The sequence below is a fragment of the Lygodium microphyllum genome, chromosome 3, assembly GCF_053477565.2.
Source record: "Lygodium microphyllum isolate KBCC chromosome 3, Lygodium_microphyllum_v1.1.10, whole genome shotgun sequence".
NCBI lineage: Eukaryota > Viridiplantae > Streptophyta > Polypodiopsida > Schizaeales > Lygodiaceae > Lygodium > Lygodium microphyllum.
The window spans coordinates 30,305,525-30,449,703 of record NC_141137.1 but is presented as its reverse complement, the minus strand read 5'-3'; the positions used below and the strand labels follow the sequence as shown (position 1 = coordinate 30,449,703).

The following is a 144,179-nucleotide window of genomic DNA, read 5'->3' as shown; positions in this document are numbered from 1 at the left end:
AATCTCAACTGCACTTCACATGTGCACCACATACTTAAACATTTGATTGAAACTTAATCTGAATGTTCAGTAAAGCAAATGAAATTTCATGTCCTTGTGACAGCCTTTCCCCCTTGAATCCTTGCAATTGTCTCCGATTGCACTATTAGATGCATCAAAAGCAAAGTACTATACTAGAAATTTCTCAAGGTATCATACTAAAGACAACATTGGCCACTACTGTCAAACCATGCTACTATCAAACACATACTTAAATTATCAGCGAGATTAACATAGCATAAGACACACCAAGAATCTCAAGAGCATTGCCAAAATATCATGGGATGTATCCATGACTCATGAGCTCAACTGATCTAGCAAAACCAAGCCATAGTATAGCATAATCCATGGTTGAAACATCAATGCAATCATAACACATGCTGCTATCCATACAATCAACTGAATACCACTAAAAACTAATGACCATTTACCGCAAATCAATATACGATAAATAGTCTATAATGATCCAAAATCAATGATCTAATGCTAATCATAATTTATGCTACACCGAGCATAAAGTGATGTAAATGTATAGTTCCATAGCTGTAGATAATAAACCATACCATATGTACACCAAACATAGTGACTAATCTCCTAGCAAACACACTATTAGCTACAATACCCTGAATGTATGATGAATACATCCAAGATCCACTACATCTAGAGCTATCCATCATTGAGAAATAGAGGTGCTAGCTCCCTCATGAGTATCTAAGTAATACTATAGACACCTGCTCTACTGAACTTGACTAAGCCTGACCAAAATTCGGATCTAACTAGAAAGCATCAAGGTAAAGCTACAACAATTGAGGATGGTTTGCCAAGTCATCCTTCTCCATCCATTTGGGATCCATTGGTGAATAGTTCTGAAACTTCACCAAATACCATCTAGAAACCTTACCCCGGATCTTTAACTTGTTATGTGCCAATATCTGCTCAGGTACCAATATCTCATCCATCTCCTCAACCTCAGGCTGAATTTCAGCATATACATCCCCTCGCACATCACCATGAAAAGGTATCAATAAACTCACATGAAAGACATTGTGTATCCACTGGTATCGAGGCAATTTCAGCCTATAACATACACCATTGATCCTCTTCAACACTTGGAATAGGGCCCATAGTATCTCATACATAGCTTTGGGTATAATCTCTCTTTACCCTTCATCTCTTTCAGCCTTGCCTTTTCAAAATGCAACAATACATAATCGCCCTTTGCAAATTGCCAAGCATGTCTATGATGATCAACTGCCCTCTTTTGCTTATCCTACGATCTTTGAAATGCATAATTAACCTTGTCATAAGCTGCATCCGTGCTCTCCACATAGTGATCAGCCTCAAAGATCTTATTCTTTGTGTGCAAAATAGGGGGTATTTTCTTACCACCCTCTACCACCTCAAAAGGAGCCTTACCAATAAAACTATACACCATATTATCGTATGCAAACTCAACCAATGGAAAATATTGTTCCCACTATGCATTGTGATGTGATATATAGCACTCTAAAAGATCCAAAATTGTGGAGTTAGCCTCCTTGGATTGACCATCAATATGTGGATGAAAATGCATGTGTTTTTTCCTGGTCCAAAAACGAGATCGAACTTGTCACGCCTCTACTGCTCTCGCACCCACCCAGCGCTACCATCGCGCCCACCTAGAGCCTCCCCCACCTCCCACAGCATTTGCCTCCCCCTCCTCCCGCCGCCCAGCCTTCCCTCCCCTCCGTCCAGTCGCACTATACTGCCCTACAACAGATGCGTTGTGCCCACCCTTCTCCCGCCAGCTCCCCCCTCCTCCACCAGCACTTCTTCTGTCGCCCCCCGTAGTGCTGTGCCTCCCCTCCACCCTGACTCGCTGCACTACCCCCCCTCCCCCATCAAATCCTCCTCCTCACGTTCCCCCCCCCCCCCTCGCCCTCTTGGCCACCGGGACTTCCTACGTGGCCCAAAGCTTGTAAAATTGGCACCCCCCCCTCCCCCGCGCGGTGCACCCACCTCCATAGCTGTGTCGCCCCCGTTCGTGCAAGGTCATGCAATGGAAAACTTTGGTCAGACGCCGGCACATTCTGCGAGTGCCCCCCAGTCAAACACCTTGCACGTTGTCCTCTCTCAGGAAGAGCTCTTAGCCATCCATGCCACAGAGCTGGACCTTAAAGAAATAGCGATTTTCGGTCAGGTAATAGGGCACTATTCATCTAGGGCGAGCTTTGGGATTGGCTTCACTCCACGCTGCATAATTGGCACAGCGCAGATTGTGGAGACAGTCCTCATGGGCCAAGGGATCTTCATGGTTCGACTCACCTCTACGGACGCAGCTCATGAGTTAGTGGAGAGCTTGCCCTATGCCTCCACGAAGGGGGTCATTTACATGGTTCCCTAGTATAGCGGCTTCACAGTGGACACATTTGCGCTCCACAACAGATTTCTCAGACACCCAGTCACCTTACTTTTCCCCGGATTGGTGGTAGAGTACCGCCAATTAGTAGAGGACTTTGGATGGGTCTTCGGCACAGTTCTTCCTGCCTCCTTCACGGATGCAGTGACAACTGCAGGAGTCCCAAAGGTACGAGTGGTCGTGAAAGACACAGAGTATACCAAAGTTCCTGGAGATTGAGGCACGAGGTTACTCCTTTAGGCAACAGGTCATTGTGACTCAGCAACTAGGGCAGTGTCTACGCTGCCACGACTTTGGGCATCAAGCAGTAGATTGTACGTATTTCGGAGCCAAGGCGGCTCCGCCGACAGGCCCACAGGTGGACGCTAACGGCTTCACATGGATCTAGAGACGACAGAGAGGGAGACAGTAGAGGAGATCAGCAGCCAACTCCTCAGATGTAGCCTCAACAACAGGGAGCAGGAGGGTGAGCAACGTCCCCTTAGCAAAGCACTCCGCAGCCCCCCTACCCGCCCTACTCGGCAGGATTGCAGTCTCCCAAATCCACCACCGGCACCATATACTACCTTACCTGAGATTCCACAGCCCCCACACCCACCCCCCCTCCCCACATCCACCACGCGCACCACACCTGGCAGGACCGCAGTCCCCCACATCCACTACCCGCCCACCACAAACTACCTCACCTGAGATCCCACAACCCCCACACCCAAACCCCCCCCCCCCCCCCAACCTCCCATACCCCCCAGATTTAACATCTATTTTACTAAATATTGCAGCCCCTTGTAGTTTGTTCATAAGATCGCCTACTCTAGGAATGCCCTTCCCCCCACATCCGCAACGTACCTCCGACGATCCCACCATCCCTCGATCCTCTTCCCCCCCACCACCTCCCCTGCCGAGCACCCCCCCTAATCTGTACCTGGTTCAAGTGATCCCCCCCAGGCCCACCCTCCCCTCTCACAGGAGGTGATGAGTCACACACGCCTATGTCCTCCTCACACTAGCAGTTTTCCCCCTCCCACACAGCCACCAGCTCATCTGCCTCTGCCGCCCGTCACACTTTCTCGAGACAGGCACAGTTGTTGTCCCCACAGGAGTTCTTCCGCAGTGGCCCATGGTCCTACCTGAGAGTTCCGGACCGTGGAGAGTTCCCACTGCCTCTAGAGGTGGAGATCTTCATGGTTCGTAAGTCAAGGAGGGGCAAGGTCCATCTACTAGCACGACCGAATGGACCAAACTACGCTTTTTTCCTTCAGTCCTCTCACTCAGGGGATTAGATGACGACACAGATAGAGAAGGAGTTGAAGAGTCAGGTGGCAAACCACATCTCGCAGTGGATGGGATAAGGATATTAACTCGTGGACATTAACTGGTTCGTGCATGATGGACATTAACTGGTGGGTTGGTGCCGAGGTCCCACACTTGAGCATTATCTTTCGAGCCCCTCCACAATGGAGAGCTCCGAGGAATGTGATCGAGTGGCCCCTGGCACAAGCGGCCCGTTTCTACTAGTGTACAGAGTCGCGACTCTCAACATGGCTGATAGATGCATTGAAAGTACCACCTGTAGCATCTATCACCTCTATGGTCTGGCCGAGGGCCCTGGCCGAGGGCCACTATGGGGGACCGGAGTTCGCCGTCCAGACCTGCAGCGGCAAAGCATACTTGCATGCCCCATAGTTTTTACTCCTCATCAGCAGCCTCCATACCGAACAGATGCCTGTTCAGTCAGTCACAGGTTTCCTCATGAGCTTACACCTTGCATTCTAGAATGTGAATAGTCTCCACTACAGTGGAGCACGTGGTTCCAGGAAGTTGATTGTTCGGCAGGAGCTGCAGCCTACCCTTACCGGATGGATCGACATCTTACTTCTACAAGATCACAAGCTCACTCCCACCCAGGCCTAGCGGGTAGGGAAGGTACTCCAAGGCAGCTTGCACACTTACTGGGAGCACACCGTAGGTGCCCACGGCAAGAGTGTAGACGTATGCACCTCTATTGGCCCGAGTCTCACTGCCTATGTATGAGACCACAGGATGATAGTGGCAAGAAGGGTTCTATGGATCATACTGGATATTGGGAACTCGTGCCTTGGAGTCCTCAATGTCTATGCCCCTACGAAGGTTATGGCACGTAGCAAGTTCTAGGTGGAGATCGTGGATAGACTCCCAAAGGTGGACTCCTGGATCATTGGAGGAGACTTCAACAACCTAGAGGCTTGGGGCGACTAGCAGGGCAGAGGCAGAAACTACCAAGGCATGGTTGGGGAGGAGCAAGAAGCATGGAAGGTCTTTCTACTGGTAGTAGGAGCACGCAATGCCTGGAGAGACCCTGCCTTCCACAGGAGGGAGAGGTCGTTGGACCTCTCATAGGGACACAGGCAGCTAGGTGGAGTCCTATTGGAGCAATTGGACAGGTTTTATGTGGGAGAGTGGGGAGGCTCTCGTGGAGGCCAGATTGGGCAGTTGGCGGGCACCACGTTGTCCAAACATTGCCCAGTTCTCTTGATACTTGAACCCCGAGCATCTGTCCTAGAAACACGATTGTGTTGGATCCCTGACTCAATAGGAGGGAGGAGCTGACGATACAAATAGAGCAGATTTGGACCAGGGAGTGGGGCTGCAGAGGTCCTAGCGGCCGAGTCGAGCAGTATCTGCCAAGAGGCAACCATACAGGCCAGACAGTAGAGCTGGGAGGAGGAGAGAGCACTCCGGCGGGACCTTGCAGCCACGTAGAGATTATTATAGGAGGCACCAGGGGATCCCACCCTCCACACACAGGAGGTGCGTGCGCGAGTAGGCATTGCTGGCGTAGAGGACATGCGCTTGGAGTTCTCTTTCCGCACCTCAGCAGCTTTCTGGGCGTGGAAAGGGGGACACGATGTGCAGGGAGTTTTCCCAGGTGCACTAGCCTTGCACCTTAGGAGAGCAGATACACAGCCTTCGAGATCACTATGGAAGGACTCGTTCTAGCCCAGACGAGGTGATGGAGATTGCCACCAACTACTACACAAGCCTTTTCTAGCAGGAGACAGCCTCAGCTAGAGGACACCGATGTAGATAGTAGGTCTGGGATCACATCCCGTCCCTCGTCACAAAGATGGGATGCTCCCTCCTAGCCCCCTTCACAGAGAAGGAACTAGAGGAGACTTTCCATACACAGGACGGGCAGAAATTCCCAAGAGAGGATGGCCTCTCTAAGGCCTTCCTCACTACCTATTGGGAGGTGGTGAAGGACCCCCTACTGATGGCCTTCTAGGAGATTTTCACTTCATGACACATGCGAGGGAGTCTTTCAGCAGGCCTTATCAGTCTTCTCCCCAAAGGGGCAGACCAGTTGGAGCTTTCCCAATGGAGACCGATCACCTTATTGTCAGTGGCCTATAAGGCACTGGCAAAGATGATTGGTAGGCGACTAAGCCCCATGCTTCCAGATATCATCCATGACACATAAACAATCTTTGTCCAGGATAGGAGCATCCTAGACAATCTATTCACCTTCTTTGAGGGGACAGAGTGGACTTAGCACAGTGGGAAGAGACTAACCGTACTACTCTTGGATTTTGAGAAAGCTTATGATAGGGTGGACTGGGATTTCCTAGAGGGCACCGTGGTGAGGTTGGGTTTCCCCCAAGCTTGGATTCGCGGCATCTCTACACTTTACAGATCGGCCACTAGCAAGGTTCTCATAGGTGGTAGACAAGGGGAGGAGTTTGGGCTAGAGAGATTGGTCTGGCAGGGTTGTCCCCCTGGCCTCATACCTGTTCCTACTCTTTGCAGAGACGATGTCTCACTTCCTTAGGTCACGTGTGAGCGGATTACGCAGTCTCCGGCTTTCCGTGGGAGAGGAGACCGATTTGTTAGACTCAGAGTATATAGATGATACAACACTCTACACAGAGGACGATGAGTTGATGCTGGAGAGACTAAGGCTGGCTCTTGAGGTGTTCTAATCTACAGCGGAAGTGAAAATCAACTGGCGAAAGTCGATTGGTTTCCTCACAGACCCAGACTCTAGCACGGAGTGTGGCGTCCACTTGGGATTTAGATGGGTGAGTAGAGGGCAGACCGTCCGTTACCTAGGGTTCCAAGTGAAACTCGACATCACTCCCGCCCAGCAGTTTCTTCCAGTCCTTAATTCTATTCGGAGGAAGCTAACCTTCTAGAGCCCAGCTCCCCTCTCACTAGCAGGCCGAGCCCTTGTGGTTAACCAAGTCCTCCTAGCGACGGCATGGTACATCCCCTCGTGTTGGTGCTTCTCCTCATCCTACGTAGTGCAGCTTCGCCGCCTAGTGCGGAACTTCCTTTGGTCCGGGTCAAACGGCTCCACCGATTCCAGGGCCAAGGTGGCGTAGGCAACCATTGTATGGCATCAGTCAGAGGGAGACCTTGGGATCATAGACCCAGATTATCAAAGTATGGCCCTTTTGGGCAAGCTAGTTGTTCGCGGCCTCACACCAGGAGGGTAGACCTGGAAGGTTCTATTGCAGGAGGGTCTTCAGGATTGTAGACTGAGGCTTGGCAGTGAGTGGAGGCTATCCCTAAGATGGATCTTTATGTCAGCCCAGATCACCCCCCCCCCCCCAAATCACCTACCCTACGCAACTTGTTCCGTGTGTGGTGGGCCTCCGTAAGGCCCTAATCCAGATCCCCCTAGGTTGCAAGGAGAAGATAGACCATCAACCGGTGATCTCGAACCCCCAGGTCAAAGATCGAGAAGGGGCATTGATTGGCAAGCATCCCCCACATCCAGAGGGCTTGTTGGGAGGCCGTCCTAGCTCGTACCGTCAGGACATGGCGGGAGGTGTACAGGATGGTGGATGAGGAGGTGTTGCAACAAGTATCAAGCTGCCAGAGAAGTGGAGCTGAGGAGAAGGAAGATAGACACAGCAATACCTAAGGAGCGGCTTGCTCCCCCGATACGAGAACCAATAGAGCCCGGGGAGGTATGGGCCGCTAGGTTTTCACCAGCAGGCATCTCCCTACAAGTAGCAGGTAGAGTGGGTGGCGCTCCACCTGGGACCCTCTTCACTGTACAGGAGGGGGGGCATCTGGCTCTCTTGACAGAGGGCAGCAGGATGAGGGGATAGCTGTCCTTTCATGGAGGAGGATCCAGGTGATTGTCCTTCAAGGGAAGACATAGTGGCTGGACCCTTTTGTCTTCTGGCAGGAGCTCAAGGAGTGGCGCCTCTAGATTTGGGAAGACAGGCCACTTGATGAGCTGGAGTGGGATCCGGGAGAGTGGCTATGGCCAGCCAATGTGGTAGAAGCCACCGAGGTTCCTGGAGTACACTACCAAGATTGGCAGACACATACTAATGCAAGAGAATATGGATTGGGCACCGTCACGTAGTAGGCATTGGGCGGAGCACAGCATCACAAAGCCTTTCCAATGGACCTTCTGGCACCACCTATGGGATAGTTGGAGGCCGAGGAGGGTATCGTATTTCTTATGGCTAGTGGCACATGGAGGCTTGGCGATGGGAAGTTGGCTTGCCCAGATGTAGGAGGGAGGTTGTAAGCACTACACACAGCAGCCTCTCGAAACCCCAAAGCACTGCCTTTGGTCGTGTGAGGCGGTGCAGCTCATGTGGAGAGGAGCATGCCACATCCTTCGTCGTATAGCACCCAGTCTTGGATGTATCTCATGGGGAGCTTTCTACTGGCAAGCAGTCAACTAGGGCCGTCACCTTCTGTATGAGGCCGGGATACAAGACACGATATTCATTATCGAGTCAGGGTTGTACGCAGTGGTCGGTTTGGAGGCTCTAGCAATCCGCCGGGTACTAGAGCCCACAACAGACCGCTCGGAGGTATAGAAGATCATAGGGAGTCTTACTGGTTGGCATATCTCGAAGACACAGTGTCAAGAGACTTTCGGCGGAGAGAGACTTTTTGTACAAGTGACCTTAGCAGAGCTCTGGACCTCCATCATCCACTCCCTCCGCGGCCGATGGGATTAGGTGCAAGGGGAGTCTAGGACTTGTTAGGAGCTCCAATGTCATTTCATGCGCACTTAGGGCGGCCAGGACCTGTTTTTCATGATGCAGGCAGGCAACCCCAGATAGCGATACATCCCTCCTCCATGGCTTCTTGCCCTCATCCCCCCCAGACCGCCTTGAGAGGCTTGTATACATTATGTATTTGTGACTTTCATCAACTCCAGCTAGTCTATTGAGCATGAGCACTCCGTTGTAATGAGTTCTTTTGAGTAATATAATCAGCCACATTTTACTTGCAATAAAAAATATGTGGATGAAAGGATGAAGAGAATTTCAACATAGTACCCATGTTCTCAAACAGCCCCTTCCAAAACAAACTAGTCATCCAAGTGATCGACTCTTCCATGCCGGGGTACTTAAACACATGTTGCATAAAAATATATACTATATGATCAGCCTTTAGCTTCTTCCTCACTGGAATAAAGTGGGCCTACTTAACCTGCAAATTGCATTCCGTATCTTATCATTCCCTGCAGATGTATAAGGAAGCTCAAATATAAAATCCATAGCAATGCTCTACCAAGGCCTAACTAGAATAGGCATGGACTGCAATAAAACCAACATCTTTTGTCTATCACACTTCACTCTTTGGTACACAATGCATATCCTGACAAATTGCTCAACATCATGCCTTGAAGTTGGCCAATAAAAGAAGTACTCCACTGCCTAACTATGGTATCAATACCTCTATGGCTTGCATAAGGAGGAGCACAACTCTTAATCATCACCTTGGTCCGCTCAACTATTTTGTGACACATAGTGATCCATGCATCATTGGAAAACCCTCTCCAAGCATAAAGTGTTGATGTCTCCAGCTGTTGCAAAGCTAATCATATATATTTCCAAAGTCGAAACCAGCAACATATTGATCTCTCATGGTATCCAACTTAGTGTGGTAAACAATACTGATAGCCGCTAACTAATGCTTACATGATAGTACATCAACCAACACTTCATTCTTTTCCCATCAATGTGTATAACCTAAAAATAAAACATAGAGAGAAAGTCTCCCCATCTCATATGCTTCGCTCATAACTTGGTCTATGTCAAAAAGTATCTCAATGTGTGATGATCTGTCTACAGTGTGAAATCAGACCCTAACAAATAGCATTTCCACATAGATAGTGCATGAATTACAGCCAAGAGCTCTTTCTCATAGACCTGCAAATTCCTTGCTACGCCATGGAGAACACAACTTTATCTGCAACTACAAAGCCATCCTGCATTAAAACAGCCCCAATGCTGTTTTCACATGGATCACACTACACAACAAGTGACTTCCTAAGATCAAGCAACACAAGCATAGGATCCAAAGTCATTTTGTTTTTCAATGTATCAAATGTTGAAATTTTCACTATTGTCCATCTAAAATTCACATATGACTTTTGCAATGCATGCACTGAAGAAACAATTTCAGCAAAGCAACAAGATCAAAAATGCAAGAAAATGCAAAATATATATTGGTTTGGTGTTAGGATATGGTTAGTCAAAGACTTAGATGCCCAACTCAACTGTTACCGAGTTGCACAAAGCTTGGGGCAAAGTGAGAAGTCTGTGGAGACTCGGACACAAAGATCAATTTTGTTTGGAAAGCATTTTTGTTGAAATGAAAAAGTAATGTTGCCACTATTGCAATGTCCACCATAGCCATTGCATGATTTGTTGCATGGTATGCACCCTTAGAGTAGGATATTTAAAAATAACATACGAGCATACAATAGTGCCCTTGCATTTGTATCATTCAAAGCTAATGTTGACAAGTTGCCTATTTGTTGTGAATGGTGATACCTTTAGAGTGCATGGCTCTGCTTATCAAGAAACTCATATAAGCCAAAAGACATTTGGAAAGTTGTCTTAGATATATCTTCAGCCCTAATCCAAGTCTGATGGTATCCACTTTTCAAATCTATATAGCTGAAAATGGCTGCCCCCTGCAATCCAAGATGTCATCTACCATAGGAATCATAAATTTGTTCTTTATCGTGATTTTATTCAGCGCACGACAATCAATGATCTATCATTTTTGTACACTAAAAGCACTAGCAAACAAAACGGAGATGAGCTGGGCTGAATCAGCCCCTTCTCTAGCAGCTCATTCACCTCACTCATAATCTCCTACTGGGCTGCACTAACTCTGTAAGGTAGCTTGTTAGCATGGCCACTCTCAAGGATCAAGTCTATACCATGAGCCTCGGGCCTTTCAGGCAGTAATTGCCCAAAAAGTGACTAAGAAAAGCAATCAGCATACATTTTCAGAAATAACATGTGATCTTTATCCAAGTGAGTCACATTCCCAACATTTTCATTATCACTTTTATTTTTAGTGAAACCCAAGTAAGTTAAAAGATGATTTTTCATTACTTTGGAAATGGCAAAAGCAGATATAAGAGGGACTAATCCCTTTCAATTTTATATCCAATGTACAAACTTTTCCTCTATGATAAAGGGTCACAATTTTATCATGAGTATCAACAACTGCATGTAGACGATGGCATCAAGGCATCCCAAGCAAGACATCACATCCTTCCAAAGGTACAATAAAGAAATCTTCGCTGTCCGCATAACTCTAAATGTGCAAAACGAAGCTTTACAATGATAGGAGTGACCAGCTATGTGTGCCCCTTGCATGCCATACCAATCTCACCCATAGGCCCCATCTCATCCTCTCTAATGCCTAAATGGGCAGCCATGTCAATAGAGAGAGTCTTATCATGCTCCTAGATCAAGGAAAATAAGTGCATGCTAATCTCTTTTTGTCCCATGCTCTGCAAAGCTCGGTGCTATCATCATTGGGCTGATCTATCACTACATCAAACACTAAACCAATCGAAGTTTTGCCCTTCTTTCCCTTGCTATCCTCCTTATCAGCTTGTTGTTTATTAGGACAGCTCCCTGCCATACACCCCTCCTAGTCACAAATAAAGCATTTACTTGCAGCCATGAGTTCCTTATAACGTGCATTATTTTTCCTAGAATTTCTTTGCTGTCTACTCCTTTTTCTGGTGCTATTTTCAGATCTGCCCTGGTTTTCAGTTTTATTTTCAGATCTGCCCTTTTTTAAGTCTTTACCTCTTTGATTTTTGACTCAGCATCACTGTCTTGGAATCCCACATCCTTTCCACATCAATGTATCAGTTGTAGTAGCAATTTCTATAAGTTGTGACATGCTAGAAACATTACATTCAATGCGAAAATCCCAAATCCCCTTTGGCAAACTTGATCCACCTTCACCATGTGAACGACCAAACTGAGATGCATCGTCACCACTTGATCCCCTATCACATGTAAAGACATACTTGCTGTAATCAGCAATTGAGCACAACTTCAGCAATAATGCAAAGGTTGTGACTTGCAATTAGGTGCCTCGGGCCCGCCAATTCAAAGGATTTAATGGTATCCCGGCAATGGAACCATGAAACTAGCCTACCTTCTGTGGAGGAGTGGTAATAGCTTGATTGTAACTTGATTACAACAAGCAATAATTAATGAATTGCTGAAACACAAACATTTACCAATCAATCTTAGACATTGAACACCCTGTTGACCCAAAAGTTGTGCCCCTTTCGGTATTTCTTTATCTTTAATTGCAGTTGAAATCGAATACAATGGGACTCCTTCAATCCCCTTCGCAATCCAAAAGCCCATTGCTGTCAATAATGACTAGCAAGTCTTCAAATTGATTTGTCCCTTAATTTGCTTGGGCAATTGGCCTTCATTGGCTCCTTGGGAAATGAAATTTTCCTCAAATTTGAATGTTGGCTGGCCCCTCACTTGAATCTTGCTGAGAATTCATCCTTAGCCCAGAATATTCAAGTCTTGAGTCTTCAATCTCTCGGCTCACTTCCGGAGGTTGCTATCAAACCCTAATTTCCACTACACTATTAATTAGGCCTTCCAACAAAGAAAGATACAATTTCTCAGTCTCCACAAATTAGAATGCTAAGATCTTCAAAGCAAGGCTAGGAAATGGCTAGAGAATGAGAGGGAATGTTGAATAGAGAGAATATTCAAACTTCCATTGCAAGAAAATGGAAGAAATTAGTTATTGCCTTGTCTAGCCAGTCATGAAAGCTATCTCCATTGACGGAACACACCAAATATGATGTTTGTTTAACTGAAACAACCCTCAAATTCCTGTCACCTATTGTTGTAGTCTCTTCAAGGCATGTTAGCAACTCTCAGAGCATCTCTTGCTAGTTGAAAATGGTATGTTAACCATTGCAGCAGCTATGTCAATCTTCTCTCTACCTCTCTCAACTTGCACAAGGTTGAAATGCCCCCCTCTCTCTCTCTCTCTCTCTCTCGTAATGGATGTTATATTTATAAAGTACTAAACGACAAAAGAGTTACAAAAGTCATGGCAAAGACGCAGAGGAAATTTTGCCATATGCTAGGGAAGTAAGTCCTCCCGAGGGAGTAAGTCAGAGTGCCGAATGAGATCTATCTGCCAATGCAAGAGACCTTTAAGCCTAGCAATATGTCCCTGAACATTAGAGGCTGAATCAAAAAGAAAAGCATTCCGAATGGTCCAATTGTGCCAACAGCCCCAGTATCTAAGAAAGTGAAACAATATCTTCATTTGCGACTTTTCCGGTGTGGGGTATTTGGGCCGCACAAAAACCCAATCAAAAGGGCTTAGCGAGAAACCAACCACTACTCACCAAACCACTGACAAGAGTGACCAGATTTTCTTAGCGAGAGGGCAAGAAATAAATCGATGACGGGCCGATTCCACACTAGTGGTGCAAAAGAAACAATTGCCATTGGAGATTCAACGCTTGGAAAGGGCTGAAGCAAGAGGAAGACCACCAATCATCACCCTCCAAAGAAAGACCTTGCATTTAAAAGGTGTCTTGTTCAACCAGCCCTCCATCACAGTTACCTTCCACCATGACTGAGATTTACGCAATCCCCATACAGTATTAGCTTTAGTAATCAGCCATTGATGATCTTTAATCAGAAGATGATACACCTGGTTAGCTAAGGCCTTTTCCAAATTCAGCCGGCCTGCAAGGTCCCAGTCCTGCCAGGGACGATCCGAAGCAAGGCCAGGAAAGGTTTGTCTGCTCTGGAGCACCATCAAAAGCTGTCCCCATAAATCACGGTATCCACGAGAGATCTTGAAAAGCCTCCTAGCTGTACGAAACGATATCAACACATTGCGACTGGCAAGGGTGGCATCTACAACTGAAGTCAAGCCCAAATGTGCCATGCGGTTAAATTTTGGTCTGAGCTCACGTTTGCCTTCCCAGGAAAGTAATCACGAGGCTGCCAACAATTCCAGTTAAAAAGAGTTAGTAGCTAAGCGGTCCTCCGCTGGATGCCACTAAGCCTTCTGGAGAACCAATTTCCAGGAACATACCAAATGAGCAAGGATGATGAAGGACTAGAAAACCGAGCGTCTGCATTAAGAACATGCCACCAGGAACTCCGAATTTGGGTATTACCATGCACAAGCCCATGATCCTCAAGAAAATAACGGGCTATAAAGACCCACGGGTGATGATCCAAGTACATGGCATGAAAAAGAGACCAACGGAGTGCCAGGATATGAGTTTCAGCATTCAAAATAGCCCCACCACCCATGTGTTTGGGGTACGTGCATGCGACCAAGAAATCCATGAAATGCCTGCATGCAAGGAGTCCTTCTTCCATAACATGAAACGAATGTACTAAGTAAGAGCATTCAATGTAGCAGTAGTCCAAGGCAGCAATGGCAAGAAATATGTGAGCATTGGCAACATAATTGTCTGAGCCACTTTGAGGCGAATATGGAAGGGCCAAGCCTATGACTTCCAATAAAGAAACTTAGCTGCCAGTTTCTGTGAAATCCACTCTAGTAGTTGCTTTGGCCGAACATCAATACCCAAAGGGTACCCAAGTTACCTGACAATGGAACCACGGGGAACAACCATTCCCTGCCAGTCCAATGACTGCAAAACTGACTCGGTGCAACTGAGAATGGCTAATTTCAAAGCATTGATACGAAGACCAGAAGCATGACCAAAGAGAATCCAAGCATCTAATGCTTTGCGAAGATTATCCTTGTCCGCACACAAAATCATAAAGTTGTCATCAGCCAAGGATTGACTAATGAAGTGCTGTCCAAAAGGAAGAGACGATCCAGTCAACTGAGTAGAAGCTGCCATATGAGATAACATCGAAAGAACTGGATGAGTCACAAGGGCAAAAAAGAGAGGACTCAAAGGGCAACCCTGTCTCACAGAGCGTGCAAGGATAAATGGCTCGGTAATACCACCATTCAGCATAACTCGCGAAGAAGCCCCAGCACTAATGGTGTAGATCAAACAAGACATCCGAGTACCAAAGCCCATAGTAGACATAAGTTCTGCAATGAAAGACCAATCTAAATAATCAAAAGCCTTTTCCAGGTCCAATTGAATCAATACCACCTCCTAATTAGAGTGCCTTGCATAGTCAATAGCCATTTGCACATTTAAGACATATGCAGAATGTTTCGGCCCTTAATGAAACCGTATTGAAGAGGATGCACAATGGCAGGAAGATGCTTATGAAGCCGATTCGCCATCACTTTGGAAAGGATTTTATACATAGAACCCATCAAAGAAATTGGTCGCCAATGTTTCAACATAGACGGCGAAGGAACTTTTGGAAGCAGTTTGATAAGTCCTCTCTCTCTCTCTCTCTCTCTCTCTCTCTCTCTCTCTCTCTCTCTCTCTCTCTCTCTCTCTCTCTCTCTCTCTCTCTCTCTCTCTCTCTCTTCCCCCTAGCCTCAAAAGTGCCTTTTCCACTTGTATAGGAAAGTTTTACCAAGTGGAAACCTTCCAAACTCAATTTCCAACATTATCTCCATTATTAAATTAATTTTCATCTTTAAATTTTTGAAAATTAATTTTATACTTACTATAGTATCAAGAAAATTTATTTACCATCCAACAATTAAATTGGCTAGGCCAATCCATCTCCCAAGTATTTCTAAGTCTTATTTAGCCCCTGAATTTGTTGGGTATTTGACTCACGCCTCACTTACGCCTACGCTCATATGGGAGTGTCGGTGATCAGTAGGACACTGGGGCACTTTTTACTCTCGGTAGGAGAGGTTTTTTCCCCCATACTAATAGTCTTATTGTCGTATGTGCTTATGTGCTTATGTGCTTATGTTACACACTTATGGGCACTTAGTGTGTGTCGGGTGTGAACATCCTCTACAACCCTAAGGTTTAAGGGTTGTACTTTGTACTTTCTTGTTACACTCTTTCAATCGATTGGATTGGGTGTCGTGCTTCACTCTGTCTCTCTCACTCTCACACTGTCTACTGTACTCTCAGCTGCATTTCGATCCTATCACCATCTTTACATTTGGTATCAGAGCAGTCTGCAGTCTGCAGACTGTAGCCTCCACTGTCTGCAGCACTCGTCAGTTCTGCAGCTCTCGCCAGTAGCTAAAGGCACCATCAGTACCTGTGTACGCCACCTATCCCAGCAGCGCCTCATCCTCGTCAAGAACAAACTGCAGCTCGTCCGCCTACTCCTGTTCGTCAGGTCCACCCGTCCTGCTCAACAGCACCACCGGCTTGTTCGTCAGCTCAAGGGCCACAGCGACTGGGTCACCTCCATCGCTTGCCCCATCAACGACTCTGACATAATCGTGTCCGCCTCACGCAACAAGTCTTTGGTGGTCTGGTCCCTCACGCCTGGGCGCATCATCGACGTTGCAGCGCCACGTCATCTGCGTGCGAGTTGACTGTCCGCCTTGTCCACGTAAAACGCCCACCCGACTGCCCTGTCAGATTGCGACCTGACATTTGACCGTCTGCCCAGTCCACGTCAGCTATGCTACCCGCCCAACTGCTCCGTCTGCCAGCGACTAGACTATCGTCTGCCTTGACCACATCAGGTATTTTTTTTAAACAAAAAAAAAAATCCCTTTATTCCAGAATAAATTTCTGGCAGAGGAGGTTCATACGCAGCAGGCACCACAAACAGGATACAAGTGTGGGACAAATTTGATGCAAATTTCTGGGCACATTCATCAAAAATTTTGGGGCTTTTATGTATTTTGAGGACAGTTGCATATGATCTACAGTTACAGTCACAAAGAGACTGTTTTGAACACATTTGAGGCAAAATTTTGGGGATTTTGATATTACAGTGTTGCTAAGCACTGTTTGCACCTTGGGAAGTGTGCATTAAAAAACAGTTTTTGACAGAGTACGCCCTTGCACATTAATTGCAGAAGTGTGCTTGCTGCAATTTCTGGAAATTTGCAAATTTCCAGTCCTTACTGCTTTGACATTGCTCATTTGTCTTTGGAAATTTATCATCATGGCAAATCAGGGAGGTGATGTATTTACGTATGTATCCAAGGAAGACAGATTGGACGAAAACAATTATTCGCTATGGTCATTCATGATGAAGAATGTATTAGTGGCCAAGAATTTATGGGATCATGTCAGTGGAGAGGAAACTCGACCGAGAGTTGTAGCTCCCGTTACTCCTCCTCCTCAAGGAGCACGTGGACAACGGGGACCTCAGCCCGCTCCACCTCAGCCACTTCCTCCAAGAACTGCAGCTCAAAAAGCTTGGGATATACGTGATGCACAAGCCTTGTCGCTGATTGCTTTGGCAGTTCAGCGCTCCATCATCCCTCACATTCGTCAGCATCTTCTTCACGAGATGCATGGCTGACTTTGGAGCACATGTTTGCAGGAAAGAATGAGACTCGGATCTCTTTCTTGAAGAAAGAGTTAGAGACTTTGAAGATGAATGAGGGTGATTCTATGCAGGATCACTTGAATAAGATTCAGGACTTGAGGGAGCAGCTCATGAATGTAGATGAGTATTTTTCGGATGCACAGCTGATATCCACCACCTTGAATTCCTTACCTCCTTCGTACTTATCTTTTCATACTGCATTGAACCTCACCATGAGGATTGCCGAGCACCCACTCACTTTTATTCAGCTGATTAGTTTGCTTCTAGAGGAGGAGCAAACAAGGAAAAATAGTGGTGTGGATGCTATAGTCTTTGAGCAGGCTTTTGTGGCAAGACAGAAAGGCAAAAACAGCAAGGTGAAAAATGCTCCACAGAGTTCTGGTACTTCGGACACATCACATAATCAGACACAAGGGGGGACGCAAGCTAAAAAGAGAAAATATCATTATTGTAAGAAGCCAGGCTACTATATCACTGAGTACAGGAAGCGCATTGCCAAAGAGAAGAAAAAGGAGTCAAGAATGTCTGTTTCTACTACTCCTTCCACTGCTAGTGAGTCCGCGTCCTTTGTTGTGGACAGGGACTATTGTTTTTACACTTGCAATTATGACATCTCTTGGGCCGATAGAGCACTTAGCTCTACAGAGGATGCTGACACTTGGTTCTTTGACAGTGGTGCTTCTAGACATATTACATCTCGCAGAGATCTGTTTGCTTCAGTTAGTGCACCTCCCGTTGGGAAATCTGTACAGTGTGCCAATAATGCATCATACCCTGTTCGTGGTATTGGGGAGATTCAGCTCACTGCCATTGATGGCTCTATTCTCTGCCTTCAAGATGCTTTGTTTGTGCCTGGGATCAAGAAGAATTTGCTATCTATTTCTTCTTTGGCACGTTGTGGTTTGCAGGTCACATTTGATGATGATTGTTGCATGGTTAGAGATAAGAACGCATGACTTTGGTCTTGACAGGAACTTTGTGTCATGGTTTATATGAGTTGGATGCTCTTTCAGTAGATCAGCTGGCATACTTGACATCCACTCTTACTCCTGCTATGATACAGGCGGAGTTATGGCATGCTCGTTAAGGGCATGTAAACTTTGGCAGCTTGATGCTTTTGCAGCGTACTCAGATGCTGGATGGCTTACCTCTCTTGGAGAGACCTCCTGAGCACTTATGCGAGGTATGCATTTTGGGAAAAATGCATCGTTTCTCATTTCCCCGTGATGTTACTTTCAGAGCAACAACCAGATTGCAGTTGGTGCATTCAGATGTTTGTGGGCCTATGCAAACAATGTCATTGGGCGGTTGTTATTATTTTGTGACATTCATTGATGACTTTACACGTTTTTGCTGGGTCTACTGTTTGAAAAAGAAGTCAGAAGTGTATGATGCATTTTTGGCTTTCAATGCACTTGTTGAAAATCAATCTGAATGCAAAATTAAGACTCTCCGTTCGGACCGAGGGGGGGAATAAATGTCCTCTATGCTGAATTCTTTTTTGAAGCAGAAAGGCATAGTCCATCAGTACACTACTGCCTATACTCCACAACAGAATGGGGTAGCAAAAAGGAAGAATCGGTCACTCATGGAGATGGCCAGATGTATGCTGAAGGCAAAGAGCTTGCCTCATAGTTTTTGAATGGAAGCAGTCATGTGTGCTTGCCATATTTTGAACAGATGCCCTACCAAAGCCTTGAAGACCATCACACCTTTTGAGGCTTGGAACAGTCATAAACCTTCTGTTGGCCACTTCCGTACCTTTGGGTGTCTTGCCTATGCCCATATTCCACAAGTACTTAGAAAAAAGTTGGACAACAAGGCTGGTAAGTGCATTTTTATGGGATATAGCAATGAGAGCAAAGGCTACAGACTCTATGATCCCATTACAAAGAAGGTTCTTGTCAGCAAGGATGTTGTTTTTGATGAAAAATCAGAATTATCCTTGGCTGGTTTGGACACATATCAGGCTGCCCGTGATGTTTTTTAAGGGCTGCTGCCCATTACTTTTGGTGATTCAGCTGGAGCTTTAGAAAATGAACCTAATGTTCAGCCAACTACTCCTATGGAAAGTGCAGAAATTCAGCCATTGGCTGATCGGAATATTCAGCATAATGCTGAAACTGAAATTCAGCAAGAGCTTGCACACAGTTAGGAAGCTAGACAGTTACCTAGATGGTATTTGCAGACTATGCAAGATAGTCCTTTGGATGCACCCATGGCTGGTCGTACTAGAAGGCAAACTCGTTTGCATGATTCAGCACATACCATGGAGTTTGTTATGGCAGCAAGTACTTTTGATAATGAAGAGCCTGAATGTTTTGAGGATGCACAACACAGTGTGCATTGGATGGCAGCAATGCAAGCTGAATTAGATTCTATTACTAAGAATCAAACTTGGAATTTGGTGTCTTTGCCATTTGGGAAGAAAGCCATTGGAACGAAATGGGTCTACAAACTGAAAAGGAAAGCAGATGGATCCATTGATAAATACAAGGCACGGCTTGTAGCTAAAGGCTACGCATAGAAAAAGGGCATTGACTATGAGGAGACATTTGCTCCTACTTCCCGTATGACGACCATCAGGTCTATGATTGCTTTGGCTGCACATTATGGTTGGACAATGCATCAGCTAGATATCAAAACTGCATTTTTACATGGGGAACTTCAGGAGGAAGTTTATGTACAACAGCCCATTGGTTTTGCAGTTGAAGGCTCAGAACATTTGGTATGCAAGCTCAAAAAGGCACTATATGGTTTGAAACAAGCTCCTAGAGCTTGGTATGCAAAAATAGATGCTTTCTTGCTTGGTCAGGGGTTTCTAAACAGCTCATCTGAGTCTACCCTTTACATATGTAAAGAAGGGGGATCTATGCTGATTATATGTCTTTATGTTGATGACCTTTTGCTCACTGGAACACATGCTGATCAGATTTCAGCATTCAAACAAAATTTGCAGCAAACTTGTGACATGTCTGACTTGGGAGTTTTGCATTACTACTTGGGCATCCAGTTCATACATGATGCTCGAGGTATTGGGCTATCACAGTCAAGGTATATTGGGCAGCTTCTTGAGAAGTTTGGCTTACAGGATTGCAAGCCAGTTTGTACCCCCATGGAACCTGGACTGAACTATCATTACATGATGACAGTGATTTGTTTGATATACATACATATGCTCCTGCAGTTGGATGTCTTATCTACCTATGCAATACTAGGCCGGACATACAGTTTGCAGTTTCAGCTTTGAGCAGGTATATGCATCAGCCACGTATGTCACATTGGCAAGCTGTCAAGCGTGTTTTTCGTTACTTGCAGGGTACTCGATCTCTTGGGTTGCTTTATGCCAAGGGAGGAACACTGCAGTTACATGCTTACAGTGATTCTGATTGGGCTGGTGATTATGATACATGCCACTCCACTAGTGGCAATTGTTTCTTTCTTGGCTCTTCTTGTATTTCTTGGCTTAGCAAGAAACAATCCACTGTTGCCACATTGTCATGTGAAGCTGAATACAAGGCAGCTTTCACTACCACAGTTGAATGCGTATGGCTTAGATGCTTGCTAGCTGATCTGGATGTATCTGTTACGGAGCCTACTCCTTTGTTCACTGACAGTCAGAGTGCCATTGCAGTGGCACGGAACCCAGTGTTTCATGCCCACACGAAACACATTGAGATCCATTATCACTTTGTCAGAGAGAGGCTACATGCAGGTGATATCAGCCTTGTCTATTGTCCTACCACCAGTAATGTGGCAGACATCTTCACCAAAGCTCTTCCTCGTGACAAATTTGAAGCATTTCGTGATGCTTTAAATTTGATATCCTTTGGTGGTGGATGATCCTTGTACTCTTGATCACTCTTCACTCCAAGGGGGTTTGTTGGGTATTTGACTCACGCCTCACTTACGCCTACGCTCATAGGGGAGTGTCGGTGATCAGTAGGACACTGGGGCACTTTTTACTCTCGGTAGGAGAGGTTTTTTCCCCCAGACTTATAGTCTTATTGTCGTATGTGCTTATGTGCTTATGTTACACACTTATGGGCACTTAGTGTGTGTCGGGTGTGAACACCCCCTACAACCATAAGGTTTAAGGGTTGTACTTTGTACTTTCTTGTTACAGTCTTTCAGTCGATTGGATTGGGTGTCGTGCTTCACTCTATCTCTCTCACTCTCACACTGTCTACTGTACTCTCAGCTGCATTTCGATCCTATCACCATCTTTACAGAATTGGCATTAAGTACCACTAAATGCAAAATCCCTAATGTCACCAACTAACACTTATGGCTAATAAAATGGCTTAGGCCAATTTCTGACACAAGATACCACCTAGTATCGATACAGTATTACTTAAAACAACTTTTTTCTTTGACATCCAATGATTTCCATGGGTCCTTGACTCGTAAATATGAAATAATTTCCATTGCACTTCACATGTGCAACACATACTTAAACATTTTTTGAAAAATCAATCCAAATGCTAAGCAAAGCAAACAAATTTCATATCCTCATGATAGAGATGGTTGCTTGGATCGCAAATAGAGGTCTAACATATGGATATAAGGATGTATAAGGGTATTACAACTATCTTGTTTTGGAGCAACTGGTAAGCAAGATTATTATGCTAGATTTTTTACAATGTGTGGAATCCAAGACATCATCATAGATTGTTAACAAACAAGGAGAGAGACGGAAAGCAATCAAGAGCATACACACATAATGGAGACTTGAGCACATAGAGAAGTAGGATTGAAATCTTCTTCTTCTTCTTTTTATTTCTTCCAAGCAAAAGAACTTAGTCTACAATATGATAAAAGATCAATATGAAAGTACTCGAACATATGTATGTGAGTCACATACATATGAAAGTACTAGAACATATGTATGTGAGTCACTAAGTGTGAACCTACTAAAGATAGATGAGATGGCACAATGAATGTATCAAAACCAAGATTGGAGTATGTGGGTGTAGTCCAACTATAGGATCCCTCGCATATTCCCCATGTCAATCACCTAACGTGCCAGTGAGTAAAGTCTTGCCACATCAACAAGGTGTATAGTGAATGCCAACTCATGTGGAGCTTGATATCTCAACACTTCCCTCAAGCAATTGAGAAGCAACGAAGCTTCTTAGCTTCCAAGACCTTGGTGAAAATATCTATAGTCTAATCCTTTGTACTAACATAAACCAAGTCAATATCACCTACTAGAACTCGCCCTAGAATGAAATGGTAATGTACCTCTATGTTTGGTCCATACATGATACAATGGGTTATTGGCCACCTAAATGCTACGAAGTTTATCATAGTAGATGATAACCTTCTTGCCCACCTACAACCCCAAATCACCAAGTAGCTTGCATAACCAAGCTACCTCACTAGCTCCAACTAGAGCACTCCTATACTTTGCCTCAGTACTAGATAGTGCAACTATAGGCTACTTCTTCCTACTCTAAGTTACAACACTCCTCCCAAAACTACCAGGCCAATCTGCATCTATGCAACCATGCAAGTCCAATGGTACACACATAGCATAGAATAAGGCATAGCCAAGCATAAACTTGGCATAATACAGCGTGCGCACATAGCATAGAATAAGGCATAGTCAAAGCATAAACTTGACATAATATTGCACTACATTGCATTCAAATGTGGCTTTTATGGAAGCTGCATGAATTGACTCTCCAAACCAATTGTGTAGTTTAGATCTAACCTAGTGATTGTCAAATCAATAAGGCTATCCACAGTTTTTCTTTACATAGTGACATCCTCAATTACATCACTCTCATATGCACTAAGCTTAGCATTGGCATCCAAAGGTATTGAGATTGGCTTACATTTAGTCATACCATACTTTTCAACATATTCAAAGCATATTGTCTCTGTGGCAACCATATACCCTCTAAAGTCTTGATCATCTCTATACCAAGAGAATAGTGCAACTCTCCCAAATCCTTCATTTCAAACTTATCCTTGAGAAGATATCTCACATGATCAATCTCTATCTCATTGTCACCTACTACAATAATCAAGTCATCTACATATATAGTAATGACCACAATACTCACTTCACTCTCAAATACACAAAGTGAGTAATTAACTTGTGCTCTATAGAAACCAGTGCTAACAAGATATTCTACTATCCTATCATGCCATGCCCTGGGTGCTTGCTTTAGCCCATACAAGGCCTTATGAAGCTTACATACATAATCAAGATAATTGTCATCCATATAACTAGATGGTTGCTCAACTCTAGTTGACCTACATGGACTTGGATCACTACCATGTGTCTTAGCATCCTCTTGTGCCTTCCTCACACTAGGTGTCTTAATAAATGGAATCTCAAACTCTTCATCCAAGTTTTGCTCAGAACCATTTGAATCCACATAAACATGAGAGTAACCTAACGATATATTAGTCCTAATAGGGGAGTCCCCAATCTTCTCCTTTCCTTTTCTTAATACCTACAATATACTTGGTGGAGTGATGTGTGATGGTAATCTACCACTCCTGAGGTCTATCAGTAAACACGTGACTATGAGACTCATATGGCCTATTCAATGTCTGTGACTATTGACCTACTTTCTACACAGCTACACACTCATGCACACCAGCCCCAACTGTATCCTACACATTGCTATACCAGCCACTCATTTCATCAAAGATAACATCTCTCCTAACTCTAAACTCACATATAACAGGGTTAAAACATATGTATCTCCTCTCCTCAAGAGAGTATCCCTCAAACACACATTTTTCTACTTTGGGATCCAATTTACTACGCAACTCATCAGAAATATATACATAAGAAAGGTATCCAAATACTTATAGATTTATAGATTTGGCTTTTACGTCTATACTTCTCCTCAATTGTCATACCATGTACAATAGTTGTAGGTATCCTGTTCAAAATGTATGCAATAATAGCAACTGCTTTACCCAATAGTAATAAGGCAAGTCTCTTTCAAATATTAATGCTCAAGCCACCTCTGCGATATGTCTATTTTTCAGCTCAATAACACCATTTGGTTACGGAGTGTACTTACATGTAAACTGCCTCTGTATACTCTTTTTCTACAAAAAATTAGAAAACTCATTGGAGTACTCTCTCCCTCCATCCAACCTTAGATATATAATATGTAACCATGACTCCTCCTCAACCAAACCTTAAAGCTTTCAAAGTGAGTAAAACCTCACTTTTCTCACACGTAAAATAAACCCATACTTTTTGAGTATGATCATCAATGAAAGAGACATAATACTTGCAACCACTCATAGTTGCAATCTTTGTAAAACCCCACACATCAAAATATGTCAACTCAAGTGACTTCTTGTATGCATGCATTTTATGTGGAAATGCATGTCTTGACTGCTTTTCAAATTGACATGTTACACATACCTTATGTGTCCCATCAACTCTAAACTTTGGTAAGCCATTCACAATCTATTTTGACTATATATTAGAGTCACTATGCCCACGGAGTCTCTACATGTCATCCCTTGGATTGTCAAGATCTCCTCCATCCATCAAGTTTTCCTTGTCGAGCCAATCTCATATACAAGACTCCCTAGCCAGTGTTTCGCTTGCAAGATGGTCGAATATCTTGCAATAGAATGCCCTAGGACACAATGGTGGCATGCCTCCTTTAGGAATGAGAGGGAGACCGTAAACCCTGGATTTGAAAAAGTGATGTAGAGTTCTAGAGACAATTCAATGCTAGGCAAAGAAGGAGACAACACCAGTGAGAGCGCAAATATGATGGACAGACACAAGGAAAAAGAGACCTCACAGTAGCAAGTAAAGGCAAAGGGTGCTTGCAACAAGGTCGGACATCTAGCAATAGAATGCCCTAGGACACAATAGTGCTGTGCCTCCTTTAGGAATGAGGGAGGCCGTATATCGTGGATTCAAAAAAGTGATGTAGAGTTCTAGAGATGATGTATAGTCCCATATTGTGGATTCAAAAAAGTGATATAGAGTCCCAGAGATGATGCAATGCTAGACAAAGAAGGAGATAACACCAATGAGAGTGCAAATATAATGGATAGACATAGGGGCAAAGAGGCCTCAAATTAGCAAGCACATGCGGAGAGTGATGGAGAGCACTTAGAGACCTCAAATCAAGACCATGTGTGGCATCACCTCAACCTCCTACAACTTGTGTAGATACTTCTCTGACCACCCAAGGGCCAAAGATTTCACAACCCCAATTAGTAGTAGCCCCTGAAATAGAGGTGATATAGCCCAATGAATGAGAATCATCCCAAACATCAGTAGCCCCCTAGAAGATGTTGTAGGATGCTACCACATTGGTATCAAAGTGCCCTTAGTGTATTCACACTAAGTCACTTCATGACCACTGTGACCAATACTACTAGCGCCCATTCAGATGTCCAAGGATGTAACAATGTGGGTCTTTTTCAGTGTTGTAAGAGAAGGGGGGGCATGGGCAGTTTTCAGGGTTGGTTGGGTGGTGGTGATGGTGGTGGTGTGGTAGGCATATATATTGGTAAGGTGAGAAGGGTTTTACTGAGTAAAGCAAGGGGCCAAGCCGCATCTACTGTAGTAGCTAGATTAACTACTTTTGCTCAAGCTGCAAAATTGGTTGGCTGCAAAAAGATATGTTCTAGTGGATATAGCTAAGGCTTCCGGCATTACAATAAAGATGGCTTCTAGCAAACAAAAAAGGGTCTTGTTCCCATAGCATTCTTGGACTCAACTATAGAGCTACACCCACAATGTTGCTAAAACTGTCCTTTGGCGGGTTACAATCATACCTCACACAACTCTCTCAAACCATTCACAAATTCAGCTAGTTCTTTGAGAAGGTTAGAGGACCCCTCTCCAATTTTAAGATTCCAAAAAGCACTTCTTCTATGATGACGATCCTAGACAGTCAATTGCACAAATTTGGGAATCTAGGCATTTTCTTTTCTCTCTTTTCTACAATCCTTATCACTTTCACACAACACACAACACACAAGTGCCTCTATGGCAATCCTAGATACTAATAGAGTTGTGTGGACCACTGCCTTAAACAATCTTCTTGTTGTGACGACAACTTTTTGAGTCCATCATAAATCAGTGAAGTTGGCAGCCAAGCAATAGCTGCTAGAGTATGTGCTTCTACCAAGGTTGCAGTAACCACTTTTGCTAAAGTTGCAAAAAAGTATCTTCCATAGGGTGAAGTTGAGGCCTCCAATAGTAAGGATAAAGGTGGCCTCCACTAAAGGCAATAAGCACAGTGTCGCTAGAGCTTGTGCTCTGGCTGTCACTAGAGTTACATCCATAGCATTGCAAGAGCTAAGCTGTCACAAGCTTCAATCATACCTGCCATGAATCTCTCGAATCATTCACCCGTCAGCAAGTTCTTTTTGCGAGTCAAAGGATCCCACTTGAGTTTCAGGATTCCAAAGCATGTGTTTTATAGTGACGATTGTAGAGAGTTGGTTGCATGGATTTGGAAATCTAGGTCTTTCTTAGTTGGACAAATAGCTAAAGACTTGGATGAGATTCTACAAGATATTAGCTCCTTCTTGAGGGAGGACATGCGGAGGAGACAAGGCCTTCTAAAGAAGAAGAGGAGTGCTAGAGCATCAATAGTTGCACCCCAACGGGAGGAGGAAAGACATCCAAGTTGCAAATGGGTAGCTCTAAGAGAATGCAGATTACTAGATTGGAAAACAATGCCATGAAGGAAGCAAGATCAAAGTACAAGTTTCATGGGTAGCTCTAAGAGGATGCAGATTACTAGATTGGAAAACAATGCCATGAAGGAAGCAAGATCAAAGTACAAGTTTCATGGGAGATCTTCCTTCTGGAATTGGTCTAAAGATAGGCTAATACAAATTTATCTCACATAACAAGGCCAAAACACGCTAGATAGGGTGTAAAAAGGCTCAAGAGGATCGGCAGATCCATTGCATATGACCCTCTAGAGGTGGGGAAGGTGGCTACATGGTATTACATAGTTTTGCTATAGGATCCACAACTAGACCTCCAGGCCATGAGAGGGACTTTAGAGTGTCTAGTAAAGCACCAAGAGGGTGGTTACTAATAGGATGAGGAGGCATATGATGGCCCTTCTGCAAAGGAGCTAGAGAAGGCACTTTTGGCATCAACCTTATGCAAGTGTCTAGGAGAACATGGACTAGGTAAGTACTTGTTTCAACTATTGGATCTTAGGAGTTTAGGTACTTATTTTTTAGCTATTGGGATCTTAGGAGTACACACCTCATCACAACTTTCCAAGAGGTTATGGCCTCAAGAGGTATGCCACAGAGTCTTTTGAAGGAATTGATTCACCTCATTTCCAAGAGAAGTGGGGATAGATTAGACATCACATGGTTGAGGCAAGTCACTCTTCTTGGAATGTCCAACAAGATCCCTGCAAAGGGAATCAGTCTTACAATAGCTCCATTGATGCCATACTGAAACAGCCTTTGTTCGAGTTCAGAGTCTACCTCTTGCTCATTCCAAGTAGGATCTTATTGTGCTCCTTGTTGACTTTGAGAAGATATATGACCATGCGGTTTAGCACTTTATGGAGGGTAGGATGATGGGATTCCTAGGGCAATGGATCAAGGGAACTAGACCTCCAGGCCATGAGAGGAACTTTAGAGTGTCTAGTAGAGCACCAAGTGGGTGGTTACTAATAGGATGAGGAGGCATGTGATGGCCCTTCTGCAAAGGAGCTAGAGAAGGCACTTCTGGCATCAACCTTATGCAAGTGTCTAGGAGAACATGGACTAGGTAAGTACTTGTTTCAACAATTGGATCTTAGGAGTTTAGGTACTTATTTTTTAGCTATTGGGATCTTAGGAGTGCACACCTCATCACAACTTTCCAAGAGGTTATGGCCTCAAGAGGTATGCCACAGAGTCTTTTGAAGGAATTGATTCACCTCATTTCCAAGAGAAGTGGGGATAGATTAGACATCACACGGTTGAGGCAAGTCACTCTTCTTGGAATGTCCAACAAGATCCTTGCAAAGGGAATCAGTCTTACAATAGCTCCATTGATGCCATACTGAAGCAGCCTTTGTTCGAGTTCGGAGTCTACCTCTTGCTCATTCCAAGTAGGATCTTATTGTGCTCCTTGTTGACTTTGAGAAGATATATGACCATGCGGTTTGGGAGTTTATGGAGGGTAGGATGATGGGATTCCTAGGGGAATGGATCAAGGGATTTGCAGCTATTTATTCCTCAATGCACAACCATATTCTGACTACCGAGGCCAGAGGAGATAGATTCAGCATCTTGAGATCAATAAGGAGATCTGTCCACTAGTCCCCCTTCTTCTTTCTATTTATAGCAAAGGCTATGAGCTCTTTCCTTCTTGTTTCTATTTATAGCAAAGGCCACGAGCTCTTTCTTGATAGATAGATAAATTGGTATCATAGGCATCAAGCTACACATCCTTGAGCTTGGTATCAACATCATTGCCTTGCATTTTGTATGAAAACCATAGAAACAAGGGATGGGGGATGGGAATGGGGTCAAGGACAAGGTTGGGGATGGGGGTCGGCCAAACATCATTTTTCATTGAATTTTATTAGCATATCGCATAACAAACATGAGATGAGCAAATGACAAATACAAACCGTATGGATAAACTTTAACAGTCAATGTATTACAAAAGAGCATGTGTCCAAACTCCACTATGACCTATCATTATTCATGTGACATGAAAGCTTAAGGGTTCAAACTTCAAAGGTAGGAACTAAAAACAAATATTCAAGGAGAAAAAGAGTGAACATTGAGTAGTAAGAGATGAAAGACTAAAGTAGCTTCATCATTCATGACATCATGTAAGCCCTAGGGCGTAGGCAACAGCTTCATTCACGTAATCTTATGGCATTGACACGAAAACAAATTTGAGCAGTTTCCGTGGAAGTACTTAATATTAACAAATTATCAGAATTACAAGTCTTGTTCAAAAGGGACAATATTCGCAATCCGTAAGGATGCACTTTAATTCCACCTAGTTTCCGCCCTGCACTAGTAACAAGGGCCCCTCGAACCCTTGAAAATCTATTCCGAGTCACGCTGATCGCTTGAGTAGGGCCCGGAGGCAGGAAATTTACAGCCAGAGCCCCCCCTGGCATCCAAGCGTCCTCCTACGTTCAAACCAATCCACAGAGAGACCTCTCTTGGCGGGTTCCGTCCATGTTCCCGTCACGGCTATTTAAAACCCCTTTGTCTAGGGTTGGCAGCCAATTGGGGGTGGTTTGGCGCGCCCTCCAAAAGTTCCACCTGATTCACTATACTTGTTTATGAGTTTGGGGTTACACTTTTGAAAATAAACAGGCTCTAAGACAATGTTTCGTATTGGGAAAGAGATTATTCATATCCTCAAAGAAAATGGGAGAAACTTCAATTCTACCTACAATGGATCTATTTCTCATGCCTCAAGCGAAGATTTTAGTACTATAATGTGATATATGGTAGAGAACATATTCACTGGTGACACCTTCATCAAAATCTTGTGCCTTTACATTTAGAGCTGCACTATCAACATGTTATTTTATTTGCTCTTTTGTGTACATGTTTATAACATTTGCAAGGGAAAGTATTAAAATGTGCTCTTCAGACGTTTTTAACAGCTAGGACTTGGGGCTTGTCATTTCTTTAGATCTTAATTCTCAAAGCATTCTCCTATCAAGCCCTCATATTGGGGAATGAGCAGATGCAACATTGTTTAGCCTGCTTGACCACCTTTGATTATGTTGTGAAATTGCCTATTGAGATATCTTGATACACTGCCATTTGACTTCATCATGCTAAACTGTCTTGCTTTCTTGAAAAATATTGTAGGCATGTAATGTCGTTGCATGTCCATCTTATTATATCTACGAGGGACCTTGGATGGAATGCAGTAAAACCTGTGGTTTGGGTATTCAAAGAAGGTATGAACAAGTTGACATAAATGTATATGAGCACTTGCTGTATTGCAGTTGTGTTATTAATTTATAATACAATAGTCCTCTAACAATTATAACATCTTGACAGTTTTTCTTTAAAATAGTAAAATAAGCATCACAATAAAGTTTCCAAGCTGTGTGAAAAAGATTTAAGAAACACATAAGACTATCAAAGGACATGCTGGTTGGTAATTGCTAACCCCCTTTAGTAGAACTAGAGAAACAAGAGCTCTTTGTAGCCTGCAGCCTCCTCACACACTGCTCTACCTCAAAGCATAGCCCTTCTAACCCTCACCTTTCATGCTCAGCCCCGTGCCTGCCTTTGCCACATGTCAATATGGTACTTCTTCCTCGTGCTCTTCCATTTTCAGCACCTCCCATTAGGCTGCACAAAAGCCCAATCCGTGACCATGGGGATAAAGGCTGAAATTTCAGGCAAAGGAGAATGATGCGCAAAGCTATTCCTCCAAATTTGACCAAAACAACCCATAATGCGGAGGAACCTAAAAGTATTGATCACCCAAAACAATCTGATTGGCCAAAAATTAAATTGGCTATGCCAATTTATCAACCAAATGATCTTGAGCAGTCACTAACCCGAAACAGACATTACTTAATTAATTAATGCTAAGTCTCTAGGGTCATCACTTGACACTTGGCACTAATTAAACGGTCTACGCCAAATTCTGACACCATGTAGCACCTGTCCAATATAACTTGTTACAACTTTTGCCGTTGGCACTAATTGATATCGTGGGATCCTAGGTTCCACATTGTGATATAACTGACCTACACTTCACATGTGCAAGTCACATTTGCACATTTGATTAACTTTTAATCAAATGCTAAGCAAAGCATCAAAATTTCACATCCTCATCACACCAATCCCAGTGTCCTAGAGCTCAGATAGATATGTCGACAACACATGCACAGGAGGATACAGTAAATCATTGATTGAGCCAAAGACAAACCACCTAGGTTCTTCTCTACATGGGAGGGATCGAGGCTACAGTTCAACAAGACCTATGAGGGATTTCCAAGGATGGTGCACCCTCATGGCCCTCGGATGTCCAATTTATCACTTGTGATACACCAACTAGTCCTTTTATTCTCAGCATTTAGACTTACATCTCTCTTACATTATTTATCTTCAAATACTTGTATCACTTTACGAACAGTTGTAACTTATGGTCTCATAGGTCATTTTGGCCTCTTTCCAATGTTAATAAATCATTTCATTTCATCTCTCTTTTTCTTTCATAATAGATAATTGTATTAATTACAAGAAAAGATTACAAGATTACAAGGTGCAAGGTGGCTCTAGACCATCATGCATAAACAAGATACAACAAATTCAGCAAATACAAAAGGACAAGAATGCAAGAGGCACACTGGAGCTAGACTAGATAATTTACAAGGGAATAATAAGTCAGCATAACTCTGTCTAATAATCTACTCATCACAACACAAAGCACATTAGTATCCTTCCATCTGTCTACTAGGTATAATGCGACTAGTATCACAAGCACACATTCATGTGATAAGTCACGGATCATGTAGCAAATAGACAAAATCCACACTAAATACAATAAAAATCATCTTGTTTCCATAGTAAATTCCAATAAAATACCACGATAAATGTAATTCTACTAACGTTATTCATAGGTTTGACAAGATTTTGTTGTGTGGGTCTGGTCCCTTGCTTCCAATGTCTCTAATACACCATCTTCAAAGAAGTCTCCTAGTACCACAAATGGATTTAGTGTTTGATGTTTGGCCTACTAGGAAGAAGGCACGTCTACAGGGTGGGAAGTAGAACCTAGATACTAGCAATTCCATGCCATGATGACTCTATCAACAATAGAATCAACACTCAATGGCATCACCAAAGGAGATGATCTCGCGTCAAAGTCGAAAGGAGCACGACCTCATAGAATCCACCCAAACCAGTGAGAATCTCCTCCACACAATCAGTCTAAAGAAGAGATGAGTCAACACTCTATTGCATCGCCAAAGGAGAAGATCTCGTGTCGAAGTAGAAAGGATCACGACCTCACAGAATCCACCCAAACCAGTGAGACTCTCCTCCACACAATCAGTCTGAAGAAGAGATGCCAACAACTACTAAGGGACCCTAGCTAGCATAGGAAGTGATCCCACTGGTGAAGAAGAGAATAACACCTTGCTCGTGCAAAGCAAAAAAGGAGTGAAGAACCTCCAAAGTATTCACCTTTCTATCTAAAGCCTCCTCCTTTGTGTAGGCAGGAATAGCTCAATGATTATGCTCAACATACTCCTCCAAGAGAAAATTCGCAAACTTGAGCAACTGTTACCAATTCAATTCTTGCAAGATCTGCAAAGTAGAAGCCACCAAAGCATGCGAGCGAGGCAGAGCATCGCCCGAGTCATGGGCCTCAGGAGCAGCAATAGATTCATCATCGAGATGCTTGCTACATTTAACAAATGACTAAACATCAGAGGGGGAGAAAAACCATCTCTTTGGTCCAAGGCACCATGTCTTCTTCAATTAAATCTTCTTCGATGTCCATGTCCGGATCCAAGGCTGCAACAACCTGATCCATATCATCCATAGTCGCACCCACCATCAAGGAACAGGGCAGTCAACTGTTCATTGTCTCTTTCTCTATGACATGGTGCCTACAAGCACAGTAGGCATGCAGACCTGTAGTACTATGCCGGAAAGGTCACGTACTGAGCAACGGCCTACAAGACAAACAGGGATATTCCATGCATGGTGTAGGTTCCTCAAATATGCAGGCACCCAAGCTACAGGATGGCGTTCACCATAGGGAGGGTGGTGCTGGAGCATCAGGGCACATGGCTGGTGTAAGAGCAGTCCCACTCTGCATGGCAACGGGACATGAGGGCAGGCTGTAGGTCCACATTGCAAGAAGGGGTATGCAGATGCACAAACTGCAAGGTATCACCTGCACAAAGATGGTGCACATGCTATCGAGCCCTAGATCCTCACACACACACACACACACACACACACACACACACACACACACACACATACATTGTATCTAGCTTAGACATCATTTTGTACTCATCAACTATGTATTGTTTATTGTTTATTTTCCATTTAGTTAGTCATAGAATTAGATGGCAATTGTTTTGGGACTTAGGAAATTCCCTGACTTTTTAGATGTAACATTTTGGTCTGATAGACTGATTTGGCCTTTTGTAGATGTTAATATAGCTCTCTCTCTCCTTTTTTTTGTAATGGGTATTTGTATTAATTTACAAAAAAAGCGCATAGTAACCAAATTAAAAAGTACAAGGTGGCTCTATGCCATTAAGTAGAAACGAGATACAATGGGATCAGCAAAACAAAAGACGAGTGCAAAAGACAATTCCGGACTAGACAAACACAAATGATCAAGAGGTTTGACAAGACTTTGTCGTGTGGGCTTGGGCCTTCACTACCAATGTCTCTAGTACACCATCTTCAAAGAAGTCTCCCAGCATTGCAAAGAGATTGGTGGGTCTCTGATAGTCACAGCCCTAGAGGAAGAAGGCACATCTGCAGAGTGGAAAGTAGAACCTGGATACCTGCAATCCCATGGGTTGATGACTCTACCAGCAGCATCAAAGGCCAAGTAAGACGGAGGGTCAAAGGCGTGCAGCGATGAGCAGGTTGGTGGCTGTTATTACCATTGCATCGTGGGGGGCAGTAGATCCTTTGCAATGGTAGGAACTGGAGCAGAAGGCACATCTAAGGATTTGTCACAACAACGCAAATAAGTGCAGAGAAAATCTTGCAAAGGAGGGGGGCAACGAGTACTATAGGTACTGAAGTCTCCTTTCCTTTTCCGGGCTTCCATCCATCTTTGTGTTTCCAAGTCTGAAGAAGGAGCAATTTGCTTTCCTTTGGACAGAGAAGGCCGAACAATCTGTTGCTCATGAGAAGAGGGCAGCAGGTGTTGATTGCTGTCCATGGGCTGATCTACCAAGGTGCTCTTGCGATCAGGACATTCAGCCATGAAGTGACCTAGTTGACCACAAGAGAAAGAGTGGCCACCAAAAGTACCCCATTTGAGCCGAAACCAAAGTGGCTGTATACTTGTACAATTGATGTGCAACCAACTAGGTGGCTTCTTGGCAGTATCCCACAACATACATAGTCTCTTTCGGTTGGCTGCCTTCAAACTTGGGGGTACCAACACATGGGCTTTGGTAGCATTGCATCATTGAGAAGGGCTCAATAGACAGCCAGAGGCGATTCTCCACTTCCACCCACATTGGACACTGGTGCTTCAACAAACTTGAAATTCTAGCAAGGGGTGCCATGTGACAACATGCACCAACTATTTATCAAAGAAGAGAGGCTGCTTTTGGAGGAGGAAATCTGGGGCCGAAGCGGAGAGAAGCACAATCTCATAAAATCCATGTGGGCAGCAAAGATCTCCTCTAGCACGGGAATCCAACTTGTGAAGAAGAGAATCACCCCGCACTCATAAAAAGCTGAAAAGAAACGAAGCACCTGTTGGGTGGGCACTTGTGTATCCAAAACCTCCTCCTCCACATAGGCAGGGTTAGCTCGATGGTTATGCTCCACATATCCTTCCAAGAGGGTATTCGCAAACTAGAGCAACCATTCCCAGTTCAGTTCTTGCAAGTCTTGGGAAACATAGGCCACTTGAGCACACAAGCGAGGCATCAGGATGCGGCTGAGCCATCTCCTAGGTGCAAGGCACCATGTCTTCTTCCACAGCTTCTTCTTCCACGTCCATGCCTAGACCCGAGCCCTCACCAGGCTGGTCCATGTCATCCATCTTCACGCCTGCCATTGACAATAGGGATTGTCAAAAGACCATTCTTCCCCTTTACTTTCTTGCACTGTCCGGCCCCTATACACAGCAAGTAGAGGGGACGATGCAGGCACAATAGCAGGCTGCACGCTAGCCAAAAGGAAAATCTCTTGGAGGTCACATTGAAGGGACCACGGTTCTCTTGGAGAGAGACATCAGAGGCTCATTTGGCAAAAGCATATGCAGTCTTAAATGCATTGGAGAGGCAATGTGCTCACATACAATTTCATGAACGGTGCACCAATTTGTGGCCTTTTGACACCCTGGTTACACCCACACTCCTATATGGGGCAGCTATTTGGGGTCCGAGTCTCTTCCACACGAGGAGACAGCCTTTGGGAGACCAAGATGGACCAAAGAAGGAATACTATGATGGGTGGGAGCATATGGAAAGACCACTAGTCATGATGATCTCACATATGATACAAGTGAAGAGCACGACCCCACATGAGATTATGAGTTGAGAGCATCGCCCATGGTTGTTGAGGCCTTGGTCTAGGTAGTGACTTTCATACATAGACTACAGGAGCTCCCCCAAGATAGATACCCACGGCTAGCCCTAGCCTCTTTTAAATAGCTAGCAGCAGATGGTGGCAGACATTGTTGGTATGCTCAAATGAGTACATGAATGAGTTTACATGGGTTGTAGATTGACAAACAGCCCCCCTTTGACTATAGCGGATTGTCTTACACTTTAAACCTAAGTCACCTAAGTCGATCAAAGTTCAACCATGTGATCAGAGCAGACATATTGAGGTTAGATACAAAGAAGACTTGGATTAGATCCCCCTCCCCCCATGGTAAGAGGATGGCACACTACCAGACCCACTTCCTTCAAGTATCAAAGGATGGTTTCATCACCTGACCCAATTACATGGATATACAGCTACCTCATGGATTGCACACAGTTATTGGTCAAATCCGCACCTCATCCCACCCATTGAGATAGGTAGATGGGAGGGCATATAGACAAAGGAACGCATATGTCCACTATGCGACAAAGAGCTAGAAACAGAGGAACACTACATATACTGATGCACGGTATATTATGATATATGAGGCAAATACCACTCTTTCGAGAGGATTTTGGACCCTTGAGACGAATCACGTAGTTTGAGGATCAGAGATGCTTGGGTTTCCTCCTCTTTGAGCTCCAGAGGTGCAGAGCAGCTATTCTACGGAGTAGAAGGCCCCCACAACTTGGCTCACATAGATAGAGAGTGATCACTAACTTTTGGCACATACCACTACTACTGCCACATAGCCTACAAGAGTACATCATCATTAGACCTTATCTTCTGTAGGTGTCCCTTTGGATAGAGCAGTGGCCCTCAGGCGGTCTAGGCACCCACGTCCACCCGGACGAAGGTCTCAATATCCACACCACAGACAAATTAGAGCCATCATTGAGCGCCATAGGAGTCAGATGCCAAGACGCCTCAACCATGCAGAGATACATCTCCTTAGAGGACAAACATCTCATTGATGGAGAGTTTTCTTTTTCTACTTTTACTTTTAGATCATCCACGTGTTTTCTTTTCATAGGATACTATTTGACTTTTCAGTCTTATAGGCATGTTTTTCTCATCAAGTCGGCTTAGAACTCTCTCTTTGAAAGACTAAAAATATATAGGCATGCATATATTTTTCAGAGAGAAAGAGTTCTAAGCCGACATTTTTCAGAGAGAGAGAGAGTTCTAGGCATGTTTTTCTCATCAGGTCGGCTTAGAACTCTCTCTCTGAAAGACTGAAAATATATAGGCATGTATATATTTTTCAAAGAGAGAGTTCTAAGCCGACATTCTGTTACATCGGACCATCAGGTCATCCAAGAAAGTGACAAAGACTATCGGGACTTTAACACAAAGAGAAAATTACATTGCTGGTGTAGAGCGAACAATAGCCAGCCAGGGGGCAGCAATGTCAGGAAGAACGAGGTCAGCTGCTATCATAGAAGAAATCTGCCATAGCACTAAACCTCGAATACGGGCCACATGATCATGGATGCCCGAGACCAAATCAAAAATAAAGGCATTCCGAGTACGCCAAATATGCCACAAGGCAGTCCATCTCAGGAACTCGAACTGGCAAGAATGATCAGAATGCAAAGAAAGCATTGAGGGCAGCTTTCCCATAATCCATGAACAGGCTGTTATTTGTAGCTGAGTCGCCGAGAGCCACACGCAAGAAATAAAACACCAGATCTGTCGCACAATTGGACAAGAGGCAAAAAGATGAAGCAATGTTTCATCACATGTAATGCAGAATACACAACGACCAACAGAGATCTTTCAAGCACGCAGCACCTCTCCAGTTGGAAGACCACCAATCAGCAGTCTCCACAAGAAGACTTTCCCCTGATAGGGAACCTTGGACTTCCAAAGCTGAGGGAATCTTTCCTACCACTTTTTTTTGCCATCCCTAATATGCCATAATTTATTCACCTTTGTAGTGACCCATTTCTTGGCCTCCACCATTTGATGGTATATCTGGTTAGCAGACCTCTTTTCAAAATCATCTGGTATCACAAACCTCTAGTCACACCATGGATACAATGGTTGTAGCACTGGTAAAGGAGAGAACCTCTGAAGTTTGACCTGTATGGATGACCAGATGTCACAATATCCTTGGGGTACCCAAAAATATCGATGAATACGCAAAAAAGAGTAAAGCCGGGACTGCCCAGGAGTAACACCGTCAAAAACTATCTGCAACCCCAAACGAGCCATCCGATTAAACTTGAGTCTATGCAAATCTTTATCCGACCAATCTAACAATCTAGAGGAGGCCAAGACTTCTCCTTGCAGCGAATTCGCGTCCTTACGAATCTCAAGAGAGCGCCAAACTGAAAAACATAGGATCTCCTGCCAAGATGCAATCAAATGAGAAAGGAGAAAAGAGCGGGTGATCTTAATAGGCCTTGAGGAATTAAGCACATGCCACCAAGAGGCATGAATGGCCGTGTTACCATGGGAGATGCCTATCTTTTCAATGAAAAATTTTGCAATATCTGACCAAAGATGACTCTGTACACATAGCACCTGCAAAAGGGCCAACCTCAAGGCTTTCATATGCAAATTAACATCCAGCAAAGCTACTCACCCCATTCATTTAGGCGTAGTCACATGCTGCCACGAAATCCAGACCTAGCCCCAGACGGTTCCCCTTCTTTTTCCACAACATGAACCTGATAGGCTGAACCAGTTCCAAAAGGGACTTCTTAGTCCAGGGAAGCAGTGGCAAAAAGAATGATATCATACTGATCAAAATACTTTGAGCAACTTTCAATCTGACATGTAAAGGCTAGCCTTGAGATTTCCAATACATGAAAGAATCATCTGCCAAAGATTGACCCACAAGTTGAGTACCACTGGGAAGAGACAAGCCAACTATCTCGCCTTGATCAGCCAACTTATCCAGCAAGGAGACCATTGGGTGAGTGACCAAAGCAAACAGCAAAGGGCTGAGAGGGCAGCCTTGCCTAGGAGACCGAGATAAGGCAATTTCTTCCGTGATCCCTCCATTCAGAGCAATACGAGCCACAGCTCCCTAACCAATAGTGTCAATAAGAGAAACCATGCGAGGTCCAAATACCATTGTAGACAATAATTCCCGTAAAAAAGACCAACTAACATGATCAAATGCCTTCTCAATATCGAGCTGAAGCATAATTACTTGCTGTCCTGAAGCTTTAGCATAGTCAATTCCCAGTTGAACATTCAAGATGTTATGCTCTCTCTCTCTCTCTCTCTCTCTCTCTCTCTCTCTCTCTCTCTCTCGTAAAAGGTAATTGTATTAATTACGAAAAAAGGTACAAGTTTACATGATTACAAGATACACGATGGCTGTCAACCATCGTGTGTAAAATCTCAGTACAAAACCACAAAAGAGTTACTCAAGTCATGGCAAAGACGCAGAGGAAATTGCCATATGCCAAGGAAGTAAGTCCTCTCGAGGAAGTAAGTCAGAGTGCCAAATGAGATCTATCTGCCAATGCAAAAGACCTTTAAGCCTCGCAATGTATCCCAGAACATTAGAGGCCGAATCAAAAAGAAAGGCATTCCGAGTGGTCCAATTGTGCCAGCATCCCCAGTATATAAGAAAGTGGAACAAGAACTTCATATGCAACTGTGCCGGTGTGGGGTATTTTGGCCGTACAAAAACCCAATCGAAAGGGCTTAGTGAGAAACCAACCACAGCTCCCCAAACCGCTGACAAAAGCGACCAGATAAACTTAGCGAGAGGGCAAGAAATAAATCGATGACGGGCCGATTCCACAGTAGGGGTGCAGAAGAAACAATTGCCGTTAGAGATTCGACGCTTGGAAAGGGCCGAGGCAAGAGGAAGACCACCAATCATCACCCTCCAAAGAAAGACCTTGCATTTGAAAGGTGTCTTGTTCAACCAGCCCTCCATCACAGTTGTCTTTCACCATGACTGAGATTTCCGCAATCCCCATACAGTATTAGCTTTAGTAACCAGCCATTGATGATCTTTAATCAGAAGATGATACACCTGGTTAGCTAAATTCTTTTCCAAATTCAACCAACTTGCAAGGTCCCAGTCCTGCCAAGGACGATCCAAAGCAAGGGCAGGAAAGGGTTGCCTGCTCTGGATCACCAACAAAAGCTGTTCCCATAAAGCACGGTATCCACGAGGGATTCTGAAACGCCTCCTAGGTGTACGAAACGATATCAAGACATTACGACTGGCAAGGGTGGCATCTGCAACTGAAGTCCAGCCCAAACGGGCCATGCCGTTAAATTTTGATCTGATCTCATGTTTGCCTTCCCAGGAAAGTAATCTCGAGGCTGCCAACAATTCCAGTTGAAAAGAGTTAGTATGTAAGCGGACCTCCGCTGGATGCCAACGCGCCTTCTGGAGAACCAATTTCCACGAGCCGACCAAATGAACCAGCAGGGATGAGGAAGGACTAGAAAACCAAGAGTCTGCATTAAGAACATGCCACCAGGAGCTCCGAATTTGTGTATTACCATGCTGAAGCCCGCAGTCCTCAAGAAAATAATGGGCTATAACAGCCCACAGGTGATGATCCACGCACATGGCACGAAAAAGAGACCAATGAAGTGCCAACATATGAGTTTCGACATCCAAAATAGCCCCACCACCCATGCGTTTGGGAATACATGTATGCGACCAAGAAATCCATGAAATGCCTGCCTGCAATGAATCCTTCTTCCATAACATGAAACGAATGGGCCGAGTAAGAGCATTCAAAGTAGTATTAGTCCAAGGCAGCAATGGCAAGAAATATGTGAGCATTGGTAGCATAATTGTCTAAGCCACTTTTCCCAAACCTATTGAAACATAGTCGTTAATGGTTTCACCAGTTGGGTAGCAGAACTCTCAAAGAATTCATTGGTGAGACCATCCCAACCGAGACTTTTATCCTTAGGCAGGCGTAACAAAACATCCATAACCTCCTCCCCACAAATATCTGCCTCCAAAGTAGTTTTCATATCAAGTGGAACCTGATGGCGGACCAGATCATAGAAGACTGAGCATGCATGCGTAACCTGGCCAGAAGGTGAATTCGAAGAACCAAGAAGATCTAGAAAATAATTCCTCCACATATTGACAATAGTCTGAGGATCCGTGACCATTCAACCTTCAGAATCCTAGAGTCGAGTCATATTTTCTCGAGCAGGAGATGCATGCAGAGCGCGGAAGAATTTATGAGACTGGCAAGCACTATCTTGCAAATTCTCAATCAAATGTTGCAATTTGGCCTGCTGATAGGATTTCAACTGAAACTCTTTAATAAGATCAGCCAAACGCATTGCCAGTGACAGCAGAAATACATCATCTGGAGTGTCCACCAGCAGAGAACGAACCAAAGCCAGTAAGTCCTCCGCTGCTTTTCGACGCCGCCGACAAAGAGAGGCATGATGGATCCCATACTGCCCAGCAACCCGCTGCACATTAGAGAGCAATCGTTCAAAAGAAGTAGTGCCCTCAGAGGCGAAGTCCAATAAGAATCTATCAACCAATTGCGGCATATAGCCCTGAAAGATTGAATGCTTCAAACAAGACGAGTTGAAACGCAAAGGGAGTCTATCCAGCAATTGCATAAAAGGTCCAATGGGTTGTACAAGTATCTCAAGTTGGAGAGGGAAATGGTCCGACAAGGCATATTGCTGCAACACCTGCATTTCCAGTATCTCACGCAGGAAATCATCATCCTGCATGATGTACATGCGGTCCAAACGCGACCATGTAGTTGAATACTGCGCCGAATGGAAAGTAAACCCTGTAGAAGAAGGGTGTAGCCACGATCAGAGATCTTGCTTAAGTACAGCAAGAGCAAACGCATTCCACAGCCGACTTTCCAGAGCGTCCATCACCGAATGCCCTAATGTGGACTGTGAAGAATCAACACACATATTAAAATCCCCCATCAAAAAACCCTGTCTGCCAAGTGACAAGGAGGTCTGCAAAGTATTCCAAAGATCCCGGCGGGATAAAGGGTCATTCGGAGAATAGAGGCCCAGTAACCATAAGATCTCTCCTTCAAATAAAATTTCGATTACCACAAAGCGGCCATGTACATCATTTTTAATAAGCACAGGCTGATATTTCTCGTGTACAATCATAAGCACACCAGAATAATGCATGGCATGTGTTCCTGCATAAAACAAGCGAAACCCATGGCAATCTACAACTTTTCCTGCTTCCCCGTGACTCTTGTGCTCAACAGCACACAAGACATCCCACTGATTCTCATGCAGTACCGTTCACATGGCATGTTGCTTATGGCGAGAACAAATGCCTCGCACATTCCACGTGGCTATCTTCATATGTCTTCAAAAAAGAAAATCAGGAACGAGGTACCGCTTGCCTCGATTTAACCTTTTCTGCTAGAATGTCAAGGGCACCCTCATCCAAAAAATCAGCTAACACGGCAAAAGAGTTCTGACGGCCAGCTTTAGAGGTAGACGGAATATCCATGGTTTTGGGGATGGAACGGGGATAACGACGATCCCATGGTGTAATCACATTACCTCTACTATCAAAAGCCAACTTAGCGGGTGGGCCCTTTGGACCGTCTGTATATACTTTCCTCGTAGACTGATTACGGGGAGCAGAAGAAACCATAGCACGCGCAGTGTGCTTTGCAGACAACATTTCTTTCCTGCGCATATACGTGTGCATGGAATCTTGTGAAGTATTAGGCCCAGTATCCGCCAGGCCAGCATTAAACTTTTTATCTTTTTTTAGACGTGCCATTGCCACGGGAATCCAAACCCAAAACATGTTGCTTGCATTTATCCAAAACTTTAGGTGGTTGGGTTGCATCCTGTGACGGAGCATCAAGCACCATGTCTTCCATAGGAAGCACAACATGCTCATCATCTGAAGACGGTTGCTTCTCTGGGCATTCAGCCACCATAAAATGCCCCAATTTTCCACACGAAAAGCAATGTCCTGCAAAGTTTTCCCATTTCAAACGAAAGTGCAAAGGATGCATGCCAGAGCAATTAAGACGTAGCCACGCAGGCCTTTTCCGAGCAGTGTCCCATAACATACACAAACGGTTACGATTCATGGCCCTTAGGCTCGGGGGGACCAGAACAGTGCCCACAACGGCCATGGCATCCTTTAGCAGTGGCCAATAGACAGCCGGGCAATTTTTCACTTCAACCCACACCGGGCATTCACATTGAAGCAGGCGCTGAAAGTCTACCATAGGGCGCCATGGCACAACATGGACCAAACGGCGATCAAAGAACAATGGCAGTTTAGACAGGAGATCAGCACGATGCTTCTCAGATTTCAACAGCAGCACATAGAAGCCTCGGGGCCCCACAAAAATCTCCTCAACACACTCCCCTTGTAGCAGATTGTGCAGCCACTGGTGAATATGGGAAAGCATCGAGATCTAACCAATAAAGAAGAGTATAACCGCACGGTCATAAAACACCGAAAATGAGCGCAAGACATTTTTCGAGTCCACCGTGGCTTCCAGAACATCTTCAGTGCCAGAGTCAGAAAAAGCTTCATGATTATGTTGGACATAATCGCCAAGCAGAGTGTTGGCAAACTCCAGCAAATGCTCCCAGTCAATATCCTGAGAATCCACAGAATCAGAGGCAACCTGAGCATAAGAACGTTCTTGATGACCCATTGTCTCTTCTGAAGTAAGCTTGGAGTGTTTGCCCGCAGGTTGAAAGTCAGGACCAAGAGGCATCTCCTCTGTGCAAGGAACCATATCCTCTCGTTCCTCTGTATCAGAATCCGGACCAAGGGCTGCCACCGTTTGGTCGATAAAAGCCAGATCCAGACCAGCCATGCTTCTCTCTTCTCTCTCTCTCTGTCTCGCTCTCTCACTCTCTCACTTTCTCGCACTCTCTCTCGCGTTCGCTGTACAGGGGCAGATCAGCTCTGTGAGCTGTGCCTCTCTCTCTCTCTCTCTCTCTCTCTCTCTCTCTCTCTCTCTCTCTCTCTCTGTGGGTGTGTGTGAGCGCGCGCGGAGCAAACAGCCTGCCCTTCACGCTACAAGAACAGGCGACAGCAGACTGAGATGCCTGCTGGTGGCACACAGGTCCCAGCCCCACAGGAGCACAGGGGGCACAGGGCAGGCAGGAAGCACTAGGCACAAACGATTAGGGTTGGGTGCTCTCTCTGTGTCGCTAATGGTCCGTCTGAGTCGGGGTGACCCCTGCTTGCAGTAGGGGCGGAAAAGAGGGTGCACAGGGTAGCGGATCAGGCACAGGTGATGCATCGACACAGCTGCCTCAACCTTGCACGCTGACGCAGAGCAGGAGACTACCTCTCTCTCTCTCTCTCTCTCTCTCTCTCTCTCTCTCTCTCTCTCTCTCTCTCTCTCTCTCTCTCTCTCTCTCTCTCTCTCTCTCTCTCTCTCTCACGCTAATTCTCTCTCTTTTTTTTTAAAGGTAATAAATTACGAAAAAAGGTACAAGTTTGCATGATTACAAGATACACGATGGCTCTACCCCATCATGTGTACACACTGACTCTCTACAAGAACCAAACAACCAAAGAGTTACAAAGTCATGGCAAAGACACAGAGGAAATTGCCATACGCCAGGGCTAATTCTCTCTCTCTCTCTCTCTCTCTCATCCGACTCCCATCGCATTCGACCGTCCATCATCGTCATCATCTCTCTCTCTCTCCCACATCCAACTCCCATCCATCCGACTTCCATCGTCATCATCTCTCTCTCTCCCACGTCCGACTTCCATCGTGTCCAAGTCATCCCCCCTTGGTCCAAGTCAACCCCACCTGGTCCGAGTCACCCGCCTTGGTCCAAGCCAATCCCCCCCCCCCCCCCCCCGGCCACCATCCCCCGCCATCGCCAAAACACACCCCCCCCCCCAAAACATAGGCCCCACAAATTACACCTAAGGTGCAAACTGAGGTGTAGAACTTGCCCGCAGAGATGTCAACAGAGATGTCAAGGTCTGCCAAGAAAGACCAATGAGTGTCCCCACGTACGCGAGGGGAAAAGAGTGAAAAATACTCAGCCCTTTGGAGCAATGACGAGGTGCGGCCTATGAGACAATTGAGATTTGCAGTGTGGAATTGTAATAGAGCCATGAGAACAGATGTTGGGCTCTTCCAGGAAACCTTCATGGGCAGGGACATAGTCATGTACACAGAGACACACCAGAGCCCAGGCATGCACCTACCAACAGTGAGAGGCTACAAATGGGAGTCAGCATGCCGCCCCCAGGCCAGATCCTGAGGGGGGACTAGAGGGTCAAGGGGAGTAGCAGTACTCTATAGGGAGGAGCTACAGCACATCGTACAAGTCATGAAGAGAGATGATGAAGCCCATTTCATGTGGATCAGGATACATACAAACCGCCCACGGGATATATATGTCACAATACGCTACTTCGCACGGCAAATTCCCCGTATGCGACACCGGGAGGGTTGTCCCCGTACCTACCCCTATATGAGGATATCATGCACTACTCGAGCATAGGAGACATCCTGCTGACGGGGGACTTCAACGCTCGCACAGCACAGAGCCAAGTCCCCTTCTTTGAGAGCGAAGACCACATGTACCGAGAGTTGGCACCAGAGGAGTTGGAGATCAATCGGACATCACAGGACACAATTGAGTGCACAGAGTGTGGAGACTATTTACTAGCACTAGGAGGGACACACGGACTAGCCATCCTTAACGGCCTGGCCACATGGCCTGGGTCTGATGCACTCACATGCTTTCCACATAAATATGTATCTAGAGGCTCGGGAGGAGGCACCACAGTGGACTAACTGTTAGGGCCGCCCGCCCTAATCTCGGGCATACAGGCTTTTAGCATCTCACCATGCCTACTGGCGGTAGCTACAGACCATGCATACCTCCAATTTAGCATCACATGTAATTACGAGGGGACCTCCCCAATGAGCAGCCCTCAAAGATTCCCCAGATACCACTTCACCAGGACGACGGCGAGTGCCTACTCAAATCATCTGTACTAGAGCCTACAGGAGATGGACCCACATACACCCCTGGAGGAGTTCACAACACAACTGGCCATGACCTTTCACACATCAGTTGCCGCGTACTTCCCCCACACACGCCCCCCACTCCACCCCTCCTAGCAAGAATGCCCTGCAGAATAGCTGGTACGACGAGGAATGCAAGGAAACCTGCCTCTGCCTCCAACAAGGGGAAGCAAAAGGGACATACACCCACCGCCAAGCTCGCACAATTTTCCGTCACATAGTGCGAAGGAAGCAGGCATACCTATCCAAGCTAGAGCACGAGTTTTATCAGGTATTCCTAGGGCAGGATAGCAAGGAGGCATGGAAGGCATTCCAAGCACCCCGAGTAGAGACACCCATTACCTCCCTACAGACGTGGCATAGCTATGCCACCTCACTGTACCACATGCCAGGACAACCCCCCTCCCTCAGCTACTAGAGGACAAGCCAACTGACTCCACCTCTTTAGGACGATGGAAACTGTCTGCAATGCCATTGACAGACTCCAGAATGGTCAGGCCCAGGACCACATAGGACTAGTGGCAGAATACCTCTCATTCACTAGAGATACAATCTCCCCCTTCTTAGCCCACCTATTCAACAGGGCATTACATGAAGGCTTCCCAGCCAGTTGGGGTCAGCTAATACAATAGTACCAATCCTAAAGGCCGGAGACCCCATGGTTTCACAAATTACCGGACAGTCATGGTCGGGTGCTAGCTAAGCTCTACGGATCCATCCTAGAGCATGAGCTAAGGAAATGGGCGGAGACACACCAACACCGGGCATAGGGGCAAGCCGGCTTTAGGAGAGGCTACTCTACACTTGACCACATCCTCACACTCCAAGCCATCATTGAAGAGAATAAGGCACAGGGAAAGCGGGTGTACTGCTGCTTTGTGGACTTCCACAAGGCCTTTGATACAGTTCCCCGAGCCAAACTCATGCAAAGACTACAGGTGCTCGAAGTCCCGGTGGCAGAGATGAGATGGGGAATCCTGGCTCTATACGAGTCTAATTGGACAGGTCCGAGCACCAAGAGGGCTGTCAAAGGAGATTATTAGCACTATTGGGGTAAAGCAAGGAGATTATGTGGACAGACTTGGAGGGGAGGGGTCCTGCCTGGAGGGGACACTAATACCCATGCTACTATATGCAGATGATATAGTTCTCTTCTCTAGCACGCCGAAGGGACTGCAGCGCCACCTAAATGCATTATGGACCTTCTACCAGGACAGGGACCTCACAGTGAACCTGGGGAAAACCAAGATCATGATATTCAACACATCCAACCAATGGATCCGCCGGTCAATGCCTCACTTCAAATATGGAGAGGATATAGTCGAGGTGGACCAAAAATATGTTACCTAGGGATCACATTCTCAGGGCCGAGATTCACCTTGAGGAAGGCCGCGGCAGACTGTTGACTGACACGCGGCTACGCTGCCCTAGGATCCATGGAAAGCCAATGTGCACGTCTACAATTTCAGGAACCTCGGACGAAGATATGGCTCTTTGATACCTTGGTCACACCAACACTTCTGTATGGGGTCCTGATATGGGGGCCTAGCCTCTACCATACATGGCAAACCACACAAGATCAGCCATTGCCCGAAGGGGAGGAGAGATATGAAGGATGGGAGCAGATGGAACGCCCCCTGGTGATGATGATCTCCCGGCTGATCAAGAGTAAACCATTAGTACCACACAAGATCCCGAGTGCAGAATTGGGAGCACCATCTATAGTGGCAGAGGGCCTACCCCAAACGGTGACCTTCCTGCACAGGCTTTGGAGCTTACCGCGACACAAATACTCCCGCCTTGCACTAGAATCATCCAAACAACTCGCATCGCAAGGGGAAACTGAATGTTGGTATGCCCGTACTCAGGCCTGGCTGCAACTGCATGGGCTACACATGGACCACCTCTCGCCCTTACAATATAGTCTGGACTGCCCCCACTTGAAGATTAGCCGCAAGGAGCTGAACCGCGTCATCAGGGCGGATATTATTCAGCTACATACAACCAGGGCATGGGTGTTACCGGCCGAGGATATGGGGAAGAAGATGGCCTTCCGCCTAGAGCACCCATTGGGCAACTCTGAACGTCATCACACCAGCTACGGATCGAGACAGACAGATACGGAGCGGACTCTCTCCCCCTTGAGGACAAGATCTACCAATTCTATCAACTGGAGCCAGAGATAGAAGAACATTACATATGTAGATGCCCAATGTACTACGAGATCAGAGGCCGCTTCCACTGTCTCTTCAAGGAGGGATTCGGGCCACTCTCCCAAACACTAGACTTCCCCGACCAAAAATGCCTCGGGCTCTTCCTCCTGGAGCTACGCCAACATAGAGACCACCTTCTATGGGTCCAGGACCAAATAGCCGAGAACACATAGCAACGCACCCTCCACAAGTTCTAGAGACCCTCGGCCACCCCCTCTACAACGAGGACTGCAACCAACCGACCAGTGGCCCCACCCCGAGGAGCCACCTTGGATAGAGCTACAGAGAGGCAGAGCTCGCCGCCCATACCCAGCAAGCCCACGCCCCCGTAGGAGACCTCACCTACAAATACAGCGGATACTACAACGCCACCGGGGAGCCATACCCTGCCCCTTCAGCCTCTCCATGCTAGACAGCTCATGCAGGACATCTAAGATGACCATGCTCCATGAGCAGTTCCACACTGCACTTGCAGTGCATCTAGATTGTATTGAGTCTGTATACCATTTTGTACCTACTCACCTACTTCACCATAACACTTAGATAGTAGCTTTACTGGGACTTGGAAAACTTCCCAGACATTTTGTATGTAACCTTTTGGTCTCATAGGCCAACTTGGCCTCTTATAGACGTTAATATAACTTTCTTTCTTTCTTTTCTCTCTCTCTATGATGTCAGTGGACTTGGTTCTTCCCGATATTGCTGCTCCCTGGCTGGCAATTGTTCGCTCTACTCCAGGTGTTCCTTCTGTGTGATCTATTAGTACTGCTCGTGTAATAGGTTGTTCTGGTTGTTCTGAGAGCCTGCAAGCCTCATGTAAATATTAGTTACATAGAGTGAGAGAGACAGAATATGCTGACCTGATAGTCTGATGTAATAGAAAGTAAGAGATACAGAGAGAATGTTGACCTGATGGTCTGATGTAAATATTCACTATCTAATTCAATTCTCTCTCTCTCTCTCTCTCTCTCTCTCTCTCTCTCTCTCTCTCTCTCTACGTATAACTGGTTTGCTCCCCGCGTCCTGTTGATAAAATCGTTTCCAGACTCATAGCATGTATAATTGACCTGCTGAATAACTCCGCATGCCCACAACAGTGGGTCAGTGGTGATCCTTCTCTGTCTAATCGTGGCGATATCAGTACTGGTAAGTAGGAACGGACAGAGGGCTGCAACCAGATCGACGACCATCTCTCACCTGCTCGTGTGCTGAACAGCAGAAGCAGTGTGCACACAGTGCAGGAGGAACGGACAGAGGGCTGCAACCAGATCCATGACCGTCTCTCACTCGCTCATGTGCTGAACAGCAGAAGAAGCATGCACACAGTGCAGGAGGAAACATTAAGACAGCAGGCGCACAGGTTCTGCAGGGACGGGCTCTCTCTCTCTCTCTCTCTCTCTCTCTCTCTCTCTCTCTCTCTCTCTTTTTTTCGTAAAAGGTAATTGTATTAATTACGAAAAAAAGTACAAGATAACTTGATTACAAGATACATGACGCCAATCCAGGCCATCATGTGAAGAGGGGCTAAGTGCTACAAGTTACAAAGTTATGGCAAGGGGGCAGATGAAATTGCCATAAGCCAGGGACGGAAGTCCTCCCTAGAGAGCAAATCAGAATGCCGGAGAAGATCCAACTGCCAATACAAAAGGCCCTTAAGCCTCGCAATATGTCGCTGAACATTATAGGCGGAGTCAAAAAGAAAAGCATTCCTAATGGTCCAGTTATGCCAACAGCCCCAATATCGAAGAAAATGATACATGAGTTTCATATGTGGCTGTGCAGGAGTGGGGTATTTGGGCTGCCCGAAAACCCAATCAAAGGGGCGCAGGGTGAATCCAACCGCTCCTTGCCAAATAGCCGACAAAAAGAACCAGACTTTTTTTGCGACAGGGCAAGAAATAAATCTGTGGCGGGCTGATTCCACCGCAGTGGTGCAAAAGAAACAGTTGCCATTGGAGATTCGTCGCTTGGAAAGAGCCGACGCAAGCGGAAGACCACCAATCATCACTCTCCAAAGAAATACTTTACATTTGAAGGGGGTCTTGTTCAACCAGCCCTCCATCACAGTTGCCCTCCACCAGGACCGGGATTTTCGTAAGCCCCATAAAGCATTGGCTTTGGTAACTAACCATTGTTGATCTTTGATCAGAATATGATAAACTTGATTAGCAGAAGCTTTGCTTAAAGGCAACCGGCCTTGTAGGTCCCAATCCTGCCAGGGATGATCTGAAGCAAGGGCAGGAAAGGGTTGTCTGCTCTGGAGCATCCGCAAAAGCTGTTCCCATAAAGGCCTATATCCCCGCGAAATCCTGTAAAGCCTCCTGGCTGTACGAAAATATATAAGCACATTGCGACTAGCAAGGGTGGCATCCGCGACCGAAGACAAGCCCAAACGAGCCATCCAGTTGAATTGTGGTCTAAGCTCATTTTTGCCTTCCCATGCAAGTAAACGCGAGACTGCCAATAATTCCAATTGAAAAGAATTCGTAGTCAAGCGATCCTCCGCTGGATGCCACTGAGCCTTTAGAAGGACCCGTTTCCAGGAACATACCAAATGATTGAGCAGCGACGAAGAAGAACTGGAGAACCTCGAATCAGCATTAAGAACATGCCACCAAGAAGTCCGGATTTGGGTATTGCCATGTAGAAGCCCATGGCTCTCAAGGAAATAACGGGCTATATCGACCCATGGATGATGATCCGAGCACATGGCGCGGAAGAGAGACCAACGGAGTGCCTGCATGTGAGTTTGGGCATCTAAAATAGCTCCGCCACCCATGCGTTTAGGGGTGCAGGCATGCGACCAAGAAATCCAGGAAATACCTGCATGCAATGAGTCCTTCTTCCATAGCATGAAGCGAATAGACTGAGTAAGAGCATTGAGAGTCGTAGTAGTCCAGGGCAACAATGGCAAAAAATATGTCAGCATTGGCAACATAATTGTCTAGGCCACTTTGAGACGAACATGGAAGGGCCAGGCTTGAGATTTCCAATACATAAACTTGGCCACCATTTTCTGAGAAATCCACTGCAGAAGCTGCTTTGGTGGAACGTCGACACCCAAAGGGTACCCAAGGTGCCTGACAATGGAGCCACGAGGAACAACCAGACCCTGCCAGTCCAAGGACTGCAAATCCGACTCCGTGCAGCTGAGAATGGCTGATTTGAGCGCATTGATGCGAAGGCCGGAGGCTTGACCAAAGATGCCCCAAACATCCAATGCGCGCTTGAGGTTGTCCTTGTCCGCCCGCAAAATCATAAAAGTATCATCCGCCAGGGATTGGCTAATGAAGTGCTGTCCTGAAGGAAGCGACAGACCGGCCAACTGAGAAGGCTCCCATATGGGATAAAATGGAAAGAACTAGATGTGTCGCGAGGGCAAAGAATAGCGGGCTCAAAGGGCATCCTTGTCTGACAGAGCGGGCAAGTACAAATGGCTCAGTAACACCTCCGTTCAGCATGACTCGCGAAGACGCCGCAGCGCTAATGGTGTAGATTAGACGAGACATCCGGGGACCAAAGCCCATAGCCGACATAAGTTCAGCGACGAAAGACCAATCCAGATAGTCAAAAGCCTTTTCCAGGTCCAATTGAATCAGTACTACCTCCTGGTTAGAATGCCTTGCATAATCAATAGCTAGTTGAGCATTCAATACATTGTGCAGAATATTTCGGCCCTTAATGAAACCATACTGTAGAGGATGCACAATGGCCGGGAGATGCTTATGAAGCCGATTTGCCATTATTTTGGAAAAGATTTTGTACATTGAACCCATCAAGGAAATGGGGCGCCACTGTGTCAACCTAGATGGCGAAGGAACTTTTGGAAGCAGTTTAATAAGGCCTTCTTTCCATGAGGAAGGCATGATCCCGGTTTGCCACACCTGCTGAAACAAGGCCTGCAATGGTTTCGCCAGTTGGGTAGCAAAAGCTTCAAAGAACTCATTGGTGAGACCATCCCAACCCGGGCTTTTATCCTTGGGCAAATGTAACAAGACGTCCATAACCTCTGCCTCACAAATATCGGACTCCATAATAGCTTGCATGTCCTGCGGTAGCTGATTGCGGACCAGGTCATAAAAATCCGAACGGGCCTGAGTGATTTGATCTGAAGGTGGAGAAGTGGTGCCGAGAAGGTCACGGAAATAATTCCTGCACATCTGCACAATAGTCTGCGGATCCATGATAAGGTGACCTTCTGCATCCTCGAGTCTGGTCATATTCTCCCTAGCAGGAGAGGCGTGAAGAGCTCGAAAGAACTTATGGGTTTGACATGCATTATCTTGCAACGTCTCTGTCAGATGTTGCAGTTTGGCCTGCTGATATGATTTCAATTGGAATTCTTTAATAAGATCCGCCACTCGCATGGCCAGTGCGAGCAGGAATGCATCATCCGGAGTGTCCACCAGCAGAGAACGAACCAAAGCCAGCATGTCCTCGGCTGCCTTGCGACGCTGCCGACAAAGAGAGGCATGGTGGATCCCATACTGCCGAGCAACCCGCTGCACATTAGAGAGCAATCGTTCGAATGACGCAGTGCCTTGAGAAGAGAAGTCGAAGAGAAATCTGTCAATCAATTGCTGCATATAGCCCTGAAAGATGGCATGCTTCAGGTAAGACGAATTGAAACGCAAAGGGAGTCTCTCCAGAAATTGCTTGAACGGGGCAATGGGTTGTGCAAGCAGCTCAAGCTGTAGAGGGAAATGGTCCGACAGGGCATATTGCTGCAATACTTTTATTTCGAGCAACTCAGGAAGAAAATCATCATTCTGCATGATATATATACGATCCAATCTCGACCATGTTGTTACATACTGGGCAGAATGGAAAGTAAACCCTGTAGAGGACGGGTGTAGCCAGGACCAGAGATCTTGCTTGAGGACGTCAAGAGCCAACGCCTGCCACATACTACTTTCCGGCGTATCCATCACCGAATGCTCCGATGTGGACTGGGAGGAATCCACACACATATTGAAATCCCCCATGAAGAAGCCCCGTCTGCCAAGTGACAAGGAGGCCTGCAAAGTTTTCCAAAGCGCCCGACGAGATAAGGAATCATTCGGAGCATAGAGGCCAAGTAGCCATAAGATTTCCCCTTCGAATATAATTTCAATCACCAAAAAACGGCCATGAACATCATTTTTAATCAGAACAGGCTGATATTTGTCAAGGACAATCATGAGCACACCCGAATAATGCATGGCCTGTGACCCAGCATAAAACAATCTAAAGCCATGGCAATCTACCACTTTTCCGGCTTCATCATGACTCTTGTGCTCAACAGCGCACAGGACATCCCACTGATTTTCATGCAACACAGTCCACATAGCATGTTGCTTGTGTCGAGAACAAATTCCACGCACATTCCACGTGGCGATTTTCATGTATACTCAAAACAAAATCAGGTACGAGGCACTGCTTGCCTCGATTTGACTTTGTCAGCAAGAATGTCCAGGACTCCCTCGTCCAAGAAATCTGCCAACACTGCAAAAGAGTTCTGCGGACCAGATTTGGAAGCAGACGGCATATCTGCTGGCTTTGGGATGGAACGGGGATAACGACGGTCCCACGGGGTAATGACATTACCTCTGGTATCAAATGCCAGCTTAGCAGAGGGACCCTTTGAACGATCCGAAGACATTTTCCTGGCGGGCTGATGACGGGGGGCAGAGGAAACCATAGCAGGAGCCGAGCACTCAGAAGACTGCATTTCCTTCCTTCGCATGTATGTACGCATGGAATCTTGTGATGTAGTAGGCACATTGTTCTCCATGGCCGCAACAACCCTGTTGCCTTTTTTTGCACGTACTTCCACCCAATTAGTGGCGCTAGAATCCAGACCCGCAACCTGTTGTTTGCCTTTGGCCAAAGCTTGGGGCTGATGGGTAGCATCCAGCGATGGGGCATCACACACCATCTCCTCCATGGGCGGCACAGCATGGCCATCATGGGAAGTGTGTTGCTGTTCCGGGCACTCGGCCATAAAGTGCCCCAACTGTCCACAGGAGAAGCAATGCCCTGCAAAATTGCCCCATTTCAAACGAAAGTGTAATGGGTGCATGCCAGGGCAATTGAGGCGTAACCAGGCAGGCCTTTTTCTTGCAGTGTCCCATAGCATACACAAGCGGTTGCGATTCACAGCCCGGAGACTGGGAGGGACCAGAACAGTGCCCACAACGGCCATAGCATCCTTCAATAGCGGCCAATAAACAGCCGGACAATTTTCCACCTCGACCCAGACCGGGCATTCACGTTGCAGCAGACGCTGAAAATCTGCCATTGGACGCCATGGAACCACATGAACCAACCGGCGTTCAAAAAACAAAGGCAGTTTAGACAGGAGAGCAGCACGGTGCGTCTCTGATTTCAACAGGACCTCAAAAAAACCTCGGGAGCCAACAAAAATCTCTTCAACACAGTCTCCTTGTAGCAGATGTTGCAACCACTGGCGAATACGGGAAAGCAACGGGATTCGACCAGTGAAGAAAAGTATCACAGCGCGATCATAAAATACCGAAAAGGAGCATAGGACAGTTTTTGGGTCCACGGTGGCGTCCAGCACATCGTCAGGTGCAGAGTCAGAAAAGGCTTCCTGATTATGTTGAACATAATCGCCAAGCAAAGTGTTTGCAAATTCCAGCAAGTGTTCCCAGTCCACTTCCTGAGAGTCCACCGAATCCGAAGCAACCTGGGCATAGGACCGATCCTGAGAAACGCCTATCTCTTCCGAAGCATGCTTGGTACGTTTACCCGCAGGCTGGATGTCGGGACCAGGGGGCATCTCTTCGTTGCACGGAACCATATCCTCAGGTTCCTCCGCATCAGAATCCGGGCCCAGTGCTGCCACTGTTTGATCTATGAAGTCCAGATCCAAACCAGCCATCGTATATGATGATTTGATCTCGAAGGAGGACTGACCCTCTGTTTTGCCGGCTCTCTCGCTTTCCCTTTTTTCTGTACAGAGGCGCTGTCCAGGGGTGTACTCAGCAAGGAGAGCTAATGAAAACTGAGGTTTACCTGTCTCCGTGCAGGGGCAGACAGGCGAAACACAAGCCGGGCGGTCTCCACAGCAGGACGGGACAGGCTGGGATGCCGGGCAGGGGTCCGTCAGCAGTGTCCGGGAACAGGGCGTCAAGAGGATGCTACCATGAATAGGGCGTCAGTGACAGGGCATCTGGGCGTGGACAGGGCGGCCGGAACAGAAGACGCTGGCGGCTCCAGGAGCAGGGCGACTGCTCCCGATGGCTCCAGGAGCAGGACGGCCGGAAGACGACACCAGGGATGCCGCCGGCAACGCAGGGCGCAGACGCGACTGGCCGAAGTAGGCAGAGATGCAGCCCGCGATGGTGGCGACGACACGCGAACGCCTGGCGAACAGGAACGACGACGAGCCTGAGGCGAACGCGGGGTGCCGACAGGTAGGGTTTCAGGCGGCGGCGGCGCAGGTAAACGCGACCACAGGACACGCCAGACCTAGCGATGGCAGGGCGGCACGGAGCGGGAGCAGCATCTCTCTCTCTCTCTCTCTCTCTCTCTCTCTCTCTCTCTCTCCCTCTCCCCCCAAAACAAAAAACCATGCACTAGCTTGCTGGAATGACCCTAAGCTAGCCCTCAAAACCCTCTCTCTCTCTCTCTCTCTCTCTCTCTCTCTCTCTCTCTCTCTCTCTCTCTCTCTCTCTCTCTCTCTCTCTCTGTGTGTGTGCACAGGACGTGAGAATGCAGTCGTGAGCAGACGTGAGTAGCATAGTTGTCTAGTATGAAAGGTACGGTATGGTACGGTACGATAAAATACGGTACTAAATGGTACCTTAAGATTTTATAAGGTACGGTACGATATTAGTACGAAAAAAAATAGCTTGATTATTTTGGACTAAAGATAATAGAAAAGATATTTCAAGTCTAAATAGCAATGCTATTAGAGTATATATGATGAGTACTTGAGGGTAACATGCCAAAATCTAATGTTGCATGCGCAACATGTGCTACTGCTACCTACAATTATAACTACATAGATGGGAGTGGATACATCATACATGCATGATCATACGAATAAGAGAAGTGTGGACTTCAGAGAGAGAAGGTTGAGAGAAATTGTTTGAATATCAAATAACCTAATCTCATGGGAGAATCATATTAATATAAGAAGCATTTAGCTCGTCCCAAAGTGCAGTTCGAATGGGAAAGATGTATCCATTAAGTTGGTACCTTATGGTACTAATACGTATGGTACGGTACCTAAAGTATGGTATAGTATCAAACCTTTCGTACATGGTACTAGTGTAACTATGGTGAGTAGTCGTAAGAATGCAGTCATGATCAGAGAATGCGTCCTGAGCTATCGTGAACAGTGAGGAAATACTGTCGTGGTCAGAGAATGCGCAGTCTCTTGTCCGTAGAATGTAGTCGTGAGCAATTGTGATCAGAGAATGCACTCGTGAGCAGTTGTGATCAGTCGTGAGAATGCAGTCGTGAGCAGTCGTGATCAAAGAATGCACCCTGAGCTATCATGAACAGTGACGAAATACTGTCATGATCAGAGAATGCGGAGTCTCTCATCCTGAGAATGCAGTCGTGAGCAGTCGTGCTCAGAGAATGCACCCTGAGCTATCGTGAACAGTGACGAAATACTGTCATTCTCTCTCACGTGAGGCAATGTCCCTCTGATGTGAGGTAGACCTGTCAGGAGGGACCCGTCGTGATGCCAAACCTGTCATGAGGCAGTATCCCTGTGACGTGAGGCAGACCTGTCATGAGGCAGACACCTCTCTGGCATGAAGCAGACTTGTCGTTAGCACCATACTGATGCAGAGATGTACTGAATGCATTGACGCAGGCATGCTGTATGCAGTAATGTACTAACACAGCAAGTGACTATAAATAGTGTGAAGGCATTTGGGCTCGTAAAAGATTACAGGGCTTGCAAAAATTTAGTGAGGGGTTAGGGAAACCCTGGAAATTTGCAGGAATCACAGAAATTGCTCTGATTTGACAGTACAAAGTACAAGCTGAATGGCTTTGCACACAATGTGTGAGAGATGGGTAATGTAGACAAATGCAAGTATCCAACCGTGGAAAATGAATATCTGGGAGACGAATCTGATCAAGAACTAACACAACCGTCCATGGAAGCAATGTTCAACACCCCTTCTAAGAACACATGATACAAGACGTATGGCCGTAGGATCCGTGATTGGACTGTCTCCTCAGTATCCGATAGGCATGGAAAGACCTCATGCACCATGAATGAAAAGAAATACGAAGAAATTCATCTCATGATTCGCTCTGAACTACGAATTATGAGACAAGAATTGGAGAAAGAAATAAGAGAGTAGGTCAAAGCCGAACTGATAGTAAATCAGAGGGCAGAAATGCAAGACATGCAGAAAAAGATTAATAACGACTTACAGGCACAAATGCTGTCCGAAATGCACATGCTGAAAGCTGAAATGCTGAAAGTTGTAGATGCCTACAAATCTGAAATCTTAGAACTGGGGGAAGAATTGAATACATTTAAGAAAAAAGAAATGAATGCAAAAGAAGAATTACAAAAAGAGAAAGAGGCTTTGAAGAAATGTGAAAGGGAGGTTCACTCATGGGCAGAAGTGGCAAAGACAACACAGAAGCAGATAGAAGAAGCCAACCCATGGATTGAGGTAGTAAAAAAGAATAAGGGAACATCAATGAACAAGACTGAAGGAATGAATGCTACCTTGGAAGAAAAGGCTAGGAGACGAGCTAGGTTTTTACATGTATGGGTAGTAGGATGGGAGGAGAAGAGCAGCCCACAGGAAGATGCTAAGACACTTGCTGACAAAATTGGGGCTTCAAACGTACCTATCGTCAGTGCTTGGAGAGTGGGGAAAGAGGACTCTAAGTCCAAGGCTCTAATTCTTGGCTTTGGAAACATAGAGAAAAAAAAGGCCTTCCTCTCCAAGAGGAGAGCCCTCAAGGGTGAGAAGATTTATTTGGATGAGGACCTTACCCCAGCACAAATAGCGCATCGCAAAGAACACATGCCCAAGGTATTGGAGGCTCGCAAAGAGAGAAAGTGGGCTGTTTATAGGGATGGACGAGTCATCATCACTCACAAAAAGACTTCATGATGGTACGAGGCCTATGAGACACTTCGGATGTCAATATGGAATTGTAATGGAGCCCTACGCTTGGATGCTGGTTACTTTGAAGATAGCTTCCAAAACATAGATATAGCAATGTACACAGAAACACACCAATGTAAAGGTAGCCGACTACCAGACGTGCGGGGATACAAGTGGGAAAGTGCATTTTGTCCAGTAGCTAGAAAACCATGAAGCACTAGGGGTTCTGGAGGTGTGGCCATACTATACCAGGAAGACCTCAAAGGGATAGTGCAAGTAATGAAAAGAGATGATGATGCACGATATTTATGGATTAGGATACATGCAAGAAGATCACGGGATATATTCATTGCAATGTGCTACTTTCCTCCTGCAAATTCTACCTATGCCACACGAGATGGATCTCCCTTTGATGTACTTTATAAGGATATCATGAAATATGCTAGCATTGGGGACATATTATTAGTAGGAGATTTCAATGCATGCACTAGAGATAGACAGAGTGACTTTTATATGCATGATAATGCCATGTTCAAAGAGATCGACATAGATGAAATAGGCCTACGCAGGAGAGCCTAGGATAAAGAAGTGAGTACCTATGGGACACACCTATTGACTTTGGGAAGTGTGCGCAGACTAGCCATCTTAAATGGTGTGCCACAATGGTTAGGATCTGACAATTTGACATGTTGGAATCACAAAGGAGAGACAAGTACTGTGGACTACTTGATAGGCTCACCAGCATTGATACCAAACATCCAAATCTTTAAGATATCTAAGGGACCAATTGGCATAGCAGCAGATCATGCTATTTTGACACTCATGCTCTCTTGTATACATATAAAACATGAAACACCATGCTCCCTAAACATCCCAAATACTACTTTACAGAAGACATCTCACACATCTATAATGGTTCTCTGTAGACCAGTTTACATACATTGGACTTGAGTAGATCATTGGAAGAATGTACAAGGGATTTAGTAGATGCAAGGCAAGAGAGCACAAGGACAGGCAGGTTTCAAACGAGGATATACCATGCTGGACCATATTCTCACACTTAGAGCCATTATTGAGGAAGGTCGACAAGAGGATCTATTGTTGCTTTGTAGACTTTCGCAAAGCTTTTAATACAGTGCCTCGTACACGCATCATGCAGAGATTGCAGAGCATTGGAGTACCAGAGGGTATACGATGGGGTGTCTATGCATTATATGAGGCAGTGACAGGTCATGTACGAGCACCTGAGGGGCTATCAGAGAGGATTGACACTACCATAGGAGTGAAACAAGGACATCCACTTTCACCCACATTGTTTGGTCTATACATAGATGAAGTGTCTGATTACATAGACCGAGGAGGAGGAGCTGGAGCCAGCCTAGCAAGGGTACTAATACTGATATTACTATATGCATATGATATTGTTCTCATTTCAGATTCACCGGAGGGATTGCAGTGCCATCTAGATGCTTTGCACATCTTCTGTAGAGATAAAGACCTCACAGTGAACCTTGGAAAGACCAAAACCATGGTTTTCAATACTTCAGCAGGCGAAGGATAGTAGCTTCCAAGTCTGTCCTGTATGGCCATCCAAATATTAAGATATCCTCTAGGCACCCGAAAGTGTTGATGAATACGCCGAAAGGAATAAAGACGGGCCTGCCCAGGAATGACACCATCCACGACTATTCGTAACCCCAAACGAGCCATCTGGTTCAACTTGTCACGCGGCATATCTTTATCAGGCCAATCCAACAATCTGGAGGAAGCCAATACTTCACCTAGCAGGGAATTCTCCTCCTTTCGAAAATTCAAGGGGCGCCAAACTGTGCAATGTAACATCGCCTGCCAAGAGGTGATCATATGGGAAAGGAGAAAAGACTCAGAGACCTTAATAGATCTTGTGGAGTTAAGCACATGCCACCAAGAATCCTGAATAACCGTACTACCATGAGAAATGCTAGTCCTTTCTATAAAAGATTTTGCTCTTTCCCTCCAAGGATGACTCTCTACACAAAGTGCCTGCAGGAGAGTAACCTCAAAGCAGCCATATCAAAATTAGCATCCAAAAGAGCTACTTCCCCCATCCTTTTAGGAGTAGTCACATGCTGCCATGAAATCCACACCTGACCTTGACGATTTCCTTTCTTTTTCCATAGCATGAATCGGATAGGCTGAACCAATTCCAATAGGGATTTCTTGGTCCAAGGAAACAATGGCAAGAAAAACGAAATCATGCTGATCATAATACATTGAGCAACTTTAAGTCCCACATGGAGAGGCCAGCCTTGAGACTTCCAATACATAAATTGATCATGGATACAGGATGCCATCCAATCCAACAAGGCCCGAGAAGAAACAACCTCTACACCGATAGGATAACCTAAATGTCTGGTTATATTTCCCTTAGGAATCACAATACCATTCCAGCCTAAAGCTTGCAAATCATTTTCCGAACAAGAGAGCAATGTGGATTTCTGAGCATTAATATGAAGTCCCGACACCATAGCAAAAAGTTTCCATGCTACCATTGTCCAAATAACATTGGCGCGATCAGCCAAAGATTGACCAACATGTTGGGCCCCACTGGGAAGAGACAAACCAATGATCTCACCTTGATTGGCCAGCTTATCCAACAAAGAAAGCATCGGGTGAGTTACTAATGCAAACAACAAAGGGCTGAGAGGGCAGCCTTGCCGAAGAGATTGAGACAAGGCAATTTTATTAGTGATCCCTCTATTAAGTGCAATACGAGCCACTGCCCCTTGACCAATAGTATCCACAAGAGAAACAATACATGGCCCAAAACCCATGGTGGACATCAGCTGCCTCAAAAAAGACCAGCTTACATGATCAAATACCTTTTCAATATCAAGCTGAAGCATCTCTCTCTCTCTCTCTCTCTCAAAATCCAAATATGAAGAATGTCATTACAAAGAAATGAGATGGAAAAGAGCTAATAAATGTGCATATTAGAGATAATAATTCAAACTTCTTTAAATGAATTGCAGCCATTCAAAAGTCTAAAAGGGAAGTAACTATTAATGCATTGAGTCCTTGTAAAACATGAACTAAGTTGGTTTTCAAGTCTTCTTCAAAAATAAGTACTTGTGTAAATAAGATATAAAGATACTAAGTTTGGTACTAAAATCTAAATAGTTCATCATCTTTGAATACAAGTTTTCTTTATCTGTCAACTAAGCGGTTATCTTCTTTCTTATTTAATATCTTACATAGTCTTGATATAAGCAAGTAAATTACAATTTTAGTTTCCTTCAAACATTTTGCAGACAAGTGTTGTGCATGAACAACCTAGGACATATAGCGGCCTCGAAACTCTGTGGTGGTGAAGAAAACTTTATAGTAGAGCAAGAATGTGGCTTTCAAGAATGCCATGCTAATGGAACATGGGAAGTTCCAAAGTGGAGCTTTTGCAATATGCCATGTGCTACAGGGAAAAAAACTCGAGATGCAATATGCAAGATAAACAACAAAACTATAGATGAGCAAAATTGCTTGGGTATTCCACCAGCTACGGAACAACTCTGCAATACACAGGTCTCTCTCTCTCTCTCTCTCTCTCTCTCTCTCTCTCTCTCTCTCTCTCTCTCTCTCTCTCTCTCTCTCTCTCTCTCTCTCTCTCTCTCTTATATACATACAATCTTAGACATTAAGATCTTTAGATTTAGGTGTGAGACTATACTAGGATACATTTTTCCTTCACTTTCATGATGAGATGATATTGGGTATAGATATACTCTGATTCTGTCTCATAGGCCACATTGGCCTTTTACAAATGTTAATATATCCTTCTTTATGTTGGAGCTCAGCTGGAGGAGTGAGCAGTAGTTCGAGGAGTGAAAGTGACAGAGAGAGAGAGTGAGAGTGAGTGAAAGTATAATTAGATTTGGGTGTATCAACAAATGTGTTGGTACACAAAGAATAAAATGTATTTATACTTAGGGCACGTAAGGGTGGATTCACATGTACAACTAAATAATGTACATGCTATGATCTTCTCTATTTTCAGGTGTTTGGTACAATCGACATCGACATCAGGTTTTCCCCGAGGCACCTTGGTGGTGGCTTGATCACCCACTGCTTGGGTATCCATGGTTCTACTTGGTGGTTCTATGTTGTATAGTTTCTGATCCCTTTTCATTGTACTATTGTATTGTATCAGATCACCCCTGATCTGAGAGAGGGTGTTAGCAAAGTATTTGTCAGCTCATGTGTGAGTCTGAGCTTGATCTGGGCTGGGCATTTTTATTAGGTATTAACACTGCAGTACCGATAGACAAGCCCAGATCCTGAGCAAGTCTGCTCAACCATATAGCTTTTCCTTAGAAGCTTCAATAGCTGATATGTATTCAGCTTTAGTAGTACTCAATGTTATGATATTCTGCAACCTAGAACACCAAGAAATGGCCCCACCAACAACAATTGTAGAGACGTACCCACTAGTGGACCTACGAGTGTCCAAGTCACCTGCCATGTCGACATCACAGTAACCCTACAAACTAAGTGCACCCTGCCCATAGCAAATACATTTTCTTTGTGTACCCTTTAGGTTCTCGTATGCCCCATCACTTGCTACTACCATGTTGCCTGCTACTACACGCCTACTGCCACGCCTGCTGCTGCCTCCCATTGAACATTGTCACACTGAATTCGCGAGGGGGTTCGTAAATGTCGCTCACCATAGGGACACTACCCGAGATGGGAACAAAGGATGATGAAGAGTACTCAACTTAAGGCAAATATGTAGAGTAGAAGAATCAAATACTTTAGTGGGCAAGGTAAGACGGAAGAAGTCATGTATACGTTCAAACTTTCTTTGTATTTGGGAACAAGATACAAAGAAACAATCTTCCAAGGTAAGAAAACCTCTCTATGGTATAAGCATGAAAATGTAGAAGAAGGTGTGGATAAAGAATTTCACAATTGTAAGATGAGATGTGGCGAGTATGCAAGGGCAATTTGATATACATCAATTCAATGATAAAGCTTCCTTGATATAATGCTTTGGTGAAGCTAAGAATTCGTTGAAGCCTTGGTCTTGATTGTGGCCTTATGTCATTTTCATGCCCTTTGTTTATCTTCACAAAGGTGACAATCAAAAAGCTTTTACTTCATAGTGATAAACCGCCATATACGAATAATCAGTATAAGAGGATATTGAATTTTCAGACGCCAATGTATAGATCCTTAGAAGCTTTATCAGAATTTCAACCCTTAGCTTAACAATCAAGCGGAGAAGCTGGTTGAGGAAGGTAGTGACATCTGTCTTGTTCGAAGCTCTGAAGTTGAATATCAATCATCTCCTATAATTCATGAATGTAAGGCAATAATTATCTTAAAGGCAAGACTCGAAGATTACGAACATGATGAGTAGCCAAAAAGACCTATGAGCGACGGCAGCTACTGCTGTTAAAGGTCATCGATCAAAGGGTTGCCCACGCTGAGGGAGATGGAACCTCTCATAAGCTTGAATCTTCAGATGCTTCTCTTCAGCAAAGGTACCAATGGCGCATGCCAACTAGCCCACAAGCACAAGGAAGAAGAGTGACTACTCTTTACAATTGTTGTAGAGTATGATGGCGGTGGTGGCACCTTCGGCATCGTGATATCTATCACTCACAGGACTTATCCTCCCCTGCTCAGCATAGTATTTGTCACGTACGGAGTTGAAGCACGAGACTAAGCAACTTCCATGGCATCATGATAGAGTACTTTAAGCCGTAGACGGCGCTCTTTGACGCTAGCGACTAGGCAGGCTACTCATATGTCTACCGGAGCAGCCAACCTTATAAGTATGTAGCAGGTAATCCAGAAGATCTCAGTCTCATCTTGACCCAAAGCTGGCCTTGAGCTCCAGTACGTCAATCAGCAGCCCTGACGCTCCTCTATTGCAAACAGAGCCTCGATTCTTCCCCCCTGCGGATTTGCAACCACCGTCCTCTTTTGAAACTCGTCACCTTCAGCTCTCCTTCGTCGTCACATCTCTTTCGTCGTCGTCTTCTCTCCTCCCGGTCTCACCCTTTTCTTCGTCACCCCGTTGCAGTCTTCGCCGATCCCCTCTCTTCGTCTCCGGTCTGTATTTATATAGCCACTCTTTTTATTCTGCGGCTCCTTGAAATTCCGGACTGTAGCTTTTTTCCTCAGAAAAGCTTTCGAAATTCTGACGTCAACAATTACGCCAGTTATGCGGCCATCACGAGCTTCTAAAAGCTTTCTGCTTTTTCCATCGCCATCTTTACGTATTGTCGTTTCATAATACCGCTTGCTTTATTAGTCCTTCCGAATGCATGAAATAATGCGGTGAAATTGCTTTAACACTTCAACTTCATTTATTCTATCTTTACATTCCAATGCTGCACACCTGACCTTTTTAAGGGTTATAAATTTAAGCTCTTCTTGATCAAGATAAATTCGAGTAAAACCTTGATAAATGGAATGACTAACTGAAAGGCTTTAGATCACTGAAGCATAGTGAGACTCTCCCTACATATGCAAAGATCATGGCTCACAGGTTAAGTTGAAAACTTCTCTGTCTTAATAGGGTAGGATGTCTTGATAACTACTTAATATTGTTGTCCATTTTCTGTGAAGTTAAGATCAATACAGAATTTGACAATATGTGTACTTGAGATGTCACATGGCAAGCAGTCAAAGCTTGTCCTCCTGTAAACATCACATAGTCATGTGAAGAATGCTTCAATCGATTGTCGGTCCATATTGCACAAGGCACTTTTGTAGACCGAACGTTCAAGAGAGGTCATTATCCAAGATATGTGTAATCTTGCTAAGCTTTGTAAACACCGAATGTATGTTTTATCTTCTTAGCAAGTTTCCACCATCTTCACAAAGAATGCAAGTGTTGGATGTAGCAATACTCCACTTAAATGTCCATAATATGAGCGGATAACTTTTATGTTTCATGGACTACTAAATATTGATCCAATTTTGCTTATGAAGAGTCATATCATCTCCACTGGCAACATCGGAATTACAATCTTTTCATCAAGTCCTAGAGTCTTCAGAACGAAAACCTTCATGTGATCCATTTTTCCATGAATTGTGCCCTATCAACAAGAACATGCTTTAGAAAAGAACTTCGTGCCCAATCACTCATGCAGTTTGCAAATTAGAGTCCATACTATGCAATCAATCGAGCGATGCTCCCACAAAAAATTATGAATGCATTGAAGAATTTGTGCCTAGCCTAACTACATGTGCTCGTGCATCATGCAAATGCAAACACAAAAGATACACACAACGAAAAATAAACTCATAATGACGCTGACTAAAGAGTCCAAAATCCTAGCAGAAAACTCTGCCCTCAAGTTTGCAATGATAGACGCACAGCATCATGACAACGTCCGACTCTACCCCGCAGAACGTCCTAAACGTCTAACTCTACCCACTGAACGTCCGACTCCTGTAGCTATTGCCTGGGTCTCGAGAAGTGTGCAAAACCTTGGGCTATGATACCAATTTTGTTGGAGCTCAGCTAGAGGAGTGAGCAACAGTTCGAGGAGTGAAAGTGACAAAGAGAGTGTGTAAAAGTATGATTAGATTTGGGTGTGCCAACAAATGTGCTAGTACACAAAGAATAAAATGTATTTATACTTAGGGCACATAAGGGTGCATTCATATGTACAACTAAATAATGCATGTGTACTATACACAGAGCTGAAAAAGGGCCTTTATCCCAACACTTTCTCTCTCTCTTGTAAACAAGTGGCTACCCTAGTGAAGCCACTTATTTTATTAACCCACTAAGGTGGGTTTAAATCTCCCTTTTTCTATACCTATACAAAGTGAACTACGAAATGTAGGAGTCAAACCCATGACCTTTCCATCACCATGTGTTCAAATTAACCAACTGAGTTATACCCATTTGCTCTCTCTCTCTCCCTCTCTGCGCAAACATTAATTATATTTTTCTTCCGAAGAAAAGACATTTCTATTAATAACACCTTGACAAGTAACCTGAGGTAAAATACAAAGTACAAGGAACTTTGTGAAGAGTAACTAAATACATCACAAATACAATGGTTTTTTGAACAACCAATCTGGTGGGCTATAATGCCAAACCATATCAAGGACTCTATGGAAGAAAGTGTACGAATCCCATGTCCACAAAAAAGCCTCTATTCTCTTCTTCATCCTCTCAGAGCTACCCTGTATCCTCTCCCATCTCCCACAAAGAGTATGAATGATCTCTATCGAAACCCTTGATACGGTCTCGGCTATGCCTATGAGTAATCTGGAGTGAGAATCTTGCTCAAATGTTGTCCAACAATGAGAAATGAGTAGCTCCCCTAAACATCCTCATAGCCACATGCTCAGCCTCTATCTCTAAACCATGCTACAGCCCCCCAAGTAGCCACCATGGTCTTTGTTGTGCCGTGAAATATCATCCTGAGGGCTCTCCTCCAAACCTCATGGGCTCTACGACAGTCACATGGGAAATTCTCTATGTCTCCACTAGATCACCACATGTTGCACATGCTATTGGGTAGCAATAATTGTATTACTTACTAGAAACATGAAATACAAGTCACCATCAAACCATATGGCTAACAAAGAAATTGAAGAAACCATAGCATGCCAAGAAATCAGGTTACTCTACATAGTCCATGATGCTAGATTGCTAGTGAAGAAGACCTCTTAGTCAAGTGTTATAACTATGCTCTAGAAAGAGCATCAAAAGTGAATATATTCAAGACAATCCAACTACACCAATAGCCCTAAAAATGCAAAAAGTAAAAAACAATCTTCACATGCAACTACACGATATCTATCAATTTGGGCTTTTCAAAAACCCAATCTCATGGATGCATGATAGCTCCAACTATATGATGCCAAGCATGGGACCAACAAAGACCATATCTTTCTTGCCACCATGCAAAAGAGAAATCAATGATGATAGGTCCCCTCATGTGTGGTACAAAAGAAGTAAGAACAATTGGAAATATTGCAACTTGAAAGTGCAAAACCAAGATAGAGACCACCCACCAACTCTCTTTAAACAAATACTTATATGTTTGAAGGGGGTTTATTAAGCCAACCCACCATCATTATGGATCTCCATCAAGCTCTACCTTTGTGGAGACCCCAAATGGAATTTAACCTCATGTGCCAATCTTGATCCTTAATAAGAAAATGATATATTTGGTTGACTAATGCATGGTCCAACAACAACATTCCTTTATTTCTCCAATCCTCCCACGGATTATCTAGGTGTAAACGTAGCAAGGGTTAACACCAAGGATGCTTAAAGGTTTCCTATAAGTTATAGTAGTCTCTTGGAACATGGAAAAAACCTTCAAACCGACAAGAATAACGTCAAGGTTTGCCACTTAGGCAAAAGCACATCAACAATAGAAATCAGTCCAAGCCTTGCCATTCTACTCCACATAGGCCTAGCTTATTATTTCCTTTCCTATGAAACAAGCTTAGAAGTAGCTAACAGTTCAGCTTGCAAAGAATTTGCTTGTAAGACCAAAACTTCGGCACCAAGAAGACTTCTCAAGTACCATTTTTCAAGAATGAACTAAGTGAGTCAATAAAATGGAAGATTTGAGATTGACATGCTGATCAACATTACTAAGATACCAACATGAAGCCTAAATTCTGGTGTTTCCATGCAAAATATTGGTCTTTGAGAAAGAATCTCACTATAGAAACCCAAGGCTGCTAATCAACACACATAGCTTCAAACAAAGACCATCGGAGTGCTATCATCTAAGTTTCCAAATCTTATGTTTTTTTGCCTCCCATTCTTTCGGGTTCTTCTTCCAACGCATGAAACAAATAGATTGTGTGATTTCCGATAACTAGTCTTCGATCAATAAAGCAATGGCAAGTAATCTGAATTCATTGGCAACATGATAGTATGAGCAACCTTAAGTTGTACATGAAAAGGCCATGCATGTAATTTCCAATAGAAAATTTGTTAGCAATACATGTGGATATCCAATTAAGCAATTTCTTAGACAAGACATTCACCCCCAATGGATAGCCAAGTGCCTCCTATTACTACCCTTAGTTACCACCTCCGCTTGCCAACCCAAGGCTGGTAAGCCCCATTTTGTACAACTGATGAGAGAAAATTTAGTGGCATTAATATGAGGCCATGAAACCAATGCTTTAAGTCCAACTAAATCATTACTAAATTCTAATTTGTATGTTCAACATAATCAAGTTCTATTTGCACTTTTAAGATATCATGCAAAATATTTCTCACCATGATAAAAACCCATATTGAGTAGGATGTCATCACATATATGTGAATTTTGTATGCTTTGCTTAGCATTTGATTTAGTTGTTAATCAAATGTGCAAATGTGAGGTGAACATGTGTTGTACAAGTTTCTTAAGTTACAAGGATCCTGATATCCTAGTGGGTGTCAAAGGCCAAAGTTGTAATATGTTATATTAGTCATGTAGTAGGTGGTGCCCAATGTCAACTTTTATTTCAATAGCCATTAAATGTCAATAGTGACATTACGAATTAGGCATTAATTAATTAATCAATGCCACTTTAAGAGCTATTTGAAACTTGGGGCCACTTGGAAGTCAAAATGGCGTAGCCAATTTAATTATGGATGAGCACATTTAATTTTTTAGGCAAGGACAATGACTAAATTTAATTTTTAGAATTATTATTTTGAAACCTAATAAAATGGCTGAAAAATCCATTTGCAAGGCTGGCACATGGCAAAACCTTCCCATGCAAGTGAGGAAACAGTTGTTGGGGGTTGGCTAAGCCTCATTCCAACATCGTGGAGGTTGGCAAAGGAGAGAGAGCTGCTGCTACAATTTTCCAACCGTTGGAGACTGTCAAAGATCTATTACTTATTGATCAAGAGGCCATTAGAGGCAAGTGACAATCCCGATAGGCTAAATGACAGCAATTTGGGGCCAACAAGGGCAACCGACTACATGTGGGGCTCTTCTTGATGGTGGACTATTGTCACGAGGACGTGAGGTTTTGATGCTTTGCTTAGCATTTAACGAAGTGTTAATCAAATGTACAAATGTGAAATGCACATGTGAGGTGCCAATTAGTTATTTCACAATGATGGATTAAGAACCCTGAGAGATAGTAGGTCTCAAAGGAAAAAGTTGTAAGAAGTTATACTTCACAGGTAATAGGTAGTACTTAGTGACAACCATTAATGTTAGTGGTGATATTAGGAACTAGGCATTTATTAGTTGAGGGACTAATAAATGCCCATTAATACGTGGGTGATAAATTGACCTAGCCAATTTAATTGTTGGTTGGTATAGTTAATTTTTCAAGCAATAATTAATAACTAAATTAATTTTTGAAATTTTAATTCTCAAAGTTAATTTAATTGGGCTGGAAAAAAGAGGCACAAGTTTGGGGCCAACAAGGTGTCCATTGTCCAAGATTAAATGGCAACATTTTCATTTTCAGTTAAGGCCTAGAACATAGTGGAGGTTTGGCCAACCCATATTAAGTTTGGCGCAGAATTTTCCAAGGAGCAAATTAAAGGCCAATCCCCAAGCAAACCAAGGGGCAATTTGGTTTGAAGGCTTGCTGGTTGATATGAACAGCAAAATGTATTGAAGATTGAAGGAGATCAAGATGGATCTCCATGTACTTTGACCTTTAGCAATACAAGTTAAAGAAATATTGCAAGGGATGCCAATTTTGGGGGCCAACATAATGTCCATTGTCCAAGATTAATTGGTAACATTTGTATTTTTAGTGTATGTGAATTTTATGATTGCTATAATTAGTGCTTAATCATGTTATTTACCACCCTCTTCCAGTAGGAAGGTTGGTTTCAGCTACAACCATTTAGTCAATTCCAATAGGGGCAACAGCAAATTTGAGAACTTCCTCGCGATAAAATTTAGAAATTTCTATCTTCTCAGCTCTCTCTCTTGTCTCAACGTTTCTTAGCCACTTACAACATATCTCAGCCATAGAAGGTGAACATCATAGCGTTTGCTATTGTAAATCCTACTTTACAACAGCAACAAAGCCTAATTTACAATAGAAATTAGGGTTTAGCAGCCACCTCAAGTCCCATGCCAAAAAATTAAAGGCTTAGTCCTTGAAATAAATAGCTCGAATTTGAGGATTTGCCACAGGTTTCAAGAAGCCAACCATCTAAAATGGATTTGGGGTTAGATTTAACCAGTCGAGGATCAATTGAAGCCAATTGCTAGGGGAATCAAAAGGCAAACTGATAAAAAGGCTTGCTAGTCATTTTTTAGATATTGGATAGTGAAGGAGATTGAAGCCAAATCTCAATGTACTTCAACCAAACTTAATAGAAGCTGAAGAAATACTAAATGGGTGCTAGTTTTTGGAGTCAATTGGGAGTCTACTATCCAAGATTAATTGGTAAGCTTTGTATTTTAGTTTATGTAAATTTTATGCTTGTTGTAATTACTACTTAATCATGTCATTTACCACCCTATCCAAGAAGGAAGACGAGTTTGAGATGCACAATGTTAGGAAAGTATTAATGTAGTCTATTAGCCAGTACGTTTGTAAAAACCTTGCACACGCTGCCCATCAAAGAAATAGATTTCCAATATTTGAGAGCAAAAGATGGACACATTTGAAATCAATTTAATAACATCATCTTTACACAAGGTCGGCATATTCCTAGTTGCCTAGATTTCTTAATAAATAATGGTCAAGAGTACTCCTAGTTTATTTGCATATTTCGCAAAAAACCCCTTGGTGAGGCCACTCTAGCTAGGGCTCTTGATTGAAATGCATTCGCACCAATGATTTATGAAGCAAGACCTGTGGTCTTATTCATGTCCACTAGACCATGGTTGTACTTTCCATTATGCCTAGTACTTGAGAACCTAGAGTCACTTGGACTGCGTGAATATCATGCATGATGATTCATTTTTACTAGAGGTTTTGGAGATTAAGGTTCTACGACACTATGTGCTTTCCTAATCATTTTTTGTACTAGAGTTTGTGATGCTTAAACAACCAATTCATCCTTGCATGTGTTACTGGAGCGAATTGTCATGCATTTCAATTATTTTTTTCTTTGGTATGAAATATTTGATGGCTACATGAGACAGCTATCAAACTAGTTTCCACTGGATCTTCTAAGGAGGAGGATAACCTCTTTTGACTCGTTAGTTTCTAGTGTGTAAATAATTGTCAAGCAACATGGAATCCATGATGCTACACTTCATAGACAAAGATTGAATGTTATTAAAAAAACCTCTTACCATTGGTATGTTCTCTTTTGGTTGATTTTCTAGATGATCATCTATTGGTTTCTCTATCTAGGCAATTGTTAGGCCTCATTAAAGATTTTGAGCTGCAATCTTTTCAAGAGGCTAAGTTTGCTACCTTATCATAGGACTTGCATGGTAATAATTATCAAACTTAAAATGCTAAGTTTGCAAGTGAAAATTGTGAGGCTGCACATGTTTGCACATCAAACTATTATAGTTCCCTAAGCTATTGTACAAATGCATAGGGAATATTCTAGGAATTTACTTTGTTTGCAATCACACATTTTGGATAGAATGATAGCAGGCCATTCTATTTTATGATTTCATTAAGTATCAAGTTCTACCAAATATAACAGAGAGTTTAGACATAGATAGACTTGAGAATGAGGTGATGAAATTTTTGTTACGCTTACCCAAGGATAAAAGCCCTAGTTGGGATGGCCTTGCATGTGAGTTTCTTATGCAATATGCATATCAACTACCTAGCAACATCTTTGACCATTATGTATCAAGAAATTTAGAAAACTGGAATTATGCCTACCCCTGAGAAAGAGGGTGTTATAAAATTGATTCCAAAGAACACAATATTAGTGAGTTTGGGAATCTCCCAATTCCCATTTTTTGCATACTAAAAAGGTGGCATCCAGATAACATGCCTATAAGTTTCTCAAAACCATATGATGTGACCTATCATTGGAAAGTGCTTGAAAAATGGAATCTATTGAGCTATAGAGCGCTCGATTTGAAGTTATAGTGTGCAAGTTATGACAAATCCAAAGATTTGATCACATGTCCCAAACTTATGGGAAATTCCCATATTCCCCAATATGGTGTTAAAGGTGCCTTCACCTTCTCCTCTTAAACATTGGAGACCTATCTCTTTGGCGGGTAGCATGTATAAGTTTTTTACAAAAGTGTTGGCTAATAGATTGCATGAGCACCTTCATGATATTGTGTATCCTATTGTATATAGGTTTGTCAAGGGGAGAAATATTTTGCATAATATCTTAAATGTATGTTCAACATACAAATCGAGAATTAGTAATGAAGCCTTTGATTATCTTGAATGGCCTTTTCTTGCCCAACTTATGCAAATAATAGGAATTGTTACTCGAATATTTCATTTGATTAACACTATCAACAAGGACTTTTCCCTTAGATTCATGCTTAATGGCGATGTTACTAAGCCTTTCATTCTTCTAGATCTGTTAAACAAGGCTATCATTTGAGCCCACTATCCTTTGCTCTTGCAACATATCCTATTTTGACTATGTTATCACATTTGGCTCAAATGGTAACCGAGTGGGTTTGTCCCTTTCTTTGTAGCAACATTTAATTTTTCAAGCCATAGTTGATGATTCATTTATGTTCTTGGAAGCTGATAAAGATAATCTTTGCAAAGCAATGGAGATATAGGACTTGTTTGCACTACCTTTTGGATTACATATTAATATCACCAAATCTTCCCTTATTAGTTGTACAAAAAGGGACTTGTTGGCTTTGGGTTGGCAAGGGGAGGTGGTAAAAAAGGGCAATATTACAAGACATTTGGGCTATCCCCTAGGGGTTAATGTCTTGTCTAAGAAATTGTTTGAATGGATCACTACACCTATTGCTAACAAGTTTATCTATTGCAAATCACGAGCATGGTCTTTTCATGTATGTCTTAAGTTGGCTCAGACAATCATGGTGCCAATTATTTCCTATTATTTTCATTTTCTTCCTTAGTCGAAGTCCAATTGCGCGAAATTACTATGTTTATTCCTTTCCTATTATTTGCCATTGCTTCCTTAGTCAAAGTCCAATTGCAGAAAATTACTTTGTCTATTCATTTTGTGCTCTATAAAAATGACTCTATGTACTCTAGTATTTCTTAGATCTCTTGGAATGATATTTGTACACTTAAAAGCATGGAAGTTGGAGCTATGGGTACATGACAATCCTCCAATGGTCTTTGATTGAGGCAATGTGTATTAGTCAGCAGCCTTGGATTTCTATCACAAGATTCTTTCTTTAAGATCAAAGTATCTTCCATGGAAATACCCCCATTTAGGCATCATGATGGCATGTTATTAACACTGATCAGCGTATCCATTGCAAATCCTCCATGTGGCTAACTCACTTGGTCTATTTTGGGAAAGTGGTACTTGTTGCAAAGTCTTCCTGGCATCCAAATCTTGATCACTTGCACGCTAATTCTTTATGAGCTAAATTGTTGTTGCTGCAAGGTTTTTTTCATGGGAAAGGAAATAACAATCCAAGGCTATGTTGAATAGAATGGCAAGATTTGGGCCGATTACTATTATTGATGTGATTTTGCGTATGTGGCACACGATGATGTCATTCCAATTAGTCTAAAGGTTTTTCATGTTCCTAAAGGCTATCGCCACTTATGGGACACCATTTTAGCTTCGTCACATATTCTGTAGCCCTTTTCTCACTTAAATTTGGATAGCCCCTCATAGGGTGGAGAATTAAGGGACACTTGTTATATCATGCATTTTTTCATCAAATATACAATTTTCTTATTAAGGACCAAGAATATTTTGCACTTAAAGGATAATATCACTTGGGGTCTCCATAAAGGGAAAGCTTGGTAGATTTCTATAGTGATGGTGGGTTGACTTGATAAAACTACCTTCAAATCCAAAGTATTTATTTGGAGAATGCAAGTGGGTGGTCTCCATCTCGCTTATGCACTATCAAGGTACCATATTTTCAATGGCTCTTGCTTCTTTTGTACTACAAGTGAGAAGACCTATCATCATCAGTTTCTTTCTTGCCAAGCGGCAAGAAAGATGTGGTCACTTTTGTTTGCTATTTGGCGACATGTGGTTGACCCCGCTATGCATCTGAGAGACGACGTTTTTGGAAAACCCAAATTCAAAGACTTTGTGCAGCCACGTGAAGACTGTTTTCCACTTTCTACGTTTCTAGAATTGTTGGCATAACTAGACTATTTGAAATGAGTTCATCTTTGATTCTACTTCTGGAGTTCGCAATTACATTGCCCATTTGTGAGGCCTTCTTCACTTGCAATTCAGTATCATTTATATGTAAGCATCCTTTCCAAGAATGATTTACTTTTTTGGCATGTTGCAATTTCTTCAATTTCCTTGTATGTCATTTAGTGTTCAATTGTGACTCTTGGATTGTTAATTATATAGTCACACTTTAATTCGTGCTTAATACAATTACCCTTTGTAGGAAGAGAGAGAGAGAGAGAGAGAGAGAGAGAGAGAGAGAGAGAGAGTTATTTCTTATGCATTCATTTATTTACATGTCTAATTATTTGTTTAATCTTTTGGTTTCTCAATAGCCATGTCAAACATATTCATGGTTGGTTGGACCTTGGGAACCTTGCCAATATGAATGCAACTCTAGTACAAAGAGGCTTGTTCAAGTAAGTCCATGGTTTGAGAGGTTTGACTTAATATCATTGTATTTAGTAGGCATTATCACGCAGTAGCTCATATACATGTATCAATTGCAAATCTTTTTTTTTTAATAATCTTTAATTGTCTTAGTTTATACATATATACATGTGTATGTACACACATACATATCATATTGTGTATAAACATTCAAACAAAACATGTGATATGGACATAATCATTTTGAACTGACTCATTTTAAGTAAAGCTAACATGTTCTCATTGTCTTATAGTGTGTTGATGGGCTTGGCAAACAAGCTATGAACGAGTCACTATGTAGTAACTACAAACGGCCTTTATCAATAGCTCTTTGTTCAACCAACGACACGTGTAATGATTGTTTGGCTAACAATTGCTTTGGCCATGGAGTTTGCATGGTCTCTCTCTCTCTCTCTCTCTCTCTCTCTCTCTCTCTCTCTCTCTCTCTCTCTCTCATTAAGAAGTTTTGAATTAATGAATTGAAATATTTACAAAAGGCCTTCTAGCCAACCAAGCAAACTCAAAGACAAGTAGCAAACACACATGAAGCCAGATGCTATGAAGACACATGCTACAAGAATAGAAGAAGGGGATCACGAAGTGAGCACAATTGAGGTGGTATAGATGATATCCATCCGTGGAGCAGCTAGCTCTTTAAGGATCACACCAACCAAAACCATGGAAGATATTTTCCACAAAAACGATCCTCAAACACATCACACATGACCACTGATACCGAAGGCCAAATCAAAAATAAAAGCACTGCATGTTCGCCAAATGTGCCAAAGACAAGTCCATCACTAAAAATAGCAAAATAAGAAATATCACAGCCAACTAGTCGTGGATGGCATCTTGCACAAAAACCCAATTATGGATGATTGTCCACTAATGTGGCACTTAAGTGGATACTCCAAAACAATGAAATCCTAGATCTATCTAGCAAATGGGCAAGAGATAAACAGTGAACGTAGATCTACCAAATGGGCAAGAGATAAACAGTGAACAAAAGTCTCATCACATATAATACAAAAGACACATCTACCACTAAAGATCATGTGACCATGTAGCATATCCCCTATGGGAGACCCTCAATAAGAAGCCTCCAAATCAAAATTTTCCCTCGGTAAGGAAGTGTAGACCTCCACAATTGAGGCAATCGATCATGCCACTTAGCTTTACTACACCCATCAGACCAAACCCTATTTGCTTTCTCAATCAACCATCTCTAATCCTCAACCATTTTATGATAAACTTGATTGGCTGATCATTTCAAAAAATCATCCAATTTTACAAAAGCCCAATCCAACCATAGAGATGAAGGTTGAAATGCAAGTAAAGGGGAATGTTGCCGAAGTTGTTCCTCCATGTTCGACCAAATAGTATTGAGAGAGATGGCAAAAAGACTAAACTGGAGACTAACCAGGAGTGACAGCATCCAATATAGTCCTCAAACCCATTCATGCCATCCTATTAAACTTATCACACTAATGACTAGCTGCTAATCAATGGATTGTACCATTTCCTCCTTGTCTTTAGAGTCCAAACTCCAATCCCATGGCCACCACTGCTTGCTCGATGAAGGACATCTTAATCTCAAGCGTAGTGACCACAAAAGCTGAAAGTTCACAAAACAATCCATCTCACTACAATCCTAGCACTATCCACGCAGGTCTGCAACCACCACATCGACTCAACTCAACTCGTCTGAAGATCATGCACATGTACAAGCCACACAGGCTCCAAGCCATGCAAATCTTTCCTCAATCTACTCATCTAAAGATCACGCGAGGTATGCAAGTCACATAGTTCTCTCTCTTTTTTGTGAATAACTGTATATTAATGTATGGAGATATTCACATCAGGCCTTTAGGCCAATCAAATGAAAAGGTGACAAGTCACATAGCTCTGTGTGTGTGTGTGTGCGCGCGCGCGCGTGCGCAAACTTAAAGGTCATGATTGCCTACACATCATGACTACTTGCAAGGTCACAACTATCTATAGTGTCCCACAAGTCCATATGATTTCAAGATGATATTGGTCGCGTTGTTCTACGGTTTGCAAAGACTTCCTAGGCTATGCAGGGAATAGCACGGCATCTCTCTTCTTCTCTTCCTCTAAGCTACTTCCAATATCTCTCTGAGGATGGATTTATTAAGCTACTTCCTATATCTCTTTGAGGATGGATTTATTGACCCTCACCACAATATATCGATGTGCATATTTCCCATGTTATGCACCCTGCTATCGGGTATATATGCACCTCCTTCAACTAGTTGAGAACAAAGACAAGTAGATGGACAAATACCCCAGCAAAGGATAGGATATGCCAGCTCTATGTGACAGAGCATGAAATGGAGCATTACATATGTAGATGTACAATATACTATGACACAAAGGGCCTCGAGGTATCATTGCCCCTTCTGTGAGAGGGTTTTGGAACTCTTCATCGTGTCATGGAGTGACACTGATGGTGACTAAATCAATTGGGGAAAAGGGAAACAGTCATCTTGTGGAGAGAGAAATGTCGAATTCTGTGTGAGAGGACACTGATGGTGACTAAATCGATTGGGAAAAGGGAAACAGTCATCCTGTGGAGAGAGAAATGTCGAATTCTGCACAAATGATGACTAGAGTGTGAAGCCTAGAAGAAGCCGTGGAGAGAGGAATTGAGAGTAGTTGAGAAGAGGTGAATATGTCAAGAAGAGAGAAATTAGAATGGCAGTTGTTGTGAACAGATTGACGATCACATGCAGGTGGGGGCATGGGCACACTGTTGTAGCCTATCGTAGGGTTTATGACTCCTGCTGGACACCAACGGCAGCCTACAAACTGTTGTGATGGTCGTGTCAATTCTTTTATAATAAGTGCTTCATTGTGAAGACTAAAGTCTTCTTTTAAATCGATTCTCTGAGGGCATCTCTCTATTTCTTCTCTGTCCACCCACCTCTGCTTGTCTATTCCACCTTTCACCGTCCAAGAGAGGACGATTTAGTTATGCATTTAAAGCAGACTGTCTCTGCTTCTTTTGCTCCTCTCTCTCGCATTCCTTAAGCTTTGAAAAAAATAATCTCTCCATGTTTCCAAAACCTCTCCTGTTTACAAAGTCATATCATCTCACGGACTATCCCCCTTTGATGCACCCATTTCCGCAGAATCTCTACACATGTAGGATGCCCGTCCGCGGCTTCTCCCGAACCCAAACACACGCACGAACAGCATCTTGAATCTTCTTCTTTCAAATCCGAAGGAGATTTGTCCATTGTGACGATTCTCCAAGCTCAAGTGAAGGAAATGCAATGCCAATTAGCTGAGCTCCACACTCTCCATTTTCCGTTTGTGCATGTAGTTATGAGGATGTTGCCTCTTCAATTCCAACCTGATCCCTTTACACGGAAGAAGAAGAAATGTGATGAGACAAACATCAACTCATTGTTGGTCCAATAGATAGTGTATTTTGATTTATATCAATTTGATTGATGATGCTTAGTGCATCAGGCAAATACAAATCATATTACAAGGTAAGGCGTATGCTTGGTGGACGGACTTACGCCTTAAGCCGGCAACTTGGGTTGATTTTCAATCCATTTTTTGGAAACATTTCGTGACCGATGATCTAATTGAAAATTTTCAAAAATTATTTGAGCTTGATATGGAAAAAAAGCTTGAATGCATACTCACATGAATTTAAAGATTTATTACATAAGACGAAAGCCTTGGATGATCCTCAAGTGCTTCTCTATATGTGATACCTTTTTGGATTGCCGCTGGACTACCAAAATGAGGTGCTCTACAATCCTCTTCTCTCACTTGAGGATATCTACAGATATGTAAAGAATTTTGATAATACTTTGGTTACAAGTAGGGACAGCCAATCAATTGGGGATTCCCATCAAGGTGCATCAATCGTTAAGTCAAATAAATCACCTAGTCCAACAAGACATTACAGTTTTATTTAATAATGGCTCTACTTATAATTTTAATTCTTCTTGCTTGATGCAAAGACTGCGACTCCACACAATACCCACTGAGTGTGTTTATCACGTCCAATATGTGAAGCACCCTATGTTGGATCACTGGGATTGGGTGGTGCTAGACTTGGATCTTTTAATCCAAGAATACCATCAAATCATGGATTTTCAATTTATGAGTCTTGATCATGTGGATGTCATTCTTAGCATACCATAGTTCTTTGAAAAATATTCCTCCTTGCATATTGATTATAAAAATCATATACTTTCTTTTCAATTCGATGGTCGTTTCCATGTGATCAAGGGTTGTTTACCCTTCGAGATCACAGACAATAATATACTTCCTACTGTTTGCATGTCCTACATTATCAGAGTCAGTGTACCCCACGACTCCTATATCCTGGCTGCCATAACAAAGACATATATCTATTGTGCCATTCAGGTACCTCATGATACCCTTCACAGCATCCCAATGTTTCTTGCCAGGTGTAGCTATATAACATGCCACAACCCCAACTGCAAAAGCAATATCTGGACGGGTGGTTATCATAGCATACATAAGACTACCCATGGCGGATGCATAGGGAATCTTAGCCATCTCGGCCCTCTGCTTATCTATTTGCGGACAATCGGCCTGTGAAACCTTCACATGAGAAGGTAATGGACAGCCAATAGGCTTAACATCCTGCATACAGAAGCGCTCAAGGACTTTATGGATATACTCCCCCTGTGAGAGAGAGAGTAGTGCCTGAGATCTATCGCGTGTAATGCGCATACTAAATATATGAGAGGCATGTCCCAAATCTTTCATCTCAAAGCTCTTCTTGAGCTGAGCCTTAAGAGCATCTAGCTCCTAATGAGCTGTCCCTGCTAAAAACATGTCATCCACATAGAGTACCAAAATCAGTAAAGAACCGTCACGGGCTTTCTTCGTGTACAAGCACGGATCCATAGCACTACGGCTATAGCCCTGTGACTGCACGAATGCATCAAACTTATGATACCATTCCCTAGGTGCCTGCTTCAAGCCATATAGACTCTTCTTTAGTTTGCACACTAGGTGTTCCCTGCCAAGGTCTGCAAAGCCCTTAGGCTGCTCCATGTAAATCTCATCATGCAAGTCCCCATGTAAAAAAGTCGTCTTGACATCCATCTGGTACAAGCCCAAGTCAAGCTGTGCAACCAAGGCCAATACTAAGCGTAGGGTAGTCATCTTGACCACAGGAAAAAAGACTTCATCAAAGTCAACACCATGCTCATGCTTAAAATCCTTAGCAACCAATCGAGCCTTGTATGCCGGCTTGGGGTGTCCAGGGGTACTTTTCAGCTTGTACACCCACTTGCATGGCAAAGTCTTCTTACCCTGAGGCAAGAAAACCAAATCCCAAGTCTGATTCTTATGCAACGAGTCAAGCTCAGACTGCATAGCCCTCTCCCAAGAGTGACAATCACCCCTTTGCATAGCCTCATCATAAGTGAGAGGCTCTCCTGCATCTGTAACCAGTACATAATTCATAGAGGGCGCAAAACGGTTAGGAGGTCATCTATCTCTAGTAGAGCACCTCAACCCAGGCTCTACTAGCACCTCAACCTAGGCTCTACTAGAGATATTGCAAAGCACGAAGCATTTTCATTCCTTTAAGAGACATATACCCCAAACGAGCATGCCAAAGGGATATATTGGGAATAGAACCCACAGACAAAACATGATCCAATGTAGCTCCAGATACAAGTAAGGGATAAAGGTTGCCAGACTTAGCACCTCTTACAAGCACAAGCCTCCCACGAGTAATTTTCCATGCAGAGTCTCCAAAAGACACAAAATACTCTACATCATCAAGCTGTCCAACTGACATAAGGCTGCGAGTCAACGCAAGTACATAGCGTACATCATGCAAAACAAAAGAACTACTAAAAGGAAACTGTAGCCTAACATCTCCAATGCCCACGATGTCAAGAGACCTATCATCACCAAGACGCACAAAACCAGATATGGTTCGATAAGTATAAAACCAATCTCAACATGGTGTCACATGAAAGGACGCACCCGAATCCAAGAGCCAGCACTGCGTATACATAGAATGTATCTCTGAAGCATGTAAGGCATCACATGAAGAAGCTGCAAGCATGTAATCATCATCTGAATCAGTGGCCTGTATGACATTAACCTTTTCTATCTTCACACTGGACTTTGCAGGTACAATACTACGCTCAGAAGACTTTTCCTGCACTTTTTCTTTCCCTTTTCTTTGCGCTTATCATCGCGCATTTTATGGCACTGCGGCCTAATATGTCCTGCTTTTCCACAATAATGACAGGTAAGATCAGACTTCCGTCCACGGGACTTACTGCGACTACGCGACTTGGACCTGGACTTCTGAGAGTCCCTGCCCTTATGATCATTATCATGCCTGTCATGTCTGCCACCTCTAATGGTCAATGCATGTGAAGAGCAGGAAGCATCATTGTTTCTCCTATTGATTTCCTCAGTCAATAAAGCACTCTTAACATCTTTCATTTTTCAGCCCATCAAGCTTATTCGTGCATATGGCAATATGAAAGACATCCCATGATTCAAGCAAGGTACCAAGCAAAAATAACGGGTGTAAGTTGTCTTTGAACTCAATACCCTGTGACAACAGACTCTTCATGATAGCATAAATCAAAACATACCTACAAATGAAGGTGCCATGGCTGCCATTGAAGCTCGGGTTAAAGCTCTTCTAATCCGGGCTGAAGAGAATGCCGGGCAAGATCCAATGCCTTTTCTCTGATACCAGTTGAAAGAGAAGTGGAACCCAGGAGGAAGAAGCTTGGCGGTGAGAGCTATGGCGGATGAAGAGCAAGAGCCAAGAGAGAGAGAGACTCAAAAGTGGAAACTCCAACCACAATGTGTGGCTGGGCCTTCCTTTATTCAAACTGTCACTAAAAGAATAAAGAATAAGTGACTATGACGGGTACCCGCCACCTGCAGTGTGCAGTGATGGGTACTGTCAGTGTACATGGGAGGCTAGGTGGAGGCGCCTTTACCCCCAACATGGCATAGTTATAGCGCCAATCGATTAGCATAGTCAGTTTGCACCGTTTGACTTAGTAGGCCACTTTCCTTCATGTTATATCTTATCTATACTTTGTGTGCATCATATTGTGTTTGAAAGAAAAAGAAGAAACTGGCAAGAAAACGTTTTGGCCTCCATCTCTCTTTTTGTATTCTTATGTAAGCTTCCTCTTGTGTGTATGGTTTGTGTTTGGCATAGCAACTCAAGCAAGTCTCCCCACCATGCGATTCTTGGCATAGTATGATAGCAATGTCACTGAGAGAGACTGGTTTTGAAGGCTGAAGTGAAGGAGAAGCAAGGATTCGAGTAAGCAAGCAACGGATCAAAAGCTCTCCCATTCTTTTACTCTCTCTCTTAGATAGTGCTTGTGGAGACACTAAAACCAGAATAGAGTAAAAATCTCAAATTGCTGTGAGATTTAGTGTGCAAGTAAAACACTATATATTCTACTAATTCATCCTTTAGGACTTTTCCGCTGCTTTTTTTGAGCATTTGAGGCCGTTTCGAGCTCTGTTTTAGAGCCACAAGGTTACGGACAGTAATTTCAAAGTATATTGCGATTTCGACTGTATCAATCGAAAGTATGTGCACAAGTTGCAAACTTCGAATCTGTAATTTTTGTGTTTGCCAGGAAGTAAATATAAGTTTTATCTTCAAACAAGTTGCAAGTTACATGTACTGTTGAGCAATCAGTGAAAACTATTGCTTGGTGTATTATTATGCACTTCTTGTGAAAGATAGCAGAAGACTTGCTTACTGTTTTGTATCATTTTTGTCATAATAGCATAGAATAGTGAAAATTCCATCATTGAGAGGTTGGACAAGAACAACTACCCTTCATGGAAGTTCCGTGTGACAAGCATCCTCATTGGAAATGGCCTTTATGAGTTCATTTCGGATGACAAAATGAGCCAAAGCTGAGAATCCCTACGACTGCAAATGAATTAAAGGTGTGGAAGGAATGGAATGCAAAAGACAAAAATGTGATGTATTGGCTATCTGTAATCATTGATAATACTGTACGAGGATATATGAGAAATGCAGAAACTTCACATGCAGCTTGGACAATTTTTGAGAACATGTTTTTAGTAAATACAAAGGCACAAAAGATTCAACTCAAGCAAGAGTTGAATACCAAGAAAGGGAAAATGTCTATCAATGAGTATATTTTGAAGGTGAGAAGCATTGCAGATGCTTTAGCAACGATTGATGCAATGCCTAATGATAATGATTTGGTTTCATTTACTTTGGGTGGCCTTAATAATGAGAAGGCTTGAAAATCATTTGTCACTTCTGTATATGTACAGAAGCCATTTTCAGATTTTGATGAGTTGATCTCTCTCATATTACCGAGGAGATCAATATGCAAGGTGACTTTGTTGGGTTTGACTCATGCCTACGCTCACAATCGAGTCTCACTGATCTTCAGTAGGACACTGGGGTACTTTTTACTCTCTGTACGAGAGGTTTTTTTCCTAGATTTATTTCTTTTATTTTATGTGCCTATATTACACAGTTTTAGACACTTATCGTGTTTCATACACTTCAGTTGTAAACACTCTTACAACCCTAAGGTTTAAGGATTGTACTTTGTACTTGCACCTTACACTTCAGAATAATTGCATTGGATGTCGTGCCTTCACACTCTACACTATCTACTCCACTCTCAACCGAGCTTCGATCTCTTCCTGCTCTTACATTTGGTAGTAAAGTTTAGGCATAGCTCAGCCGACCTCAGAGCCATCGTCTCTTGCTTCTCCTAGCAAGTCAACAGCTGCCCGTTCAAACCTACAGCACTACCAGTCTCATTGCTGCTCCTGTCCTATGCTCCTCCAGTTTGTAGCCACCCTCCACCAGTCAGCAATCTTCAGCGATACCACCTCTTGGTTCACCATAGGCGCTAGCACCACTAGCTACACCCGGCCCTACACCTAGCGATACAAGCACCAGCACCACCAATTGTGTCTGCCCCCTTTGCGTAAACACCGCCTAAAACCTACTGCAACTTCGACCTGCTGCCCGCTAGCTCCCTGACCACCCAGCCAAAGGTTGAAGTTTGCAACAAATGGATGTTAAGAATGCCTTCTTGCATTATGAATTGCAAGAAGAGGCGTATATGGAGCAGCCAACAAATTATGAGAATTTAGAGCATCCCACATATGTGTCTAGGCTAAAGAAGGTACTTTATGGGGGGCTGAAGCAAGCACCTAAAGCATGGTCTGAAAAGATCAAAGAGTATCTTGTCAATATTGGCTTTTATATTTTTTATGTTGATTACTCACTTTATGTGAAAAGAGGAGATGTAGATTTGGTCATCATAGTCATCTATGTGGATGATTTGATTATGATAGGTGACAATGACAATGGGATTGCTGAAGTTAAGGACTTCTTGAAAAAGAAGTTTGAGATGAAGAATTTGGGTGAGCTAAGATACTTTCTTAGTATTGAGGTGATTAGATATGATGATGGTATATGGCTATCCCAAAGAAATATGGCTTGGATATATTATCCAAGTATAGTATGACAACATGTAAGCCTCTTTCAGCTCCATTGAAGCAAAATGTTAAGTTGAGTGCTGACGTTAGGGATGAGATAGAAGACCCTGCTATGTTCAGGAGGATAATAGGGAGTCTGATTTACATGACTATCACAAAGCCAAACTTGAGCTATGTTGTTGACCTTGTTAATCAATTTATGCAAATGCTTAGAAAACCTCATTTGGATGCAATTAGATACATACTGAGATATATGAAGTCCACTTTACATTATGGATTTTTTTATGAGGTAGGTAAGGATGTACAGGTGTTTGGATACACAGATGTAAATTGGGCTAATTGCATGTCAGACAAAAGATCTACCTGTGGATTCATGTTTTCCCTGGGTAGTGCAACAATTACATGGAGTAGCAAAAAGTAAACTACAGCTGCTTTATTGAGTACAGAGACTGAGTATAGAGATGTTGCTATGGTAGCATGTGAGATGGTCCAGTTATCATTCACCGTGACAACATGAGCGGCATACAGATAGCTAGGAGCCCAATATTCCATGCTAGGATAAAACACATTGAGGTGCACTACCACTTTGTGAGCGATAAGGTACTTGCAGGAGAGATTGACTTGATATATGTCAGTACACAGGATCAAATAGCTGACATTTTCACAAAGGCATTGGGTGCAAAGAAGCTTCAAAAGTTTCAAAGCTTACTTGGAGTTGCAAAGATACAGTTGAGCTTCAAGAGGAGTGTTGAAATGGCAAGCTCAACATGTACAGACATTGATGATGGACCACCTAGCTAGATGGATCCATATATCTACACTTCACTTCAGTGGGGTCATTATGATCTTGACATGGCCATTGACTTATCACTTATTATATTTAGGTTGTTGCATCTACCTACAGTTGGTATAGTTGCACCAGTCGATTAGTATAGTCAGTTATACATTGTTTAACTTAGTAAGCCACTTTCCTTCATGTTATATCTTATCTATACTTTGTGTACATTGTAATTTGTGTGGAAGAAGAAGAATAAACCAACAAGAAAACGTTTTAGCTTCCATCTCTCTTCTTGTGTTCTTAAGTGAGCTTCTTCTTGTGCGTATGGTGTGTGTTTGTTGGCGCAGCAACTCAAGCAAGTCCCCCTACCACGCAATTCTTAATAAAGGGGAGGAATCTTTAGAAATCAACTTAATGACCTCTCTCTCTCTCTCTCTCTCTCTCTCTCTCTCTCTCAGAGTCCGTTAGAACAGCAAGCATGTCACTGTTTGTATGAATAGCAGCACCAACCAAAGCCTATTCAAACAACACCATGCCGGTCACAATCTCTCTCTCACCTACAAGTCAATTCAAACATCAGGTCCATCTTCACACTTTACAACTCTCTCTCTCTCTCTCTCTCTCTCTCCACACTTTACAGCAGGTCCATAGACTGAGGGGGAGATACCCTACACTCTTGATCTTTTTAAACTTAGTTTTTTTCCAACTTTTTCACATTCCATACTTCTCATTCCAATATACCATGTAAACTTACACATAAATTCTATCTCTTCTTATCTGATGAGAGATGATGATACCAATTGTATTGGTTATGTTCTCATAGACCACTCTAACCTTTTAGAGACGTTAATAGATATTCTTTCTTTCTTTCTTTCTCTCTAATTTCTTTTCATTATAGTACCATTGAGAAATTTCATGTAAGTTTGACAACTCATAATATTTTGGCATAGAATCATACATGTCATTGTTCGCAAGATTGGGAAGGAAAATTTTGTGAAATACCCAAACTTTGTCAAGGAATGCCATTTGGATACATTGGAAAAGGTATCATTGGTTGCTGCCCGAGCCTCGCTATTGATTCTAACCAGACATGTTGCAAAAGTACTATAGCAAAACTTGACAAGGTCTCTCTCTCTCTCTCTCTCTCTCTCTCTCTCTCTCTCATGTGTGTAATGGGGTGTGTGTGTGTGTGTGTGTGTGTGTGTGTGTGTGTGTGTGTGTGTTAAAAACATGAAATAAGATATGTGTTCAAATGTTTGAACATCTGACTGCATATTTCCTCTAGCTAGGTTGTGGAAAGGCTTTGATTGAGCTTCTTGTTCTCTATGTAAACTAGGACTAGCCTCATATCAGAGACTTATAAGTGATGAAACAAAGATAAATTTATTCAATATTATAATAAACTAAGTGTGTATAACAATAAAAAAGAAAGTATAAACATATGATGAGGAGTGTGTATGCGTGTATTGTGCATATTAGACAAAATGAAGATGAGTTCTCAAAATTTCCTCTTCATAGTTGGGAGTCCAAAGGTCTAGTAGAAGTGTATCACTGTTGACTTAATTATGAGGTATCCAACCTTTGTATGTGAAACTAGAGTATTTCTCATTAGCCTATCGTTTAATAGCCCCTCTAAAACTAACAAGTTCATTATTTGTAAATGATTCAAAGCCTTCTTCATATATATTTCATCACAACTTGTTAAGCTAAAGAAGGTGCATTACACATTAAACCTTTATTAGCTCATTGAAACTGCCCCAAAACTCAAAATCTAGCAAATTTTCTATGCCCCATAAGCGTTTAAACACCCAAGCTTTGGGAGAATCCACACCTATAAATAGGAGGCTACCTAGCCACTTGCTCCATCCATTCTTATCCCAATCTATCTCCAACTCATCATCACATGGCTACCAACCCCTCCTACTGCTGCTGCCCACTGCTTCTTGATTATCTCCAACTGCGTCATGATCATCCGAAGGCTATCCACACCTATGTCTAGTTCCAGCTGTTGTCACCATCACTCCAGTCCTATATTCGGCTGCTGCAGCCCTTGTAGGAGTGCTCCTAGTTCTTCCCCAATAATTAGGACTTGATGGGTTGCTATGTTTTCATCCCTATAGGCTCCCTGTTACTGTTTCATCAAGAGCACTTTTCAGCATCAATCTGATCTACAGTTGCATCTATATCAAGTCATTTTGGCATTTTCACCACTTTTTTTCATTAGCCTTTGCTTAGACTGGTGGTTACTCCACTCAGGGTCCATCCCAATGGATGTCATACATTGACATCTCCCTCAACCCACTCCCATAAGAGCCATCGGCTGTTGGATAACTCTCCCCTTAAGCATTCTATATGTTTTTTATTCATTTATTCATTCATTATTCAGTTATCTTCATTTTGCATTTTTGTGTTTTTGCATTAGTGTTTCAGTTCATGATATTTTAGTCATGGTCATACACTCTGTGTTTTCCTTTGCAAACCCAATTGTATCTCCACATGGTATCAAAGCCGATGCTTTTCTAAAGGGTTAGTTGAAGCTATCGTGGATTGCTTGATTTGTTCTTAATTACACTATACATCACATGCCGATTCACGATGGCTTAGACCACACCACCTTGGGATCCTCTGATGTTCTCTAAGGTAACTCCTATCTTGATTTAGAGAACAACACTCCATCTATTAACCTTTCTTCTACAGATTATTCATGGGGCCCAGCTCTTCTTTGTCTCATATTCTTTCACGAGGTGCATCTCAATTGGGGTACTCCACTTATGAGACTGGTCACCTCTCAATTGAGGAAAGACTATCCACTTGAGAGACAATCGAAAGTTCAAAGTCTTCCCAATCAAGCCCGGTGGCAAGTTCGTGCAATGCATTTTTGTGTGAGTTTGATTATGTCTGAACTACTCCTTCCTTTATCTTCTATTCCATTTGAGTACGAGTTAGTGCTTCACATTTCTCACCCTTCCCTCCCACTTTCACTTCACATTTAGATTCATGTATACTAAATCTAGAACTTTACTTTAGAGACCTACGCTAGGTTATCTAGTTTTAGCACACATTGTCTCTACTACACATTTAGGCTTTAGGCCATCATTAGACACTCAGAAATGTACCACTTTGCACCCTCGTGCTTTGTTGCCGGGTATGCCACCTGTTCACTATGCACCTCTTTTATATCCACAAGTGTCTCTCTTTGTCCTCTGGTCTTGTTGTGTAGAAATCCCCTTCCTGCACACTCTACCACCCTCTCGAGTTGCTCAAACACACAAACCCCCTTCTTATGTTGCTGAGTCACTTCCTTCATTGAAGGAAACAAGGAATGGAAAGGAATTACCTACACACTTAGACCCAATCCCACTCCCCCCCATGATGTTAAACATGGATCATGTTCTGATGCAAATGCTCAATCATCTTTGGAAAAAACGTGGAAGAGTAAAGTCCAAACCTCACAACAATCCTTCTAGCATTACTTGCCTAAAAAGAATAGGTGTTGTGTATATTTATAGATATGGATCCTCCCACAATTGGGGTATTGGCTTATGAGACACGAAAACTTTGGTAATCTGTGAGTTTTGGGGCTGTTTTAAAGAGAGAAAAAAGATTTAATGTGTAATGCATCCCTTTAGCTTAAAAGGTCTAAGAACAGGTGCAGAGGCTTGCAGGGTGGGTGGAAGAGGAGTGGATGCATGCAGATCTGGATGAATACTGCCTGGTCTTATACCAGCTTTGTAAACTGAGTATCCAAGAAGGTCAGTATGTAGGCAACAAAAATGATGATGGGCCAAGCAGTTAGGCAAAAGGCTCAGAATGAGGGGGAAGCTATAGTGCACAGACAGAAGGTATGCAGGCCTACAAGACTGAGAAGAACTGCACAGGCTTGAAGGTCTGAGAACAGGTGCAGAGGCTTGAAGGGCAGGTGGAAGAAAAGTGGGTGCATGCAGGTCTGGACGAATACTGCCTGGTCTTATACCAGCTTTATAATCTGAGTGTCCAGACCTTAGGCTTTCTAAGTATTGACAATTAAAGTTGCTTATCACATCACAGAATGGAAATGCGTTTGCATACTCGCCCATAGCACTCCTTATCTCAATCATGCTGAGCAATGTACATTTCTTTAATCACCTAGAACAGTCAAACATATCCAGCACTTATTCTAACTTTACATTAGCATTATTGCCCTATCTTACAAAGAACTGTTCGTTAATGGGCAACCAAAATTAGCTTGAAACTCCAGTCCTACATGTTCTCTCCATCTGGGATACATATTTTATCCATAATCTATACATCTTGTTCTGGTAAAGTGGATCACTGATGCTGGTTAGCAGCATTGACATACTGCTTAAATTTTCTGCTATAACATCCTACCACCTTTGTGACAGCTCTCTTAAAAGTAAAACCTACAAAAACATGTTTATAAGACTGCTTATATGGTGCTTACCGTGTTTTTTCTAAGAGTTAACTTCACATACTGTTAACTACTTGGTATTTCTCCAGGAGTTCTAGTATGCATGTAATTTCAAAGTAAAAGGGGTTAGGTTAAATTGTGTACTTCATTGCACAAGTCTCAAGTTCCTCACTCATTGGTAGCATGTGTTTCCAACACAACACTGAAATGGATCGAGCTGTACTAAGTGGCCATTCATATGACAATCTATATTGCAGGATGGCAACTGCTGCGAAAGTGGGAGTCTTGATGCATGTGGTCTTTGTGATGGGGAGTCGCTGTAAATCCAAAGCCGTACCTTCCAGAACTAAGTTCAATATATAATCTACATTTTTTTTCCTCCAGTATTATCATTTTTAATTTTGCTCTGTTTAGCTCAATAACCAGTTTCATGCTTCGCATCTAGTGTGTTCTTCAAGAATCAGAAACCTTGATGAAATAGTCAAAGAAGATTGAAAGTTAATGAATGCCTGGCTACAGAAAGGATAATGGCACCTTCACTTGTATGTTTCAGATTTCTGGACTCAATAAATCAATGTTGCTCTTCTATACGAGATGAGAAGGGGGTATGTTGTGCAAGTGGAAATTTGGATGAATGTCATACATGTGATGGAGACGGGATAAGTTGTGCCACAAACTTCACAGTGACAGTAGCATTAGATCCAACATTTGAGGTTTCTGACAATACATCTTCAGCATGGCTCCATGTTCTGGGACCTTTGATGGGAAAGGTAAGCATTTTGCACAAGACTCTACTTGCCAACCCTTCTGAGTTTTCTTCACTTTTTTGTTTTGCTGAGAGTAGAAGTCAGTAAAGATCCTGTTACAACAAGCACCACACAGGCAAATACATTCTCTCTCTCAAATTTTGAATCCTGCATGAATTAATTCTTTCCTTGTCCAAGATAAGATACATGTTCATGGGTTTGTATCATCACGTGTTGAAGTTTGCTTCTTGCCTTTCTCTGGAAAAATAAAAAGTTTGTACATTGCTTCTGTTTTCACTATCAGCTTATTTTATACTAGTTTGTTTAAGAGGACTGAAATGAATCCCTTGATATTTTTTCCTTCAAATGCAAGTATCGGGTTTGATGATACTTTTCTGAAGCCTCTTAATCAATGTAAACGTTTTAGGATGTTTTAGAATTTTATGAAGAAAGTGATGCATTCATTGAGTACAATTATTCATCACTGTGGTATGATCTAATACAGATTGGAGATTCTCTCGGAATTTCCACAAGCGCTTTGATCTTAGATGAGGTTAAACTTACATCAAGCCTTTTGGGTGATTGTTATAATGACCCTGATCCTCAACACGGTTGCCTTCAATCTGAATCACCTCAAGTTCGTGGCATTCTTAATCTCACAGCGCTTCCTATTCCCCTTGTAAGTGCTTTCTATTATCATGAACTTCCACCTCCTAAGGAAAATACTTTGGCAACACAGTTCCTTGCTAACATTCTTATTACGAATTTGTACATCTCAGACAAATTTATCAGCAATGAGATTATCAAAGTTTGAAATCCATTCAGCACTGTCAATAGATTCACCAATTACAGTATCAACTATCATTGGCAGATCTACTGTTGAGGTGAGCCTATTTGGAAATGGACTTTGGTTTCAGATTGATTTTGAAATTTCCTTTTGTAGTGAAGATGGTGCTAATATAAAGGTGTACCAACTTGGAGTTGGATCTTTATTTTTGTTACTTTTTAAAACCCGCCTTTAATGGATAAACTTCTATTAGGAAAGTCCTACATCTTTGAACATAGCATCAGTCACAAACATACAAAGAGCTGGAATTTGTGGCAATGGTATATGCGAAAGGGGGGAGAGATGTAACTCAAAAGGAACTAGTGCAACTACGAACAATCCACTTTGCTGCTTGGAAGACTGTCCATTTGTGCCTATTCCTTGTCCAATTCCTTTACATGGACCACGAGCAAAGTTCGTGTGTGCAAACAATGGAGTTTGCCTGGACTCAACAGGACAGTGTGACTGCTTTAAAGGTATGATAAAACTAGTTAATTATTTTTCCCTCGTATCATTTGCACAAACAAGGTTCTTAAATGCAAAGGCATAACTCAAGAATCAGGTATATAAATCACTAATTTTATAAACTGAGCCTTGAATTTCCATGACAAGAAAGATATTAAGCTGACACAAGGAAAGTGTTCAGCTTGCATAGAAGCTTCAATCTTCCATGATCAAAATTTACCAAAATTTTCCCCCCTTTATCCATGTCTGTCCTGGCCCTGTTTCTTCATCACCCGTCCCTGCACACTTCCCCATGTCTGCCACACCTCTTGCAATTGAAATGGAGGCCAATTGACAACCTCAAATAGGCACTCAAATCACTAATCAACAATAAAAGAAAAACCATGGTCAAAAACAACCAAGTTCAACAATGTCTATTGGACAAAATTACCAAGCTTGAGAGCGAAGCAAATGAAGGAAGAAATTATAGCCTCGAAAAGCATCGGGCGTGAAGAAGAGGAAATCCAAGAAGGTACAATCAATGCCACAAAGGAAGAAATCTCCAAGGCAATAGCCATCAAGCTTGAGGCCACGCAACACAGGTGGGTGGGAGTGGTGAAAAAGAACATTTAGAAGTAAGTGGAAAATATAGTTTTAAAGAGGAAGTGGAAAAGGATAGTCATAAAGAGAATGGGTGGAAGTGGTAAAAAGGAACATTAAGAAGGAACTCTGGAGGAAGAGAGTTCCTTCTTCAACCTATAAACCTTCCCATCTAAGGAACCAAAGCCAGGAGGCTGCTCGATATAGATCTCCTCTTTCAAATCATCATTCAAGAAGACCGACTTCACATCCAATTGAAAGACAGGCGAGACTAGCCAAGGCAAGAACAACAAGAATAGTAGCCATGCGAGCAGTGGGGGCAAAAGTATCATGGAAATCAACACCTGGGCGCTGTGCAAAACCTTTAGCAACAAGGCGAGCCTTGTGCTTGTCCAAAGAGCCATTACTATGATACTTGGTCTTGAAGACCCACTTAACACCGATCACCTTCTTATGAGAGGGACGAGGCACAAGGTACCAGGTGCCATTCCCCTCAATAGCTTCCAACTTGGCTTCCATTGCTTTCTTCCAAGGTGCTGACTGTAAAGCCTCCTTCACGGAGATGGGCTCTTGGTCCTGCATAACACAAGACATCAAACAGTAGTTAGAGCAAACAAGCTCTGTAGAATGTGCCTAGTGCCTCCTTGACCTTCCTAGTCCATCCTACGATTCCCACTCCTCACGGACCCTCTTGATCCCTAAATCTCGGAGTGTGTCATGGGCCCAACGAGGAGGAGGCCGGATCTCTTCTCGTCGCTCTCCATCTACTAAAGACTCCGGAACATCCACCGGCGGAAGCTCCACTAGGGTGGCCAGTGAAAAAGAGGACTCTATATCTGAAGAAGAATCTCCAATAAGAGGCTCTGGCTCCAAAGGAACTATCTCGGGAGCCCAACTCTTCCCGCGATCTCCAAGTACGGGGTGCTCCTTACTCTTCTCTATGGCCAGAACTTCCACGAACCGCACATCTTGGATCGTGTAGACATTCCACTTCACGGGACCATACAAGCGATAACCTTGGGACTGGGAGCTGTAGCCAACAAATACCTATCGTCAGGAAGTCGCTTCAAATTTGTCATGCTCCGTCTTCGGGATGTGCACATAGGCGTCACACCCAAAGATCCTGAATAAGAGACATCAAGTTTAGTCCTAAAGTAAGCCTCAAAAGGTGTCATCCCTGTCAACGGCCGAAGTAGGGGATTGATTTTGATGTGGACTACCATAGCCATTGCCTCGGCCCACAGAAACTAAGGTGTTTGTCGGTGCTCCATCATGATGCATGCCATCTCAATCACACTTTGGTTCTTCCATTCCAAGATGCCATTTTCTTGAGGAGTGTAAGTATTAGTAAACTCCTGGTGAATGCCTTTATCTACAAAAAACAAGTAAACTCATTACAAACAAATTCATCACCCTTGTCTGATCGCAAGGTCTTCAATCTCCGGCCCGATCGGTTCTCTTCGAAGAGAAGCCAATCCTTGAAGTGGGAGAAAGCCTCCAACTTCAGCACCAAGAAATAGGCCCACGTCATCCTATTGTAGTCATCTACGATCAACATGAAGTATGAGCTCCCCTTCAAGGGCTCGTTTCTCATAGGGGCACAAAAATCCACAGATACAAGCTCCATAGGTGAAGTAGACCGCCTCGAAGCTTTGTTAGGAATTGCATCCCTATGCTGCTTCCCACGAATGCAGGGGACGTATGGCAACTGGCTCACCACTATGTCCTGGCAAACCTTGAACAAGCAATCCTCGCGATGCCTTCGGAAGATAGTTATAGTTCAAGTGGCCAAACCGAGCATGCCATAGCTCGAATTATGTCTGAGAGGTAAGAAAAAGAGAGGTAAGAGCGAAAGAAGACTTCAATTTGTAGATGCCATTCTCCTCATACCTTGAAGAGAGAACCTTCCTCAATCCACGATCAAGGACTCAAACAGCATCACTGTCAAACTCCGCCAAAAGACCAAGAGAACAAATCTTATGTACCGAAAGCAAATGATACCCTAAACCTGACACATGCAACACCTCGGAAGTATGGGTACCACAGCGTCCATCTAGAATCAACTGCATCTCACCCCGTGCAACAATAGACACAGAAGAGTTGTGTCCTATGAGAATCTACCCACGCAAGGGTAGCAAATGGGCAATACCAACTGTCGAAGGAGTCGTGCCGTGAGGCACCACTGTCCACGATCCACTCTCAAGCTTGGGGAGCTGTCATCGCAGTATCAGAAGTCTTTGATGTAGAGTCCTCAACGACTGCTAAGTGTAGAAAAGCAACTGATGAGGGTCCAACCACCACTCCAAAATCCTTTGTGTCCTTCTTCTCGGTGTCCTTGTCCTTGTCGAGGCATTTCTTCTTTCAATGGCCGGTCTTACCACAAATATAGCATGTCGATTCTTTCTCTTTGTCCTTGGATTTGTTGTCCTCCTTCCTCTTTTGGTTCTTCCCCTTCTTCTGAGAGGCTTGACCAATCAATGCATTTGATTTGGAAGCATTCCAACCCTTCAATTGTTCCTCTTGGTCCAAGATCATAGGAACTAACTCCCAACGAAGAGTCGGCTCCCGCCCTAAAGCAATAAGAGCGGAATAAAAGGCACCGAATGGTGGCGGCAACTAGGACAGTAAGGTAATCGCCATGTCTTCGGAGGAAAGCAGCTTCCCGCATTTTGAACCTGCATCTCAAGCTATCGAAGCTTGTTGATGTGTTCCCGAAAGCGAAGAAGACTTATTCACGAACAGGGTTTGCATTTGCACCTCCAAAGAAACCCTCTTCATAAGCGTCATCCGGTTATACATCTGGTCAAGCTCCACCCATATCTCCCGAGCCACCATCAAGTGCTCTATATGGACTATCACTACTGTAGTACAAGACAAAAAAAGAAAAGAATGAATCCTAGCATTTAGCTTGTCCCAATGAGATTGAGCCTTGGTCAACTCTGCACGAGTATTTGGAGAGAGTTTGGACTCATCTCTCACCGAGGGCTAGTCGATCTCCGTCATGAGCTCTGCCAAATCGTAAGACTCCAGTATGGCCAACATTATCACGCGCCAGATGTGATAATTGTCACCATCGAGCCTAGAACTCCACGTTAGTCTCTGTAGACATCTTCACCTGCAATGCCTGCACAAACACAAAAGAAATCCCCTCTAACTGTAAGAATGTAGCCTGCAAGAGCTCTTTTCTCCGCTTCTCGAACCTTCTTCAACCGCCAGAGGCGATGAAAAGGTAAAATCTACACTTAAAGGCCAAAAACGCAGCCTTCCACCTCTTCAAATAGCAACAAACAGCAGTAAATTCACCAGCTGTGCTCCTTTCCCACGCACCCACGCTCACTTCAGCCTTGTTCCGATGCACAGCCCTCCCACTCGCCTTCAAACGCTGGAAACGCAGCCTTGTGTCACGCTGAAATCTCCTCTTCAGGTAGGTTCTTCACTCGGTCAGTTCGTCTTCACTGCTCTAATACCATGTCAGAGTGCAGCGATGCGGAAGCGTGGGACCAAGACTCAAAGAGTAGAGTGAACACAGAGAGGAGAGAGAGAGAGAAAGAGACAGAAGAACAAGATGATCTTCTGTATGAAGTATGCTGAATACAAAGGAATTTAAATATGTACACGGGCGCGATGCGTATGTCTGCGTATCTCCACCTCAATGATGCCACCTGCTGTTCACCTCAAAGTATGCTGCAATCTGCCCGATCTCAGCCCTGAAATCTGCAGTCGCCAAGTGTGGAACAATGTGCCAGAGAGCTGCTATATATAGCAAAAAAGAAATGCCAAATAATGACCAGGTCAACTGCATTAAATGCAGCCGACTGATGCAGAACTGTCCGATCTGTACTGTCCGCCAACTGCACCTGTCTGTCTGCAAACTGTCACGTGGCATCTGACCTGGCAGCGATGACGTGGCTGCTGACATGGCATCTGCACCTGATCTGATCCTGACGGAGCTGTCAACCTGCTCCGCACACTATAACACTCTGGAATGGCTGCCTGGCTGGGAAATACATATGTACACAGCCTAACTGAGGAAAATGCTTGTCCAAGGGATGACAGTCTCTAACACCACCTTCATCTACTCACCTCTTTTCCCTTCCACACTTGCCATCTTCCCTAGCCCTACCCCTTCCACAGCTGCTTGCAGCTACCCTTCTACATGCCTGCTCGTCAGCCATTGCCTTTGCCCTCTTTTCAGCCTTGCGCTTCTGCCCAACCATTCTGCCAATTACTCTGCCCTCTTTTGTCTACCCTCTACCCACCATTCTGCACATGGCTCCCACCCCCCGCCTATTTGCCCACAGCTCCTCTTTTATCTGCCTATCCGCCGATAGTGCACCAACCACCCAACAGCCCACCTTTGCCCCCTTCTAGCCCTGCAACATAGGCACCTTCTAGCCTTTTTCTCGCAGCTGCTCTTCTACCTGCCTACCTGCCAGTCATGCACCAATCACCCAGCAGCCTGCCTCTGCCCTCTTTTAGCCCTGTGCTCCTATTGTTCATACTTCTTGCGGAAGGCTTTCAAATCAAAGGCCGAGGTTTCATCAAAGAGAACCTTGCTCTGATACCATGTGAAAAAATATCCTAATGCAAGAGAGTATGTTGCACTAATGACGAATCCTAAAATGCAACAAGGCAACCTCCAAGATATTTGACAATAGTAAACGCAACAAGGGTGATGCCGGATTAGTGACAGGCAAAGAAGCAAGCTATGGCGGATGGAACTCCATGGAGGTGATATATATATATATATATATATATATATATATATATATATATATATATATATATATATATATATATATATATATAACTCTTGCAAGCACACACAAACTCACGTCAGTCACCTAACACGCCAGTGAATAATATCATGCCGCATCACCAAGGCACGTAGTGGATGTCAGCTCATGTATAGCTTGATATCTCAACACTCCCCCTCAAGCTCAACATGAGTCGTAAACTCCAAGAATAGTCCTAAAGCGTCGAAGCTTCTCAACTCCCAAGGCCTTGGTGAAAATGTCAACAGCTTGTTTCTCTGTTCTAACATAAACCAAGTCAATATCACCTACCAGAACCCTCTCTCAAATGAAATGGTAATGGACCTCTATGTGTTTGGTCCACGCATGATACACTCGATTCCTAGCCAATTGAATATTGCTAAGGTTATTACAATAGATGATAATCTTCTTATCCACCTTTGCTTAAAAGATGTCTGAGAATCAAATATCCTCTGCCTTTGAACCAAAGAAGTCCATTCTGCCACTTAAAATCGGGAAATTCAGATTCATTGCCTTACTTTTATTTCTTCATGATGTTAGCTATGTTCTCATCTAAAAATATTATTGCTTAAAAGATGTCTAAGAAGTCAAATCCTCAGAGGCCTTTGAACCAAAGAAGTCCATTCTGCCACTTGAAATCGGGAAATTCAGATTCACTGCCTTACTATAAATTCTTCATGATGTTAGCTATGTTCTCATCTAAAAATATTATTTTTGTATGTCTTGGATCTAATCTTTATAAAGTGTACAAATAGTAGAAACAAAACATGTCCATATCCTAGATAATGTATATGACACTACATTATCCTTGCCTGCCATATAAGAGATCTCAAATTCAACCTTGCAATATAGCTAACCACTTTCTTTGCTTAGGAAATAGGTTAGGTTGTGAAAGAAAATACTTTAGATTGATAGTGAGATATGTGGGATAAAAGTACAAGTGATAGGGCCTGAATATATAGGCTAAGGTATCCACCTACACCCTTGACCCTTATTTCACACCTAAGCATGCACTTTCACACACACAATGTGTGTTCACACACCAATCACCTTCCACTTCCATAGACGCAGAACCAACTCCCAAGTCTAATTACGCTTGATTGCATCAAACTCCTCCTACATAGCACATCGCCAAACATCCTATGTAAGAGTCCCATCAACTGTAGTAGATTCATGATCTTGAAGAATTTGTGATATAAGAGCATAGTTCACATAAGAGTGAACTATCCCGTTGGGTCTCAATCCTAGCTTATCTATGTGGGGGCAAAGGGGTCACAGGAAAGCAACACATGCATCATCCATGAGCCATCAATACCACCAAGAAATGGTGATAGACTCATCATGCTGCGGGGGAGATCAAGAGGCCTCAAGAACCTGCACTACACTTGTCTAGGATAGAGACTCCTCATTGGATAAAGGTACATCCCCTCATCAAAAGAAGAGGGCTCCTCAAATGACTCGAGTCCCCAAAAGATACTTGAGGGGGGAGGAGTAGAAATACTCGAAGGAGAAGAAAGAGGAGGAGCCCTCAAGAATCAAAGACAAGTGGAAGGGGGAGGAGTAGAAATACTCGAAGGAGACAGAAGAGGAGGAGCCCTCAAGGATCAAAGACAAGCGAAAGGGGGAGGAGGGGGTGGAAGGAGAGGGGAAGAGGGACAGGGAGGGGGAGGGGGAGGGGAAGGGGGAGGGGGAGGGGGGAGAAGTCGAAGACGAATATGGGGTGCCAATAAGTAACCTGGAAAGGGGGGGGGGGGGGGAGGTAACATGTTAGTCGATAACAAAGAACCACCTACAGAAAAAGCATCATCAATGGAATCGTCAAAGGCCATAGCGTCATCAAAGATCACATCTTTGCTCACATCAACTTTCGTGTCTTTGGATCATAGAGCCGATAGCCCTTCGTGGTCGAGATGCAACCCACTAAGATTAAGCTTCTTTGACTTCATGTGAAATTTGTTGGCTCGTTTCTTTTTGTCCACATGAACATAAGCATCACACCCAAAGATGCAAAAGTTGGACAAAGAGGGCTCCTTTCCAAAGAAATCCTCATAAGAAGTCATGTCCTGCAATGCAAAAGTTGGAGACCTCTTGTGGATATACACTGTTGTAGCAACCACCTGAACTGAAAGAGAGTGCGTTAAACTCCGATGCTCCAACACTGCTTGGGTCATCTCAAGCATGGTCCAATTGGTGCACTCCACCGCACCATTCTTTGATGGTGAGCTTGGATAAGAATACTCCACCCAAATGTCGTGATCCCTACAAAACTTAGGAAAAACGTTAAGAGTAAAACTCATCACCATGGTCAACTCATACACCTTGAACCTTGAAAGACATTTGCGTTTTAGCAAACACCTTATGTTCACAAAAGTTAGAGTACACCTCACTCTTGTACTCTAACTTCTATGGTTGTTGTGATGTGTTGTTGGTTTCTATGGCATCATTTGCATCTTGTTGTCCAAATGTAGCTCGCAATATTGCTAGACATACGCTTCAATCTAAAGCATTATCTTCCAATCTATTTTCCATGAGTGTGACAAAACCATATGCTCCCCTATAATGACAAGTTGGTTCTTTGTCAATAACACGAGCCTGTTCTCCCCAAGTAAGAGCTCTCCTCTATACTCCTAGGACTGCAGTGGTCCCAAAAGCAATGCCTCTTGAGTCCTCTTGGCCTCTCCATATCTCAACCAGGCTGTCAGTACACCACAATCCAACCAGAGCCTTCTACAGGCCTTCTACAAGATGCTATAACCATGAGCCAAAGAAAGAGAGATCTCTAGGCTCAAGTTCGTTTGAAAGGAAGGGCTAAGTAATGTGCTGAGAAGTTGCTAGGTCACTTGAATCAACCTCATTTGAACCCTTCTACTAGTCTCATCATCAACTAAAAAACATGATGTCAAGAGGCCCCTCTAGGGGTATGTCCCCAGATCCACTTTCCTAAATGCCAATGTCCTCTGATATGGCCAATATCTCCAACCCTCGTGCACCAGGTAGCCAGGTGTAGATCTAATAAGATCATGTTTTGTCATAGTGAGCTACCACAATCATCCAAAGTCAGGGCAGCCTGAATACTCTCTATAAGTCAACCTGAGAGTAAGAAGAATCCCTATCTGACAATGGCTGTCATCAAAAGGGTGGATATGTCCTCTTGAAAACAAGCCTCAAGCAGGAAAGCAAGTGGGTAAGGGGGAATGAGTGATTAAGGCTTGTCAAGTGGACCAATAAAAATGGCATACGAAAGCTAGGGCAGCACCAGTGCCAATGGTTGATAGTTGGTTCACAAATGTTGACCTGTAAATGTGGAAAATGTAGTCCTAAATTTATCCCCAGGTCTCCTACTATCCGTGCTGATAATCTAGGCTAATGTCCTGAGAATAAGAAAGAAATACCTCTCATGGGAGCATAGGAATCTACTCACCAAAATACAATTAAGGTTCACATGTCCTTGGTGACGCCAAGAAAAAGCAGACAAGCTTGAGCATCAAATCTAAAACCAATGGCCATAAATATATGCTGGTGTGTATGTGAAATGGCAGGTTATACAGGTGCAGATTGCTCCAATTGCACAGTGAGATGGGTGAAGCAGTTGGATGGCAGCTGCAGAAAACTGGCTGAAGCAAGGGAGATGGAAGAACTGTCAAAAATCTTTGAGTCACAAGGCCTGCAAAGTATGTCGGGCGAGTCAGAGGCTCAGAAGAGAAGTGAGCTGCATGTAAAGAAAAGTGTGGCTGCCATTGTAGCGACAATGCTGATCACGGTCCTAATTACCCTCACCCTTGTCCTTCTCTATGTTGTTGTCAAACAGCGCTCTGTTGAGGCAACGGACATGGGTGATGCGACCACAGGAACAGGTCTCTCTCTCTCTCTCTCTCTCTCTCTCTCTCTCTAACACACACACACATGAATGAAGAAGCTTGAACTGATGAATTGAAAGATTTACAAAGGGCCTTGTGGCCAACCAAGCAGACTCATAAACAGGTAGAAAATACACACACTCACTCTCTCTCTCTCTCTCTCTCTCTCTCTCTCTCTCTCTCTCTCTCTCTCTCTCTCTCGTGAAAGTGAACCACAATAAATGTTAAACTAAACATGCTCGCATTGCTTAAGCACACAACCACCCACATAATGAAAAGGATGCCACTTGGAATTGACTTGCATATCTAACAAATTGCTGTTCTCCTCCTCTTTCAGATGATTTGGATTACATGATTGCGCGTCAGAGCTGGCGCAACTCCATCTTCCCATTCAGGAAGGAGCCGCAGGTTGCAAGCTTGCAAGACATTGACAGCACATCGCAGAATTCGATCTTCATGAACGCGGCACCGGGGCCATCTATGGAGAGGACATCATCATCAAAGAAGTCTATCTCCCCGCAGCAGAATGAGCTGAAGGGTTGGAGGAAATCTGTGTTGCCTCGCCAAGGAAGCATCACAGGCTGGAAGAAGTCCCTGATGCCTCAGCAAGTGCAGTATGAGCTTATGGAATGTCTCCCCCCGCAAGGCACCTCATCATCCGATGCACAAACCACCATACAAAGCCAGGATACTGATTGATTCATTCATGTACGCAAACCATGACACGAAGCAAGGATGATGATTGATTATTGTGTAAACCCTTGCATACAAATTTCGGGATTCTTCTATGCGCACAACAGAATTCTGCCCCTCTTGCGCCGCATGTGTAAGCCATGTCCAGAGCAAACCTCCTCTTGCTCATTTTTTGAATTCATTAAGTTTGGAATTAACATTGCCTCCGACGGATGCCACATGTGCCTATGCCACTCATTGACTCGCAAAAAATGGCATTCTAGTATATTTTCCATTTTAAAAGACTGGTTAAAAATTTTCCGTGCATTCAAAACCAAGGCACGTTTATTTCTAGTAGTTTAGTTATAAAATCGGCCTTTTGCATAGTTTTTGGAAAAAAAAACTATCTAGCTAATTTGGAAGCGCGTCCTTAATTTGATTGTTTGGAAAAGCGGTTTTTCATGAACCTGTACATCATGGTCAAATTACTATGTAGTAACTAAAAGGTTTTTCATGAGCATATATCATCGTGGTTAAATTATGATGCCGAAGCACGCAAGGAACACTATCTTGCTTTGCGGCAAAGCGGGGTGCGAGGGAAGTAATGCTATCACATGGCAGCTTCACTTCCCTATCGCACAGTAACTTTGCCACCCCTGAGCGCAAAAAACATTACATACTTTACTCTCCTCTACTCGCAACCCGTCTCTCTCTTACCCCTTCTACACCTCCCCTCTATTTATTCACACTCTCTCATTCACACACACACACACTCTCTCTCTCTCTCTCTTACACGCATGTATAAAAGGCCAAATATGCATTTGCATCCAGGAGTACATAGACTCATATATACATGCAATGACCATGCACCAAACTTGTAAACTTGTATCCATACTTGCTCTATGCAACAGTTAGAAGTAGCTGTACATGATCCTTGGATGTTACAATGAGAAATAACATTGCTGCACTGAAGCGAACCACAAATGAAAGATACACAAACCACACCACAAAGTTTAAGTGTATCCAAGCATTACATACAGACTCTCAGTATTAATAACCCACACAGGTGAAGCAAAGCCTAAAACCAAAGTTTGTTCTAGAGACTACACTAATAACTTTGCACCACAAATTCAAGTATCAACAAACCACAAAGTGTCACTCCTTGATTGTGCATATGCATCTGTATCCAAATGTTACAAAATTTTTGAAACTTCCCATGGGGCCTAACCAAAATGAAGCTTTCTTTTCTTTGAGAAATCATTGGGAAATTTTCCATTCTCCAATACAACATGGCTAGACGAAGCAAGCCCCATCACCACTCTTCGTCTTGGTGATGGTACAAGGGACATGATAGTCTTTCCTCTCTTTCTTACACCTAAAATTTTAGAAGCCTTCAATATAAATGTAAACACATCTAACAACCAACAAAGACTACTTAACATTAGAACAACAATACCTAGCCTAACATCTGCAAACCACTCAATAGGCATTGTCACAGCTTGATGTAGTGTCACAAGACAACCGAGATCTTTAGATTCATACATCGGCCACCCCCTTGGTATACTATTAGTATGAGATCATCAAAACCTCTTATCTTGTTCAGCTTCATCCATATGCGCTGTAATGAAAGAAGTTGAGAGGAGAGAGAAAAAGAGATGAGGATAGAGAAAGAGAGCAAGAAGAAGGAAGAAGACTAGAAGAAGAGAGAGAGAGAAAATAGGAGAGAAGGAAGGAGGAAGTCATGGAAGGTGAAGATGAAGATGAAGAGTAGGATCTTGATAATAACTAGTTGCCCTAATCTGGGGCTCTTACACCTTAAATACCCCGGTCAATGTGACGGGGTGTCCAAACCTTAGTCAATGTGTATCCCGCTTGTTACAATCCATCCCCACTTAGAAGGTTTTTGCCCTAAAAAACAATGAGAAATAGAGGGGAGTGATGGGTGGACTAAGGGAGGGTTGTAGAGTACTACTCAGAGCCCTTTGACAATGAAAATTAGGTGTGTAGAGACTAGGGATAGCATGCAGTCTAAGACCAGTCTGCTGAAGTAAATAGGTCATAACTTTTGATAGGCTGCTCCAAATAGGGCATACCACATGTCGAAACGGAGCTTATGACGAGTACTTTCAGCCTATGTAGAATGCACATGCTTGTGATTTGAGTAAGTACAAAATTGTTCTAAAATAGTGTGCAGTCTACGGGCAGAGGGTAGTCAATTGGGGCATGATCGGCTAGTCTTCCAGCCGTTGGGCCTCATGGAGGTAGGGAAATTCATTAATGATGGTTACTGGGCGTCAAGAGGCTTCTTCCAAGGATAGGCCTTGCCATTTGATGAGGTATTCTTTGATGGATCGAGACCGTAAGTGCTTATCTCGCTGCCCAATGATTGCTTCGGGGACATATTGAGTGATGCCTTCTTCATCTATGGAGGCAAGTTCTTCCACATAGTCCACTAAGGAGCCTACAAAGAGTTCCAATTGGCTGACATGAAACACATTGTGGATTTTGGTGGTAGGGGGGAGTTCTAAGCGGTAGGCCAAGTCACCAACTCTCTTCAGGATTCGGTATGGGCCATAGAAGCAGTGAGCCAGCTTGTTAGTGCTGCCCTCTTTGAGAGTCGAGTAGCGGGACTTATGCACTTTCAAAATGACCAATTTCCCTTCTTGGAATTTCAAATGCCTTCATTTTTCATCAGCATAGAGTTTCATGTGTGTTTGGGTCTTTTGAAGGTTCATTTTGCATTGCTGAAGTAAAGCTTGCATGCGATCCAATTTAGCCTGACTCCGAGGATTGATCTTATCATTAAATAAGACTGTGGGGAGGGGAACCTTATACCCATATAAGGCCTCAAAAGGGAAAACTCCGATGCTAGAGTGCCTGGAGTTATTATATGCAAACTCAGCCAAGTGAAGCCACGTATCCCAACTATGTTGAACACCATGGCAAAAGTGCCTCAAATATGTCTCAAGCCATTTGTTCACTCTTTCAGTCTGGCCATCAATCTGAGGGTGGTATGCAGTGGATGGAGCAAGCTTGGTCTCCAAGGAGGTAAAAACTGTCAGCCAGAAGTTGCTCATAAACTTCACATCTTGATCATGTACTATGACTTGTGGCAAGTTATGCAACTTGAAGACATTTTTCATAAATTGAGTGGCCACTTGGGAGGCATTGTATTGGATCTTAGTGGGGATAAAGTGGGCTGCTTTAATGAGGCGATCAACGACCACATAGATATTGTTCCACCCTTTCTTAGTCGCAGGAAGGCCAGTGATAAAGTCCATTGTGATGTGAGTCCATTTTCCTTCAAGGATAGGGAGGGGATGCAAAAGAGGCCAGCGGGCCTGAGTGTACTATCCTTGTTCTGTTGGCATGGAACACATTTGGTCACAAAGTCCTTGATATCCCTCCATAAGCCTTTCCAATGAAAGCTTTTAGCAATCCTGTCATATGTTTTGAAAACACCCAAGTGACCAACAGTGGGGCAAAAATGCATCTCTTCCATGATCTTCTGCATGAAGGGGGAAGTGTGGGGGATGACAATCTTGCCATGGGACCAAATAAGGCCATGCTTAAGTTGATATTGGGATTTTTCAGCCATGACTCCATGTTATAATTTCTTAAATGTGTGGCTGAAGTGATCATCTAAGAAGTAAGCCTCTTGAAGCTCTTCAACCCAATCACTGTGTAATTCTGAGATAGAGGACACTCTGCGTGCCCACATTCGAGAGAGTGAATCAGCCACAATATTATCCTTGCCTCGAGTGTGTGAAATATCAAAGTCATATTTCTGTAAGGTTGCCACCCATTGTTGTTGCTTAGGAGTCAAAGTAGACTGAGTCAAGAAGTACTGGAGGACTCGATGGTCACTTTTTACTTAGAAGCGGCTGCCACACAAATAGTGGTGCCATTTCTTGATGGCATGGAGAATGGCCAACATCTCTTGGTCATATACATTCATTTGCATTTTCTTCTCATCAAGCTTGCGCCTCTCAAATGCAATCACACTATGCTCTTGCAACAATACTGCACCAATACCCTGGCCACTTGCATCATAATGAATGGTAAACAGCTTAGAGAAGTTAGGGCAAACAAGGATGGGGGCTGAAGTAAGCGCGTCTTTTAATTGTTTGAAGCTATGATCCGCAGTGGCATCCCAAAAGAATAACTCCTTTTTCAAGTGATCAGTCAAAGGTGCTGCAATGGTGGCATAGTGCTTAATGAAGCGTCTGTAGAATGAAGAGAGACCAAGGAAGCCACGCAAAGAAGTGGTGGTGGAGGGAGTGGGCCAGTCTCTAACACATTGCACCTTCTTTGGGTCAGCCTATATACCATTTTTGCTCACAATGTGTCCCAAGTACTCCACAGATGTCTGCATGAATATGCATTTGCTCTCCTTAGCAAAAAGTCGATGCTCTCTCAATATGTCAAACACCCTCCGAACGTGTGTCAAGCGCTCCATGGATGACTTGCTATAAATGAGAATATCATCAAAGAAAACAAGCACAAACTTGAATAGAAAGGGTTGTAGGATTTTGGTCATCAAGCTCTGAAAGGTGGCATGGGCATTAGTCAACCCAAAAGGCATCACTAGAAAATGATGGAGTCCACGATCAATCCTGAAGGCTGTTTTGACCTCATCTCCTATCTGCATACGGATCTAATAGTAGCCAAAGCGCAAGTCAATCTTAGTAAAAAAGCATGCCACTTTCAACTCATCCAGCAAATCAACAATCTGTGGGATGGGATAGCGGTTCTTTATAATTTTGTTCAAATCTCTGTAGTCAATGCACATGCAAAAGGAGCCATTTTTCTTTTTCACTAAGAGGATGGGGGATGCATAGGGGGAAGAACTCGATTCAATGAAACCCATCTCTAACAACTCCTTGATTTGCTTTGCAACCTCTTCACGCTCACACTTGGAGAGTTTATAGGGGGGTTTATTCACTGGCTTGGAATGGGGCTCTAGCTCAAGTGGGTGGTCCACTTGTCTCTTGGGAGGGAGGGATGTAGGCATCTAAAATAGGTCATGGTATTCCTCAGGTAAGGCCTGCAAGGCTGAATCATGAGATACTACAGAGGATTGATCAAAATTGTCCTTATTTAATTGCAAAACAAAGATTTGTGAGCATTTCTTAAACTTCTGTTTGAGTTGCTTTGCTATAATGAGCTGAAAATCAGCATGATCTTGAACTCCCTCTAGGTGGATAGGTTGTCCATGCATCATAAACTCCATGTAAAGCTGAGAGAAGTCCATCGCAATCTTCCCCAATTGTTTCAGCCAATCACAGCCCAAGACAATGTCAATGGGGCCCATATCTAGGGCAATCAGGTCAACCAGTGCCACATATTTTTCAGCCAAGCATAAGGGAATTGTGGGACATACATGTGTGCTGACTTCTTCTTCTCCATTTGCTACTTAGACCTTCAAGGGGCGGTGTAATGCCATAGGGGTGCATTTTAACCGATCAATGGATGATTTATTGACAAAACTATGAGTGCTTCTACTATCCACAAGGATAAACACATGTTTTCCATTGATAGTGCCTTGAATGCGAAGGGTATTGGGGTTGTGGGAACCCGTCCAAGCGTCCAAGGAGATCGAGCAAAGGGAAGTGGGAGGTGGGTGGGATGTCAAATCAAGTATCTGTGATGGAGCACTGCCTGGGTCAAAGGAAAACCCATCCTCGAGGTCATAGAACTGCTCATGATCAACATCCTCCGTAGGCTCAGCCTGGTCGATGGGCAGGTCATCCTCCTCAGTGTGCCAATTTTCCATGACATACATGCTATGAAATTTGACCTTAGCTATCTTGTATGGACATTTGGAGGCATGATCAGTAGTGTACTTATCTCCACACTTAAAGCATAGGCCCTTTTCCTTTTGTTCCTCACAACATCTGGGGGAATGAACCATTGGTTATTGGATCCTTGGTACATTGATGCAATGGACTGTTTATTTTCAGCATACCTATTCTCAGCATTAGAGCCCAATGCTAGCCCACAAATGCCCATTTTTATTTCAGCATGGAAGGTGGGGTAAGTGGTTACTTTGGGGTTGCTATTAGGCATAGAAGTGCCTCGGAAACCACCTTCGTACGGGGCTGATCGTGAAGAAATGCGGGGTTGTCCAACACCTTGCTGAAAATGCTCATTCTTATAGTACTTTCTTGCATATCTCTCAACCAATTCGATTGCATTAAGCAATGCGGTAGGCTTTTGGGCCATGACATCGGCCGATAGGCTCGGTTCCACCAACCCATAGATGTACTTATGCAATTTAGCATCGTCGCTAATGCTCTCCACATACATGGTCAAGTTCATGAACTGATTTGTGTATTCACGTACAGTGAGGTTACATTGGTCAAGAGTATACCATCGTCTTGCCAACCGTTCTTTTTCCACAGGGGATACAAAGACTTGGACCATATGCATTTTAAAATCTTCCCAATCAATGAATTGTTGATTCTCTTTATTGATATAGCGCCACCATGTGTGGGCAAACCCTTTCAAGTGGAGAGAAGCAAAAAGTATTTTTTGATCGTCAGTGTGGGGGTAGATATTGAAGTAGGACTCCAACTTGGATGTCCATTCCTCCAAGTCAGATGGTGAGGGGGATTGCCCATTGTACTTTGTTAGGATGACCTTGTCACGCATATCATAGGGGCCATGCTGCCCATGAAATCCTTGCTGTCCATGCATCTTATGGTGGCCATACATGCCTTGTTTTCCATACATCCCCCTTGTGGTGCATTAAGCCCATGTTGTCCATTATAACCATGCTGTCCATGATTTTTAGGCTGGCCATTTGTACCATATTGTCCTTGATGGGGCCGATTCATGTGGGATGCATGGGGGCTCCTAGGTAGAGTGGGGGAAATCTGACCCAAGGTGGGGGAAGGCCTCAAATGGATGTTGCCTACATGGTGGATAGGGGACTTCAATAGGGGCTCATCATGCGTATGAGAGAGTTCCCCGATATCATAGGTAGAAGGGAAAATTCCCTTAGCGCCAATTATGCCCTGTGGACCATGCAACGATTCCTAATGTGGAGGATGTCTAGACTCAGGCCTAGAGTCATTGGTCTTCTCTTGGGATGAAGCGGTCTCTAATTGAGCAACAAGAGTAGTGAGCTGCTCCAAGGTCTGTTGAGTCTTTGAGTTTGAGATAACCATAAGCTCGATCGCTTCATCAAACTTGGACATCATTTGGCGGTGGTTGGTGACCATATCATTATGTCGTTCCATATGACGGAGCTCACGTTGGTAGAGGGTGTGATTGAGAAGGGTATACGGGTCCGTTTCAGGCATTTCCTCCTATGTGTCACCATGGTAATCTTGCCTCGAGCTTGGTTCCTCATTCATGGAGGTCCAAGAGTCTCTAATCTCCCTTTGGAGTTCCTCTTGGGCCTTGCTTTTGCCTTTCTGGCCAGCCATTTGGATGCAGTCCGCAGGACCTACTGTCAATAAAAGGGGCATAACTCTTTGTAGGAAACTTCGATTGATGAGGTTTTGGGCTCAAGTCGGAGGGACAACATCCTCTTCGAGATGAGATATTAACCTTTGTGATAGAAAATGAAAAGAATTTTCTGTAATGGGTTTACTGTGCCTGTCTTGGAGCAGTCTACACCCTGTCCACAATGACCCTAGTGCACAAAAATGGGCATAACTTTCAAACTATAGCTCCGATTGGGGAGTTTTTTGATTCAAACCGGATGGGACGAAGCCCTCTTTGAGGTGAGCTATAGGGTTCACTCCTAGATTTAGAACAAATTTTTTTGCAATGGGATCTTTATGAGTGTCCTGCATGACTGTTACCAAAAACACTACCTATCCCTTAGTACTAAGGTCGTACATGGATAGAGCATAGTTCAAGGGGCCTGATCAGCCACATAAATAGCATACTGAGCATAATCCTAAGCATCATTGCATGCCCATTAGCTATGTTGTTAATGCACTAGTACATTCACTGCCATATATCTCCTTTGACTGCATGTACTTTAAGTGTCACACATGGGTGCCATTAGCATTGTGGGGTATCCAAGAGGGATCATTGGGACAGGGGAGTGGAGCTCCTGGAAGTACCTGCACCTGCATATAAGTATCGGGCTCCGGATCACCGGGAGGTAGGCAAAGTTCCCCTGGGGCCGGGTTGTGCACCCCTTCAAGGTCCTAAGTGGTAAGGGAGAGTCACCTCTCTTTTGTCCTACCACCTCACCTGGCATCGGCCTTTTTCCTCAGTCGGATTATACGTGGCAGACATTTTTATTAAGCAATCAGCATGAAATGCATTGGGAAGGAGACATTTGGCCTTTTCATGAGATGCAAGGAACGACAAAGGTTGGGGTAGGGGTTACCTTGGCAGTCCAGTGACTCACTGGCTGCTACTTACCCATTTTACAATGGCTATTACTCATTTTGGGCTCATCCAAGATCACAAGACCAAATGGGGGTTAATGTCAGCCATTACAATAAATTTTAGGAAGAGATATGATGCATACTCATGAAGATGATTGACTATTAACCCATGCAATCTTGAATCTCTCCAACAATGGATTAAGTTCAGCAAGTGGCTAAATTGAGAGATTAAGATCAGATTAGCATACCTCTTTAATACTTGGGAGGACCGTTGAAGCATGAATCATCGATCAAGTCCGGTTGGTTGGGGCATCTGTGGAAGAATACTTCAACATTCGAATGCTCCTACTAATGAAAAAGGCTCCCGTGCTTGTCCTTGAGCTTGAGCTTCAAAGATGGGAAGCTTCAAGTGAAGCTTTCATGGCTGCCCATAAAGCTCCCATGCATGCTGACTTCATGTCTTCCTTTGGAGTAGGAGAGGTCAAGAGGGGTTGAGATATCTCTTGATGGTTGAGCTCCAAGATTATGGGTTGAATCAAGAGCTTGGACTAATCAGTAATGGTTGCCCACAGGATGTACAGCAGGGGGTTTAAGCGAAGTGCCAATGTCAGAGGAAGGGGGAGTCAAATCTTGCTGAGGGGTTTCAGCCCTTACCCCTAGGAGGCCAAGAATGCTAAGGGGAAGGCCAAGAGTAGGAGCAGGAGGCAGGAGGCAGGAGGAGACCAAGGACAACAACGCAATTTGTGCCACGAATTGCGGACTGTTGGCTACTGCTTGTGGCAAGGTTTCCCTGGTCACTTGGGTACTTCAAATGAAGCTGGAGATGGTGGGGATCAAGTGCAAGTGGTGGCTGGAGCCCTGGAGGTGTCTAGAGCAAGTTTGTGGGGGTTATGTGGGCTGGCAGCCATGGTAGCTTGCATGAGGAGAAAGAGAGAGAGGGTTGGAGCAAAAGGTAACTGAGGTTTTGCCTCCTTTTCAACTCCTAGGACTCTAAACTTGGCCTGGAACCCTTAAAATTTGCATGAAAAGAAGTGACAACCTGCTATTTTAACTGTTTTACCTCTAGATATGTCTGAGTCTCCAGCCATAGCTCCTGCTTGCTCCAAAAAACTGAAGTTAACTACATTCCTTCTTGCTGTACCTGTACCTATAACCTGAGTAACTAGGGTTTTTGGGATTTGAAAAGGGAGAAATAGGAAAGAAGAAAAGGACCAAAGACTGAAGCTCTGATACCACTTGTAATGAAAGAAGCTAAGAGGAGAGAGAACAAGAGCTGAGTAGAGAGAAAGAGAGCAAGAAGAAGAAGGAAGAAGACTAGAAGAAGAGAGAGAAATAGAGAAAAGAGGAGAGAAGGAAGGAAGAAGCCATCGAAGCTAGAGATGAAGGTGAAGAGTATGGTCTTGCTAATAACTGGTTGCCCTAATCTAGGGCTCTTATACCTTAAATATTGCGGTCAGTGTGATGGGGTGTCTAAACCCTAGTTCGTGTGTATCCCGCTTGTTACATGCACTCGAAAACACTAAGTATATCTACAATGTCTTTCTCCCTCCCTTAGTCTATGCCTCTCCTCTATTTGGGACCCCTCCCCCACACAATTTTTACATCTCTCCCTATCTTTTCACACACACACACACACACACACACACACACACACTCTCTCTCTCTCTCTCTCTCTCTCTCTCTCTCTCTCTCTCTCTCTCTCTCTCTCTCTCTCTCTTGTGTCCACATGCATAAAAGGATAGACACGCATTTGCATTTAGGTGTATAGAGACTCATATACATATGCAATGCCTTTTTATGCACCAGACTTGTAAACTTTACCCATATGTACTTTGCATGATATCTAGAAGTAGCTCTATATGATCCTTCGATGTTACAATTAGAAATAACATTGCACCAAACCATAAACAAAAGGCATATGAAATGCATATTTTGTATGCTTGAGTGCTCACTATCTTTCCTCTATCTCGAATCTCTCTCACTATTTTTTGCCTCTTCCTCCCTCTCCCTACCCCTTTTCACCCCCTCCATTTGTGACTCCTCTCGTATATTTGTTACCCATCTCTCTTTCTCGCATCTATCTTCCTCGTTCCCTCCCTCCTCCCTTTTTATCTCTCTTCTCCCTCTGCAACCTCTATCTCTTCCTCCCTCCCCCCTTTTCACCTCTCTCCCTCCCTCCCCTCTTTTATCCCTCTCCTTTACTCGCAACCCCTCTATCTCTTACCCCTTTTACACCTCTCCCCTTTCTATTCACACTCACTCACTCTCTCTCTCCTTCTCTCGTCCTCTCTCTCTCTTACACACATGTACAAAAGGCCAGACATGCATTTGCATCTAGGAGTACATAGACTCATATATACATGCAATGACCATGCACCAAACTTGTAAAAGTGCATCCATATTTGCTCTGCACAACAGTTAGATGTAGCTCTATATGATCCTTGGATGTTACAATTAGAAATAACATTGCTATGCTGAAATGAACCACAAAATTTAAGTGTATCCAAGCATCACATATAGACTCTCAGTAGTATTATTAATCCACACATGTGAAGCAAAGCCCAAAACCAAAGTTTGCTCTAGAGACTGCGCCAATAGCTTTGTACCATAAATCCAAGTATCATCAAACCACAAAGCATCACTCCTTGATTGTGCCTATGCATTTAGATCCAAACGCTACAAAAATTTTGAAACTTCCCATGGGGCCGAACCAAAATGAAGCTTTCTTTTCTTTGAGGAATCACTAGGAAAAATTCCATTCTCCAACACAACATGGCCAGGTGAAGCAAGTCCCATTGCCACTCTTCGTCCCAGTGATGGTACAAGGGACATGATAGTCTTTCCTCTCTTTCTTGCACCTAAATTTTTAAAAGCCCCCACTGTAAATATAAACACATCTAACAATTGACAAAGATTACTTAACATTAGAATAACAATACCTGACCTAACATTCACAAACCACTCGGTAGGCATTGTCACAGCTTGATGTAATGTCACAAAGCAACCGAGATCCTTAAATTCATACACCCCCTCACTATTCTATCAATGTGAGATCGTCAAAATCTCTTATCCGATTCAGCTTCACCCATATGCACTTGAAAACATTGAGTATACCGACAATGCACCACCTCAATAAAAACTGGAAGTAAAATCTCTATATTTACATTGTCATATAAATACTCAATGAGCCTTACAAGCATTCTTCTTATAATATCATGTGTTGTCAGTGTGCGTAAGATACACTGCAGTTTCTTTTGATACTCAAAAGCTGGATAATAGCCCCAGCTTGGAGTAAACATCTACAAAAGTTGAGCAAACACTTAAATATAGTGTAAGAAATACTCAATTACCACTGAGTATATGCCAACCGAATATAGCACAAAGGCCATTTCACATATATGCCAAGTAGGGACTACAAAGCCATTGAAATTCACCAAATACATCTCTGCAAAAAAGCAAGCATATCATTCCACCCTCCAAAAAATACATCATTGTATGCATCTCTGCAAAAAAGCTATGCGCCTTATTGCTTCTTTTGAAGTACATCATTGTACACAATGTTCATTGTGACATTCACAATGCTTTCATTCTCATCCAGCAAGACCCTCACATTGCATGAGGATTTTACACTTGAAAATGCAACATACAACTATCCATGTGTAAATATCAGTGTCTTTAAGTAAAGAGCAAAAACAGACAAAGTCTAACCCTATGACTTATTGATCGTCATAGCAAATGCCAGTCGTTGCCTCTGTCTCATAGTAAATGTAAATTGAAAGATGCTAGGAATAAAAGTGATCCTAGGAATAAAAACTCGTTCCCCTACATTTATCCATGTTATTATCTCAGCATCTATCACCTTTTTATTGAATGACTTACATATCAACCATGTACCATTACACAAACCTTTTTCTAGATTTAAGTTCCTAAGCAGAATAATAGGTGCATTCATCTTTAGTAGCAATAGATGGGAAGGAAATCCACCTCCAAGATCTAGTGTATTTAAATACTCTACAGAGCATAAAAATCAATGTACACAAAGTATAGATAAGATACAACATAAAGGAAAATGGCCTACTAAGTCAAACAGTGCATAACATATTACACTAGTCGACTAGTGCTATATCTTTGCTAGCTATAGGTAGGTGTAACAAACTAAATATAATAAGTGACAAGTCAGTGGCCATGTGAGTATCATAATAACCACCAATGTGCTAAGTGTAGACGTGCGGACCCATCTAGCCAGGCGACCATCATCGATGTCTGCACGTGTTGAGCTTGCCATCTCAACACTCCCCCTCAAGCTCAACTCTATCTTTGCAACTCCAAGTAAGCTTCGGAACTTTTGAACCTTCTCTGCACCCAATGCCTTTGATGATTCAAAGAAGCCACCTCTATATTCCGCACTGCAAGTATAGCACGCTCGTTGAAATATGTCCCAAAGTCTCTCACCATGGACACTTCATCGTACACACTATCAACCAAGGTTTTGATAAAGTGTCCTTTCAATACCATGCTTGATGGAATATGTAACTTATCACAATTCTCCGTAATACCCACTCCATTCCCTCTCCCTTGAATCCAACTAATAAATCCATTATCCATTATACCACCAATGGTTGACATCCGCATATTCCCAGACAACCTTAGCACCTTAACATACTGCCATAAATGAGAGTAACATAGTGCCACATTAACAATATCTTCACGAGAGCTCTTCATCAAGGATGGGCAGGATCTATCTAATATCACCTCCAAGCAAAGTGACCTTTCCACCAAATGGTTTATCACAACTCATAATCTCTCTTAAAGTTATGTCAACACAGCTTCAAATGCAAACTTGTGCATCGTGGGAGCCTCATCCCACAAAATAAGGCTCGACTATCTCAACAGTTAAGCAAGATTGCTCTAAACATGAATATTATAGGTGGATCGATTACATATATCCAATGAAATTTTAAACCTCAAGTGAGTTGTATGACCACCTTGCAGAAGCAAAGCAACAATGCCATATGATGCTAGTGCTAATGCTATATGCCGATCACTATGTAGCCTATCAAGAAAACACTTGTAAACAAATGTCTTCCCAAACCCACTGGGACCATCCAAAAAAAAACATCCCCAGAGTTTGCACCAATAGCATCTATAACTGCATTATATGCAACTCTCTGTCCATCATTCAACATTGCCTCCATAGAAACACAAACTCTATGCTGCTCCAATATATCATATGCATATTCATCTTCTAAAAGAGAGTTAGCACACAATTGAGAATTTGTTCGACGAAGTTTTGGAAATCCATCAAAGTCAGACAATCTTCACCCATGTTGTCACAAAAGATCTTTAAGATGCAATAGAGCCTTGTTTAATGCCTCTTGTTGTAGAATTGTAGAAGATATATGCACATGCTCTAGTTGTAACTTATAAGAATATCCTCTACCATTGGTGACATAAACCTATCCCAAAGCTGACCAAGTGTTGCGTAGGCTCATAGGCGACCAAAATTGCAGCAAACAAAGCACACAACTAGGCACCAATTTGTACAGATGCAAGCACACAACACACTCATCATCACCCTCTAACATGCCATTTGCAATGGAGGCTTTCTTAAAGGTGTTGTACACCACGTTGTTAACAGTACACAAATCATCAAAAGTCATATATCCTCGAGACATTGTCAAGAGCATTCGCAAGTAATAACGCTTACCAGATGTGAGCGGCACAAAGTATATTCGACCACATGTATTTCCACGCTTTCTCTTTGCCCATATCTTTCATTGTGCATTCCACACCCAATAAATACATTGGAAAGTCTTGATATTGAATAGATCGAGCCTCTGGATGAATACGATTGCACAAAAAACATTTCGTAGGAGTAGTTTTGATAATATTTTCATTCTGCATAGCATATGATATATTGTTTGCATCTTGAAACACCACACAATTCTCATCCAACAAGTGTACCTATAACCATTGTATACTAGGCTTCTCAGTGTGCAATGCATAGTCATATATTCGCCAACACGCTTCCAAAGTAAAAACATACCATGCATCTAAATAACTCTCGATCTCATTCACTTCATGGATGCTCGTACCATTCAACCTTGAGTTTCTAATAGAAAAATTAATGGTTACACAATCATGTCCCTTGTATATATACTTATACAAATACTTAACATCTGCCACCGTTGAGCATACCTCAACATTTATATGCGCATTGTATTTTTTACTCAAGTAAGGATTGTATGGAACAATCCATTGATTATCAATAGTATTACCCTTTATTGTGACCGTCTTTTGATCTTGTCTTCTATAAACAAGATAGCCAGAGCTATCAATAGTTGTTACATTTACAAACCTTCGAGGAAAATTTTTAGTACATTGACCATTGCGCATGCAAGGGATCTTGGGATTCATTGCACCGCAAGGACCTTGGACATTGCATTTTGAGATAGTTTCAAATAAAGCTGAAAACTTTGCTTTGTCAGGAAACTTAACACAAACAAATCTATCATAATGCCAACCTACATTGCTCTATACTATAGTAAGCATCAACAATAAATTATTGCAATAATCGACCGCCGCGCAACATGCACACCTCAGTGTCCTCATGCACTTGTAGTTGAAATGCATAAAATTGCATCTGAGTAACACAGTCCTTATTAGACAATCCATGTATATTAATTGGAACATTAACACCACTATAAGGTACCTTTACATGCCAACCATCATCACCCAATGGAAAAAGAAGAATATATAGCATTGGCATATATGCCCTATTCAAGTTTGAAATAGCAATACATTGTCCATCTCAACTATAAACATGTTTGTCTCGATGATCAATAGTATTCTCATTGCCTTGTCTTGGCATGATAGCTACAACCTCAGTTTTGCCATTGGAGCTGACTATTGTCTATTAGTCTGTTGAACCCCAAAAATAGTCATTCTTAAATCATGGAAGGGATTGTTTTGCAATTGCATACCCACATATCTAAAAGCTTGTGCATATACATTGTGTTGATGCAAGCTCCCCAAGCAAATTTGGCAACAAATTAGGAATAACATCCAATCGATTAAATAACTCATGCTTAGTATCATAAACATAAAGTTATGCAAATCTTGATATTTCCTACTATTGCACATTAGGAATCAAAGGGCCTGTACGATGATAAATGGAGCCATGCATACTAAAGGTATACAAATTTTCTAGAATAGACAAAAAGTCATCAACATTGGCACCAAGTGATACACATGCAAGAGCACTATTATATGCTGTATATTATTTTTAAATACTCTACTTTGAGGATGCATACCATGCAACAAATCATGCAATAGCTACGGTGGATGTTGCAATGGTAGCAACATTACTTTTCCATTTTGACAACAATGTTTACCAAATAAAACTAATCCTTGCACTTGAGCCTCAGATCTCCACAATTTAGCCGAATATCGCTCACACATCTCAGAAAGACTCCCCATGGAATGCACAATCGGGTCTTGAAATAGCAATATTGTAGTTGTAGGATGAATATCCATTGTAGGCAAAGCATGTAAAATTGGAGCAAAAACCTCCATTTCGAGGGCTAAAGGTTGGAGCCTTATTGACATGTGACTCATTAATCACAGGATTTCCTAGATTTTGGTGATTTCCAGTATCACAATTATAATCCATAGCAAATTGTTGCTCAATCAAATTGTGAAGTCCCTCATGAATCAAGCTACCATGATTTAGAGCCCCTCCTTGCAAAACGTTCTGGCACTCAACTATAGTAGAACACATCTCTTTATGCCCCCTTGGTCATGTTTTGCCATTTGAGCCCTAAGCCTAGCAACATGTCATTGTAGTCTATGTCTATGAATACATAACACATAATCCCTGCTAGGTGTCCGATGTGAAAATCCCATATTGATTGGATTCTCACAAAGCCTGCACGTCAAGAGAGACCATGCATTCTTTCAAGGAGAGACTTGATTGGAATTAGTATTTTCAAAAAGACTTAAAAGTAGAATCAATCTAGAATCACATAATCCAAAACATTGCAACTATTTAAATCGGCACAATGTTCCTACGTGTGCAAGGAATGCCAACAGCCAAAATCAAAATAGTATATTTTTATATTCTATAAAATTAGATATCTAATCCAAAGATAGATTTAAAAAAATTATATCTAGCCAGTAAGCGATCCCCGAAAGCCTGTAACTCAAACCCAAACATATCACTCTTTAACAGGAATGCACAATATACCTAAACCGTTAGGATTCTTAAATTATTTCCGACATATGTATATATATGTATATGTATATATATATGTATATGTATATATATACATATACATATATATATACATATACATATATATATATACATATACATATATATATATGTCCTCAGCCCATCTACTCTTACAAAGAGGCAGCAACATGGATGTGATTGCAAATCTCAACACCCCTCCTCAATCACAACCATATAATTCACCTAATTAGTCAATTAATCAATTTTAAATAAGTAATTACCTAATTTTACTAATAAGTAATTAGTTACTTAGTTATAAATTAATATTAATATTATGTAAATAATTAACTTTAATCAATTACTATTATTAATGATTAATATTTAATTAATATTAATTAACTTTAACTAATATTAATTAATATCAATCATTAACTAATCCACTAACTATCAATAAGATAATTAATTAACTAATAATAATGGTTTTATAATTAATTAATTAATTAATTAATTAATTAACCAATCATCAATAATTCACAAATAACTATCAATTAATATATTAATAATAACTAGTTAACCACTAACTATTATTAACTATCAATTAAATGTATTACTAATCACACTACAAGATATAGGCCTTATACCAGCGTTAAAAGCGACGAAAATGTTCATAAAGAAATTTGCCCCCGTCGTTGCAAAAAATGTCATTATTGGTGACGCCATAGAATAGTCGGTATTGGTGCAAAAAGCGATGTTGATAACGATGCATTGTGATGTAATTTGCGACGCTAATAGCGACGCGTGTAATAAATTTGTGACGCTAATAGCGACGGTAACAATGATTTTTTTTTTTGTGGCAGGGCAGCTTGGGCCATACAAAATAGTTTTTGTAATGTGTACAATGCTCGTGTAAATAAAGGCAAAGTGTACTTAAATCATAATACTAATACATGAAATAAATACATGATCGCATAATGAAAGCGATCGGTACAATCATGGCAAGATACTACCACTACATAGAAAATGTCTATACAGATCACGTGACAAAAAAAAAAGGGTATGTGAGCTCCAGGGATCTAAGGGCGAGCTATAGATCCTTGCTATCCGAAACCTCGTCCCCCCGTAAAGGAGCATTGAACGGACTATGCAAAAAAAAGAAACAACTACACATCAGTCCACTATACAATAATGCATTCTAATTAAACATAGTAACTACGGACAAGAAAGATGAGTGACTTACAGGGCCGCCGCGTCCATACAATCGGTCGATCAATGCAGTGAGACCGTGCCTCTCTGCATATCGAGTCTCAAGGCAGGTGGGATCGCGATTTGTAATACTCTATTGATGTGTCCCTTGTAAAGATTGTGAAAAATCCAGATGGCTCTTTGCAAAGGGTTGTAATGATTCAGTTTGTATGGGCAAAAGAGAGAAGAGAATTTCAAGAACAGCAACAAAGGACTATGCTGGACTCCATCCCCAAAGATTTGAATTGATCTTGGGACGATCTAATGCCAAAGACGGGGGAGAGGCATTTGGCACAGGAGCTTCGTAGTGTTGGCCTTTTTACCTACGATATGCTCATGGATAATGGATGATTTATACAACTATCTGGCTTTCATGAGCACAAAGGGTTTTCTCTATGTTTCTTAAGTTGCTTTGAGAATGATAGTTGATGCAAGAGATGTGGTCAAACGAGATCAAGAAGTTTGGGTAAAGGTTGTTTCTATAACTGGGGACAAACTTATCTTTCCATGTTGCTTTGAGAATGATAATTGATGCAAGATATGTGGTCAAATGAGATCAAGAAGTTGGGGTAAAGGTTGTTTCTATGACTGGGAACAAACTTAGCTTTTCCATGAGGGACGTAGACTAGAAAATAGGGCAAGATCTCCTTCCCATAAAAAGTAGCAGTTTGGATGAAGAGGCAAATCCTTCTAGTTCCAATAAGCTTCCTTCTATTAGGAAAGGCCTCTCAAGTATAATGATAACGATGGGAGATGATAACAGTTCTTCTCGATGCCTATTAAAAAGGATGAGCTCTCCAAGGAGATGGAAGGCTAAATAGCTCATTACATTTGGGGTTTTGGATGTGAGGGATTATCCCAACTATGACCCAGATGTGCTTTATCAAGATGAAGGTGCTGAAGAGGAACTTGAGATAGAGTTGAATGAGAATGAGCCTGCATTCTTGAGAGGACAAACTCGATAAAGAAAACAAAATACAACGGTTAGAAATACGATTATTAGTACAAAGGATATTGCAAAAAAATAAGCAAGCAAAACATCCTCCAGATATGTCTTGTGGCCGCCACTCCCAAGATGATGGACCACTCCAGCCTCTAGTCGTGCCCTCGCTGCCTCGCGTTGCTGTCTCCAACATCTTGGATAATCTGTAGCCTCCTCCCTGAGGTGGCGCTAGTTGTCCGTGTCTAGCCACGCAGGCTTTGAAGCCCCACTCTTGAGTGCCTTGCATGCGTCCGATCGTCTGTGTGACATGTATGCACGCATGCACTCTATCATCCAACCCGTAGGAAAACTATCTGCTACGGCTGGTATCGAAAACTCCTCATGCAAGGATGCTACTATGTAGTCCTTGCTCCCCTCCGATATGTTCTTCCAATGATCCAAGATGTTGTGCCGAAAAACTTGCTAGCACAACTCTCTCATGCAAGCCATCACCCTCCTCCCCTCATCATTCATGATGATGGCTCCCGACCTATCATCTACAAGGTCGGCATACCCCTCTGGGGTATGCCTAAGATGGGTCCTCTCCCACCTGCGACCACGCTCTTGGGCATATCCAAGAGATCCCTATACATCTGGTGTATCTACTGGGGTAGTATCTCTTGGAGTAGCACCCATAGAGGTGCCACCTGCGGACGACTGAGCAAAAGCCGAAGTGACTAGAGTAGACGTCCCCACAGGTGTGACAAATCCTGGAGGTGACACAACTCCAGCAGAACGATGAGATAGAGACACTGCGTCGATACCTCCACAGCAACCACCTGAGCTATGATCTCTTGAACTGCCATGAGAGCGAGGAGTAGGACCTGCATCCCGAGCCGACTGCGGGCTCACTACATCTGGATCTCCGCAGCATCTCCCTGAACCACTCCCTCCGTTTGGCCCAAGTCTGGAGCGTCGACCTCGTCTGCTAGAAACTGAAGCATTAGAGCACGCCGAAGTAGATCTAATAGAGTGGCCTAATGGTGTCCTAGATAGCTCCTGGTCTGCCATATCTATGAATCTTACCATCTGATCTGGAGACATATGTGTGAAGATCTCCTGTAGCTCCTCGTTGCTCATCCCTCGACTCATCCTGATGATCTAAATATCCACAAAGGTCACTTGCATAGATAAAAAATGATGTTAGCATAATCAATATAAATCATACAAAGCATGGTAATATAAATCTTAAAAAAATGAACTTACTTAAAATGCATATCTTATGTATCCTTATAAGCGATTCGTCAACGAATTGAGTAGGTGGATGCTCCAAGTATGAAATACCTTATGGTCCCATGTCAATCTCTTGATACAACTTTGCATACACTGGAAGGTCGATAGACATGTCACCACAAAAGGATGAGTCCACCTCATTCTCAAAGAATTCTTGGACTCCTGTATTTCCATCATTGTTACCTGATGCTAGCTCCTCTACACGCTCCAAGCTTTCAGTGGCCTCCACCCCTTGCAATATCGACCCCTCTATTTGCATACTGTCCTCATCTATGCTCAGAACATCGTTTTGATCATATACTCTCGCACTTCGGGGAGCTGAAGGTATAACGTACCATCATCGAGGTTGTCGGGGGTTTGGATAGAAAATTACCTATTCATAATCACGTACAAGAGAGATTTAATTATTGTGAGATGCACCATGTCATAGTACAATTAAAAAACACATGAGTTCATGCACCTGTTCACAATGGGCCGACAACACAAATGTGTCGCGCAAATCCGTCCATTTTTTTTCAGAATCTATTTCGAGAAATCCAGATGGGCCTCGTCGAACTATTGCTCTAGGTCCTTCAAGTACCACTTTGAACCACTGCACATCGAATAGGATCATGGAGAAGCTACGGTAATCCACCGTGACAATACTTTGCAAGTTCTCAAAATACTCCATCTCATCTACAACCATGTTTGGATCCATTGCTCGTCGTCGGCTCTCTTGCTCGAACCTTGCCATGATACCACAATCTGTTGTGGAGTGCATTTTATCAATACGCTCCATGGGAAAATGCCATCTACGCGACCACACTGCACTATATATTTTGTACTGTACATTGAAACACTCAATTGGTTGTCGCATATAAAATATAGATACGACAAACCCTAAATATGTCATTACCATTGGACTACATCCCCTCGAGAATTCCCACTCCTCGATTGAGACCTCTGCCCCTTCGCGAGACGCTACAATCAAAGATCCATGTAACCATCGCGTTGACATAAATCATGGCATCTCCTCCATGCCCTTAGGATATCGTATCGATCAATGGCACGTACCACGTTGAAATTCAGGTCACACTTTGTCTCGATCTTTCCTAGCTTGCTGGTGCCTAGCGAGCCACGTCTCCATAGGGCATGGTGTAACATACAAAAGTGATTTACTTTCTGCTCCATTGCAACATCCATTCTTTTTTCTATCCCATTTCCAACCACCACATCTCCAGTCAGTCTATCATCGTCCTTCAGTGACCATAGCATACTGTTGTCTGAATCCACCATTAGTAGCCATTGTGAAATATGTACTAGCACCTCAGACACCAACCAACCTTCAGCCATGCTACCTTCTGATCGAGCTCGTTGTTGCACAAAGCCTTTTAGGGTTTTCATGAAGCACTCCAAGAAGAACATCCATCGCGTATGGACAGGTCTAGAAATCTCCACTTCATCTACAAGATGCACAAGAAGATGGATTTGTATCATAAGCATGCTGGTAGGCAGGTATTTCTCAAAGAGACAGACCGTCTCCACTGCTCCCCGCCTCGCGGATTCAATAGAGAACGTCTTAATCTCCTTCTGTGAGATCCATTGCACTAAAGTCGACAACCTATAAATCGCCCCAAGTATTTTTGGAGTAAGGCATCCTGCGATCGCGATCGATAGTACAAACTGCCACAAACAAGAAAGCATTATGAACAACCACTATACTCCAAATGGCAAAATACGCAGGTCACTTACAATCCATTCATAGTACAAACCTGACAAATCTTATGCCAATCATGGGATTTTAGCTCTGATAATTGGTCGTCTTTAGAAAATGCAGACCTGAGAGAATGTATCATACCCGTCGGAGTGCGGATAGACTTGACTATTTGCTTCACAATGCGCTCTTCTTTAGTGGACAAAACCCAAGGAGCGTGAGGTAGCTGCAAGCGACCATCAGCACTCAACTGCGGCCAAAGCACCTCCATCTTGCCTACCTCCTTCAAATCCATTCGTGCCCCTACAATGTCTCTCTTTCCTGTGATGTGGTTCCATAGCAAGCTACCCATGTTCTTGAAAATATGCATGGGATCCAACAAGTGGTTGATTTGTAAGTGGGTCCAATATGGCAACTCGTAGAAAACTGAGAATCGTCGCATTTCATTTGGATGCGACTCCATGTGGACCATTTTTAGCTCGTACTAGCTTTGGGCATTCATACGTGCTTGAGGTCGTCCAAGAAAACCTTCCCTAAGTTCATGACCCTCTGGCAAGAAAGTGACATGTCCTTGATATACCATCTTCTTCATGGTTCGTGACCTTTGGGAGTCTAACTATGGCCCACACAATGGACATGCATGATAACCTGAGGTAACCAGACCTGTCCCAACACCTCTATCTAGTGAATACAAACTTGAATGAGCTATGATAGATATTACCAACGAGAATGGAAGCCTACTTACCTGAGCACTCTTCGAATCCCGGAAAGTCATGCATGGTCCACATGAGAATGGCTCGAATATTGGCAAACCGTCGACCATCGTGCTTGCTCATATCTTGCATGGTGACCCCCTCCTGCCACAAAGTCTTAAGCTCATCGGCTAATGGATGAAGATACACGTCCATATTTTTGACTTTGTAGTGACCGAGAACAAGTAAGCTAAGGATGAGATGTCCTTTCTTCGTAGAAATCCATGGAGGGATATTGTGGTTGACAAGGACTATAGGCCACACACTGTAAGAAGTTGAGCGCAGATTGAATGGGTTCACGCCATCCATAGCAAGATTGAGCCGAAGATTCCTTGGCTCTCGGGCAAAGCCTGGGAAGGTAGAGTCAATGTGGCTCCATGCGCATCAATCCTCTCGTTGAACTCCATTTGTGGACCTATTCTGCGCATGCCATGTTATCAAGGTCGCCATGCCGGACGTACAAAACATGTGGTTTATGCGGGGGATAAGTGAAAAGTGTCTAAGAACTTTTTGAGGGATAGTTTTCCCTTGTAAGCCATGTCGATACCTCGAAGTACTTTGGACATGTCTCCATAGTCTCATATTCTCCTCGAAACAGTATGCAGTCGTTGATACATGCATGGATGTTATTGTAGTCCATGCCAAGCTTTCGTAAAACATATCGTGCATCATCACGAGACTTAGGCATGGTATTTGCAAGTGGTAATATATGATACTTCGGTAACCTGAAAAAAAATCATAAAACACCTTGAAAAAGCACAAATATATGATACTTCGGTATTGATGGTATAGATTAGGTGTAGCACATTCCAAGTGGTGGATTGGCTCAGGCACTCCATCCATCGCACACCCATGAACTCTCCTAACTAGCCGCAAAGGGTGCACTCCTCCTTGGGACGAGACGTCACCTCCCTGGATAGAAAATTTGCTAGCCACACCCAATGTTTTTGTATATGGTATTCAATTAGCTTGCGAATACAATGCATGATTGATATATAATCTTCTTACCGTTTGCTCAAAATCTGAGATTGCTTGATCAATGATCTCAGATTGAAACACGCCGAAGCGTCGTATGTGTTCTATAGACAATCGACGTTTCGTCTAATTGACAGCTTACATTGAGAGCAAGGATATGGGACACACTGATTAAGATATGCCTTGCGATCTTGAACATCACGACCTTCATCATTTTCCATTTTGTCTACCTTACGACAAATAATTTGTTTTTGTTATCATTTTTTTTCTTTATTAAATTGTTTGAGAAGGGATTTTTTTCTTGTAACTCAGTAAAATTAACGTATATAAAGTCTCCATCCACCTACAAATTAACGTATGTCGGAGTGTTTCCCGTCTCGTGGTATTGCACCGGACCTCACTGGACCTCGCCACCACTCTCTCTTTGTTTTTTATCCATTCATTCTCTTCTCTCTTTCCATCTCTCTCTCTCTTTCTCTTTCTTTATTATGTTGTATGTTTATTTCCTCTCTCTCGTTCCTTCTTGCTTTTTCTCTTCCTTTCCCTCTCTCATTTCCTTTAACAAAACATCTCTCTCTCTCTCTACTACTACTACTACCACTACCACTTCCACTACAATAAACAAGAAAAGAAGAAAAAAAAAACAACAACAATAACAACAACAACAACAACAAACAAGAAAAGAAGAAAAAACTACTACTACTACCACTACTACAACAATAACAACAAACAAGAAAACTAAACAACAATAAACAAGAAAAGAAAAGAAAAGGAAAAAAAAACACAACAAACAAGAAAACCACCACCACCACTGCTACTACAATCATGACTACGATGACTACGACTACCATAACAATAAACCACTACCACTACTACTACCACTATAATAAACACGAAAAGAAGAAAAAACAAAAACAAAAACAAAAACAACAACAACAACAACTACTACTACTACTACAATAACAACAAACCAGAAAAGAATAAAAAGCTACAACAACAACAACAACAAACAAGAAAACTAAACAACAATAAACAAGAAAAGAAAAAAAATTACTACTACTACTACAACAACAAACAAGAAAACTACTATTACTACTACTAGTACTACTACTATAATCATGACTACGATGACTATGACCATGACTATGACTACCACAACAACAACAAACAAGAAGAGAAGAAATTAAACAATAACAACTACTACTATCACTACCACCACCACCACTACTACTACGACTACCACAACAACAACAAACAAGAAAAAAAGAAATTAAATAGTAACTACCACTACCACTACCGCTACCACTACCACGATCACTACCACTACTACTACTACCACTACCACAATAACAATAAATGAGAAAAAAAGAAAAGAAGAAATAAAACAACAACAACAATAACAACAATCTCTCTCTCCCTCCCTCTCCCTCTCTTTCTCTCTTTCCTTGTTATGTTTAATGTTTTCTTCCTCTCTCTCTCTCTCTCTCTCTCTCTCATTCCTTCTTTCCTTTTCTCTCTTCCTCTTCCTCTCTCAATACACATGATTTTTAACAAAAAGAAGTAAAAGAAAAGAAGAAAAAACAAAAACAAAGCAAGAAGGAACAATGCACTGACCGCAAAGGCCTGAGGATGGATTCAACGGCTCCTCTTTGCGACGGCGGCTCCTCTTCGCCCTCCGTACACTTCCCCCTCTTCTTCGCAAATGGCGGCGGCAGCGGTGAGGAGCTTTCCTTCTCCCTCTTTCTCTCTTTCTCTCCTCTCCCTCTCAAATGCAAGATGGAGTTCGCTCTCCCTTTCGCTCTCTCTTTCATTCCGTTTGCGCAAAATAACGCGTTCGGGTTTCGGCCCATGTTTTTTCGTCTAAGGACCGTCGCTATTTGCGACGCTAATAGCGACACCGCTATTTTGAGTCGGAAAGCGCAATTGCTATGCCTCCGTATCCTTGTAGTGTCATCCACTAAGTATTAATAAGTATGACTTAATAACAATTAATTATTATTATTACTAAGACTAATACTAATCAACTAACTAATCAATATTAATTAATAATAGCAATTCATTATTTATTAATAATTATTTAAAGGTTAATTATTTTACTATACTAACACTAATACTAATGATATCACATGATATTATTATATATATTATTTTATTATTTTCTATATATTATATTAATATCATAATAATTATAACTATAACTATAACCATGTAACTATGAATCTATATTAACTTGAAGTAATTACTATTATTATCAATAAAATAATAACTTTAATAATAAATCAACAAACAACTATTAACTAATTATTGATGTTAATAAAAACTAAATAATAATAATAATAATAGTTACTAACTATTTAACTAATTATTAACCTTAATAATATTATAATATTAACTAAATAATAATAATAATAAGTAATTTAAATCAATTGATCTATATCGAAATCAAAATAAACTAAATTGAATAATAAAATTAAATAATAACTAATAAATAATAACTATAACTATAATGTAAAATAACTAAGTATAAATATAATATAACAATAATATAACTAAGACTAAAACTAACTAATTAACTACATGATTAATTAATTAAACTAAATTGAATAATAATAAAATAATAACTATAATATTAAATAACTAACTATATGTATAATATAACTAAGACTAAAACTAACTAATTAACTGCCTAATTAATTAACTAAAACTTATTATCTCTCTCTCTCTCTCTCTCTACCATGTGGCATCGACTACGATGCCATGTGGTCGGGGGGGAGAGAGAGAGAGACAGCGATCGGATGATGACGACGACCGCCCAACCACGTATTGTTGACCATGGGGGGGAGAGAGAGTGGTGGTGGGCTAAGCGATCAGGGGCGGAGAGGTCGGGGACGATGCCAATGATGATAGTGGCAGGCACAACGACACGCATAGATAGATAGATAGATAGATAGATAGATAGAGAGAGAGAGAGAGAGAGAGAGAGAGAGAGAGAGAGAGAGAGAGAGAGAGAGAGAGAGAGAGAGAGAGAGAGAGCTGCTTGCACCACCTTGCGGAAGACGACATGCACCACGCCTGCTATCTACATGATCCCGAGCTTGCTCCCTGCACCACCCACCTGCCTGCAAACACCAAAATGGGAAAGAAAGAAGCAAAGAGAGAAAAGACATTGTGCATGTATTAATGCATTAATGACCTCAACAACTTAACCATAGATGATTATGGGGCAAATTCAAATTCAAATCTAAGCTTGGGGGAGAGAAGAGGCTTGGGGCCAAAAATGGAGGTTCGGGAGTTCATCGGGCCAACAACCAAAATAAAGAAGTAGTATAGATTAACTAAAGCTTTGGGTGAAAGGGAGCTTTTAATTTTCTTTCTTGTGTACATTTTGTGTATCTTTTCCCTTGAATGGCATTAATTAGAGCCCAACGGACCCAACCTTGTCAAAGAGGCTTATGGTGAAACCTTTCTAAAGAACCACAATGCACAAAACGACTCAAGCGATATCCTTTCCACGCAAGGGAAGGAAGGGATGCTAAATGTTAAGTCTACCTTTAATGGAACTTGCTATTGTCTGTATTTTTGCTCATTGGCTATAGGTGGTGAAAGTTCCTAATGATTTTGCATATTACAAAATGCATAAAACATGCCTAAAATCCTTTGCCCTTGGCCATTTTTCATATCTCAATATTTCAAAAAGCCCCTGTCATCTCTACAATAGGAAATTAATGATATATTGATAATAACTACTCTAATATTTTTGTGGTGCTTTGAAAGGCCTCTATAAAACCTAACACTATCATAAAACAAACATACCCGCAACTAGGCCAATGTTCTAATCCCAAACCCTTGTTTTATCCATCTTTATCAATAATTATGTCAAGCAAGAGTATAGGCTAAAGCTTTGTGCTCCCTTTTGGGTGTGATTATTGCCCATGACCACTACAAGGATATGGAGGTATAGCAATGGCACTTTCCGACACAAAATAGCGGCGTCGCTATTTGCGTCGGTACTTAGACGAAAAAAACATGGGCCGAAACCTGAGCATGTTATTTTGTGCGCATACATGAAAGAGAGAGCGAAAGGGAGAGCGAACATCTTGCATTTGAGAGGGAGAGGGAGAGAAAGAGAGAAAGAGGGAGAAGGAAAGCTTCTCACCGCCGCCGCCGCCATTCGCAAAGAAGAGGAGGAAGTGTATAGAGGGCGAAGAGGAGCCACCGAACCCTTCTTCGAGCCTTTACGGTGAGTGCATTGTTCCTTCTTGCTTTGTTTTTGCGTTTTCTCTTTCTCTTTTACTTGTTTTTATTAAAATTCATGTGTATTGAGAGAGGGAGAGGAAATGAGAGAGGGAGAGGAAGAGGGAGAGGGAGGGAGAGGAAATGAGAGAGGGAGGGAGAGGGAGGAAGAGGAAAGAGAGGGAGAGGAAGAGAGGGAAATATTAAACATAATAGGAAAAGAGAGAAAGAGAGGGAGAGGGAGAGGGAGGGAGATGAAATGAGAGAGGGAGAGGAAGAGGGAGAGGGAGAGGGAGGGAGAGAGAGGAGGGAGAGGTGGTTGTTTTCTTGTTTGTAGTAGTAGTAGTAATAGTAGTAGTTTTTTTTCCTTTCTTGTTTACTATTGTTTAGTTTTTTTATTTTTTTTAAAATAGTAGTAGTTTTTTCTTCTTTTCTTATTTATTGTTATTGTAATAGTAGTAGTTGTTGTTTTTTTTCTTCTTTTCTTGTTTATTATAGTGGTAGTGGTAGTGGTAGCGGTAGTCGTTGTCGTAGTCATGGTCATGGTCGTGGTCTTAGTCGTAGTCATAGTTGTGGTCTTAGTCATAGTTGTCATAGTCATGGTTGTAATAGTAGTGGTCGTTTTCTTGTTTGTTGTTGTTGTTGTAGTAGTAGTAGTAATAGTTTTTTTTCTTTTCTTGTTTATTATTGTCTAGTTTTTTTATTTTGTTGTTGTTGTTGTTATAGTAGTGGTAGTAGTAGTAGTTTTTTCTTATTTTCTTATTTATTATAGTGGTAGTGGTCATGGTCGTGGTCGTGGTCATGGTCATGGTCGTGGTCATGGTCACGATCGTAGTCATAGTCGTGGTCGTAGTCGTAGTCATTGTAGTCGTGGTTGTAGTAGTAGTAGTGGTTTTCTTGTTTGTTATTGTTGTAGTAGTAATATTTTTTTTGTTTTCTTGTTTATTGTTGTCTAGTTTTCTTATTTGTAGTAGTAGTAGTAGTAGTAGTAGTAGTAGTAGTAGTAGTAGCAGTAGTAGTAGTTATGATTGTAGTAGTAGTAGAGAGAGATATATGTTTTGTTAAAGAAAATGAGAGAGGGGGAGGACGAGAAAAGTGAAGAAGGAACTAGAGAGAGGGAATAAACATACATCATAATAAAGAAGGAGAAAAAGAGTTGTTGTCTAGTTTTCTTATTTTTTGTAGTAGTAGTAGTAGTAGTAGTAGTAGTAGTAGTAGTAGTAGTAGTAGTAGTAGTAGTAGTAGTAGTAGTAGTAGTAGTAGTAGTAGTAGTAGTAGTAGTAGTAGTAGTAGTAGTAGTAGTAGTAGTAGTAGTAGTAGTAGTAGTAGTAGTAGTAGTAGTAGTAGTAGTAGTAGTAGTAGTAGTAGTAGTAGTAGTAGTAGTAGTAGTAGTAGTAGTAGTAGTAGTAGTAGTAGAAGAATAAGTAGTAGAAGTAGAGAGAGAGAGATATATGTTTTGTTAAAGAAAATGAGAGAGGGAGAGGAAGAGAAAAATGAAGAAGGAACGAGAGAGAGGGAATAAACATACGTCATAATAAAGAAGGAGAAAAGGAGAGAGAGATGGAAGGAGAGGAGATAATGAATGGATAAAAAACAAAGAGAGAGTGGTGGCGAGATCTGGTGCAACACCGCGAGACGAGAAACACTCCGACGTACATTAATTTGTGGATGGGTGGATGGAGACTTTACATATGTTAATTTTTGTTGAGTTACAAGAGAAGAAATCCCTTCTCAAACAATTTAAGAAAGAAAAAAAGAACGATAAAAAAAAACAAATTGTTTGTCGTAACATAGAAAAAATGAATGGCGATGAAGGTCTTGATGTTTAAGATCGTGAGGTGCATCTTAATTAGCATGTCCCATATCCTTGCTCTCAATGTAAGGTAGTAATTAGACGAAAACGTCGATTGTCTATAGAACACGTATGATGCTTTGACAAGTTTTAATTTGAGATAATTGATCAAGGGATCTTGGATTTTCAGCAAACGATAAGAAAAGTTAATATCAATCATGCATTGTACTCATAAGCTAATTGAATACCATATATAAAAAGATTGGGTGTGGCTAGCAAATTTTCTATCCAGGGAGGTGACGTCTCGTCCCAAGGAGGAGTGCACCCTTTGTGGCCAATTAGAAGAGTTCGTGGGCATGTGATGGATGGAGTGCCTGAGCCAATCCACCACTTGGAAGGTACTGCCCAATCTATACCCTCAATACCAGAGGAGACAGACAGCCTTCCAGACTTACCTACAATCTTGGAGCCTGAGATGGAGGCAATGATCGATGCATTGATTCCCATGGATATCGAGATTTCTGATCCGCTTAGAGAGGAAGTATCCATACCATTATATGATGGATGCCGAGTATCTCGCTTGAAGACACTGCTTGCACTCCTAAGTGTGCAAATAAAATACGGGTGGAGCGATGCGAGTGTCACCGAGTTGATTAGATATCTTGTACGTATGCTTCGTTGATTCTTTCGGCACTATCATTAAAAACATTTGTGCTTTTTCAAGGTGTTTTATGAATTTTTTCAGGTTACTGAAGTATCATATATTACCACTTGCAAATACCATGCTTGACTTTCGTGATGATGCATGACATGTTTTATGAAAGCTTGGCATGGACTACAACATCATCCATGCATGTATCAACGATTGTATACTGTTTCGAGGAGAATACGAGACTATGGAGACATGTCCAAAGTGTGGTTCTCACAGGTATCGACAGGACTTGTAAGGGCAAACCATCCCTCAAAAAGTTCTTAGACACTTTCCACTTATCCCCCACATAAACCACATGTTTCATACGTTCGGCATGGTGAGCTTGACAATGTGGCATGCATAAAATAGGTCCATAGATGGAGTTCAATGAATATTAGCAGATTTATGCGCATGGAGCCACATTGACTCTACATTCCCAGGTTTTTCTCGAGAGCCAAGGAATCTTCGGCTCAGTCTTGCAATGGATGGTGTGAACCCATTCGGTCTGCGCTTAACTTCTTATAGTGTGTGGCCTATAGTCCTTGTTAACTACAATATCCCTCCATGGCTTTCTATGAAGAAAGGACATCTCATCCTTAGCTTACTCGTCCCTGACCGCGACAAAGTAAAAAATATGGACTTATATCTTCGTCCATTAGTCGATGAGTTTAAGATTTTGTGGGAGGAGGGCGTCACGGTGCAAGATATGAGCAAGCTGATGCCGCCAATATTCGAGCCATTCTCATGTGGACGATGCATGACTTTTTGGGATTCGGGGAGTGCTCAAGTAAATAGGCTTCCGTTCTCGTTGGTAATATCTATCATAGCTCGTTCAAGTTTATATTCACTAGATAAAGGTATTGGGACATGTCCGGTTAGCTCAGGTTATCATGCATGTCCATTGTGCGGGCCACAGTTAGACTCCCGAAGGTCACGAACCATGAAGAAGATAGTATATCAAGGACACATTGCTTTCTTGCCAGAGGGCCATAAACTCAGGGAAGGTTTTCTTGGACGATCTCCAACACGTATGAATGCCCAAAGCTGGTATGAGCTGAAAATGGTCCACGCAGAGTCACATCCAAACGGAATGCGACGGTTCTCAATTTTCTACGAGTTGCCATATTGAACCCACTTACAGATCAACCACTTGTTAGATCCCATGCATATTTTCAAGAACGTGGGCATCTTGCTATGGGACCACATCACATGAAAGAGAGACACTATAGGGGTACGAATGGATTTGAAGGAGGTAGGCAAGATGGAGGCACTTTGGTCGTAGTTGAGTGTTGATGGTCGCGTGTAGCTACCTCACGCTCCTTGGGTTTTGTCCACTAAAGAAGAGCGCATTGTGAAGCAAATAGTCAAGTCTATCTACACTCCAACGAGTATGATGCGTTCTCTTAGGTCTGCGTTTTCTAAAGTCGACCAATTATCAAGGCTAAAATCCCATGATTGGTATAAGATATGTCAGGCTTGTACTACGAATAGATTGTAAGTGACGTGTGCATTTTGCTATTTGGAGTGTAGTCATTGTTCATAATGCATTCTCATTTGTGGCAGTTTGTACTATTGATCGCGATCGCAGGATGCCTTACTCCAGAAATATGCGGGGCCATTTATAGGTTGTCGATTTTAGTGCAATGGATCTTGAGAGCAGAGTTTTGATGCCGAGAAGTGCTTAAAAATAGCTAAAAATTACGAATATCAAGGGAAAAATATTTAACGTCGAAGGCAGCGGCTCCAACTAGGATGATTTTAAGCACCAAGTGAAATACGACTCTTAAAGGCGCTCGAGCGACACTTGTTGATTTTTGATAATTTTTTAGACTGCCGTGCAGGTTGTCAGGAGTTGCCAGTTAATGCGGGATGTCAAGTCGGACGCCCAGGATTTTTCAGAGCTCGAATCGGAGCCAGGACGGGAAAATGGCCACAAAATGGTTAAGATATGAAAAGGTGGACACTTGGGAGGCCAAAATTGGGCGTGCCTTTTGAGTTTGGGCCCCCTTCAAAATTTTAAGCATACAAGATGAAAAAACGTGGAGAGAGAAGATAAAGGAGAAGATGGAGGTGCCATCATCTTCAAGCCAAATTTTGCACCCTCTCTCCTCTCTCTCATAATTGGAGAGTTGCATACAACCCATGGAACAGACCTTGGGCCTTGATTCCCCCTTGTGGGCCGAGCATATCACCGTCCTTCGCTCGTCCAATGGTAGCCTGGATGAATATCTCTGATTCTAGTCTTTCTCTCTCCTCCCTCTCTCTCCCTTAAGGGGCTGTTCTTGTGTGGAAGAAGACAATGGAGAATGGTGGAGGAAACCTTGTCCGGATGAGACCGGATTGCTTCCGGATGGATGAAGACATGAAGAGTGCTATTCTTGAAGATGCTGAGCATTAAATACATGCTGGAAATCAGTCCCATAATCAAGACCAAGAAATCGAGACCTGAAAATAAGCGGTAATGCTATTTTTATGAAGAAAAATGATCTTTTTATGCTATTTGCTTTATGAAACTTTGTTCATATGGGATGAAAGTTCATTATGACATTGTTTGCCATGAGTTTCAACTATTTGCAACCTGAAAATCAGAAAATATAAGGCTACATGGCTGGAATTAGTGTTAAAATACATGAAAATACACGCGTTTTAAGGGTAAAATTGGAGTTTTTGCTATATAAATGAGAAAAATGATATGTCACACCAAACTAAATCTGAGTTTTTGCTGTCAATGAACCTAAGGGCCACAACCCACAATCAACTTTCATTTTCAGTCATTATTAATTCAAAAAAATAGAGAAAAATGCCCAAAAATGGGTTTAAAATTAGGGAAAAATAGAAAATGGGCTGAGGAAAATTAGAGAAAATTATATCTATGTTTGTGCACTGTATAACAATGGCAAAGCATGAGGTTGGCCTCGGTTTCTATGTTTTGTGCGTATTTATTGTTCTTTTAAAAGGGACAAATGCATAGAAACCCTATCTAACCGATCAATGATGTAAAATACTGAGAGTTGGATGAAGAGGGGCTGAAATATTGAAAGATAAAGAAAAGATTTGATTTATGCATTGCACTTGGCATATAGGAAATGATTTAAATAAAGAGGATGGTAGCATGGGCATATGGCTCGGTGCCTCCTTTCGACGCAGTACGTGTTAGTGGAATTCATGGAAAAGAATGCGTTATGTACCATGCACGATGCTGATCTTTCTTTTGTCTGAGCACATAGCCATACACGATTTGCATTAAGCATAATAATTAAAAGATATCAGAAAAACCTCCTGGATGCATGGCACTTGTTTTACTTAGGTTGTGACCAACGATGAGCGTGAGAGGATGTCCTAAGTATAGGTTAGTCGTTGGGTCCTAAGGGGGAAATTGTAGTGAGGAATGGTATATCCTGGAACGTAAAATATTGATACCTTGAGAGGAGTTTGTGCTCGTATGTGTTATATGTTTAGTAGTGCATCAAAGAGCCAATCCCTACGATGTAGGAGAGCTGCAGTGGGGCTCCGACTATTAGTCAGTGGAGTGCCTCCTATATGTGTGTGACGAGGCATTATGCCTAAGTACTTTGGGATCTCCCTCTGAGGAGTTTAAGGAAAACATTGGACTATAAACTCTAAATGCAGGAATTAAGCTTTAGGGCAGTTTGTCCTTCAGCATTAGATTGACGCTCCTGGTCCGCGAGGCCATGAGGGTGTTTGTGTGTCATGAGCATGAGGTCCGGATAGTGCTATAGCTAGTGCCAGCCCATTTCAGGTCCTATCAGTGGTGCGTCTGCCGGGAGCTGCCTATAAGTGGTGGTTTTCAGATCTAGGGTCTTTAGGGACCAAAAGGAAGTTGGTTTATGTCCTCTGACAAGGACCGTCAAGCTGAAATCCGAAAAACAAAATATGCTGAGAGGGCTAGACGGCGGTTAGAGATTGTGAGTCGTTATTCTCCTCAAAGGAGTATCCCGGTACATATAAGAGGCAGTGGTATTAGTAACCCAACTGCTCTATATAGTCCGTTAGGTGCAGGAAGAAGTGTAAGTTCTTCCTCTTCTCCACCAAGTCTACCCACTTCAAGTGGGGGGGTGAATACACCGTTCAAGCTCCTATTATTAATTCGATTGTCACTATGGCACAACCTATTGCAATTCCTACAGGGATGCCAGATTTACCAGCATTAGGAGTTCCCTTGCCCATTTTTAATGGGTTAGCGGAAGAGGATGCAGAATTTCACATTTGTGAGTTCCAAAGATTGATGTTCAATTATCGCATCCAAGATGAGGGACATCTCATGATGTTCTTTAATATGACGTTAAAAGGAAGGGCTGCGGTATGGTATCACAACATAGAGTCTGGGACCATAACCACAATTGATCAATTCTATGCAGCTTGAGCGGAATATGCCCCTAAAAGTGGTGGCCAATATTGGTTGCGGGTCTTGAATGTAACATGCCAAGACCCTCATGAGAACGTGAAAGCTTATGCCAAGAAGTTGAAGGAAGTATTTCGTAAGTTGCAAACTTACATTCCCATTCTGTCAGCTTCCCAATTGCAATACTTTTTGCATGGGTTGGATTTTAATATCCAAGTACAATTGAGCAGTGTGGCCTTGGCAAATATAGACACCGCTATTACGTGGGCAGAGGGAGTAGAAGCACGATTACAAACGGCCTACTCCTCTCAAATGAATGTTAATGGGGGTTTAATAACTGGTGGCAATCCATCATTGATGAATGGAAGTCAAGGGATGCCTATGACTAACCCTAATGGGAGGGGGAGCGTGGTTCAGAATGTGCCTTTATTGCCAGCTCCTCCCAGTGTGATTATGCCTATGGCAAGTCAATTGGCTCCACCAAATGTTGGAGGCCAAGTTTTGAATTCTAATGTTGTTCCTGTGGGTCAACAGCCAATGCCAAATCAGATTGTTAGGCCAATGGAACGACGGGTTGACGATCGAGGCTACGAGTCGAGTGCATCTAATGTCCTTGGCAAAGTCAAGGATATGATGAAGCATTATACTGATATTATTTTCGAACAATATCAACAAATAGCTGTCGACGTTAATTTCTTAAAGAAGTAACAAATTCTGATAGGGAGTCGACGCCCTGAAGAGGGTGGACCCTCTAGATTCAGTTGTAAGTGGTGTGGTGGACAACACTTCCCCAGAAACTGTCCAAATGTGAAATGTGACATTTGTGGGAAGTCAGGCCATTTAGCTGCTACCTGTTGGAGTAAGATTAGTTTCCTCCAACAAGGGAGTAAATAGCCGGGCCCAGTGAATCATAGAGCGTAAGGAAATAACTTACAGCAGAATGATGCACCAAGACAAATATTGCAGAGGGGAAAAACAACTATAGAAGAGTTGCCACAAGGCAACGGAGTCAAACTTATTGAGGCTGTACGAGTCAATGATGCTGAAACCTCTAACTTAAGAGCCGTGACGAGAGGCCAAAAGGCTAAAGAGGTTGACAAAGATAATGCAAAGCCCTAAGTAAAGATAATGCAAACCCTAAGCAAAGGGATAGGAGTGGAAGGTGGACCTCTAAGGCCCGTTGACAAGAAAGTCGATCCTAAGAAGGATGAGGAAGTGCCAAGAAAGAAGGAAAGAGCCAAGAAAGAAGCACCAAAACCGGTCCAAAGACCAAAAGAGAGGATGGTTTGGCAAGAAAAGAGAGCTTTGGCTACTTATCATGACTTTGATTTAGCAAGTTCTCTTTGAGAAGTTAAACCAGATGTGAACCTCTTGCAATTGATTAAATTATCTCCAGGAGTACGCAAGGAATTTAAGAAGATCCTACGTATTGGGTATATTGTAGAACCTTTGGGCATAGCACGAGTAGAGGAAGATTGGTTTGATCATGCTGAAAAGAATTGCCTTAGGGTTCCAGCTTATGTAGATGGAATATTAGTGGAACATGCCATTGTAGACACTGGGTCCTGCGTCAATATCATGAGTTCAGAGTTGATGGAGAGGCTGGGTCTAGGCATCCAAAAAGAAAGTTTCACCCTTCTTAGAATGGCTAATGATAGTCTGAGACAACCAGAAGGTTGCGTTACTAGAGTCCATGTTACAGTGGCAAGTGTAGAATGCTTCTTGGACTTTAGGGTGATAAGATTTGCAGGACGTCCTAGCTATTGAGTTTTGCTAGGTAGGCCTTGGATCTTACGAACAGATTGTTAAGTCGATATACCCGCTGGTCGTGTGGTTTTAGGTAGAGGTGCTAATCGAGTAATAGTCGATGCTTATCTTGAGTCTCCTCAAAGTGAGAGAGCTCCTTTATCTTCTATTGAATTAGAGACAGCAGAATCCATCTGGTAGTGAGACATCATCCAGTGATGAATCTAAAGAGGGGTCCACTACAGAGGATATCTATCAGATAACTCTAAATGAGCCGATAGAGCCGCAAGATAAGATAAGAGACGCGGATGTGATTGAGTTAGACCTTGGCACGCCGAATGATTCGCGGCCAATTAAATTATGTTACATGCTCAGTTCAGCAGAAAGGGAGGACTATGTGTCCTTGATTCAAGAATTCCGCGACATCTTTGCTTGGAGTTATGATGAGCTGAGAAGCATTCCTCCCAGCCTAGCTGTTCATACTATTCCTCTAAAAGAAGGCAGTCATCCTGTGTGTCAGAAGGTAAGACGTATGCCTTTTGAATTGAGGGATGGGTTGTTTGAGGAATTACAGAAGTTGCGGAAAGTTGGTTTAATCTTCCCTATACAACATACAGAATGGTGTTTACCAGTTGTTATCAGGAAGAAGAAAAACAACCAGATCCGATTATGTGTAGATTTTAGAGAGCTGAATAAGCAGACGGTTAAAGATTACTACCCGTTGCCATTTATTGACCAGATTTTAGATCAATTAGCGGGTAGAGAGATATATTCATTCATGGATTGCTTTGCGGGATATAACCAGATGGCAATTGCAGAAGAAGACAAGTTGAAAACAACTTTTATTACTATCTTTGGTACTTTTGCGTACCATGTGATGGCCTTTGGTTTATGCAATGCACTTGGATCGTGGCAACGAACAGCAGACAAGACCTTTGGTGACATTTTCCCAGATGAGTTGAAAGTATTTATTGATGACATGGGGTTAGCCACTGTAAGGGAAAGGATGTTGGTTATTTTAAGAAAGTGCTTTGAGCGTTGCAGACAATTTTGTATCGCTCTTAACCCACGGAAGTGTGTCTTTGGAGTACCTTATGGGCTATTGCTAGGCCATGTGGTCAGTTCAGTAGGAATAGCAATTGATCCTGAAAAGATCAAGGTTATAGTTGCTATGAGTCCACCAGTACTCCGAAAGAGGTTCATAGCTTTCATTGATAGGGTACTATCAGAGGTTTATAAATGCCTTGGCAGAAAGGACGTTGCCATTAACGAACTTATTATACTTTAGCTGTCTATTTGAATGGAGCGACCCTTGTAAGGTAGCTTTCGAGGATGTGAAACGGGAGCTAGTAAAAGCACCTAAAAGAGGCGAGGTGTTCTATATATTTTCAGCAGCCACCATGCATAGTATAAGCTGTTGTTTAGCCCATATTTGGGAGGAAAAGTGGTATCATCCGATAGCTTTTGCTAGTCGAAAATTGGGCATTTCAGAGAGATCAATTATACCTACATGGAGAAGTTGTGTCTTGCGATGGTCTTTGGGACTAAGAAATTTAGGCACTACATCCTCTATGAGAAGGTAGTATTCTATACGAAGCCGGAAGGGCTTAGATTGCTTATGAACAGGCTGCAGCCGCCTGACTGTTTGGCAAAGTGGTTAATCACTTTGCAGGAGTTCGATTATGAGATTAAGAGTAAGCCACCGAGGCTGTAGGGTATTGTGGAATGCCTTGTGGATTTCGAGGAGCCGAAAGAGACTTTGGCTGAAGGGAGTGATATTGAGGAAATGTTTAAAATTGATACAGCTTCTATTCCATCTTGGTATGTTGCTATTACACATTATCTATCAACAGGAGATACGGGAGCCGGTTTATCAAAGTCAGAAAAGAGGAAAATTAAACAACAGGCTTTGAAGTTTTCCTTGATCGCAGGGACACTATATCGGCAAGGTGTTGATGATATCTATCGCCGATGTGTGATGCCTGACGAGGTTCCTTTTATCTTAGAAGAGTGCCATGACTTTGCATGTGGATGGCACTTTGCAGGACGGTTGACGACGCAGAAAGCTTTAAGAGCTGGGCATTGGTGGCCATCCATCTTCCAAGATTCCTTTGAGTATGTGAAGAGATGTGATACCTGTCAAAGGCATGACAGTAGAGAAAATAGGAAACACCCACTTACGCCTATCATGGCTATTCTTTCATTTGAGAAGTGGGGCATTGATTTTGTGGGTCCTATCACCCCGTCGTCTACTACCCATAAAAGATACATTATAGTAGCAACTGATTATTTTACAAAATGGTCAGAAGTGCGGGCGACGAGGCAAGACAATGGAAAAGAGACTGCAAGTTTCCTTTTAGAGCAGATTATCTGCCGTTTCGGTTCCCCGAAGGAACTAGTGTCGGACCGTGGAACCCATTTTTTGAACAAAGTGATTAAAACCTTGACAGAAGCTTGGCAAATCAAGCATAATAAAATGACCCCCTATGATCCGCAAGCAAACGGACAAGTTGAAAGTACTAATAAGCAGCTTGTGGGGATCTTGTCTAAGATAGTCTCTGAGAAGAAACGAGACTGGGATAGGAAGTTGTATGTGGCAGTATGGGCGTACAATACCATGTTCAAGCGAGCTACCGGCCATACTCCATTTAAATTGGTTTATGGGGAAGAGTGTGTGTTACCCCTTGAAATTGAATTGCCAACCATAAGGTTTGCAATTAACCACTCCTTGGGAAATGAAGATTCCCTTTTTGAACGTTTCACGACCATAGCCCACCTGGATGAGCTAAAGTTGTAGAGCTTATTACACCAGGAGGTAGCTAAACATCGGATGAAGCAGTTGCATGACCTTAAAGCGAAGAAGTATACCTTTAAAAAAGGGAAATTAGTTTTATATTATGATGTGCGTAGGGAGCTATTTCTAGGGAAGTTGGAACCTAAATGGGATGGGCCCTACAAGATTGTTAGGCTAGGAAAAAATAGGTCTATGGCCCTATTAGCTGATCTACTGGGAGTAGAGTTTAAAAATAAGGTTAATCTTAATAAGATTAAACCTTATTATTTCTAAGTATGCTAATACAAAGAAAATGCATTGCAAGTCCATGCTGGGGATGATTTGAGACCTGCAAAAGAGCTTAAAAGCTGGTTGATGGGGCGGTTAATTCCTTATTTGGAGCACCCATATCTGGAGCAGAGATACCATCAGGGGAAACTCATCTGGTGGAGCAAAGTATACAAAGTGATTAAGCAAGAAGACGGAACCTTTGTGTGGGAGATCAAAGTCTTCTACCATCACTACTTACGACTGTTGACGAGTATCCCTGTTGAGTTTAATGAAGAAGGTGGGATGGAGCCGTCAGTTCATCCTCTTAACATGCTAAATTTTGACTGTCATAATTACGAATAGAGGAGTTCGTGATGGCAGGCTGTGTAAACCCATTGTGGACGTATACATTATATTTTGATGGAGCGTCCAGGGGCCCTAATAAAAAAGGGAGTGTTGGAGTAGTAATCTGAGATCCCTGACGTAGAGTTACGATGAAGTTAGCTGCTTATCTCGGGGTAGGATTCACTAACAATATGGCGGAGTATAAAGCCTTGATTATGGGACTGCATATTGCCAAACAAGGTGGTATTCGTCGATTGTTAGTAAAAGGGGATTCCCAGTTGATCCTGAATCAGCTAGATGGAACTTACACAGTGCGGAATCCCATTCTTTGTATGTATCATCGAACTGCTATGACCCTACTTGAGGAGTTTGAGAGAGTGTCTTTTCAGCTGATTCCACGTTACTGGAATCAGTTTGCGAATTCGCTGGCAAATCTTGCTTATGAGGAAGACCTTTTCTTTAACTGTGGTCCTAGTTTGGATATTGTTATCAATGATGAAACATGACCCGGTCGCTTATGGGGAATGTTATCAGAGCATGCAATATATGGCAGACGATGGTTGATATGGGTGATGCAAAGAGTAGCCGCGACCAATCTATCGTTATTATCTTGGACCCATAGATTGATTAGACAACATGTTATGCGTACGCCTCTTACTATATATGTAGGAGGGATGGGTCATAACCTTATGCATTTAGTCTTGGGCTGGAAGCCCTGGTTTTTCCTCCTTGGAAAGGAGCCTATTATTGTATATTTATGCTATTTCAGGGAGGGATGTGTAGGTGCTATTTTCTTTTATCTCGTTAGGCCAAGAGGGCCCGTTTTGCGAGGTGTTACTGTTTTATTTCGTTAGGCCAAGAGGGCCGATTAAGTTTTGTGGTGAAGTGCTTTATCTCATTAGGCCAAGAGGGCCAGTTGTCTGTTTAGTACAGGTGCGGTTAATGGTTTCTTGTTTTAGTTTTGTGCTAGACAGGTTTGGAAGAAGAGCTTGGAAGGAGCCTTTTGTTGCGCGGAAGCTTCTCGTGGCCCTATCCAGGTGATATCTCTTCTTTATGAGTACTGTGGTTTTTGTGCTATATATGTCTGTGTGCTTGTAAGGGGTTTTTCTTTTCTTGTTGGGGACCAGCATCCAAGGCATGAAGTCCCAGGTTTAGGTTCAGTATGTTTGAGGGAGGTCTGAGTAGTTGTTGCCTCTTGTAAAGACATTGCTTGATACCAAAAGACCTGTTTTAGATGGAAGTCCTAGTGACCCTATTTTGCTAGCCTGCTAGGCGGCTGTTCTAGGAGTTCTTGTTAGTTGTGAGGTAGTTAGAGAAGCCTACCATAAGAAGAAAAATAATGATGATAAAGGAAAAGAAACCCTGAATGTCCCAAAAGACAATAAATATATACAAAGGTGTGTAAAGAAGGGTTCTAACCCCTATCAAACCAGAAAAGAAAGGAAAAAAAACCTTAAAAGCAGTTGCTCATCGCCTTGCGAAGGCCTGGTAGGTTCCTGGGGACGAGTCAGACCCGGGGCCGATGCCTTGTCTTCCTAGGGGTGGCATCTTGCTGGAAAAGAAGAAATTAAGGAAGGTTGGAGTGAAAATAAAAGTGAGCGTCAAAAAAGGATTAAGTGTCGCCTTGCGAGGGCTTGGTAGGTGCTTGGGTACCGAGACAGGTCCTGAGGCCGATGGCTTGTTCTCCTTGGGTCACTACGCTCAGCTCCCTCCTTTTTACATGCCCAAGTATGGAAAATAAAAACCTAAAAGAAGAAATGTACTAAAAGAAAATACTTCTTGATCAGGCTATAGGAGTCCTCGCCTAGTAGGAGCTCCTGGTTGTGTTGTCCTTAGTTAGGTAGGTAGTTCAGACCACCACTTAGGGCAACCTCTTTGAAAGTTCTTTTTAGTTTGGCCGTGTTGGAGCAGTCAGGTAGTAACTAGCTTCGGACCTTTTATCAGATTATGCTAGGCCTACTCCTTGTGGATGTCATGCCTTGGTTTTGTCAGGGGGTAGGGTGAGCATTGTGTTGTGTTTAGTATGTATCCATTTTGTATCAACTTGATGTTTCCTTTGGTTGTTTTGTGCAGATCTACTGTGGGATTCGATGGGCTGAGTCGCCCTATCCCATGGTCGCCAATGAGAGTGGAGTTTTGATGCTGAGAAGTGCTTAAAAATAGCTAAAAATTACGAATATCAAGGGAAAAATGTTCAACGTCGAAGGCGGCGGCTCCAGCTAAGACGATTTTAAGCATCAAGTGAAATACGACTCTTAAAAGGCGCCCGAGCAACACTTGTTGATTTTTGATAATTTTTCAGATTGCCGTGCCGGTTGTCAGGAGTTTCTAGTTAATGCGGGATGTCAAGCTAGATGCCCAGGATTTTTCAAAGCTCGAATCGGAGCCAGGACGGGGAAATGGCCACAAAATGTTCAAGATATGAAAAGGTAGACACTTGGGAGGCCAAAATTGGGCATGCCTTTTGAGTTTGGACCCCCCCTTCAAAATTTTAAGCATACAAGATGAAAAAACGTGGAGAGAGAAGATAAAGGAGGAGATGGAGGTGCTATCATCTTCACGCCAAATTTTGCGCCCTCTCTCCTCTCTCTCATGATTGGGGGGTTGCATACAACCCATGGAACAGACCTTGGGCCTTGATTCCCCCCTGAGGGCCAAGCATATCACCATCCTTTGCTCGTTCAATGGTGGCTTGGATGAAGATCTCTGATTCTAGTCTTTCTCTCTCCTCCCTCTCTCTCCCTTAAGGGGCTGTTCTTGTGTGGAAGAAGACAATAAAGAATGGTGGAGGAAAGCTTGTCCGGATGAGACCGGATTGCTTCCGGATGGATGAAGACATGAAGAGTACTATTCTTGAAGATGATGAGCATTGAATACATGCTGGAAATCAGTCCCATTAATCAAGACCAAGAAATCGAGACCTGAAAATAAGCGGTAATGCTATTTTTATGAAGAAAAATGATCTTTTTATGCTATTTGCTTTATGAAACGTTCATATGGGATGAAAGTTCATTATGACATTGTTTGCCATGAGTTTCAGCTGTTTGTAACCTGAAAATCAGAAAATATAAGGCTACATGGCCGGAATTAGTGTTAAAATACATGAAAATACACGCGTTTTAAGGGTAAAATTGGGGCTTTTGCTATATAAATGAGAAAAATGATATGTCACACCAACTAAATCTGAGTTTTTGCTGTCAATGAACCTAAGGGCCATAGCCCACAATCAACTTTCGTTTTCAGTCATTATTTATTAAAAAAATAGAGAAAAATATCCAAAAATAGAAAAAATGGGTTTAAAATTAGGGAAAAATGAAAAATGGACTGAGGAAAATTAGGAAAAATTATATCTATGTTTGTGCACTGTATAACGATGGCAAAGCACGAGGTTGGCCTTGATTTCTATATTTTGTGTTTATTTATCGTTCTTTTAAAAGGGAAAAATGCATAGAAACCCTATCTAACCAATCAATGATGTAAAATACTGAGAGTTG

At 42.8% G+C, this 144,179-nt stretch overlaps 2 protein-coding genes across 3 annotated transcripts; both read left to right on the top strand.

The window, feature by feature from the left end:
• Positions 1 to 29,964: 29,964 nt before the first annotated feature.
• LOC148038188 (uncharacterized) lies at positions 29,965 to 101,035 on the top strand. Of its 2 annotated transcripts, XM_087669826.1 has the most exons (12): positions 29,965 to 30,050; positions 61,002 to 61,269; positions 74,287 to 74,370; positions 74,635 to 74,778; positions 85,631 to 85,804; positions 89,346 to 89,407; positions 89,642 to 89,858; positions 90,340 to 90,513; positions 90,614 to 90,718; positions 90,875 to 91,136; positions 100,019 to 100,333; positions 100,674 to 101,035. In XM_087669826.1, exons 1-12 carry the CDS (start codon positions 30,010 to 30,012, stop codon positions 101,033 to 101,035), a joined length of 2,208 nt encoding a protein of 735 aa, XP_087525952.1. In that variant the 5' UTR covers positions 29,965 to 30,009. The 2 variants fall into 2 exon arrangements, with proteins under 2 accessions (XP_087525952.1, XP_087525953.1); XM_087669827.1 differs by lacking the exon at positions 85,631 to 85,804.
• On the top strand, positions 56,983 to 57,717 carry LOC148038189 (uncharacterized). Its single transcript, XM_087675562.1, has one exon. The coding sequence runs from the start codon at positions 56,983 to 56,985 to the stop codon at positions 57,715 to 57,717; it is 735 nt and encodes a 244-aa protein (XP_087531688.1).
• Positions 101,036 to 144,179: the final 43,144 nt, after the last annotated feature.

What these genes read in the sequence shown, in the direction of transcription:
- LOC148038188 (XM_087669826.1), top strand. Translation starts at nt 30,010, where the DNA reads ATGGAATGCAGTAAAACCTGTGGTTTGGGTATTCAAAGAAG. An exon ending in CAGCGCTTCCTATTCCCCTT is followed by an intron (nt 90,514 to 90,613) that starts GTAAGTGCTTTC and finishes TGTACATCTCAG; the next exon opens with ACAAATTTATCAGCAATGAG. An exon ending in TGATGCGACCACAGGAACAG is followed by an intron (nt 100,334 to 100,673) that starts GTCTCTCTCTCT and finishes CTCCTCTTTCAG; the next exon opens with ATGATTTGGATTACATGATT.
- LOC148038189 (XM_087675562.1), top strand. Translation starts at nt 56,983, where the DNA reads ATGCAAGACATGCAGAAAAAGATTAATAACGACTTACAGGCACAAATG.